Raw genomic sequence first — 121,896 nt, forward strand, 5'->3', positions numbered from 1 at the left:
ATGAAGATTAGCCTAGATAGCAAGGAGGAATGGTATGTCAAAGAAGGAGGGGGGAAGCGATATGGCTACGGGGAAGGGAAGGCAAGGGTGGAGCCAGTGATTCGGGCTGGTGCCCTGCCAAGGTACATATATGTTAATTGAGCAATCCTGTTCCTCCACTTGCCTGGCAGGTAACAAAAGGCATGCACGCCTCTATGGAAAGGGTGGATGAGGAATGCTCCACTGGCAACATGGAGCTGGTCCCCAGCAAAGCCCTTGCCAGACAGTACCCCCTCCAACCCTGGGATGGGCCAGGGTTCACTGCAGATGCTGCCAAACCATAGGGGAGCTGCCTGGAATAAAATAAAATAAAATAAAATAAAATAAAATAAAATAAAATAAAATAAAATAAAATAAAATAAAATAAAATAAAATAAAATAAAATAAAAACCAAAAAAAGGCTGGTAAGCCAACAGCAGGTGTATATGAGAAGGGCTCACAACCATTCATGGAAGGATGGAGGTGGAAGGGCCCACAGGGGTTTCTGGGTTGCTGAGGATGAGGGAGCTGGCCAAGAACTCATGCTGCAGCAAGGAGAGGCTCCTCAGCAAGGGCCATGGCTTCACCCAGACACCTGTACACCCACAAGATCAGAGCTGTGTTGCCACTGCCCCCATCACTGTTGCGCAGCAGGACCCTGCCATTCTCTTCCCCAGTGGCCTTCAGCCCCAGAGCTTCTGCCTCCACATATCAGCTTTGGCTCTCCAGTCCAATATCTGCACCAAGCACTGAGTATAACTGAGATTTCATCGCATAGAAGAGAAATTCAGGAACATGCCCTCTCTAAGTAGAAGCTGTGCTCTGCTGCACCGGCAGGCTCCACGCTGCGCTCTGGCGTAAGGAGTATTATCCCTCCATCGCAGCTTGGTTCACCAGTCTGCAATGCTCCTCTTCTGTCACATACCTTTCTCTGCAGGTTGGCTGCTGATATGTAGGAATAAAGCAAAGCTATCCCTAGTAAGACAAGGGAAAGGAAAGCCTAGGCAAGGCTAGAGATTCATGATCTAAAGTTAGGGTTTTATCAAAACCAGCAGAGGCCATTGCCATCACTGATGCTCATCCCCGACAAACCATCTGAACAGCCAAGCCAGACTCATAAGCCAGCACATAAAAGATAGCGAGGGAACCCTTTCTTGCCTTCATAACTTCTGTGTCTTCCCACATGCTCAAATCTTCTTTTTAAAATCTTTCTTCCTAATCATCACGGCTTGAGCAGGTCTTCGCATGGCCCCTAAAGGTGCCGAGTGCCTGGCAGGAGGGTTTCAGAGCAGCCCAATGCCTCTCTATCACAAAGCTGCAGTGCTGCAGCCCTTTGGGACCCAGGCTGTCCTCCCAGAAGGAGGACCAGAAGTGTCCCCAGGGGTGGGTGAGGTCTAGGGGTGTCCTTGAAGGGCTCTCACAGCCTGCAATGGCACATGAGCCACATTGTTGGTTTTCCCTTAGGCATGCACTGGGTTTTGTTGTTGTTGGCATTGCTAGGTTTGTTTTCTTAAAGCAAATCCTGATGGCATCATTAGGATGCTAGGAAACACTCACCCCTCTGAGGCAGTGAAGAGAAAGGTATTAATTTGATGTGTTACCCGCCCACAGCCCATACATCACAGCTGATCCTTTCTGATGGACACCCAGGACTGGGGGCCATGGAGCAACCTCGGGCAGGTCCTTCTGCTGGGCAGCAGCTCTGCCTGCACGAGGAGTGGGGCTGGGACTAGCCAGTGGGTTAGCAAGTGCAGGATGAATCCCCAGGGCCACTGCCACTCTGTCAGGGAAACATGCCACAAAGCACGAATTAATCCCAAGTAGCAGAGGGTCAGGTGGCAGCTCCCTTTCCATCCTCCCAGGGATTTCTGTGGGTGTCTGCAAGCTCTAATCAGCTCTGGAGAGCACTTACTTACCAAACAGGAAGCACTTGTATCTCTCCACACAGGTATATATTCTTGACGAGAGGTGTGCAGGGCTCTGGGAGCCTCGCTGCCTTTCAATGCTGCTGGGAAGCACTGGGATGGCTTTCAAGGAGAGAGGCTGCATCAGGCTCAGACTCCGCTTTGTTGCTCGCTCTTGCCTAAGGAGGGCTAAAATACAAATAGGGCACCCAGAAATAAGGCATCTGCAGGTTTGCACTGCTCTGTTCCTAGAAACAGTGTAAATCACTGCTGTGCTAGTGCCTGGCACGGGGAGGGTGAAACGTGTAACGCATTGCAGCAGGGCTGCCCTAGACCAAGGAATGTCCTAGGCTGGGAGCCCTCTGACGGCAGTGAGAGACCAGTGTGATCCCTAGTCCCATCTCTTGCCCTCTGTGAGTGTAGGCTACCAGCTTGCTTGCAAACACAGTCTGCCAAAAGTGTATCCCTTGGGGGAACAGAGAGATGGAGGTAGCAGTGTGAGTTGCACTCAGAATAAACATGACCAACCTGTACCTTACATTAGTGGGTATCAAGCACAGGCTGCACGGGGTCACTGGCATCTTCTCAGCTAGCCCAGGTCCACCCAGAGCAATGTCAGCCATGACTCACCTCCAGCACCGCACACAGGATTCCCACTGTTCTTTCATCAAAGCACTGTGTCTGTGACATCCAGGCAATGCAAAATGCACCTTTTCACATGCATTGCAATTCTTGGGGTTGCTGGTAGGTCATCCATAGGTTATAACGTACAGGTGGCATTGCACATTTCAACAAACAGCACCTTGTCCTTCTATGAAACAGCCACCATTAGACACAGCTGACACCCAGCATTTGCATGGATTTGATTACGTGGCAGAGTAAACTTGAGCCTTTCTGTTGAGAAGCCATAGAGAGAACATCTCATTTGCCTTTTCCTCCTGTTCACTTCCTGCCTTCGTGCAAACCATAGTTTTGACTGATGATGCAACAAAAGACACCCTTGGGAGAGTGTAGCCCAGGAGTGCAGACCAGGGGAAATCACAGGTTTGCCATTCACACCATTTCTTCACCATGATGCGTTGTGCTCACACTCCTTGCTGGGGTGTGCAATGCAGCTGGCAGCCTGGGTTCACGGAGTACCTACCCAGCCAACAGCATTTCTACATCCTCCTGACCCAAAAGCAAAATGGTAGTGATGACTTGCCAAGAAATAATTGCATGAATTTTCATGAGCCCCGTTTTCTTCCCATTCTTGCCTATGTCTATTATTTGACCCTTGGGGAAGAGACATAAATGAAGATCCTTCAGATAGTTCTGTCATGCTGATGGATCTATTTTGCCATTTGAATGCAGAAAATAACTGATGCTTTCACATTAATGGGGTGAAATATGCTCTGTTCCTTGAAGACTGATGCAGGACTAGAGCCTCTGAGCTTTCTGTTTTGAACAGCTATACAATGCCAAAACAAAGTCGAACTGACCCTCCTCATTGTCAATGCAAATTATGTGATACTGGTAAAACAGAAACACATCTACAAGAAATATGTTAGCTATAATCAGGAGAAAGGCTCGTTTGCCAGCTGAAAAGCATGAGCACCATGGCTCTTAGGCCATGCTTTGATTTGACACCAGCTCTGCTCTCACTGCCTGAACCTCTGATTTCCCACACACACACATCTTTACTCTCCATTCAGTTTTCAGCTGAGATGAACAACAGCAAATGGTCACAAACCAGCAAGATGGAAGGGGAGAAGGAAAGAGGGCATGCGCACTCAGGGGTGGTGAAACAGTATGAGCATGAAGGAAGGTACAAAAGGCACCACTGCAGAACTGGTAGAGGGAAATCACATGCTGGGACCTGTTTAGGGTTAAAGAGTTGTTTTTAGCATCGGTGCCATTATTAGCCCCACATATCCCATAAACAGAGAAATAGCATGGAGCAAGATGTTAGGAGGTCACCATGGGTGGGGGGAATGCAGTAGGACAAATGATGATCACTTTCATCCAGGGACTCAAACGCGCGCATCATCCATACAGCAAGTGCAACAGGCACAGAAGCAGTGAGAGAGCCACTGGATCTCTTACTAAAGTAACATTCAGCAAAACTGTACATTTCAGAAAGAAGCTGGACCCTGAAGGGGTAACTTTAAGTGGCGTCAGACTTTGGGCAGTCAAAACATGTACTGCTCGAGTAATGCAGGTAGTGTGTGCACAGGGCCCAGTGCTTACTGCACAGCTCTCTTTTGGGTTGTGCATATTTTGTGACAAAATTTGAGGCACCTATTTTTGAAAACATAGCCCCAGGGCTTTATTTTATAGCTGTCTTTGGTGATAAACACTACCTCCAACCAGCTGAAGAATGCAGCTACGAGCATGGCCAGCTGTGAGCAGAGCAATAGCTCATGAAGTCTCTTTATACAGCACGCTCTCCCAAAGATCTCCAGTTTCTTTGCAAACAGAGATCAACCCCTCCATCCCTGTCAGTATAGAAAAAAGCCAAGGCAGGGGAAGGTGGAATGAAGTCCCAAAGGTCGTGCAGTAGATCGGCGGTGTAGTGTGGCACCTTGCTTGGAGACTTTTGGTGCACCAGTGACCTGTGAGCAAAAGAGGTCTCTGGAGCCACCTGTAAGGCTGGATTTTTCACTGGGTGCCAGAGCAAGTACACGATCTTTCTGAAACTATCCCATTATGAGGCCTTGAGCGCATTTATAATACAGCAGACTCACCCCTTTGCAGACAAGGTTTCATCCACCAAATTGCACCAGCCTAACCGAGCCGCTGGTGCCTTTCCATAAGTGCCGCAAGGAGGGAGCGGGACTGGATCTGCACCCATGCGGGCAGTGCTGCCGCCCTCCAGCCTGCCTGCACCAGGATGCGCCTGCCTGTCCCTCAGCCTAGCAGGACACGCATGCAATGGGAAACTGCCCAGGTTTGGGGTTAATTGGAGGGAGAATGTTTTAAAGGACTTCTTAAAATTCTAAAACTGGGTCGTATAGGAAACTTTATATATATGCTCAAACACAAAACAAAGCTTTAGAAGCCTTTGGAGCATTCAATAGAGGTTTAAGGGCTGAAGTGTTGACTTGGGTGCATAAAGACACAGACAAGTCAGTACTTAAAAATGTAGATTATAATCTAGTAGGCTTCGAAAAGCTCAGTAGGTGCTCAGCTACCATATGGGCCTGAATCAGCCAGCAAACCCAGCCCTTGGCCAGCACCGCTAATACATACTTAGCCAGTATAACATGTCTAAAGAAACATTTTCATCCATGTTACACTCAGTAAAATGCTATAGCATCAGTATAGCTCCTTTGAAGAGATCCTTTAAGGACACAGGTAGCATGGGAAGCAGAAAACATATCTGTTATTGCAGAAAAGATTATTGCAGAAGAAAAAGATTACACTTTTGTTAGCAATCCTCTGCCATGACAATGAACTGCAGCTGGGAGTGACAAATTTCTCTTCTTTGAATCATTACTGGGTCAGACTTGCCGAGCTCTCAAATCAGAGAAGCAGAAACTCAGCCCACGGTGAGGTTCCTCCTGCTTCTTTGATTTGCTTCACTCACAAAATCTTTCATAATCAAAATTTCAGCTCCTGCTCAGCTATGCTGGCCTAGAAGAGCTGCATGCTCTGCTTTGCAGTGTTTCTTGTCCACTTGTCTTTATCCACTTTGGCAATGGGGATAAAAAGCATGCTTATTCTGGTCTCAGTGTAGTCTAAACTGAGTAATAATTTCACAGAGCGGTTATTTATTACAGTAAATTTGTAAATGCAAGGAAATAAGGTGTTTTGAATGAACAGCTTATGGTATTTGTGCTGTCAGCAGGGCTTTCCCCTTCTGCTTCCAAAGAAAGCTCTCAAGATAGGTCGAGGTCTGCGCATTTTTGGGGTTCAACCTTCATCCCTTCTTGCAGAGGTTGGCACCAGGCTTGTAACAAGCCACGTTGCACAGGTGAAGCAAATGCCAAACATCTTTGCTGACAATTGATAGGACCATGGTGGTCCAGCATCACTCCAGCAGGATGCAGCTGGGGTGAGGATGGAGAGGACCTCCCTGTATGAAGGAAGAAAGATCTGCATGAAGGATGGCAGGGTGGGGTTTAGCCTTCCCACTGCAAAGTGGAGTCCATCATGTGGCTCAAGGGGTGACAAGTGGCATGTGCCCAAGGGAGAACTCATGCTACCACGCACCAGCGTTGCAACCCATCCTCCTCTGGCCCAGGATGGAGGGGACCGATAAAGCCTGAAGAGCGGCGAGGGATGTCGGGACACCAAAGGCCACATCTCCTCACCTGGGCCAGCGAGGATGAGCAGTCGGGAGGGCCAGCCAAATAAGTTAAAAACACACATGCTCTCTCTGGTCTGACTCGTGTTTCCTGGAAGAAGTTTTATTGCCACTGAAATGTTTCAAGCTCTGTGAAGCCTTTGCCAGCTGGAATCGTCTCTTTGCACCTGTCTTTTTGTTTACACAAATCCCTTCTCTAATAGAGCTAATCACTCCGCTTTGATAAATCTGCCAGGCCCCCAATACAAGCTCCCTCAGCACTAAACAAACAGACCATTGTCTTGACAGGGCCAGCCAGCCTGTTAATGGTTAAACTGGGAGCAGGCGGGATGGGGGGAAGAAGGCTTTGGCCACAGGCGGCCTTTCTTTTTTTCCCCTCCCAAATCTGCAGGTTTCCCCATCCTTTGGGCGGCTCACAGCTCTGCATAGGTCCCTGCTGTCAGCTGGGAGCCCCAAGCATGGTCTACGACTGCTTGGGGACATGCATGTCCCTAAGGAGCATCTAGTGCCAGCACGTGGGGTAGGACAGCCATCCTTGAACAAGGGGTGATGGGGCAGGGAGAGGTGCTTTTAGAACGCATAGAGGAGGATGTTATGCAGGAGAGAAAAAAGTTAAGGCAGACTGAGGAGCAGGCCAAGAAAGTGAGGTCTAAGTGTCCCAAGTAAGGATGGGTAACTATCAAGAGGAGAAAGTTGGAGATAGAAAACTGAAAGCTTGGGTGTAAAATAACAAAGCAAGGGACAGGAGACACTTGACTTCAGCAGTGCTTTCTTCCAGCAGCTCTCTTCCAGCTTTGGAGACCTGATAATGCCAAAACCTGAGACTAATGAAACACCAACAGAGCACTGCATTCCTCCCTGCACTCTGCTGCATCCACATAACCCTCATTTAAGGTGGGCAATGCCACCATGAATATGATTATGCTGCAGATTTCCCTTCCCCTGAGGAAGCACTGCAACAACTGCTCCACACCCTGGGGCCTTGGCTGGTCATTTTCCAGCTTGCATTGCCAAACCAGTCATTTAGGACAGTTAGCCGTCTCCAGTGACACAAGCTACCCAGACTCTTCTGCACGCATAAGATGAGGAAATGCAGCGGCTTTGATGTGCTGTTTCATGGCAATTGAGCAATGCCTGCAAAATTTGGTCATGCAGTCCAGCTCCAAGCTACAGCAGCTAACAGGCATTAGCCGCCAGCCCCTTCACTGGTATTAGCTGCATCTGTAGGAAGATCTTTGAATGTAATAGCCAGGAAAGCTCTTTACCAAGTTGTAATCAGCCCCATGGTGTTCGGATGAAACCAATATACTGTTTACACCAGCTAACAAATCCATCAGCACCAGCAGATGATTTCTCGATTGCTTTGCTTGGGCCTGCTGTGTGCCTCAGGCAAGTGTTATTTGTGTAAGCAGGGAGACAGGAGGTGCCCCGGAGGCAGCTCTGGCAGCCTCAGTTACACTCCAAGCACTGGACAAGGATTCAGCCTCATGTCCCATCTGCATCTGCATTGTGTCCAGCCCACCCGCATCCCCGCCACTGTCACATAACCCTGCGTACCTTGATGTCCTTCATGGCTAAATGGGAGGAAGCAGCTCCCAGATTATTGTTGCTTGGAGACACTGCAAACTGGTGCCCTTAGGGTCTCAACCTAAAACTCAAGCACTGGTATGTCAATGCTTTAGGTTGAGAGCATTAGGTTTAGGTGGAGCCACGCTCATGAGAGGCGGAGAGCTCTTCAGCTGAGGTTGGCACAGGTTTTGGTCTGGAAAGGAGAGAGGGAAATGGCACCAGAGCTGCCACAGCATCACCCCCCCCCTTAGCCCCTGCAAGCAGTGGTGCTGCTCACCGGAGGTCCCACACACTTGAGACACAGAGAGTAACTCCCCACCGAGAGGGATGAGGTGGCTTGCAGGGAGATTGCCAAACCGGATGATTAGGGACTTGTTCATGCACAGTCTAATCCTTCTCCACTGCTTGTGTGGGTGCAGGAGCCTTCCAGCTCCTCTATACCCACCCCCAGAACAGGACAAAACTTGTGCCTGAGGAACTCGGTGAGACAGGACAGCCGCAAGGTCAGGAGCCTGGCAGCACCCAGCAAGGGATTCCACACGGTACACGGAGAGAAAACAATAGCGGGAACCAAGAGTGATACAAGACACTAAGAGGTTTAAACGGCCAAGAGCTTTAGAAGGCACGCAGATCCTCATGCATCACCCAGGAATGAAGCGGCAGGGGGAAGGCAAAGCGGATGTGGGGCTGGCGCCCGATGGGTTTGGGTGCAAAAGCTGGTTTTGCCGCAGCACCTACAGATGAGCTCGCACACCTTGTGCCAGCTCATCTCCCCGGCACTGTCATGCCGGCATCTGGACCCGGGTGTGCAACTGCCCGGGCACAGGCACACGGCCGCACACGCGGCAAGAGGATTTTTTTTTCTTCTCCTTCCCCAAACAATTAATGTCAATGCGGAGAGGCAGGTGCTCCTGGCGTGATGCCCTCTGTTTTGTTTACAGAACACTCCTTGAAGATTATTTGTGTTGAAATCTTTTGGCTTTTCTCTTTCTCCTTCTGTCTTTCCCCTCTTGTTTCCCTCCCCCCATCTTGTTAACATTCTTCCAGACAGTTTTCGTGCCCTGCGGGCCCTGGGCGACAAGCCCGGCTGCAGCCTGCAAACCAGCGGGGAGCCGCGGCAGGACTCGGCCCCTCGCTTTGCCCCTGGCCGGAGGAGAGTGGAGCGGGGCTCCTCCAGCAGCATCCCCCCACTTCTTTGTGGCTGACGGGGACTGGAGCAAAGAAGGCCATTGTCCAAGGGCTGCTGCTGACCCCACCATTTCCATCTCAAAAGCTGCTTTCATGTGAAAGAGGCTGCTTGCCACCCCCTCCACTTCGCCGCAGACCCCTGCCTTGCCTGTTGGACCCCTTCCACCCTTCTCCTCTTGCTGGCTGTGCACTCACACAGCAGCCCCCTCCTCATCCCTCCTGCCCTTCCTCCTCTCCTCTTCCCCCCGCCCCCCCCCCCCCACCCCGCCTCCACCGGCATCCTCCTCCTCTCCCCCTTGTCCTCCAGCTCTGGGAGCACCAGCACGGGTTGTCCCGGGTGAAAGAGAGGAGGAGGAGGTGGGAACAAGCAGGGCAGCTCCAACCAAAGCCCTCGGGGGGATGCGGGATGCTCATCTCTCCCTGGAGCATGAAAAATCCCAGCTGTGGCTCTGCAGAGCCTTTCACTTGCCTTTGTTACTCATCTCAGCCATAGAAAAATCTTTCAGCAATGTTTATAAAGAGATAGCACGGGGTCAATGGAGTAAGCATGGCCTCTTTTCTTCAAACTCTCTTAAAAGCATGCCTTTTTAATGGTAAAATGCATGAAAAATTAGATAGCTGGCTGTATCACCTTCCAGAGAGGTATGTATAGCAAAATGAGGGATTTACACACACACACACAAAAATCATCCAAGTTTCTGCATTAAAAGCTTTTATTGCCTTTCAAACCCACTCACTTGGGTGCACATTTCTATCCATTGCTCCCACCAGGCAGCGGGTGGATGGGGGTGAGGCTTCGGGAGCACCCTTCACTCCCATCTGCCCTTGCCTGGCCCTCGCTCTGAGTCCCCTTCGGGGACTGCGGAGCCACCGCTGCAGACCCATGGCATTTCAGAGTGAGTCACCCAGGCGAGACAGATAGATTATAGAGAACTTTATGGTTGTCTTCTTGCCGTTTCAAAACAGAAAGCAGCTGAAACAGGTTTGAGGCAGTGTTCGAAGGTTGCAAAAGATTGAAACAAAAGGCAACAGTGTACTCTTTTTTTTTTTTTTTTTTTTTTCGAAAAAAGGTAAGAAGAAGTTGGCAGGACTGAAATCTGTCTTAAAAATTCCTAGCGACTTCACCCCCACCAAAATTTTGCCCCGCTTGCTGGGGGTGGCTCTGCTCAGCAGCCGCCTGTGCCCTTCCTTGCAGTGCAGAGGGGGGCTTCCAGAAGCTGAAGGAGTATGTCACAAAATGCCGAGCGAGCAGCACTAACACCCAGGGAGAAGGCGACCTTGAATGGCATATGCATCTACTCAGCTCCTCCTTTGTGCTCCCAAGCAGCAGCCACTCGGCTGAACTCTTTTTCCACCCAGTCGCTAAGTTCTGGTAAATAACAAAGAGTTGCTCTGGATAAACTGTTGGAGCAGTATAGCTTGGCCAAATATTTCTCTGCCTGTAAAATAAGCAAGCAAACAACTGTTTAAGTTGATGGGTAGGAAAAATGGCACGTTGCAGAATAAACTCCCAAAGCATTAAGAAACCACGTGGAGAAACTGCCTAGCACAAAATGAAACATGCAAGCTTTTATGTTTTGTAATGTATTGCCACCACGTAAGCAGGACAGCTGGGTGTAGTGGAAGTGGAGAGGAGATTTACACAGACTGGTATAATATTTGCAGCCGGGTCTTTAGCAAAAGAGATGTTTAAATCTTCATCTCCAATTGACAGGCCCAATTACTTTCTGTCACTTCATTATGGTCATGTCGTCGTCTCTGCTGCTGCTGTTGGTCCTAGCCCAGCAGCCAGCGTTTCTGCCAGCAAAAATAGGTCTAGCTCTGTTGATTTTGGTAGCGCTTTGTCTCATTTACCCTGCTGAACTGGGTTTGACATCTCCGGCAGGTTTATCACGGCAGAAATATTCCAACCAGCCAGGCAGTGAGGGCGGACGCCCTGCAAGCCATTGGGCAGCCAGCAGCTAAGGCAGCCAGCAAAGAACTGCCCAGTGAGCTGCAAGTGGTTCTTCTGCTTGGCCAAGGCTCTTGGCTGGGCTTGCAGGCAGGGAAATGGCCACGGTTCCTTCCTGCCAACACAGGGCAGCACCCAAATGTGCAAATTCATGGGTCCGATTATTTTGTTTATTTTTAGCTCTAAGTTTCATTTCTTACTCGTCCCAGAGCACAGTGGGCTGTGCCTTCGTGGGGAATTGCTCAAAGTCACCCCCTTCAACCTGGTGCCCCCAAACACCTCCGCGGCAGAGCAAAGCCCCCGGCAGCAGCAGCGTGCTGCCTGTCAGGTCCCATTGCTCATGCAAAGCATGTGGTGCTTCCCCCTGACACCACCAGATTTCCCACAGTGAGAGCTGTGCCACTCCAACACACTGCGTATGGGCACAGCATCTCTCCTCATGCTGGAGCCAGCGGTGCCTGCCCACCGTATATGTAGCCTTACTCTTGCAATCCTCGCCCTCTTTTTGCAGACAGCTGGGGTTTGAAACGGGACAGTTGCAATGCAGAACTATTTCTTGCTGAACAGATAGGTTCATCTTCAGACCAAGATGTTGGTCCTCATTGAGGAAGGCAGCTATAACAAGGCAGACAGCTGCCATGTCACAGCTCCCAGCTCCTGGGCTGGTCACAGTGGGGAGAGGAGCAGCCATGCCAGCCCTGAAAGTGCTGCCCATGCAGAGGGAAATGAGGAGACTCAGCCTCCTCCATAGCCCTGTGTGACAGTGCAATGGGGACGGGGGTCTGCTTCTCAGCAATGCCAGGGGAGGTACATTATATACATATATATATAGTGTGTACATCCGTCTGTTTGCATATTTGCATGGGTCTCAGGTGTTTTCTGGGAGGAGAAGCTGTTGGTGTGAGGTTTTTCAGGGAGCTCCCTCCACCTTCGACAGGAGCATGGGGCTCCTCCAGGCTGCACCCCGCAGGCAGAGGCTTTAACACTGGGGTTGGACAGTTGGGCAAGTCAGATCTATGCTTTTGAGCAGCCATTCTGCATCTTCTTCAGGCATCTCCATGCCAGTGCCACGACGGGGTGAGAGAGTGCCTATTACAAGGTTTTCCACAACCAAGCAAGCAACTGGTGTTTCAATAGCGGCTTCCTTCTGAAACCAGAAAAAAAAACAAGCAAGCAAGCAGTTTAGCTAATCCTTCCCTCCGCCTGTATGTTGTTTGTGTACATGCACGGCTGGCTGGCTCTCCACGTGTGCACAGGGGAATGTTAACCCCCCCAAAAAAAGAAGAAAGCAGCAGCAGAAAACCAGTCCTCCAAGGAGCAATGGAAATCAGTGGATGGGCTTTAGTTACGTATTTTTTTACTCAAGAAAGGCGGCTTTGCAAAGACTTTCTAACTCATCATCTGGGCCCAAGACTTCCTTGTAAAAGGCTGCTGGGCTTGTTGCAACATATTCCAGGTGTGTAAGTGATGCCCTGCCTTATGCCTTTCACAGCACAGAGCCCGGGGCCTCAAAGCGAGCAGGGAGGAGGAGGGAGGGAGAGGTGCGTGTGTTCAAATTAAGTGAAGCAGAAAGAGAAAGCTGGAACCTGCAGTGCCTGGGGCACCGCTAATTGAACAGGTTGAACCTGATAGTAGCGCAAGGGAGGCAGCAGGAGGGATCTTCCAGCTCCCGGACCATGGTGCAGAGCTGGGCACGGGTCAAGAAGCCTAGCTTGAAAAGCTCAGGTGGTGGGAGAGGGGGAGCAGGGTGAGGAGGTGGCTTATTTGGGGCTGAAGGAGACACTTCAAAAGAAAATAACTAATTCTTCATTAGCATGACAAAGGGAGGCAAATGAGACAGAGGGCATGCATACTCTTACTCCGCTTGTACCTGAGGTCCCTAGCTATTGCCCAGGATTCAGTGGGTGCCCCCCTTGCTGGGATCAGCTCTGTCCCACCAGGGGACCTAGGGATGCAGACATGCACGATGAATCAGCGCAGAGCTGCTCAGCAGTGCCATGCCCAGGGGCCCTGGCGGCTCCTCCTTGGCCCCATCCTCCACAGATCCCAGCTAACACAGCATCTGCTCCCTTTCCTTCCCCAGCAGTGCCCCAATTGCAAGGATGTTATCCAAAAGCCAGGGCACAGGGACAGCTGTATTCTCCCTCCTAGTCTTAAATGAAATAAAACCCACCAAAAATCAGGAAAATTCCCATTTTCAGGCTTTTTTTTTTCCAAGATGGCCTCACTAGACAATTGCTCAAGGCTTGCCAGCTCTTTATTCTGGTGGGACTCAAGGTACAGGCTGATAACATTTTCCTCTCGGCTCTGATTTGAAGTCAGCCAAAGGGGGTGGCAGAACCCTGTGGGACAGAGAGAGGTCCTGGGGCAGGAGAACTTCCCCTGGTAGAGTAGGGGGAAGGTGGGGAGCACCCAGGCAGCCCCCCAAGGAGGGCAGCGATTGCAGGACTTGCAGGTGCCTGCATAGCCCCAGTGACAAGAGTGGCCAGTGCCCTCCGGGTCCCTCTGCTGTCCTGGGCACACCATGAAGGCTGTTGCCTGCTTTTTAAATAGCAGCAACTCAGCAACTCATTGAGAAGCTGAGAGACAGGGGAAGAGGTGGTCAGAAATGCAGGAGCTTTGCACTTCAACGGTAATTCTCCATCACAGCTCAAGGGTGCCAGGCAAGGGCTTGCCTTCTGTTGCCTTGGTCATGGATGGCGGCTGGAGGAAACACCCCCTATTTAATTAGTAATGCCCAGAAAATTAGAGAGTAGCAGGAGATCTGGCCTCTGCCATGTCCCAAACTCTGGGATTGCTATTTCAACCCCCAGAGGCTGCAGGAGCCGAGACACATTGCCATTGCCCATTGCCATGGCCTCTGCATCACAACCCAGTGAAAAATAGCCTTAGGAGAGAAAATATTGCATTGAGGAGACAAACCCTTTGCTACTAGTGACTCTGCAAAATAGGTGACATGGTAACTGAATGTCCTTTCTGGGCCTGGTTCCCACCCACTTTGTGAGCTCTGCAGGTCTCCCCCACCCTGGGTCCCCACTGGTGGTCCCATGGAAGATGTGGTCCAGCATGGTCCTCAGGATGAGACCCACAGACACACCTCTGTCCCCCGCTGCTTAAAACAGGGCAGTTCGGGTGCACCCCGAGGTACAAAGAACAGTTTTTTCAGGATCTGGATTGAAAAGCTGGGTTGAGCTCGCAGTGTTTCTGTGGGTAAGCTCTTCAGGGCAGGGACTCTGCCCGCCCGGGTGCTTGCTCACCGGACAGCACAGTGACTCCACGCTGTTAATTCAGACCTGTAGGCATTACTGCAATATAAACTGTAAATAGTCATAATAATAATTAATAAACATGCTGAAACAAAAACATTCTCCTCATTTAATTAACGTCAGTCTTCAGCAGCTTTATCTTGGGGTGAGTGGCTACTTTGTTGGTGCTCTGCCTTCGCACCATGCCTTGCCCTCCGTGGCTGGGGCAGGCAAGTCTTCGCTGCGCAAATGGGAAAGTCTCTTTTTTGTTCAAGCTCCTACCAAATTACTTTGAAGTCTTGCAGACTGCCTCTCACCCAAGAGAATGGCTACAGCAAGAGAAATAGCAGCCAGAGAAGCCCAGTACCTATCTTTACCTTGCTGGGAATAGAGGCTGAGTACATCCAGGGGCAAGCATTACAGCCAAAGGAAAACAAGAAGTGGAAAGCTTTTGGGTGAGCAAGCTTAGAAAGAGGATCATAAAGTAATGCATGGCTTGAAGTGAGAAGCTGGCAGCCCCTGGAGGAATGGACACACGTTTGTACACCATACATGGTTCTCCTAAGGAGCATGGTGCTGCAGGGGGGCATTGCAGGTTCGGGAGCAGGGGGGTTACCTGTGGGCTGCAGAGCCTCCCCAGCAGAAACGAAGCACTGGCTGGCGATGTCCAAAAACTTCAGGTATAGCGGGGGAGCCACAAGCATTAGCTGTCGAGTCCTCACCCAGAGGTCCCAGCCAGGTTTCTGAGGGGCACTGAGCAGCACATGGGTAAAGTCTCCGGAGTGGGAGATCTGCCACCCAGCCACTCCATGCAAATGCATTCCCGGCCACGGACATGGTTCCTTCTGCACCAAATGCCCAGCTGAGCGGCTAGAAGCACACAAGGAGCTCCAGCCTTGCTCGCAGCTCCCTCCCACCCCACTTATCGGGGGGGCTAAGGCTCAGACCTTGACCCCTCACAAGCAGATGGGGCGGAAAGGCATCCCCACGGGCTCGCACAGCCCCGCAGGAGCAGGGTGGGTGTTTGCCTGCCCCACGCTCCAATCTCTGCTGCTTTGAAGAAATGTATCTGTAATCTTTACGAGGCCTTGGAGATAGGAGCGCTGTGGGTACATGCTAAACTACACCGGCCATCTGCTCCCCTCTCCCTCTGCTTTTCCCCCAAATCCCTCCCCACTGACCCAATCTGAGCCACAGCCGTTGCCATCGCAGTGAAGATTTATAGAGCCATACCTGCCAACAGCGAGACAGGCAAATTCAAGGCCCCAGGCTCCTTCTTAAGGCAATTGGGAAGGAGGTAACGAAGGGGAGGACAGGCGAGAGATGGCTGTGCCAGGAGCTCAGGCAGCATCCGCAGCCGAAAAGGTGGCAGGACAAACGGACAAGTGAGGCCAGCACTCAGATGTCTGCTGCTTGGCCTCAATCTGCCATCGCCCTAACGCTTTGCAGCTCCAAGAAATGCCCTGCTCTGCTGCGGGGCTCATTGGGGAAGTATGGACCAGACGGGCCGTCAGGGCTGGCGCCGGGGTCTGCATGAGCATGGAATTCCTGGGGTCTTGCTGCTGTTCAAAAAGAGATGGAAAACATACACAGCATGCACTGTGGAGGGCAAAATGGGGAACTTAAGGGAAAATAGAGGGATCTTAATACCTGAGCTGCCTGGCTACGTTGGGCTCTCGGTGCAAGCTGGACACTGCAATGGCCTCAGAGGCATTTCCCAACAGAGCTCACCGTGGGCAGCATGAAGGGTTTGGGCTTGCCAAAAAGGGGCTGGGACTGAGGTGCTGGGGACCGGCGTGGTGCAGACAGGCCCCACCAGTCCACCGGCCGTGCCCTCACCCTCCATTGAGATGCAGGAGATAGGGCTGCGGCTCGCCTGGCCACCTGGGTACACCAGGGGTGCAGACATACATGCAGGCTCTTGCAGGCTCAGGCTTCCTGATGGGGATCTGCTGTCCTCCTGTTTTTTTAATGAGAACTTCTTGTAATCGTCCCTGTAAAACGTAGGGCGGGGAGCTGTTACTTATTAACATCCGTTGTCTCCAGGGAAAGTGGAACAGGGGATCTCCTGGCAAAATCAGCATCAGATGGGCTGCAGCACACCATCGTATGGCAGAAAGGTACATATACCCACATGTGCATGTACACACACATGCGCACACGCTTGTCCTCCGTCTGTCTGGTGTGAGATGCCATTGCCAACCCATTTCTGCCACCACGTCCTTGGGTCTCTGCTGGTCCTAGAAATTCTTTGCAGCAGTCTGCAAAACAGGAACGATAGCAGAGGTGCAAAAGTCCTTTCTGGTGATTAATACATCATGTGTACAAAGAAGGTCTGTGGTGAACGGAGGCTGGAGCCGGGATTAATTGCATACCTTGAAGTGGAGAGATTTATGTAAGGAAACAGACTTGGCGGGCTGCCCTGCTCCGGGCTGTGTTTACCTGCCTGTGCCTCCACACCTGTCGTGCTGCAGCAGCAAAATATTATTTAATAACATTTGAAGGGAGATCTTAATAGCTGTGCACCCTCCCCACCTTGCCCCACCTCCTCGGGTGCTGTGGCAAAGCTCGGCCTCATTTTTCCAGACTCTTTGGTGGGCTCCTTGGGCAGCGTGTCAGCCTGCTCCCCCCCAACACTTACCTGCAAGGAACAGCCCTGTGGCACCCATCAACCACCCATCATCCCAGGTGAGGAAGGTCAGAGTGGCCAGAGAAGAAGATGAAACAGGTTAATGCTGGAGGCCAGCCCCTGAACTGGTGCTAACCCAAGGGGCATCCCCGAAAATCCACGAGCAAAGCAAGCCTTCATCCTCCTGAGCTTGAAAACACTGACCGGGCACACAAACATTTGCATGCATGCAGGACTGCATGTATATATATACACACACATATGTGAACAACACAGTTCAAAATGTTCACAATGTCCATTCAAATAAGAGACAAATACTTGGTAAAACCCGGTTCAGAAATGCTCAAGCATGAGGCACTTTCTTGAAAGGGATTTGGCTATTAATTGCAGTTCGTTTATTAATTTGCATACTTATCAGCAAGGGACAGACCAAAAAAGGCCCCACAGGCCTCTAATGGGAGCACGTGCAGATTTATTTCTTACCAACAAAGCCTCTTGGTGATTATAAGCAAATGAGAGAGCGCTAAGGACTGTTGGAGGAGGGAAAGAAGAATTGCATCCCACCTGCCAGAGCATGATCTCTCCCACCAGAGCTTCCCTCCTGGTATTAAAGCCCTGGATTGGTCTCTACTGAAGATGCTGGCTGTTTCATATACTCCCCTGCTGATGCAAGAGGCGTGTGACCTATCAGATGCTCACCCCAAAGCGCCAGCCCTGCCTGCGGGAGAAATGCCAACCCCAGCAACAAGCTGCCACCACACAGGCAGACAGGGGAGCAAACCCTCTCACCCAGAGGTGTATACTTTGGCCTTGAACACTTTTGAGTAGAAAATACCCTGCGTTAACACAGAGTGTTAACACGCTGGGTGTTAAGTGCACATGTAGTTCAAACGGTCTCGTCGGCCTTTTCCTCCTCAGCCTGCCATGGTGTGCCAAGCTGCAGCGCCTGGGAGCCCCTCGCACGCTGCTGAGGCTGGGCTGAGCTCAGGGCAATGGCTCCATTTTAACCAGGAACCTGGAAAAAATCACAGACTTGTTTTCATATAGGTACAGTACCTCTGTCCCAGTGGCACACTGCACCATGTTGCATCAGGGCAAGCCACGCTGATGTTTGCAAGGATGTCGGTCTGGGTTCAGCTGAGCAACCCCAAATATAAGCACTTGGAACTGGCAGAAATGGGAGCACCTTTCCTTTCCACCCTCCTCCAGTGATGGGAATGAACAATTCTGGCTGAAGTCATTAAACGGCATTGTAATAAACTACAAAATCATTGCCATCACTTCTGGAAAGCAAGAACTGTATTTCACCTGTGTTGGTACAGCACTAGCAGAGCCAGGATCGCCTGATGCTACCCAGACAGGAGGGAAAACAGGGAGAGGTCAAGTGAAACTCTGTCCCCTGTGGTAATTGCCCCACAGTTTTACACTTTCTCTTCTCCAAGTAAATATCACATCCTGCACAAGGCAGGCGAGCCTACTCCTTTCAGCACCGCTATTGCCACTAACCCCAACTGTCCCAATCCTGGTTCCCTCCTGCATTATTGAAGGAAAATACTGGGGTCTGGGTTTTTTTTAACTCCTGCAGAATGAACTTCAAAGGAGCAATTGAGACCTCCCCATTTCAATATGAAAAGATCAGAAGACCTGTTCTCCAGGGCCCCTGTACATACGCATCCCGCCTCATTTCACCCGATAATCTCAGCGGGGGGGCTCTGGAGGGGGATGGATGGATGGATGGGGAGAGCAGGGGGACAAGGTTCCCCAAGGTTAATCGCAAACTGCCTGTCGCATTCATCGCAGCGGTGGCTGATTGATGGGGACCATTAATCACTGCCCAAAGATGCTGGAGGTAAGGCAGGAGCACGGGGCGGGGGGGGGGGGGGGGGGGTGGGGGGGGGTGGGATGTGCTGTGGGGACAGGCAAAGGGTGCCAGGACAGGAGCAGTGACACCCAGGCAGCGTGGGTTGGGAAACATACAGCTGCCACATCTGCTCACCTTCGGAAAATATATATGGTAGGGCTTCTTTAAAGGCAGAAAAGTGTATCTGTCCCTTCACTCCCTGTGTGGTGTATACGTGCCCTCCTGCAATGCAAAGGGCAGAAGCAGAGGCAGAGAGGAGAAGGTCTCTCCAGCCCTTTGAAATTGCCCATGGCTTTCAGTGGGGGGGATAAGGATTTGGGATTCTGGCAAGGAGGAGGGCTCAGGGCAAGGTAAAGGTGGGCTTGTCTTGCAGCCATAAGGTAATTAATAGCATTTCCATCTTCTTTGTGGACTGAAAAACCATCTGAGGTATTTATAGGAACAATGAAGGACGTAAAAGCCACCTAAGTGAGGTCAGATGAGGAGCTTCTGTGGGTGAGTGATTCCATTTACAGACAGGATACCAGCATGTGCATTTTCTATCATCCCTGGCAATTTCATACACTTTTTCTTTCATTCTGGTCCTAGCTGATGCTCACATTTCTAGACAGGCTGAGGCTCTGCCTGTAGTAATGAAATTTGTATCAGTGTCAGCTACTTGGCTGCAAATGATAGCAAGAGCTTGCGGCGGGGCTTGCCGCACTGCAATGGAACCTGCTGCATTATGGACGCAAGCCGTGCTTTCCACTGCAGAGGTATGAACCGTGCTCGAGCAGCTGTGCCAGGAGACTTGGGATGATTTTCTTGTCCCACTGCAATTGCTTCTGACATGGGCTGCAGAACAACTGGCCTCTTGTCCAAAGCAATGAGAAGGAAAGTGTGGTTTCTAATATAAATATACTGCAAGTTCACTTTTTTAATTGTTTCCCATTAGACAGCTGTGTGACGTTTTCAGGATTTGCTCTTGCAATGTCAAAGGCAGTAGCATTTGAATTCCGTATGACTGCTAAGACATGAAAAACATATTACCCAGCTTTTGCTGAATGCATTTAGTGTCATTTAAAGATGAAGGCTTGATGGACAGTGGATGAGGCTGTGGGCTTTTTCAGTCTGATCTGTGTTGTGGATCAGGTATGGTGACCACCAGCAATGAAGCGGGGTCCATTTCTGATACTGCCTCAGCTGCGATGCAAAGGCCACTGAAAGCTACAGCAACCTGGACTTCCGTGAACTTTGGTCTTGAGTAGGTGTATTTTCAGAGATGACTTCTTGGATGGGGAGAAGTGCTTCAGCCCCCACGACCACTCAGGTATATAGGGCAGGAGGCAACTCATCTACCCGTGACCACCTAAAGCTGGCTACGACTGATGCACCTACTCACCACAGACCCACCTACAGCCGTCAGGAGGGACAGGCATCACCCAGGGGCGGTGGATCCCATGTCAAATAGTCATCCTACAGCAAGCAGAATGAATTGCTCTCAGAAAATGCCTCTGTCCTCGTGGGCTATTAAAGTAGATGACTAGTCAAATGACTAACATAAAGTAGATACCACACTCCCAGATGGCTGAAGGGAGATATTTGGGCTGGATTTTTACCCTCTCCCATTGCACCCAAGAGCGCCTCTTTCACCAACGGCTGTTGACTTTCAAATGGAGTTTCTGCAACATCCACTGACAGAGAAGAAATGATCAGAAAATGCGGTTTTCTTTGATTTTAAAATATTCTTTCCATAACTAAGGCTGTCAGGTTGTGGACACAGTCATTTTTGAAGTATAGACATCTCTGAGCTCTGTAATTCAGGAATTATGCTGAATTAACTTACTCCACATCACTTATCTCCTCCCAGGAGCACTTTCCTTTGTCTTTGCTCCAGACCATGACTGCCTTTAGATCTTTCACAAAGAGCATCTTTTAGCACAAGAGTTTTCCCCCAGAGAGTTAATCATCAAGAGTTACCTTACTTTAAGGCCCTATTTTAATCTGAATTACATTCCCTGTGTAGACCAGCATTTAAAAAAAAAAAAAAAGATATAAGTTCCTGTTAAAGTGAGTGCCATCATTGCCCAGTTGCAGTAGGTCTCGGCTCTTCCAGCATGGTCCTTGGCTCACGGGGGTCTACAGAAAAATTCAGCTCCACCAGGAACCTGCACTTAAGCTTGCTCACCATCTCAGGCAGCCTGGGTGAATCAACATCTTTTACCGTCACCACCTCGCCTTTACTTCTGGATCTTACTCCTGCCTTACGAAATCTGCCTGTTGAACTGCATCAACAGGGATGAGGGTGGACTGGGCATCTTGGAGCGGGCGGCTTCTTTGTGTGAAGGGAGGCATGGTCTTTGGGCCATGTCAGGGTTGTTTTGCCATCCTGGATACATGTTTCAACGGCAACATTATTGTAAAACAGCTTTGTGTTTACTTTGTGTACAGAAAAGATAAAATCAGCATTTATATGCAAACATGAACCAACAAGGAATTTCAAAATCCTGCCATTTCACTCCTCTGAGGAGAGCCAGGGTTATTGTGTAACCAGAAACATCTGAAAGCAGGGGATTTTCTGGGTCTAAATTCAATTTAGATTATAAGAGGCTAATTTAGGATCTGACTGTATCACCTTGGGCAGCCAAAATAGGATCTGAAATACACAGAGACAAGGACTTTGGGGTGGAGAGTTCTCCTCTGTTTCAGACAACCTGAGGCACCGTATGGATCTGAGCTCTCCCTTTACAAATAAAGATGGTGAAGAAACACCAGCCAGCTGCTCAGTCGGGGTTAGCCACCCAAGCCCACTCTGATGTCCCCATCTGCTTCAGGGGATGGGGGGTGTTCATGCACCCAGCCCAGCCCTGCCTTTCCAGGGCAGCCAGCGCGCACAGCTGGAGCAGAGCTCAGCGGAGGCGCGACCACTTGAATGTCAAGGCCTGAAAGCATTGAATATGCAGAATAAGGGCTTTTACTGGGATTTAATAGCTGGAGTGCTGTATCGTGCCTCTGCGTATTTGTTACTGCTCAGGGTTGCAAGCTGGACTCGGAAGGGCTGGGAAATACAGGGTTCAAAGCGGAGAGCTGCTTATGGTTTTCTAAAAGAAAACACTTACTGTAAAAAGAGGTGTTATCCATCTCTTGGAGGTCTTGATGCCTGTTAAACACCCAGGAGAAAAAGGTTTACTTCATTTATGGAAAGCTTTAGCCCTAGGCACGCAGGCTTGGCAGCAATGAGCATGGTCCTGCCTCTCGACTGATCAGACCCCTGTGCCTCTCGCTCCTCCGGCAGAGCTACGCCAGGCCCAGGGCATCATCTCTAAATACCTTCACCAGCTTTAAAATTTATATGCAGGAGAGCCCAGCATGATGGATGCTTAAACCCTGTTCTAGGAGAAAAAAAAAAATGCCCAAAACATGGGAAACACTTGTGAATGAGACCACCTTCTTTGCGACATCTAATGCTATGCCATCGCTCTGGACGGCCGGTTCATCTCCCTGTGGGCAGACGCATCCCTGCCTGGTGCGTGGGAAATTGAGGTGCCCTGCACCACCTCACTGCCTGCCTGCCTGCCTGCCTGCAGGGACGCGAGGGGCTGGCCGCACAGGGGGCTGTTTCTCAGGTGACCTGAGGATGAAAAAGAGGAGTGGTGGGACTGTTTGTGGTGCTCGCTGAAGGGACTCCATTGCAGTGCCATCCCCTGCAGCCAGCAAAGGCGAAGTCCCTGTGCAGAGCCACAGCCCTGGCAGGTGACTGAGCTCTGCCAAAGCAAGTGGAGATTAATAAAGATTGATAAACCAGCAGGAACAAAAGGGAAACAAGTGCAGGGGGGAGGAAAGCCAGGAGGGAATCAAGCAGCCCACAGGCACAGCAGGATGAGATGTGGGTAGACTCTTGCTGCACCCAGACCAGCAAATGTGGGGGTTTTTTTCTCCAGCAAACATCCCTGGTGCAGCCTGCAGCTGGATATTTGCTCCTCAAAGGCCCACAAGCCCATGGACAAGTGCCCCCTGCCACCCCAACCCGAACCTGCCCCCTCCCGCAGAGCTGGCTGCTGTGGGCATTTATACAAGGTGGAAAAGGGGATGTGCTCTCTTTTGGGGCCAAATCTGGAAAATCTCTCTGCACCCCCTGGCTCACTGCAGGGTGCTGGGCAGATTGATACAGCCCCAGGCATGCGCCGCCCCTGCCTCGCTGGGGCAAGTGGGGGTGCAAAAGGGCACATCAGCCCCAGGGCTGCCCCTCTCCCCGCAAGCACTATCCCTCCCAGCTTCCACCCTCCCCTTGCCCCGGGGTTTATTTACCCAGGGGCACGGGATAAATGGGGATAAAAGGAAGTAGAGAAGGTCACCTGGGTGGCGGCCACAAAAGGGGACACTGCGCCTCCGGGGAGGGGGTGGAAAGGCCCGGGGAGACAGGGGCACTTTGATGCAGTCTGGATGAAAGCGGGGAGGGGGAAGGGGGGAGATGAGGGGGGAGCAAACAGGGGGAGGGGACCACACTTAAACCCGAAAGGCAAAAAAACCTCTCCCAGCTGGGACATAAGTCAGGACGGTCCCTTTATTTAGATGGATAGAGCCAGGCACAATGCCGGGCGGCTGGGGGCCACCCTGCCCCTATGCCCCCCCGCCCTTTCAAGCCCTTCCTCCCCCACTCCTCAGCCTCTCACTTTTTTCCATTTTTTCCATTTTCTTTCTTTCCTTTGCTCCCCCCGCTCCACCTCCCACTTCCAGCTCTTTCTCCCGTGGTGAAAGCATCAAGAAAGAAAGTGGGTTGATATATGATGCAAAGTTAATTTTCAGTAGTGGTGGGAAGGGGAAGACCGGAGGCAGCAGCGGAGAAAAATGGGCTGGGGAGCCCATAAGGAGACCCCCTCCATACACACAAGCCAAGTCATCTGTGTCTCAGCATATTTCTTTTGGTCCCCAGTGCAAGCTGAGGGCTGCAAATCCTACAACAGGGCCGAATCCTGGGCAGAGAGTGCTTGGGGCTGTTACGCCATACGGACCCCTGTCCTCTGAGATGCTTTAGGAGCATAAAGCTGGAGCATTGAGGCTACCCCCACAGCTGGAGGAGTTTGGGGACAAGCTGTCCCATGCACCCGCGCCTCTACAGATGCCCCCAGCTGCTCTAATGGGGTTTGCTGGGGGCAATCTCTTGCCGTGGGGGTGGCTGCAGCCTGGGGCCTTGCCCCTCACATGCCCGGGCTCATTCCTGGCTTGAATCTCCTTGACATTTCTAGCCCCTCAGTAAGGAAGGAGGTCCAAGTCTACCGTCTCAAGTCAATACATGAGGCAAGCAAACAAAACCAAAACCCCACCACGCATTATTTCTTCCAACCTGCCATTTTTCAGCTGGCCACCTGACTTTTTCCAACACAGACTTGCTAGCACTTTGTTAAGATAGAGACGGAGCCCAGGATTGTTTTGGTAGCTCAGATGTCATCACTGTACTTTGATGCTATAATTCAGAGGTGCTTCAAAATTTCCAGAAAATTTCCTGAAATTTTAAAATAAGTTGACCCAAAGTGGAGTCTTTGCTTCAACAATTGGTCTGTTGTACATTTTGACCATGCAGAACTTTTGACCTTTCAATAAAATGTTTAACATTTTCGAATCCAAAGACATTCCATCCAAACAACTGTCAAAACTGATCATTTTGTAAGCCAAATGCTGCACTTCTAAAATGCTTCTTACTCAGTGCAACTGCATTTTTACTGAAGAAAGAAAGCTATATGGAAAAATCTCAATTCAGACAATAAATTATCAGGGGAAAAAAAGCAGCAATAAATTCTCCACTTAGTTTATTTTCAATAAATAACTTAATCAGCTCTGGCAAACCAATAACTTCCATAATGCTCAGCTCAGAACTCAGTTGGAAGTTCAGTACTTGCTTTGTCGCGCGCTAACAAGCAATGCTTGAAGTGAATTATTTTAACTCTCCAATAGATGTCTCAACTCACTTCTCTTATTAAAATAGAAGAAAACAAATCTAAATGGGCATGAATAAACTAACACAAGAAATTTACTTTGCACTTACCTGAACTCTTCTGGCTTATAACAATTTGCTAGAAAAGAGCTACACGGATGTTTAGATTGCTTCTGTTCAAGCAGGCGTGCATCATGACCCGCTGCCTGGCTATGCAGGAGCTTGCTCCAGAGCCAGGGGTAATCCAGCCATGCAGCGTGGCTTTCTAGCGGGATGAAGGAGCCTACGCTGAGCTCCTTTGGCAATGCTTTAGCTGCTCCTTGCTATCTCTGTACCAGTGCCCTCAGCAGTGGCTGAAGAGAGCAGCCACAAGACCTGGTTATCATATCCTGTACAAGGATGCAGTGATGCAATGGTGTGCTGACACAGTGATGATGCTACTTCATCAGGTTCGAGGCCAATGGTGCTAAGAAGTTGGGATGGAAGATGGCAGCACAATGCAGGTGACTGTTTGGTTCACTTGCAAGGAACGGTCCCCAATTCTTTCCCCAAACGCAGCAGGCAGCCTGCCTCACCTCCTGCCCCAGTCTGTGTCCCTGGGCAGCCCAAGAAGCCCTCATCCTCTGCTCCCTGCCCATCTCTCTGCTCCTTCCCTGGGTGATTTCTGCCACACACACACCAAGCACGGCCCCCGTCCTATACCTCAGATCCCACCAAGGGTCCTGTCCATGTAGCTCAGGCCCAACCCACCATGAGATGCGTCAGACATGGACACTGCCTTTGCTTTCTCTAGCAGGTTTTACTGCACAGAGGGGGTTGGTTATGATTTCTGCTGGGCCTGAAATAGTGCTCAGAGGTCCCTTTAACAAGTTGTGTACTTCTTTTTAATGGCAAGACTTGCCTGCCGGCAACCATTAGCTCTCTTCACCATTTAAAAGAATCAAATTCAGCTTATACCACGTCTGAACTTGGCTTAGGCAGAAGTTTTTCTGCCAGTACCTCACTGTTTTCAACTCCAGTCAGCATTGGTTTGAAGTCATTACTGTCTGGTGGTTGGGGTTTTTTTGGTGGTGTATGCATCCTAAATGAGCTTTGTGGTCTCCCCACTTCAAAAGCCTCTCTGCTCTCACCCCTCTTTACTGGCTGTCCTCTAGCAAGACAAAAGACCAAAGGGTATAAACTATCTCAGCAGCATCCCAGGTCCATGCAGCACGTGGGGATGCAGCCTGAGGGACAGTCATCTGGGCTGCCGGAGAGGGGCTTTGGGGGAATCAGGCAAGACAGTGAGTACAGAGCCATGCCAGGGCGCACCGAGACCCGGCCCCCATCCTTGCCTCCATTCACATTGGACCCAAGCACAGTGCACGCTGCAAATTTCAAGCTGCTTAAAGCACGTTTCACGTTCTCCATTGCCCGGTCTGCTTTGGTGCCAGGTGTCTCCCAGGCAAGGAGAAGCAGTGATGGGGGCCGGCCGGCCAGTGCAGAGCCTCCTCGGCAGGGAATCGCGTGCAGGAGCTTCACCGAGGAGAGCAACCGCTTCCACTGACACCAGTTGGCTTCCCTTTGATATATAGGCAAGCCCATGCTGAAGGCAGGCTGGTGTCAGGGGCGTGTGAGCCAGCAGCCTGTGAGGAGGGCTTTGCAAGTCTTGTGCTGGTAACAGGGTGATGTATTTATTAATACTCTAAATTAGATTTTTATTTACCTAGTGGGTTTCACCTGTTTCTTTCTGTGTGTAGCTATGCTAAAGGGATTGTAGCTCCTTTGTGGAACCTTGAAGGAATTTTGTCTGTAAAAGCGGGAAATGGAGAGAAAGAGAAAATGTGTTATGGTATTGCAATACTTCCTCCTAGTATTTAATATTGTGACTTTTTTTTTTTTAAATCTTGAAGTGCTTCACTCAAAGGAAAGATACTAGCTGTGTTATAAAAGTGTCAACATTTCACTTACAAATTGGTCATTCTTTTGGCAGTGTCTTTAAGAGAGAACTCCCCTTGGGGCTATCATGCCTCTCTCTGGTTTTTCTTCCCCTTAAAAAAAAACCAAAACCAAACAAAAACAAACAACTTAAAAAGCAAGCACAATTTACTGGGTCTGGTGACTGGCTAACTATTGTACTGCAGGCTTTAAGTGGTGGGGGTGTGGCCAGGAGATGAAAGAAGATCAAGAGGGAAGAGAACTGAGGCTTCTCCAGCAGCAAGGTGGATGCCCATAGGTCAAAGCTTGAAGTGCTGCCCTGGTCCCTGCAGCTAAACAATTGTCTTATGAGAAGTTTCTCCTTTTCTGCTGTTCACACGTCTGATCTGACTAACATCTACTCACAAACAGAAGCATTTATAGAGTTCAGAGTGGGTTACAGCCTAATACTTTGTCATTTATCTGTGCTTTTTGCTCTGATTTAATGCATTATACCTTCTACAACTGACTGCTTTCCTGCACTTGTTTCTCTGTTTCATTTCCATGTTCCTCTACGTGACTGTTTTTCTTCTCTGTTGTAAAACAACACTGATAACTTGGGCAGATATAAAATGTCTGTCTTGTCTTGGGTTTTTCTTGCTCATTGTGTGTGAATGCTGGTGAATCCAGCTGGCTGGGATGTATATGAGAACATCTCTCCTGCTTCACCTGTAGCCCAGCCATGCTAGGACTTATGTGGGACACTTATTCTTCTGCCACCTTGTGCCCTGGGACAAAAGAGAGGTGACAACAGGAGTGAGGGGGCAGGCAACACTCTGCAGAAAATATTTATTTATGCTGATACCAACAATGATCTCTGCCTGATCATAGTCTCACTCAAAACCAGGGCAGAATCCCCATTTAAAATACAGCAGGAATGACACGCTGTTTTCCCCTAGCTAAGCTAAGGGTGCTGATGTTCCCCTTCAATTTTCGCCTCTTGATGATGGTGACAGCAGAGGTCAGGAAAGCAGACCCTCTTACTGGGAGTGCCTTAGCCATGCCATTCCTCCTGCTCCTGTACTAGCTTTAGCCTCTTCCTCAGCAGATCTTTATTATGGGGAAAATAATGGATGGAAGAAATTACTTAAATAAAATAGAAAAGACTGAGGACTGTAAGTGTAAAACCTCTCCATGTCCTCACTCAGCTACAGGAGCAGCAGCTCACTTCTCAAAAGCACAAGCCCCAGGGATCAGCTTGAGAAAACCTGTGGTGAGGTCCCAAGGGATGCTCTGAAAGCACCTGGCAGAGCTCCTCCATTCCTGGGAACCAAGGTGCACACAGAGCTCGAATGGAGCTAGGGGTTCGTGGTGTCCCCAGGATTTTTAAGTTATTTGTTATACTGACCAATAGTCTCTCAGGGGTGCAACATTAAGTTGTGATTACAGCTGGTGCTGCTTTAGTATTGTTAGTCCCATTACCCCCATGTATACCTTTGGCTAATGCTTTGTTGATAGTAGTTTCTCAGAAGAAAACCAAACCCTTGTTGGCCGATGCCCAAACTGGGCAAAGCCAGGCCAGCTCTGCCCGCCATTGACTGTGCAAGGGGCTGCCTTTCTCTTGGCTATGCATGCTTCCAGGCTCCTGGCCCACCTCCAGTCCAGATAAGAAATGACTGAAAATGTTACTGTTAGCTAGCTATTCTGTGACCTGCATGAAAAGTGTGAAATGACCTCAGGACTAAGCACACAGCCATCTGCCCACAAACCATGGCAGGCAAAAAGCCTTGCCACACAGACCGAAGGCTGGCAAGACAAGTATTTTCCTGGTGGCTGCTCCCCACAGATGGGAAGGGAGGCAGAAGCAAGCTGATATGCAGTAGCTAGCTTTGCTGCCTGCCGTGCCTGGTCTGTAACAAGATCTTTACGAGGTGTTAATGTAAAAGTGAGTTGTTATAAATTGAAACCAACCATTGGCTGTTCTCTGCAGTAGGATATGTGGTAAAGCTGGTATTTGCTGGTGATATCATGCGGTGGTAGGAACAGGAGAAAGCTCTCTCCATTGGATTCTTACTGCTTAATGTGCTCTGAGGCAGGGATCTCCTGGAGACCCCCGTGGTGCCGCAGCTCTGCTGCGGCTACCTGCCCTGCAAGAAGGATGAGTGATGCCATCCTGCTGTGGAGATGCTGTTGGGTACCCTCGTGCCCGCTTCCTAGTGCTTCTTGTGCACAAACCTTCAAGCAGGCTGCATAGCTCTTTCCTACAAAATTACTTTTTAAGTCACATGTGAAGAAATTTGGAAGGAGTGTAGCCATGGAGCTGAACCTGAGGTTGCCCATGAGGGGTGACAGCATCATTTAAACACTAGAGTACGATAATGCATGGTGCATTGCAAGGAACTATTTTTACCATGTACTGGGCTTCATGTGCTTTGGGTAACAAGTAAACCTGCAGCCTGAGCATCTCAAAATACCAAAGGAAGGGAACATGGTTGAAAACTGAAGGGCTCTTTCAGCCCAGGGAGAGCGGCAGCTAATTCTGACACCATCCTGCAACTTGTTTCTGCTTTATCAGACATGTCTGTGACCTGTGAAATGCTGAACAGGAAAATGGGAACCCGTTGGTGGATGTAGATATGAGAGGTGTACAGAAGAGTGTTTTAGCTGCATGCTGACAAGCCTATGCCTCCTGGCACCCTTAGCTTGCTGCAGCTTTTTTTCTTAATTCTCAGAATTCCTTAGCATATTTCTTCTGCCTGGATCTGACTCTCCTGTAGCCCTGTACTTAGGGTTGGGTTTGTGTCTTCCTGGGGAGTTTCCATTTTAGGCACTGAATTTCTAGTTTTACATCTAAAGAGAACTGATGTGCTCATCAGAGACTTTCCCCATCCCTGCCACAAGTGTTTTGGGTAGCAATCTGGCAGGTACCCACGCTTCCCGGAAGCCCCCGTGGCAGCCCTTGGCTGATGGCAGCTAACCTGGACACTGAAAGTCCCACTGTTATGTGGAGGTGGCTGGTCCAGACAGGGGAACCACCTGGCTGAGAAGGCAGATCTGGTGTTACTCCTGCTGTTTACAGGTGAGTCTCACGGTCAGAGGGCTTTCATCTCCAAGTCTTTGCTCTAGCACTAATTTGCATAAATGGAGCAGAGAGGTCTAGGTGTGAGTTTTCATAGTCAGGAATCTTCTCAACTTGGTCCAAGTAGTCTCCAGGTGGCTGCAGTTAAAGAGAATAGGAGTGAGCCGGCTAGGCTGAAGGTACCTGCTTGTCTCTGCAACTGCCAAAGAACCTACCTTCCATCCTCCCAAATGCTTTCTTAAAAGGGCAGAATGATTCAATACCCTTCTCTCTGGTACAGCCTCTTTAGCAGCTTGATCTGAGAATCTGCTAGTGACTTGTGGTCACCATGACTGGGGAAAGAAATCCCTCTGTCCATCTTGTATTTCTAAAACAGGCTTCTCCCTGCATCCTCTTTCCCTTCAAGTGTTTGGAAGAGTCATGATCACCTTGGGTTTTTTCAAAGTAAATGGTACATTCCTGATTTTCCCCTTATTTAGTTTCTACTGAAATACTGGCTGACAGAATTAAGGTAACTTAATGATGCTAAGTTCTTTTTTCTCCCCTAATATATTAATAATGCTTAAGTGAAAACTGTTTACAGCTAACTTCTTGCCAATACAGTTACAGCTGATGCTGCTTTAATGTTGCTGTAACAGTATCTTGGGTGAGCTGATGAACCTAGTAATGATGGTGTGAGAGTTACTTGACTGAGCTAAATATTGCTTTTGGAAATACAAAAATAATCAGTGCTCCTAAGGAAAACAAACACCCTGCCAAGCAGTAGTAAAACTCTAAACAAATGCACTCTGCCATAATGGGACACTTGTGCAGATAAACACAGCGGTCCTGATTTTCTAAATTGCTTGGAAAAGATGGCATGCTGGTTTAGACTGAGAATAAGCACGTGGGAATCTGCATGGGTTTATGCCTGACTGAACTTTGGAGGCTAACTGTGAGGATGAAGCCCCTAAACCCCCACTGGGGAAAGGTACCATGTTACCCCCCCCATCCCTCACAGCTTTCTCTCCTACTTGTGGGGCTATTGAAGAGCCACGCAGGGCAAAACCTTTACAGACAATATATTGAGCACTTCAATTTCCAAGGCCTTTCAGAAGGCCTGTTTATTAGAGCAACTTTGATAGGGAATGAACTTGAAGCACGATAACTATTGCTCTTGCTTGCAGCCTCCTAAATACTACTTGCTGTTAGAGCCTGCACTTGTCCCATGGGGTTTTTCTTTGCACTTCAAATGGAATCATATATGTGGAATATTCTTGTATTCTTACAGATCTGGATTACAGCACACTCACTGAATTTGGGACTGCTGAGTGATTATACTCCTGAAAACTTCTACCTTCCCACTTATTATGCAGCAGAGATTATACATACAGTCCCTGCAAAGTAGGTCAATTTTAATAACTCCTTCTGCTTTGTGTTCGCTCAGCATATTCTATAGGCCAGCCCATTTTGCTCCATTCAACTAGTAACATTCACTAGAGCTATTTTAAGGGAAGTAACAGCCTCTGCTGTAGTTTTTCATACCATCATTGCTATGTTTTGTTTCACAGCAATCTGTCTTGCCTCTGGCTCACCTCCACTGAAGCAGGTCTTCAGCCTTAGCCCAAAAGTAACGAACAGAGCTTAGCAGTCGGACAGTATTTTCTACGGAGAAATTAATGTTTGCTTATTGCCTTAGATGAAGTGTATGTACACGCAGCTGAAGTTAGAGTAGTCAGAGTGGGATACTGTTGGTTACATGTGGGTTTTAAATAACAACACTGACAGCAGATGCTGCTCCCCTGAATGAAGATACCTCAACCTAACTCCAGAGAGTAGCTGTCAGGACAAACAAACTTCAGATATCCACTCCCTCCTTACCTTCCTACGACTCTCCCAGCACTGCAGGCAAGGGCAGCACTGCCTGCAGCACCTTCTGCATGCTCAGGAAAGGAGTTCTCAGCACTGAACCTGCCCTGTCTCCTACACACATCTGCATCTCACCATACATCATCTCTGCAGTACTTGCATCAAGTCCTGAGTTCATAAAACTTGAAGGGGCAGGGGGGAAAGCAAGCCTGGAGGTTATGCTGTGCTGTTCCTTATTCCCCTCTGCATGTGAAACCTGGTCCAGGAGAACTGTGTCCCTGCTGTGCCACTCATTACTCCCTTCTTCCCATCCCCTCAGGTAGAAGTTACCTTGGGCGTTTCTGGCAAATGCATGCATCTTACAGCACTGAAGCCATTTATAAATAGATTTTTATTTATAAAGTCAATTTACATAAAATATGATACTCTTTTAAAAACTGCATATGTACAACTTAAGAAATCCTAGCAAGTGCATACAAAAATCCCTTCAATACATATTTTTTTTAAAAAAAACTTCAGTTTTCAGAGAAGTGGACCTTCACACCAAGCAAACTCAGACACGATGTCAAGACACAATGTAACTTTACAGTCTTATACTGAAGTGTTTGGAGAGAAAAAAAACCCCACCTTTTTATTTAAACCGTGTACGTTCCCAAAACATTCTAGCTGGCAGTGTTCAAGAACAAGGGAATAGGACTTGCTAAAAATAGAACCATATCCTCACCCCTTTTTTCTAAGGTTTCTTGTACAAAAATAAGTCTTCATACACCAATATTCCCATAGGCAGTTCAAGTTACATATAAAATAGAATCTGACATAATAAAAAATTCCCTCCCCCTCCAGAAACAAGGAAGCATCAAGTGGTTTTAATTTTTCTCCCCCCCCCCCCCCCCCCCCCCCTCCAAAGCAACACCAGAAAGCAGCCGTGAGGGGAAGCGGGGTCGCTCGGGTCTCCTCTCTGCCGGGGAGCTCCCGGCGGGCAGGTGGAGCCGCTGCCCCGGAGCAGGTAGCAGAGCCCCGCCAGTCATTTACACCATTGCACTTTCCACAGCCTGAAGACGACGGGTGAACCCGGCGAGGAAAGCAGCCAGAGGGGTCCCGCCGGGGTGTGTGTGTGGGGGGAGTATTTTGGTTTGGGGGAGGGGGGTGCTGGCTGCTGCGGAGAGCGAGGGCGCTGAGGTACTGCAGGCTGAGGGCGGCTGCGGAGAGATTTGCAAAAAGCCCCGATGGGTACGTGCCCCGCTCCCCCGAGCGCCGGGGGATGGGGGAGAAGCGGCACCCTCCTCCCCTCCGGCTCCCCCCTCACCTCCCCGCCGGGTCAATAGCTCCCGAGCCAGCTGGTGAAGTCCAGCAGCTCCCGCTCCTCGGGGCTGAGCGCCGCGTCGTAGCCGCTCTCCTCGGAGGAGCAAGGCGAGCCGGGCACAGAGGAGGCGAAGGAGGGCGAAGCGGAGGAGTAGCCGCCGCCTCCCTCCCCGACGGCCGCCCGCCCGCGGCTATCGGGGAAGGCGGCGGCGGCGTCGTGCTCGTCGAGGAGCCGCTGCAAGGCGCGGATGTACTCGACGGCGGAGCGGAGAGTCTCCACCTTGCTCATCTTCTTGCTGGCGGCGCCGTGGGGGACGTGCTGGCGGAGGGCGGCGAAGCCCAGGTTGACCAGCCGCACGCGGTTGCGCTCCCGCTCGTTACGACGGGCCACGGCGGCCGCCGTCGCCGCTCCGGTGCCCGGCAGGGCGGCGAAGGCCAGGCGGCGCTTGCAGCGCAGCAGCTCGGGGGAGGCGGGCCGCCGGCGGCCGCGGGGGCCGGCGGGGGGCAGCGACGGCAGGGCCCCGCCGTTCATCGCCGGGCGGCCGCGGCGGCTGGCGGAAAGCGCGCGAAAAAGAATGTTAAAATTTAAAAAAATATTTCTGAAAAACTATATTTAAAAATGGGGGCAAGGGGGTGGGCAGCGCGGGGGGGGGGGGGTGGTGGTGTTAATCCCCACCCCCGTCCTCTCCCGCCGCCGCTCCGCGCCTCTGCGGCGGCCGCCGCCGCCTGACGGCCCTTATCAACGCGCCGCCGCCGCTCGCGAGCCCCCGCTGGCCGCACGCGCCGCGCATGCCGCGCCACGCGCGCCCGCCGCCGCCGCGCCCCCCCGCCCGCCCTCCTCCGCGCGCGCCCCCGCCCCCGCGCGCGCCCGGCGCGTGGCGCCGCCAGCCCCGGCACCCCCCCCCCGCCCCTTCCCCTGCCCCTCCGCGGCCGCCCCGCCCGCGGGCAGGGGGGTGCGTTCCCCTCCCTCGTTCTGCAACTTCTTCCTTTAATCACCGCTTCTATTTTTGTATTTTTAATATTTTAATTTAATTTTTATTATTACTCGGGGGAGGGGCTCCCCTCTCATCCCGCCTCCCTCCGCACACCGGCGCGGGCAAGCAGTAGCAGCCGGGGCTCCCCCTGCGCCTTGGTGGGGTGCCAGTCCCGCGTCGTGTCCCTTCAAACGCGCCATTCCCTCCCCAAAACCGGGCACCTGGCGGGTGGCAGCGCCGGGGAAGGCGAGGAGCGGCGGCGGCCCCGGGAGCGCGGCTGCCCCCGCGGGGCTTTCCCCGCGGAGCGGTGAGTGGAAGCAGCCCTGCCATCGAACACCGGGGTCGGAGCGGCGCGGGCACCCCGCTGCCGGTTGGCGTTTGTTTGGCAAAGCGAAGGGACACGCCGGGACTCTGGTACGCGTACAAAAAAATCATAATAAAAATGTGTAGCAGTTGCGTGAGTCGTTTTACGCAGGCCGTTCTCTACAGGCTGGCTTTTCACGCTTAAATGAGACTTTCAAGGATAAAGGCATGGAGAGGAGAAGAAAAATGCAAAGCCTTTGTGGCTTGGGGGTTGTACGCAGGCTTCCTTTTGCCGTGGCAAGCAACCCCACTTAGCTTTCCATCAAGCAAGCCTTGCTTCCAGCTCCGGGGGGGGGGGGGGGGGGGGGGGGGGGGGGGGGGGCGGGGGGGCCAGCAGGGTAAGGTGCTTTCAGATAGCTGAATTTGACGGGAAGGATGAAGGAGCTGCTTCTTGGTACCCCGGGAGCTTGTGGTGGGAAGTAACTTGCACGCTGGTTTGCTAAATAAGCAGAGTGGGTGGAGAGGCACTACATGCACCCACTGCCCAAGGGCTGCAGCCCACTCTTGGCTTGCAAGCTGTGCTGTCCTTGGGGCCTTGCTCCTGCCCAGCCTTTAAAAAAGAAAACCCCAAAACCAGCATAATGCTAAAACATCTCCAACAGACCCTTTCAGTGGGGTCAGCTCAGGCCCCTTCTGCCTTCTCCCCTGCACCAGCCACCAAGCTGGCATTCACACAACCCCTCAACGTAACCATCTGCACAAGGTGAAGGGTGCTGATCCGTTTGAGGGTTTGCAGCAGCTGTTGCAAATAAATCAGGGTAAGAGAAGTGTTAATTGCCCTCTGCAGCATCTCCCTCCACCCAGAGGTGTGCACATGGGGAGGTTTGAGGCAGTTCAGTTATGGGGCTTCATTTTTTGGCGGGGAACATAAGCCCTTCCCAGGAAAATGCTCAAAGCTGGTGTCTCTGGCAGCAACCTGGTGGCAGGGATGTGTGCATGCCCGCAGCAGAGCCATCACCACACAGGTAGGTGCCGGTGAGGCTCTCCAGCACAATTTGAGTGTCAAAGTAAGGATCTGCGTCCCCTTGGCTATGCTGAACCACTCTGCTGCTGCTCCTATGGTGCATCTAAGCCAAAAATAGTAATACAAAGAGCCATCCATGATTTGTAGATGTGACATGGAGGCGGCTTTTTTCTGCCTCTGTGGGGTATTTAGGGAGCAGCAAGGCTCTACTGCATTGGAAGAGAAATATTTTTCTCGGGCATCAGTCGCAATGGCAGTGGGTCGAAGGAGCGAGACCAGCTGCAGCATCACAGGCAGCCAGGTTGAAATTCCTGGAAGTGACAGGAAGGAGCCTGTGAGTGCTTCGCATGTCTGGAAATCCCGCTCAAGCACGCATCAGGCTTTGCACCCATATTTGGTGGCTTTCAAGACATTCTTGGCTATGCCGTAGATCTGGGGGAAAAACCATGAGCAGCCGCGCGGCTTGTCTGAAGGGTTTGGCCCCAGAGGAGCAGCTCACGGTGTGTGGTGCAGGCGGGAGCATTTCGCCTGGTGGGTTCCCGGGAAGAGCAGGGGCGATGCTTGCGTGCATAAACATGCTTATGTGCACAAGCGGTCACGGGATCGCTTGCTCAGCTCAAGCCACATAATGCTGGCACTTGTCTTCAGCATCTGCAAAGCTGGCCTGCTCGGCGCAGGGGGCTTGCCTTGCGCTCACTAGCAGCAGTGGCTTAGGCAGAAGGGGCATTAGTGCAATGGAGTAATACTGATGTTCTTTTATTACCTCATCTTTAATTTCTGATGCAAGCCTTTCTCACAGGAAAGAGGAAGCTGCTGTCTTTGAAGCTGTTCAAGAGAAAACCTTCTGTATCGAAGAGCTACACTCAAGAGTAATAACTGGATTTTTATCATACAAAAATAGCTACAGGGAATTTTTTTTTCATTAATAACGCACCACTCAAACACCAGTAAATCCAATCTCAAGGGAGAGTATGAAGCCTCCAGCCCCAGTGATTCCACGCTTAGCTTGGGGACGGACTTGACTTGTGCAAATTTGCTTTAGGGCTGCTGATGGCAACACGTGTTTCCAGCCAGATGTGGCTGTCGGGTCTGGGCCTGAGCACAGCACAAAGCGACTGCTTTCTTAACAATACAGCTGGTTTTCTGATAGTCTGAAGGCAGGTACATCTCGTACTCTGAGAAATGTAATCTTATTTGAAATCTCTGTATAAAGTTAATGACTATGTAAGATCCAGTAGAACAAGACATCATTAAACACTGTCTATGTTCACAATCAACTTCCTGATCGTAATCTGGGGAGAGAGAGCATCCAGCAATGTGCTGCCCGTCCCAAGAGGGTGCGGAGGAGAAATTCTCCTCTCCTGGCACAGGTAAGGCAAAAGTGATAAGCGCATGGTTGGCATGGACACCTTGCAGCCCCGCATGGCTTTGGCCAGCGTGGTGCGTCAGCAGGAATGCGGCAGACAAGGTGCTGGGTCAGTCTCGCCGTGGCCCATGCGTTACAGGCAGCTGATGTGAGCTGCTGCTTTTTTTTTTTTTTTTTTTTTTTGCTAAAACTTTCTGGACCTCAGTGGGAAGCAATAGAGGTCGTGATAAGGCTCGAGAGAGCAAATGCCACAAATACATAGGGAGGGGCAGTCGAGCAGCCCCGTTCTTGGTGAGCAGGTGAATCCCCACTTGCCAGGCTGGCCTCCGCTGAAGCTGGTTTTGCTGGGAGCGGGGCTAAGGTTGTGTGTTTGGGTCGCTCACTTGCACAGCTGGTTCTTGGGCAGTTAAGGTTTCCAACTAGATACCACGTGGAAAAGAAAAAAAAAATTTAGTTTATGTAGCAGGGAGTGCTTTAGAGCTATGAGTACAGTTGTTTCACTTTTTTGGGGAAAGAAGTTTACTTGAGTTTATTCTTTGAAGGGAACTCCCTGTCTTCAGCATATGCTCTTTTCAAATGTAATCTTTCTTAGGCTTGATGAACTTTTTTAATAACTCTTCTGACTTTTTTTTTTTTGCTCACCTACAATTAATTTCAAAATGCCTGGGAATCACTGGAGGATTTCTGAGACGCGCTTTGGAAATAATAATAAATAAAGAAGTCCTTTGGAGATTTTATGATTTCTCTCCGGTTTTGTTTCTTCCAAGGCAGCCTCCAGCCAGCCCTGTTTCCATTCACAGTGCAGTTGTATGGTGCATCTGAAGCCTGGCAAAGCCCAGCACCTCCCCCTTTTCTCCTCTCCTTCACTTCTTGAAAAGAGACAGCCCCGGGTTTAAAAGTTGATTTTTTTGCTTTGATTGTGTGTATGTGCTATATGAATGCTAAGCAGCCTTTACAATGCATCCTTGTGATGTGCCTGGGAAGGCAGAGGGCTCTGAGGTCTCCCCGGCTTCCCGTCATTCATACGGCTCCGGTGCGGTTTGATGTCGGCATGTTTTATTTACGAGCGAGCTCTAGGGTGAATATAGCCGTGTTACGGGCAGTAGCTGAGGGACCGAATGGGCTGAGCCAGTGACACTTGTAAATGCACCAAAATTGGAGCTATTTTCTACCGTGGAGGAGAGGTATTTTCCCTAATGGTGGTGTGGGCTGGCAAAGGAGGAGGCTCCCGAGAGGCAGCAGGGACCTGGCACGGATCTATCCTGCCTGGATGATGGGTGTAGTTTTGCCTCCTGGAGCAACGTCCTCTCCCTGCCTCCAGCCCATACTTTCTTGGGAGCACAAATAGCAGCGCCCCAAAGCTGAGGGGAGGTTTCTCTTACCTGTTGCATGGCTGGAGTTCAAGCAGCTGGGGCTGGGGTGTTGCTGTTGCATCATCGCACTGACAGAGCGAAAGCCAGAAAAGTGGACATCAAGAAAGCATAAATTCAGCCTCCTCTCCTCCATTTATGTTTAGTCTCCCAAGTCCACCCCATGCAGCATTAACACATCAAATCCCCCAGCTCTTTTAGGACATCCACCCGACAGCATGGGCAGCATTTCTCTCCAGCTCGGAAGAGAGTTGGAAGTTTTTAGCTCTGGAAAAAATATGATCTCGCTTTGTTCCCTTAAGTCAATCCTTTCCTTCTGGATGAGGTGGCACGTCCTTCCGACACCCATACAGCTGTGGACGCTGGTATGTATTTTCACAGCCTAACAGAAGGCTGCAAGCTGCCACAAGGCTAGAAGAAGAGGGCACCTGGGCTCCCCAGGGTATTTTCAGCCTTGCTACCCTCTTTCTGTGCTCCAGCTGATAACCAGAGATAAGGGAGGAAGCCACAGGCGGGAGCTGTGGTCACCTGTGGTTTTTACACCACGTTTGGGAGTGATAAGTTGTGGTCTTGCAAAGGGGAACAACTGATAAAACCCGTCAGGGTGGGCAGGAGGCCGAGTCTTGCTGGAAAACCCACACTGCCATCCAGTCTGTGCGTCAGCTGTGAGGACGGTTCCTCGGCGTGCCTCCAGCCCTGCCTCTCTTCTCACAGGGATGGGGCGGGGGGACACCCTGCTTCTTGCCAGGGCTCCCTGGGCAGAGAGCTGCCGAGGCAGGTGTCTGCCAATGACAGGGCACTCAGAGGGAATTTAATCCGGTAGAAAGTGTTGTAAAGACCCCCTTTTGATGGCCACATGCAAGATGAGCACACGTGCTTCTCCCTGCGCTGACTTCAGAAGTGCTCTTGAATGTGCTGAATGTGCCTCCCTCAATCAGAGCCCAACATCTTAATGCCCCGGGTCTACTAATGCTCCTACTATTGACTTTCTTTTGGGGGGAGGGACTAAGTTCTTTTGCTCTTTATCATTTTTTGCTGTTAGAAATTCACATATGTTCTGCCCCAAAGAGAAATCTTTCAAGCCATACATATATGGGATAAAGAATAAGACAAAAGAAAGAGCAACAGCAGAAAATGCCTCCACCCCCAAATCCAGCGCAGTGCCGGAGCAGGTGATTGAGGGAGCAGACACAAAGGCAGAGCGCTAAGCACTGGAGGTGAGAGAAGCACCTGAAGCATCAGAGGACATGGGCAAACTACCAGGAATAGGCATTTGCAACCAAAACAGAGGAAACATCTGTTTAAACCCAGGTGTTTAAAGATACAGACCTGCTTTGAGAGCTTGGTGAGGCAGTGAAGGTGCCTGTTTTTATGGATGGAGACAAAAGGAGGTAGAGCATCTTTTGTGGAGAGACTAGGAGCACTTCCAAGGGGTGTAGATAATGATTTTGTGAAGTCTCAGGTGGTCCTGCAGTGAGGCGCGAGGCTCCTGCACGGACAGAGGAGACCTTTTTTGGAGCTGGGAAGGGAACTGCCTGTCTATTCCCTTCAGAGAGCTCACTTGAATCATCCAAGCATTTGGGAAGGGTTTCTGCTGGCCTGTGGGGACCTCTAGTGTGAGATCTGGCTTTGCGCAGGTCTCCGATAGCGTGCGTTTAAGGCTGGGGAAGGAAACTGGGGTCTAGGGGAAAATGAAGATGGGCTGCATGTTTTTTTTCATGTCCCTTGCTGTGTGCTCACGGTGTGCACCACGGCTGTGCCCTCGCTTCTAACTCACCATCGCTCTTGGTCGGGCTTCTGTAACTGGTTTTACACGCAGAGCTGTGCTTCATACCTTCTTGCAACCCTTCCAGATTTAACTTGTAACTCCACCTGTGGACCAACCCTGCTGCCTTTATACCAGTGTCCCTTTGGTGGTCGTTCCCCTTGAAAATGCAGGTGACAACACAGCCGTCTGCCCTGTAGTGCCAGAAGAAATGACGGGTGCTAACTGTTCTGCATTTGGATGCAGTCCTAACTCCACCACAGTGTTTTATAAAGCACTTCCCACCTGGCACATGGTGGGGACCATGTGGACATGGTCACCTTGCAGCTATACTCGTGTTCCTGGGGGGTCTGCGCTGCTGTGGCTGGTGTCTGGTTCCTGCTCCTGAACATGTGTGGCTGGGCATCAGCTACCTCCCCATCTTGTTGCCCTCTCTCTGTAGTCCTCTTCCCGCTGCTCTCCTTTCCTGCTGTCCAGCTGTTGGTCTTTCTCAGGTGGTTTCCAGCTGGTGGCAGGAGTAGGAAGCTCTGTGTGCACATGGGTACATCGGTGTCTCCCGCTGAGCATCAGAGAGCCCCACCAGGGCAAGGACTCATGAGCCGTGGGGGACACCTCTTTTCGGAAACGGCTGTGGCAGGTCTCAGTGGTGTCTCAGGAGGTTGCAACCAAGATGTTTTGCAAGAAAGTTTGCAAGAAAGCTCATGATGTAGTCAGAAAATCATGTCATGCTTTTTCCTGTGCACATGGCTTTGTGCAACTCACTTTCTCTTGCTTCTCTTTGCTCTACAAAATGCATCTTCCTTCCTTTTTTCACTCCCCTCCTTTGTCGTCTTTGTCATTTTCCTGTAGCTACAGCTACTGATGTGGGATGGTTTTACCTTTTTCTCCCCTTTCTTTGCTACCTGGGGGGAGTGCAGCTATTTTCCATTATTCTGTTTCACCTCTTTTCCACTGGTCTAGCTCTGAATCTAGGGATGATTAAGGCACTCAAAATGTCTATGGACAGGGAGAATCTCCTTAGTAGGGGGTTATATTTACATATAGCCATTTTCCTGAATAAAATACTACCAGAGGGATTTTTTTTCCCTCATCTACAAGTAAAAGTTTTAATAGAGTCTCAGTCAAAGCTTATTGACATGTGGTGGTTTTTAAATGAGGAGGGAAGACTCTTACGCAGATCTGTTTGGAGGTTTTGAGGTCTTCTTTAAACAACAGGTTATTTTTTCTAAATAACATTTTCCTAAACTTTTTGCCAAGATACAATTTATGCAAATTTTTAAAAAAACAAACAAACAGTTAGTGACAATGTTCATTAAGCAAAACTGGATCCCAGTGAAAGCAAAAACCAGGCTATTTTGATACTGACTCTTGATTAAACAGTTTCAAAAAAATTTTTAAGGAGCTGTGCTCCAAACTCTGTGGAAGGCTGCTTTTCTGTATGCCTTTCCTCCTTTCCCCAGCTGGCTGTGTGTCGGAGCTGACGGCAGCCCACTGAAAGCCCAGGCAGAAGGCGGCTGCTCTAAACAGGATTTAATAATTGGGCAGGAGGAGGTGCATCAGCACGTGGTGGGGACTGCACTTCCCGAGAGGCCCCGCTGTGGCCATGCCTCTCTTTGGTGGAAACCCAGGCTTTATCAAGAGCTGGAGGGACCAACTGCCAGATCTCGCTGGGGACAAGCAGCCATGGGACTGAGGACCACCAAGTGCCAGCTGCTGGTGACCAGCCTCTGTGTCATGGTGAGCAGGCAAGTTTGGGGGAATCTCTGCAGAACTGGGGGAAGGCAAACCATTGCCTTTCCCATCCCTGCTCAGAGAGGGTCGGGTTTTCCCACGTTCTGTTTTTCGCGGGCAGAAGACAAGCAAAGTCAACTGCCTGAGTTATCGTTGCGCCCTGGGTGGTTATCACCAGTCGCCCGCATCACCCCCCCCCTCTGCTGATAGACTTCTGCTTTCTCAGGGCTGTCACGCCGCTGCAGCTCTTTCACAACCCGGCAGCCACCTTGAAGGAGAAGGGAAAGGCTGGTGCTGACAGAATGAGTGGTTTTCAGGAAAAAGATATTTGCTTCTGTCTCCTTGGAGCAAAAGAGGGAGGATGGACCTGCTGCAGTCATGCTTGTCGCTGGGAGGTTGGTCAGCTGCAGGTGGGATCAGTGAGGATAGGAAACTGCAGGGCTTCGATGAAAGTGTATGTGAGAGACCTGTGGATCCACACCACAAAGCGAAAGCAGTTCTAGGGATACTTTTTATCAGCTTTTGAAGCAAATTCAAGGGGAGCTTCTTGACATCTGCTGTTAGAGCTGATGGGAAATGGTGGAAATTTGGGAACACTTCTCCTGGATGTTTTCGAGTTGTACGTGCTTGTTGCCTTTTCACTTCATCGAAACTTGCAAGCTTAAAAAAAAAATTAAAAAAAAAATAATCTGTATTTAGTTCAAAGAGGATTGGTGGCTTGGAAAGAGTATAATTAAAAGGTGATGCCTTATTTCGGACCACACGTGAAATTTATAGTTTGTCCAAATTTCAACATTTCAGGACCACTGGCTGTAGTGGCTGTACATTGTTCTCTCTTCCAAATGGCAGAATATGTCATTTGGAGAAAATCAAAGGAGGATTGGTACCAATGGTGTTTAGAGGAGATGCTAAGGCACAGCCACTGTGGATGGCAAGAATCACGTTCTTGCTGTTAGGAGGATTTTAGACTGGTGTTTCTCAGAAATCTGAGCTAACTGGCGTTGCACTTAGCATTTTGCTGGGCGTGGATCGAGATACGCAGTAGTACACAGCATGAAGGATCAGTTGGTGCCACAAATTAGGTTATTTATAAGCAGAAAATGCTATGGTTTGGATGTATTTAATCTCCAAAACTATAAGTCTCCAGCAAAAGCTATTAGTCTACTCTGGAAGAAAATGTCATACAGTGCGGATTATGTTGACACTGGACTGCCACTTTTGACGCAGGGGTAGCTGCCTTGTGTTTCTGTATTGTAAAGGCACAAAACGCTGAAACTTTGGGACCTAGGAGCGGCCTCACATCTTGTATTTTCCAGGTGCATTACACTAGAGCTGGAGCTGTTTTAACTGTCCCGCTGTTGGTGCCTCTGTCCCAGCTCTGCCACCAGTCATGAGTCAGGTGCCATCAGAAATGTTCCCTCTCCATCACCTGGACTTGCTCTGGGCAGCACGGAGGGTAACACGCTGGTAGTTACCCCATGCCTTAGGCATACCAGCGCTCTCGGGAATTGGACAGAGACATGGACAGCCCAGCGGCGTATTGCAGAGACAGAAACCAGCACAGATTAGAGCAGTACAAGACTCAGTTCTTTGCACTCTACAATAGGAAATACAGCCAACAGCAGGCAACAGGACTAGCATTGCAAAAAGCAAAGCAGAGAACATCATCCCAGCCCAAAAGCACACTTGAAGCTGGCAGCCCTCGTAACTGCACGTGCAGAGCAGGGTGGGACTGCATGAGTGTGCTGCAAGAGCATCGATCCTCTGGGCTTTCTTCACATTGTGGGGAATTTCATCCACAAATGCTGGACAAGAGACCGTGGGCTGCGCAGTGTCATGCATGCTTATTATGCAAGAGAGAAAAAGAGCTGTAGTATGCTTAAGTGTCCAGGATTTTCCTTTTATGTGCATTTTGGGGTCTTTGGAAGATCATGCTCTCTGCATCTGCATGGGACTCAGGAGTATCCAGATACACCTCAAAGCTTTGTGTGCGCTCAGCAGCAGCTGCTGCCTTGTCAATCCCTTCCTAAAAACCTTCTTTTCCAGCTGCTGGGGTTGTCCATTGCCATACTGAGCACAGTCACCCACTACGGGCTCCATTTCACCGTCATCAGCAACATCTCCCTGGAGAGCAACTCCTACAGGGTCATCCACTATGCAGGTATGTCACGGTCACATCCCACCGAGACCTTTGGTGAACCCAGGAGCTGCAAAATCCCCCAGAGCAGTCAAAGGAAATGCAGAGGCATCACGGGAGGAGGCAGGGGCTGCCTTTTGGAGGATGCACTAGGGCTGACGCAGTCCCACAGGCACCTTTTTCTGTGTCAGACCTGCCTGCCTGGCACTGAAGGGTGCTATGGGAGTGCAGAGTGCTTAGGTGCTGCTGCCTTCGCTCCTGTCCCTCTATTCACCATCTCCCCATCTTACGCCTGTGCTGCAGTGAAAGCACGGGGAAGGGGCTCAGCCAAAGATGGACCTAAAGGTGCAGCTGGGCTGGAAAGGCCCTGGGAGCATGGGGAGAGGGACTGTTACAGGACTTGAAGCAGAGCATAGAAAATTGAGGCTCGGAGGAGAAATGCATGGAAACACCTGTTTTTGGAGAAAATGTGAGGGTTTTTTCCCAACACAGGAGAGAAATATAAACAGTCTTGGGTACAAGGCTAGAGCAAAGAGATGAGAACAGCCCAGATACTAAAATACTCTGCTCGCCTCTGCTGCACTCACATCTGCTGCTTTTCCCAAGCTATACTCTGGGCTTAAACGTGCTCATACCCTCTCTAGATCCTGGTTCTCAATTTCAGTTTAACAAGGCATGTGTAAAAAAACTATGTTAGTCCAAAGCTAAGGTACAGCCCTCCCCCCTTCCTTACACACACCCGGGGCTATATAGACTGGCTCTTAATGCAGCCTTGCAGGCTCTCCCTTTCCAACCACCCCTCTCCAGTGATGTGTCCCTTGCTTTGCTTGCAAGCGTTAACTCTTTGCATGGTTAGCCCTGAAGTGAGGGTTGCAAAGCCCCTCACAGCGCTCTGGTCGCTGAGCCCTGTCCCAGGGTACCGGTTGTGACCCTCCCTTAGCCAGGAGGAAACCAGAGGGTGAGTGTTGCACCAGATTAGCAGCGCACAAAGTCCCGATAGGAGCCGTGGGACAGCTGCTGCACATCAGCTCCCCCCATTCGCAAGGATGCTTATCAGAGTGCTGAAATAATTGACAGCTTGTGGTCTGTTGGGTGGACCGACACCCTTTTAGGGTGCTTCGCTCTGCTGGAGCTGTGGGAACCGCTCAGAGGTTTACAGCCCTGCCAGGCATGCAAAGCATACGCAGATGGGGGTTATTGAATAAATTACAAAACTATTTCGCTTCTGCAACCTGGTCCTCTTGGACCAGCTCCCTAAAATGCACTTTTTGTCCCCTGTCTGGGCAAAAGCATCAGACCAGGCCTCCGTCAGCCCTAAAGTTTTGGTATCTGACCACAGCTCCCATGTCCGACTTCCTTCCAGCTTTCTACTTTGGGATCTGCCTCAGCATGACCCTGATCCTCGCAGCCCTGCTGAGCTCTGCTGCCACGGTGCGGGAATCGCAGTGCCTCACCGCCATGGTGCGTATCGGGAGGGACTGCCTGGGGGGGGCTTTTCGTAACCTTGGGCTGATACCATTAAAATGTGGTGCTTGGGGGCTGGTTTGCCTCGTGCCCGGAAGCATGCATGCCTGGGGAAGGACGTCCTGTTGCTCCACCCTGTGCTGCAAGGGAACATTTTTGTAAAAGGCATGACCTCGCAGAGCGCTTCCAGCTAAGAACTGCATCCTTTTGCGCCTTGTTTCTTTTGCCAAGGTGCTGTGTATGCAGCTTTCAGAGTGGGGTCAAAGGAAGGTGCTTATCTGCCAAAGCAGTTGCAGTGATGACAATTCCCAGAGTATTTTTTCCCACCAAGTCGCCACATGGTTTGTGTGGGGAAACCTTAGCAGTGTGATTTTGAGTCCCGTGTTGTTCCTCAGACTTGTGACAGCAAAGTTAGCCCCCCTCCTTTTCCCCTCACTGCAAACATCCACCACAGTGGTGGTATGGGGCATACAAAGCATGGCAGCAGGCACGGGGGCTTTGGGCTGGACCCTCAGTTTCAGCCTCCAAGGAGAAGGTGGAGGGGCACCACAAGACCTGAAATGCCACTTTCATCCTCTCCATCATCCACTGTGAAGTGTCTCTTTGGGCCTGGACCATGCCAGCATTAGTAAACTGGACTGTGAGCTCTGCTGTATTTAAAAACACAGCCTGCACACAGGGCTTAGTCTGAACAGAGCAGCTTCCAGCCTCAGGGCCGGAGGAATGAGAGGAAAAGTGCTGTTCACTGCCTGTTTGTCTGTGTTGATGAAGGGCAGGAGTTAACAGGTAGGTTGCTGTGCATGAAGCCATGCTTAATATAAAATAATTGCATTGGTGTCATACATAAACTAGCTTTCAAGAGATTTATCTAATCTATGTAATTGGGAAAAACGATACTCATGGTGGAAATGAGAAGCAGCCACCTTTAAAACTTAGTGCAAAGTACCTACTGAAATTAATGTTTTCATCTTCTCAATACAGTTTTCATCTCTCCCATGAATACTGCTAGCAGAGTACATATAAGTCCCCTCTCTTTTGCTGAAGGATACTTTACTGTGTGCCCGCAATTACCACATCTAAACCAACAGATGGGTATGTCCAGGCTAGGGGAGATTGTCAGGGCTGCCTGAAAATAGGCTGAAATTCTCAGTAATGTTTATTTGGCTGCCTTACTCCAGGTGCAGTATGGTTTGGGACATGCCACTAGGTAAAAGAGGTTGTTAAAATTATAGCTGTTTCCTGAAGGGATAGTTGAAGAAAAACATATCCAGCAAACTCCAGCGTTGCTGTCCTCCTCTGGGGCCCACCTGATGCTGCTCTCTTTTCCCTTTGCCATGGAGGTGAGGACAAGCAGGTCCTTTCCTCCAGCGCCCCATGGACTCCCCCAGCCTGGCCAGTTTGGTGTAATGCAGCCAAGCTCTGGCCACCAAAGAAACCCCTGCCTGGCAGAAACCCCAAACTACTTACTTTTCTCTGTGGCTCCTAGGGCATCCTGCTCACTTTGCTTTAGCATTCGCAGTTTGGGTCCTCTGGAGGAGGTGGCCATCTTCATTTTGGATCTCTGATACCATTGCAGTGGGGACATGGTATCATTTCCTTGTGGGAAGAAGAGGAAGGGTGAAGAGTGCTTTCCCCGCGGCAGTGGCAATGAGACATCCATCCCGCTCTGCTCTCAGCAGGGGATAACGGGATGCCCCTTGTCCGCCTTTAAGCCCCGTTTCCACCGTCTCCGGCAGCGTGAGGGGCCCGCAGGGCGTGAGAAGGTGCAGGGCAGGGTGCAAGCAGAGACGGGGCAGCTCGCACCCGAGCGAGAGGCCGCTCCACCGCGGCGCTTCCCCGGGAGCGGCGGGCCCGGCTGTGCCTCCGCCGCTGGAGGGGGCCGCGGGCCCGTGAGCTCCCCGCTCCCCGCCGGGCCGCGGCACTCGGCCCGGGACGTGCGGATGAAGCGCACTGGGTAAGGGAGCAGGCACCGCAGCCATTGCGGTGGGGGGGGGGGGGGGGGGGGAGTGGCACGCCCCCAACCCTTCAGAAATTAACGGGAGGCCTGGGAAATACCCAAGAGCTGGTCACCAGCAACCTTATTCTCTGCCTGCTCTTCTTCAAGCAGCTCATCAGCATCTCAAATCACATAGGGGAAGCTTTCCTTAGTCCTATAAATTGCCCCCCGCCCGTTCTAACTGTCAGTATCTTACAGCAAGGGTCAGCCCGCTGCTTGTTTTCCCACCAGTTCCTACCCCCTCCCAAGGCTCATATTTAATCTCTGATCTGCAAGCAAGAACTGCAGGCAGGGAGAGCCCGCCCCCAGTGGCTGCAGTGAGAAGTAATTGCAGGCAGGAGTGGGGTTCAGCCCTGTGGGGCGCTGAAACTTGTCGTCGGTGTCACACCCTGTCCTGCTGATCCCCACTGGGCTGCAGCTCGCAGAAGTGAGCAGCCTCCCAGCTTGTAGCATTTTTTTCTGCTTGTTAATAGGGAGGATTTTTCACCTTCCCCCACTATTGATTTTAAAGGACTTTTCCTCCCCTGCAAAGCATGTGTCTTGTTTAGAAGATCATTTAATTCACTCTTTAATCAAAGACGGAAGACACCAGAGTATTGGTGCCTGACATCTGTGGCTGTATAGGAAACCAAGCCATGCTCCAGGGATGTCTACATCGATGTGGCTAATCCACCACAATGCCACTTGGTAAACCAGCTACCCTGGGGAAATGCTAGCCAGGATGCAGATGGGCTTAGAGGAGCATTGCCCTGGCCACTGACCAGTTGGGTGGATCCTATCTCTTTCTTGTGCCTTGGTTTCCCTACTGACTTTTTTTTTTTGGTCTATTTAAATTATAAGTACTCACCCTGCCTGGCTATCTGGAGGTTTGTGTGTATACAGAGGAGGGGCCTTGGTCTTTGCAGGCCTTACTGGTGCTCTCCTAATAAGGATAATGGGTGCACAGTGGTTAGAAACCAGAACAGGTCAAATATTGTTTAAAGCATGTATATCTCAGGAGCTCATCGTTTAGCTGCATTAGCAGCATCACCAAACCAGACAGACACCACTGTGCATCCACTGAGGCTTGCGAGGAAGCTGCGTTTTAGACAGTAGCTGAGAACTTAAAGATTAAAAAAAAAAAAAGTTCTAAAATCCCAAACTATTATCCCCAAAGCTCCTCTTAAACAGGGAGAGTAGTGACAGGCTTATTGACTGTTCTCCAGTTCTTCAAGCCCTGCTTTTTGGTGATCCGCGGTCCATCATGCAGTCAGTCCTGAACATACACATCCTGCAGCTCTCATGGCCCCTGAATGCCATGTCACTATTGAAGGGGAGGAGAAGGAAGGAAAAGTGCAGTTGTGCTAGTACTGCTCGTACAAAGGACTCCAGGTCCAGTGGAGTTTAAGGCACCATGTGCTGATACCTGGTCAGCTGGAGAGGCAGGAGGGGGAAAAAAAGCAGGGAGCAATATGCCCATCAGACCATCCCAGCTGAAATTCTTACACCTGAACTTTCCAGTCTGAAAAACGTTCATCTGGAATAAAATTTGTGTTCAGGATGGAGCAGCTGTTCCAAGCACCGGTTTCAAACAATTTTTGTGGGAAAAAAGCCTCAGCGAATGCCTGATATAACCCAGTTTTGCACTGAGAGTGATGTGCCGGTAGGGCCAGCACACAGCACAGGCCATTTGCTTTACTGTTCTCAGGTGTATCATTGTAGGCAAGTGTGTAGGGTCCTCAATAACACCGCAGCACGCTTCAGCATCTTGCTTTCACAATGAATCTGTCTCCCATGCTGTCCCTTATGGTGCATCACTCCTGAGCGAGGCTTCCATGCACCAGTGCTCCCCGGGGAGCAGGCACGGGCAGAGCCGATGCGCTTAGCTGAAGCCGAGGATAGATTCTTCCTTTGGACTGAGATCACCGGCTCGTGTTTGCTATGTGGAAAGGGAAAAACGTCATGTGCTTTTAGATGAACTGGGTCAGGGAGGGAGGGATGCGACCTGATGGATGCAATCTGAAATTAGCTCCCACACACACACACACACCGAGCTGTGAAGTCCGGCAGGGAGCTGGCCCTTGCAATGGCCACAGCAGCACCTAAAAGCAGCTGGAGCTGAGCAGGGAATAGATTGGCTCCTTCTCTGGGTGTGCGGGGGTTTGGCAGCTCTGCCAAACCCAGTCTGAGCTAAATGATCCCTCCCCTGCCTGAGCGGACCCCCTTAACTGAAGGGGAAGCATCAGAAAGGTGAATTAAAAGATACAGCCGCCAACAGACAAGACGCTGTTTCTGTGGATTCTGCCAAGTCTCTCAGAGACAAATTGTTCCTTGCAGCAAGGCTGGAAACAAGGTCATTCATAAAAGAGTAATTGATGTCTGGCCGGTGACAGCCCTCCACGGGGCTGATGTGGCTGCCTCCTGCAAAGGGAGCAGGCAGCAGCCTGCGGCCAGCTCCAAGGGTCTGGGAGATGGTGAACCAGCCTCGACCCTTCCACATTTTGTATGCAAACTACACATTGCCTTTTTCTTTTTTCCTCCAAATGTCTTCTAATGTAATTAGAAAGTGGCTCTTCCAAAAGCCTTTTGGCTGGGAAGGGAAAAAGCAGCCTATAATTCATTTATAAGATGTTCTCGGAGCCATGTAATTTCTCCACGCTGGCTGGGTGGAGGGGGAGCTTCCCAAGGGGCTGCATCTTGGTATTCCCAGAAAAGCTAGACAGAAACAAAGGGAGAGCCGATGCTGGAGGTGAAGGACTGAGATGTGGGGTGGAGCTGAGGAAGGAAGATGAGAAGAAGGATTTTAATCTGCTGGGGTTTCTGGCCCCAGAGAGGTGTTGTAAGTGCTGGAGCTGGTGGGGGAAGGAAGGGAGAGCACAGGGGGAGAAATCTGGGTGGTGCCCTGGCACACTGCTGTTCCCATTCTCCAGGTTCACGGTGGGTCCTCTCAATCAAACCCTTACTGGAACGATGTGTGGAAGAGCTTTCACATTGCTATGAGTGCTGGTTTTTTTCATCTGCCATAATTTTCTCTTTTTGTTCTTGTCTTTGATTTTGATGAAAACATTGACTTTGTTATGCTATTTGTTTGGAGGGGAAGTTGTTGGAGGAGGTGCAAAAGGCAGGGTCCGGTCCTTGTGAGGAGCAGCCTGAAGTGCCCGTGTAACCTCACCTCTTCTCTGCTCCAATTCGTGCTGTACCTGCAGGGGTTGAACCGCCCACCCCGCCTGGGGTTGGGCTTGTCCTGCCGTGCTTTGGTCTGTGGCGTCTCACCCTGCGTGCTCTTCCCCATCTTCGCTACTTGTATCCCCCTTCTCACGACAGCATTTGATCAGACTTTCCTCTCCTTTAGGGTCCCATTTCTCCCGTTATCCCATTTCAGCTCCTGGCAAGGCAGCAAGTGATCTCACCACCTATATGGCCAGCCAGCTGCCAAAAAAATAAAAGAAAAGCAGAGATCAGACATACATAATTTAAGGTTTTTCGTAAGAGCCGTACCAGAGTTTTCCCAAGTGTCTTTTGCAGAGCCTGAAACAAGGCAACCGTGAATGAGGGGGGAAATGCCAACGGCAGTCTTGCTCCTGGAGCAAAGCCCCGGGGCAGGGCATCGTCCTGCCGTGAGCAGGGAAACACAGCAAGCAGCAGATGGACAAGAACCAGAAAAAGGCAGTTTTTTGGCTTATTCATGTTCGTTTCCAGGATTTAAAGTAACACTTTTTCCTTTCTCGCTGCATATGGGGAAGTTTGGGGCTTTTTTTTAAAAAAACAACCAACATACTTTTTAAGCAAAAGTTTTGTGACGAAGCAGAATTGGTGGCAGCAATGCCTTTCTTCCTCTTCTTAAGTTTGAATTTGGTAAACTTTCATGAAAGATTTAATTTTTTTAAAGTGATTTCAGCTATATCATACTATTAAAACAGTCATAGAAAAAAATTAGAATCTAAAATAAGCTGCAGTCAGTTGGGTAATTTTCCCCCACTACATAACTTTGTGTTGAAAGAGGGACAGCTTCACGGAAAAACTTGTAAGGGCAATAATTTTTAACTGGTGCTTATTCATCATCTTTTGCCATTCCAAGATTAAGCTGTGGATTCGTATTTGAAGGCCCATTTGGCCTTGAAATGCTTTACAGGCACTTTTTTCCTTCCTTTATAATTTTTTTTTTAAAATGTGAACAAGATCCTTTGGTCCAGCTGTCACAACAGGCAAGAGCTGTTTACATCAGGGGTTTTTTTTGGGATCAGATTTGTTCAAATAAAGAGACAACGCATCTAACTTCCAGCTCTGCAAGCCTAGGGAAGAAGACAAAAGTCAAGTTGCCTCCTGCGTCGTTGCCGTTATTGTTTAGACACTTCAGGGTCAGCTGCTGGCCTTGCTTATATTTCTGTTCTCCTTTTGTCTAACTAGGATGGCGCTGGTTTAAGGAAGGCAGCTTGGCCGTGCAGCTGCCACTTTGTTAACAGGGTAAAGTCCAGCTCCATTTCCAGAGCAGGTTGCTCTCCGTGTCGGTTACTTGCTTCTTTATGGACTATTCGTGTGGGTTTTCACCTCTTCGAAACCAATAACTGAGTTTTAAATCCAGGGGATTGAATCCTGTGAGTAAGGAGATGCTATTCTGGGGCACAGTCCTGCTGCAGAAGAGGAGCATACTGTAAATATAATGTTTTTCTCTCCCTTTTTTTTTTTCCCCAAAGGGAATTTGGGCAGAATAGGTTAACCGCTCCACAGGTTGCCAGGTGCTTTTTTGGTCAACCCCTTCAAATTGCCACAGTGTAATCAGAGGGCTCCTGACAGAGAATCAGATTATTGTCCATCTAATTTCTTTTAAGTAACCAGCATTATAAGGGATATTAAAAGAAAGGGATGTTTAGCTCTAACTAACTAAACTTGCTCAAACAAGCATATTAAAGACATCCCGATGGTATTTTCAAATGGATATTTTTCTCCCTATGCTGTAACTGATGGGATTTTTCCTCTTTATCCTCAGGGATTTTTCTGTTTTGCTCTGGCCTTCTACGGATTGATCCCAGCTGCCTGCTGGAGATACACGCACAGCACAGAGGTAAGCATCGGCTGCTAGGAAATACCACCAGCATCTCATCAGATAGAGATTTTATTTTTTTGTAGCAACTATTTCTCCCATAAAAGGGACATCTGGTGGTAATTAAGCTGTCCATGCCGAGGTCTATCAGATGCATGCTCTGTCCCATCCGTCCTTTGCAAAAGCGGGGCCGCCTTCATCAGCTGCCTCTCCAAAGGGGTCATCTGAAGGGAGAAGCCATGGAAACCCTCACGCAGGACAAACGCTTTGTCCTGAAGGCAAAACAAAATGCAAGTCTTGTTTTAAATAGCTTTGGGATTTTTTTTATTTTTTTTTGCAGGGGATGTTTTGTTTTGTTTGTTTTAAATGAGATGCTTGACTTTTCAAAACTCATTTCCAGCCAGCTCTAATTCCTGCTAACATCAGTTGGGAGCCTCTATTCAAAGGTGGTGGCAGGTTGGGACTGTTCAGGTTGTCTCTGGCAACAGCCAGGAGAAACGCCAAGGAGATGTGTTTATTAACAGGCAGCAGTGGTACAGTAAAAACGCTAGGGTGAAAAATGGTGGTTTGGGTCGCTGTCATGCTGGACCAGAAAGAGATTGCATGCGGTCAAATTTGCAAGAAAGCTGGGGCTTGAATTGTTAGCCCAGAGCTTGTTGGTGCTGTGGTAGATGGATGGTGTGGGAGATGCAAGGTGCTGGGGAGGTCGAGTCAAGGCATACAAAGTTGCTAAGGGACAGCCCTGCACATCGCAGTGGGTACCCTTACCCCACGTCTGGGATGCCCCTGGGGCCAGGTCGCTGGGGAAAGCAGCAATTGAACTTAATATTTAGTAGCCTAAAGAAGTTTAGACTTCTTTTTAACCCTTTCCTAATCTGACATAATTTGCTTTTTGTATATTTATTCCTCTTCACATTCAGAGGAATTTGTTGCTGTTCAGTCCTTCCTGCATCCCTGCACTCATGTAAGAGATTTAGGAGTGTAAAAAAAATCATTACTTCTTTTTTTTGAAAGCAGAGCACTTATATCTTAGGCAAGTATCCAAATTATCTGACAGTAATTCAGATAAGTGCTTGGGACTTTGATAGATGTTTCATGCAGAGGGCCAGTCCCCATCTCTGTTTTCCTCCTCCCCAGCCCCAGGCACGTGCCACAACCTGCAATGTTCTGGCCAGCAATGAGGGTATGAGTGATGTGAAACATCATCCCGATGGATTAGGGTGGCATTGATGCTGCCAGCTCATCTCTTTAGGGTTACAGATGGTGTGGGGGCTCAAAGACCAGTGTGTCAGAAGGCTGGCCATGAGATTTCATTCTGTGCAATTCCATCAAAACCCCAGAGACTCAACCCATGGTGGCTGATCATCTTAGAGGTCTTTTCCAGCCTTAAGATTCTATGATTCTATGCCAGGACAATTGCACTTCTTGTGGACAAGAAGCTCTGTCCTATAATGGTTCAGTGTCCTGTGCAAAAATTAAAATCCAGTCCTTCTGGAAGCAGAAGTCTAAAAGGCAAAGTCAAGGTTAAGGTGAGGGGTAAGGTTCTGCTTCTCTAGAAAGTTTGTCCAGAGCTGACCAGTGGCCACAGTAGTTGAAAATCCTTCAAAACGCACAGATGGCTACACTGGATCAGACCAAAGGTCCCTGCTCTCAGACAGGCACACCCACTGTTGGCCAAGGTAGGAGCATAAAAACCCAACAAGCACAAAGCAATGCTTTTTCAGATGCCAACAGCTTGTGGCTCAGGCCCCTGCTGGTGGGACCTGCTGGTGCCTTTGCCTTTAATACTCTCAGTGGTTTTTTCCACCTTGAATTTGTCCAGCTGCTTGGAAACATTAGGGTGAGTGCTGAGGGTACAGCACCTTTTATCTCTACACTTAGCTGGCTGAAGCAGATTCAATCATCAGAGCTGAGACATCCATGAAAAAGAGTCTTTCCGCAGCCTCTCTATGTATTTTCCCTGGTTTCAGGCAAAACATTCCAAATTTGTTATATTCACACTGGAAATATGGAAATAATTTTGGTTTCACGTCCAATACAGAAGGGAGGCCTTGAGCACGCTTTCCTCCTTCTGCAGACGTTTAGAATGAGAGATTGAAACAAAAGCTGTGATTGATAGAAAAGGAAAAATGGCAACAGAAAGTTTGTCTGGTTGGTCTTGTGAAATTGCATTATCCAAATATACTGTTTAGTTATACTTTTTAATCCACAAACATGGAGAAGGGTGTAAAAAGGCTGCAAGAAAAAGTTGTATATTGGGTAAATACAGGGATGTGCCTGTCAAAACTTATTCTGCTGAAAATATTTAAAGAATTACTTTCTCCTTGTATCTCTTAATCACTACATCGGGTTGTACTTCAAATTATTTTCCTGGTTTTTTGCTTTGAGTGCCCTGCCCATAAATGCACCCATGTGTTATGGTTAGCTTTAGTAGTTGGTTGGGTTTCTTTAAGCGAAACAGTTTCCACTAGGCAAAATGAGGGGGTTTTGTAAAATGTTTACTTTCTGGGTAAAGTCTTTCTGAAGACAGAAAAATTAAAACACCATTAGAGATCATCTTGGGTTTCTCTGCCTCCTAAAATGCGAAGAGACACAGAATATAAATGAGGAAAGATTTAATTAGGAGTGTCACTTACAAAACATATGGAAATTTTGTTTTGCTTGAAACGTAACCTGTCTCACCAGTGAGAAAAATGCAGATGTGAAAGAGAAATACAGATGTGAGAGAGAAATGCAGATGTGACTGCCCCTCCAGGACGGAAAGACAGGTAGTGCAGTGGCACAGAAAACCAAATGGAGCAGGGGGAAGACTCATGAAGTCTTATTATAGAGCCATTTGTTTGACTTTCTCAAAGTAAAGAGCAAAATTAAAAATGGTGTCCTCCCCAGGCTACTGCATGTTGGTACTCTCAGAAATAGTTAGTTGTGGTGATATGGGGGGAAAAATTCCTACCAAGAAAGGAAAAGAATTTGGGGATGTAAAACTGAATATGGATGAACATGCCCATTACACACGCCTGAATCAGTGACTCTGACAGCACCGAGGGGCTACTGCCCTTGTGTTCATGGCTAAAACAAAAATTTGCATTTTTCCCATGCAAAATACATTGACTTTCCAGTGAAAAGCCAGACAGAAAATCAGCCTGTTCAGCTTGGAAATGCCAGCCGGGAGCTGGTGTCAGTAGATCTGGTCCTCTCCCTCCCCGTGGGCGAGGTGCCAAATGCAGGCAGCACTGAAAGCGGAGCCCTCCCCTCCCTCTGCAAGCCTGGAGCTGGGAGGTCCCTCCTGCACCAAACCACGGCAGATGCTATTAGTGGTTTACTGTTCTTGATAAAAAAAAAAAAAATTAAAAAAAAAAATTTAAATTTCCTTCATAAAGCAGATCCTTCTTGCAGAAAATCATCTAAAATACAAAAGCCCAATTTTCAGTTGAAAAATTGTTTTGATGGTTATTTTGAAGAGGCAGTAGATAGAAATGTTGTTTGAACATGATGAAAGCAAGATGTCCTTTTTGCCTTTGTGATTCCTTTAGAGACCTGTTTATAGTACTTCTTACAGAGGAGCTATGCAGGACAGGAGAAAAAGAAGAGATATTTGTAAATATTCGATATTTTCAGACAGGGGCACTGTAAACAAAATATGACTCATTTCCCGTTCTTTTCTGCTTTTGTGACGTTCTGTAGCTCCCGAACAAATTCTTTCAAACAGATGCCATGTGTTTTAGTTTCAAGTTACCTGCATCACAGATAAACTCAATGTCACCTGTCTTTATTCTTAAAATAACATATACCAGACATGCAAAAATCATGGATCTGAGGTTTAGCGTGCTTTACCCTAAAAGGTTTATCCCTCTGTTCAGCAACGCAGTTATTCCTGCTCTGTTGACCCATCTGTGTGGCCAATGAATAGGCTTTGTGAGGTCCAGGCCTCGTCCATGCCATCTTGTCAGGCTGCTTTGCATCCATCTGTCTGTGTTAGAGTACTTTTAATGAGGAACTAATACACTACTCATTCTCAAAGTATGTTTGCTTGGTAGGTTCTGCAAAGAAAATGGTGAACAAAATGGGGAAGAACAAATAAGTCAGAGGAATATCCCAGATCCTCTCCCTGTCTTGCCAGCCTCCAGTTTACAAAGACACACTTTGCTTCTTAGTCAAAGGTGCCAAGAGAAAAGGTGCTGCTGTCACTTGTAGAAGCGTGAAGACTTCTTTGGGCAGGTCAGCTGCTCGGAGGAAAATCTGAAATTAAAATATTTGTAATCTGGAGGTTGTTGAAGGACCTTTTCTCCTGCTAGCAGTAGTGCTGAGCCATTCATGTTTCAGTATTTTCTAGCTCAGCTTGTTCCTGAGCCCCATCCTCACTTGCTGTGCCAAACATTCCTCCTTCACCTCTGTCCCATCACACCCTCAAGCCCACAGCTCCAGAAACACCCTAGCCTAGACTCCAAGCCCCTGTGAAACTCTAGTGTGCTTTTCTGCCTGGCTCAAATCACTTGAGAGCTGATCCCTTTCCATGTCAGACCTAGTGCAGACAAGGGTCTCCACAAGTGTGAGGAGCACGTTTGGTTGCCCTCCCTATGGGCTGTCTGGCCAAAATGTGGTCTTGGTGGGAAAGCATCACAAACCTGTTTGAGGATCGACACCAGTGGTGCAATCAAAACGAATAACGAAGTACAAGAGAGGTCAGGGAGGATGACCTCTACATGAGCACCTTTGATGCAACACCTGTGGTAACCACAGAAATTATGAGGTTTTCAAATGGTTTTCAGCCACATTAGGAAGTCCAGATTCCTGAAGCTGAAGAGCTGAGTCTTGTTTTCCAAAGTTATTTTTATGGCAGCTCCTTTACCACAAACTACTGCCTGTTTAGGTGAGGTCTCTTAGTCATTCCCAGTGCAGCCCAACGCAGCTGGGACCTGGGATGCAGAGAAGGACGTAAGAGAGACTTATGCCACATCTGGCACAGCTGGTGAGGAAGGCTTTTGGTTCCTCCTCCTCCTCCCCAGCTTTCCTTCTCTTCTCGCCCATTAACTGCTGCTTTAAAAACCTACTTGCAGAAGCTGGAGGAAAGGGCAGCCTTGGAGCTGCAGCATAAAAGACTTTTGATACCATTGCTAACCAACACAAAAAAAGGTTTGGGGTTTTGTTCTGGGCCTCATTGTGAAAGAGGCTGGTGGAGTTTCAATGTCACATCATCCTCTGCTGTTCCCCTTCTCTGCAGCAGCTTAGGAGATCCTTCCGGTAGCCCTGGTCAGGATGGCAGGGTGGATCGGCAAAAATACAGTTGCCACAACATGAAAGAAGTTTTGCAACAGAACGAGCTTTTTAATTAGAGATTCATTTGCAGGTAAATGTTAGCTTCAAATGTATTAAATTATGATTTCCCAACTCAGGGGAAAAATTGAAACTGGTGCGAATAGTTCCCCGTACTTCTGGCATGAAGGCCGGATTTCCCATGTCCTTTGGATGAAGAGGTCGCTTGGATTTGCACTGGCTGCAATGATACGGTGATTTCTTAATTTTCAAATGGTCTCTCAAGTTGCCGGGTGATTTCAAAAGGAGGTTTCAGCAGTGGCTTTTGGCTCCGCATGCGAATGGGATGAGGAACACAAACCACTCATGCACACTCTGATTCTCCTGCAGTCTTGTTCTGCTTTAAACTTTCTTTGAAGGAACCTGTTTGCTCTCCCCTCCTTGTACTGGGAAGGAGAAACAGAGTTTTTTTATGCTTTGTTAGTGAGCAAGGTGGTATCTTTTGAGGTGGTGATTTTCTAACAGGGCCTGGGGTGCAGAGCTGGAATTAACAGTTGCAGCTGTTAAACAACACACATTGCTACGTCTGGAGCCCATTCGTGAAAACAGCAGCTTCTCTGCTTCCTTCCCTGCATATGGGATCAGTGCTGGTCTTCTCCTGTCTGCAGCTCTTCCTCCTCACCAGCACCTTTGCAAAGCCAGACGCAGAGTTGCCTGGCTCCCCGAGAGGCAAATCCTGGTTTTGCATGCACAAAATCAGCCCTTGCACATGCATTGCTTGTTTCTGTGAGTGTGTGAGGGGTGACCCAGCACTTCCCAGGTAATTTCTTAAGCAGGATTGTAGAGGTCCTCCAGTGGCAAAACCAAGTCTGTGGTTTTTCCAGGGTGTGTTTGTTTCTGTTGGTCCCGCTAGTGGTGTGTGTTGGGACAAACTCCTACAGGGTCCAGTACGTCTCATCTGAAGGCGGCGCTTAAAGGCAGGCTTAAGTCCTAGAGATTTTAATGGGACTTAAACACAAGCTGAAGGTGTCTTCAGGTGTTTTCTGAAACCAGACCTGAAGCATACAGGTAGTTTCCTTTTGTTTTCTGATTCAGTAGGTCTGGATCAGGATTGTAGTGCTCATGAGGGTCTTTCAAGAGTGCTTTCAAAAAGCAGTGATTTGGCTGACAAAACACTGAATAATCTGATGTCTCCCCTGCTCTTGTTATTCTGCCAGGCACAATCACTTTTTAAAGTAAGCACTGAGCTTTTCACTGTCTCTGAAGTCTAAGGAAAAAACAAAAAAGGGGAAACCCCCTCCCCCTTCCTTAGTCCTTTTAAATATCATGACTCTTTCCTAGTGTTTATGTTCTCATCATACAATAACGGCCCGCTCCCCCCAGCGAGACTCTGCCGTCCTTTATCTGATGTGCCACACAGGCATTTGCACTCGTGAGTTTTATAATTTATCGCTGCCCTGACGCTGAACCCGCGCGGCCCCATTTCTGCTGCTTTCCGTGGCGGAGTGTTAGCTGGACCTCCCGTCTCCGGCAGCGTTAGCCATGGTACCTGAGGCTGCTCGGATGGTCACCGCCACCGTGGCACGTCCAACCTTCACGCGGCTGTAGCATGCTCACTGCAGCAGGGCAGCCACCACCGGCTCGGAGGTAACAGTGCTGCCCTGGGATTAGCTCTATTGCTGACACAACTTTTTTTAAGATAAAACTGTTTTCAATGTTTTTTGATATTTTCTGTTGGGAAGCAGTCTTGCCTGGCACTGGTTTCAAAGTACTGCGGTTGAGAGAGGGGGGATGACTGAGATAATTTGACCATGACGTTGGGAGGTTCATGAATTGCCAGGCCACATGTCTGAATGATGGGAGCACAAAGGATCGGTGTCGGCTCGTGGCAGCCTGTTGGTTTTGCAGTTCTGTTATAAAATGGACTGAAATACTGAGACTGGTGTCACTCACAAGGGGTGCAGCCCCAGATCTGGAGGATTTAGGGGGAAAACTTATTGGTGTTGATTAACTGCATGCCTGGGTTTTCTGCACTTCCCTATAAACCATCTGGTGCTCTGGCACAGTCCCAAAGGGATGCTCCTGGCTGCATCCGTGTAGGGCAGAGGTGGCCTTAGGGGTTGGTAGAGCATGAGGCTCTGGTGTCCTCCTGCCCGCTGGCTGAGCGGGATGTATAGCTCCCATACAGCTAGACTTTTGCTGTTGTTTTGGGGTGTGGAGATGGGAAATGAGGAGGAGGATGTGCGCAGTATAACAGCTCAGCGCTTTCTCCTGTTTTTAATGTTTTGTGCAAGGACCTGATGGAAGCACTGGGACTGGAGAGAAACAGCTTTGTAAGGCTTCACTTTTCCTGAACTTTTTTGTTCCAAGATGGTTTTTGCTTTCTCTCCTCTGTAGTTCCTCAGTGATGGACCAAAAGATGGTCAGGGTTCGCCTGGTCCTCTTGTGATACCAGAAAGTGGGGGGAAGTGCATATTATTTTTTTAAAATATATATCTATATGTAGATATTGGAAAGAAAAGGTAAAAAACATTTAGCTAAAAGCCTCATCTGGATCTTCTCACATCAGCTGTCTCCAGAAACCACCAGCAGTCAGAGGGGTAGCAGCACCTTCTTATCTTGTGCAGTTTTCCATGGGGGACTTTCAAAGGCCGCTCTGGTTTGCAGTGCTGGCTGGATTTCTGCAGCCTCGATGGACTGGTTTCAGGAAGGCTGGAGAGGAGGGCAGCTGACATACTATTAAGGAAGTATAAAGTTACAGAAAGTTGTAATGGCTGTGTTAGATATGGCAATGAAGGCCTGGTTGAACCCATCTTACCATGTGCTCGATCCACGTGGTGAGAGTTACTCTGCAACCTGGCTAAGGCACCCGGAGCAGTTTTTCCTCTTCTGTTTTATCTCTATTGCATCATTGCTGTGTCCAAACCCAAGCAGTTGCATCTCCCCTGCCTGTCCCCCTGCCGCCTTCCTGCCATGCTGTGAACGCGTGCATTCCTGCACACCAGGGAGGAAAGGGAAGGTGCAGATAGCAAAATGCAGAAGTGTTTTTCTTACTGGAACAAAGAAGGATTTTGAGTAAGTTAACCACTTTATTGCAATTTTACATCTTAACTAACTTGCAGTTTATAGCTAAACGAGGAAGTCTGCAGTAGCAGCTGCTGAAGGGATATTTCCGAGTGACACTAGTGAGTAGTCCCTCTTGGCAACACTGAAAGAACATCAAGTGCTGAGGCTGCAGTTTCTTCTGAGGCTGCAGCATGTGTGCTTGGTTTGGTATGTCAAAGGCATGAAGAGCCACAGGAGAGGAGAATCTTCCTTCTGCTTGCCATGCTTGCCTTCCTCTTCTGCCGTGTCAAGACCGTTCCTGTTAATCAGCAAAGAGAGAGGTGGGCTTGTCTTTGAGACAATCCTGACATCTTCTTTCGCTATATTCTCCTTGAGCTCCAGCTCTTCAGAGAGATTTTTGGCCAATGACTGTTGCAAAGATGGCTCACTGAGTAGGTCTCAGACTGTTCGTGGTACAAGTCAACATTAGTTTTCCAACATACATCAAAGTGTCTAGCACAGGTATTTGCTGGCAGCGGGAGAGGGATTCATTGACACCTCTGGCTTGCAAAGTGATCAGGAACTGAAGGCTGACCTCCTTGTCTGATCTTTCTGTTCCAAATCCAGTTACAGGTAAAAAATATCCTTGATAAATAACCCAAGTAAAAAATGTCAGTTTTTCTCTTGATGGAAGTGAGACTGAAATTTGCTTTAATTTCTAATAGCCAAGGGCAAGAACACTAATGGCTTAGAGTAAATGCCTTCTTGCAGCCATAAATTCTGCTTCTTGGGGGATAAAGGATTTAGAGGATGATAAACAATCTCGAAATTCCTTCTTTCTTTTACTTTAAGTGAAAAATGCTACTCTATTGAGTCAGCTGGAGTCAGCCGCATCAATCTTAGTGGTGATTTTCCATTTGTTCTATCCAACGACCCATCGATAACATCCCTGAATGAATGTTGCATTTAGGCATGCGGACAGAAATGGGAGGCAGCAATTATTTGACTAATTTAGAGCTGGAACATTTCACCCAGCATCTTCCAGGAAAAGAATGACTGCAAGGTGTGACCCCCATATCGCTTAACCTGGGGATTTTTCTTAAGCCAAAGCCAGCTGATGCTTCATCTTCAGCTCTTGGTGGTTTTTACTGACGAGCATTGCAGGTGCAGTCTCCTTGCAAGGGAGACCTTAGTCCAGAAATACTCCTCCAGCAGCAGGTCACAGCACAGCACTAGGAAAAGGAAAATCCACTTGACCATAATGATGTATTTGTGTGGGGTGAGTGTAAGACCTTTCAAAAATAAGCCCAGACAGACTTTCTCCTTTCTGTATCAGTCCATTAGTTGCTAACTACTGTCTGAGTTAAAGGATGGGGCACAGCTGTGGTTTTCTTGAAGCATGTCATTAACATGATCAGCATAACCACTCAAACGGCACCCTGTTGCTTAACTGTGTGAGAAAGCACCCTGATTATTTGTAATATTTTTTTCTCTCCAACACCCAGTGTAAGAAACAGAAAAAGAAAGTTATTTTGAGGCAATGGACTGAAAATTGCCTGTCAGTGGAATGTACGATGGGAACCTGTTGTGGGTGGCAGTTGAGTACAAAGCACTGCTGCAGTCTAGCTCTTCACTGTGTTATGTCCCAGATCAAAGGAAAATAGAAGGATGAACTTGCATCTGCTGGATAACATAATGTTGCAAGTAAGCATAGGTCATGAAACCACCTGGTGACTTTGTCTCATGCTTTCAGATTTTATTTTTTACATCATTAGGCATGCAAGAGTTAGCACACCATTTTGGGCTGGATAGACGCTGCCATGCATGACTGTTGCTTCAGAGCTCGGCTGCAGCTCCAAGTACAAACATAACCCCATCCCAGGCAGAAAAGTTGCAAAGATGATGGTTCATTAGTGCAATCTTTTGCTCTTGTATGTCTCCTCTTATTAAACTAGACCTCTTGTATGCTCTGTGGCACGGTCTTCTGCACAAAAGGAAACAGCCAGTGACAAATACTGAGATTTAGTACTTTATACTTATCTCTGAAATATTTAAATGAGAAAGCTCTCTGCAATAATATTTGAAAACAGACCGCTGCGTTGTTTGAAGACAGCAATTTTCCCCTCCAAAATCAAATGATCCTAGTTAAGATCAGAAAGATGATGTGGAGGAACTACAGTCAATTCACTCTTTTAAAAAATGGTTTTGTAGTTTCATATTCCCTTACTAGGATCTGCATAGCATGTTCAGATAATAAATGCTAGATATAATTGCTAGATAGAAATGCTGAGAACGACTAATCAGCAAATTATATTCTTAGGCTTGCCCAGACACACATTCTAAAAGGAAATTATTGCTATAAAACATTTTGCATTTAATCCCTTGTGCTTTCAGTTCTTGGAGGCTGGTTCACAAAATGATTAAAAAAAAAAAATCAGTAAATAACCGAGAAGTCAGCTCACAAACAAGCTCAGAAACAGGGTACACTTGAAGTCTTTAGTAGTCGTTATGCACCTGGAGATTACCCTCATCATCATCACCATCACTGTAGTCAAGATGGCTGTGAAACAGTGACTGCTCATGGTTTCTTCCCTTATTTTTTCTAACAGTTGGAATAATTTTCCGCCATAATTTTGTTATGGGCATCTTGTTCCTTCAATTCTTTCCTATCCACTCTTATCCTTCAAAGAGCCTTAGTGTCAATGTTTAATATCATCGCATGGTACCTAAAATAGTGAGGAAAGTGTAAACGTGCACCACTGCGTCAGGCAGGACCTCTCCTGATCAAATCAATCTTCTCATGGTTTCATGTGGCCAGCAGGAGTTCACCAGTCTGGCAGCTGCCGCAGGCTATGGGCAGCAGCCAGCAGCTGCCAACATCTGGGCAGCTCACGTGCCCTCCTCCTAGGTTGCTTAGTGCAGAACGACCACCTGAGAAGCTGCTGAGGAGGACATCAGCCTCAGTTGGACCCTGAGGTTTATTATCAGGACAAAACACTAATGAGCATTGACTTTTCTGCATGGTGAATTGGGTTTTGTGGCATGGTCAGAGCCTGCTCTGCTGCTAGGGAGCCTGTGATGGTCTTTGCAGATGAAACATCACTGGACAATCTCATCTTACCTTGGTTTAAGTTGGATACAGTTGTAAAGTAAACAGCCAGATCTGGCCCAAAAACCACTGCAGTCAAAGGACATTTCTGCCAGTTTTCATGAGATTTTTGGGGAATGTGCCCAGGCAAGGCAGAGGGCTTAAAACTACCTGTCCCAACATTTCATGTTCAGTAGACATTTAGAAGTAGTTAAACTTCTGGATTGCTCTCAACCCTTGAACCCTTGCTTAAACCTAGCAACTTGCTTGAACCATTTTTTAGTATTTTTTTAAGTCAGTCATCCAAATTTAGGCCTTTTGGAGGGAAGCTCAGCATCCTGAAAAGGCAAAAATTGCACATGCAGCACCATTATCTTACTAAGATACATATGTATGTTGTCACAACACAAAATAGTTTTTATTCCCACATCTTATACTGAGGTTGGGATATTCAAAAGGTAATAATCTCTTGGCTTAAGAAGGCAGCTGCTCTACTCTTGCTCCCTTCCTCAGCAGCACGAGGCCACAAGAGGAGGTCAAAAGATTATTCTTTTTTCATTATTCTTAATCTAATTCTTCAGTGGAAATGGATACTGTTTTTATTGAATCTATTTATTTAATTGGTGCTGCTGGAAAGTTATTTCGTGACCCACAAGAAGTTAGAATATCTTGGATGTTTTGCTTTTTGTTGGTGTTTAAGGTTTGCTCAGGGAAAGGATGATGCACAAGTGTGCTAGCGGTTTTGTCCTACTGCTGTGTCCATCCCGGTCAATGCACTCTGATACATGGGGGTGACAAAATGAGCATCCTCCCTCCTCATCTCTGTGGGACACCTCAACATCGCAGACTTTGCTATGGAGGACTTTTTCCTTGGCTTGGAATAGCTGTGCCCCATCCGCCATCAGACCTCTCTTGTTAAAGCTGGATTACTCCTGCCTCACCAACTGGTTGACCCGTGATGGGTGATGGAGCATCCTGGGGATATGGCAGCTTTCCTGCAAATAAACACAGAGAAACTCTCAAGCCCCTCCACTTCTATGCCATGTTGATAGTTATGGAATATCTTCTAATGTGAGCCTTTAAACTCTGTTCCTGGTGACAAGGAGCTGAGTCAGATACAAGTAATCTTCTCAACCTCCCTCTCTTCCTCACTGGTTATCAGCCTCCATTAGTTGTTTTCATTTTGGACAGCTGGGTGGGGTAGAGCAATATTGCAGTAATGGCTGTAATTGCCTTGATTAATTTCACCCCTGAGCACGTGACATTGGGTTTTTTCCTCCTGATTTCCAAGCTCAGCCCCTTAAGACTGAGCTGAAAAGCCTCGCTGAGAGATGGCTCCACTCCAGGAGTGCTTGACCATTCCCATGCGGCCACCCACTCCATCTGTATTGCCAATTGATTTTCCCTTCTGAAAGCCAAGTGCTGCCTGCAGACCTGCTCGGATCGATGCTGGTGGGGAAGTGAAGGAAGACAAAAGGAAGAAATAAAGTTTTGACTCCAGGCACTGAAGGCAATTGTCATATTTCTTTCCTTTGAAACCCGAGCGGGAGTTGGCTGGGACCTGTCAAGCTGTGAGTTCTCACATGTTTGGTAAATATCTAGGGTCTGATTCACCACTGAAACACTCCATTATTTTTTTGGCTCTATGCAAAGGAACTGTTCTGTCACTGGGACAACACCAGCTATCTGACGTCCTCTTGCTTTTGTATTTTAGCACCTCATGGTCATGTGTGCCTGTCCTCACAGACCTCCATCAGGACAGGGAGATGATGTCATCCCTGCCTGGCAGAGGAATGTAGAGGCACAATGGTCACAAGCATGAGTTCTTCTCTGACACTAAATCCAAACCTGGCCAAAAGCTCCAGCTGTCAGATGATGACACCCCAGCATGGTGCTGATGAGTCCATGCATAACAGAAGGTGGTACACATGCCATATCACAGCCTCTCTTGTGGGACTCACCATGTCATAGGTGCCCCTTGGTGCATGGTGGGTCATACACCAGCTCCTGCTGCTGTGTGGTGGTCATTTAATAGCTGCACTGCTTGTCTTGCTATACCTGGAGAGCTTCTGGGGGGATGCAAGAGGAGCATATTTCCCTCCAGAGATGTCTGCAGTCAATGGTTTGCACATACAGATCTCTGCTTTCATTGCAGGTGGAAGACAGCATGATGGATGTGTACGATTTTGTGTACGAGGAAGTGAGGAGGAATGCCTCCAACTTCAGGAGGCACGAGCTGACTGCCATCCACGAAGCAGTAAGTTGTCTTTCAGCCTTTGCAGAAAACGTTGCTCTGAGGTATCTTCCTGATGGTTTCAGCAGGCTGGGGCTGTCACTTGTGCTCTGCTTCATGACGTTTTCCCTTGGGAACCAGGTCCTCCAGCCTGCTGCAAAGTCTTCTCTTCCCTTCCTACTCTTCCTTTCCTAGGTTTGACCAACCAGATTATCAACAGGAGGAAAGGGCTATCTTCAAAGCTTCCATACCATAGTTGATATATGTTTTCTGTCTCAGCAGGCCCTTGGCCATACTCCCTCTCCGTGGTAGGAGAAAGTGGATATGCACCTCTCTGGTGTTCCCAGTCAGGTAGAGAGAGGGGGGAAAATTCCATATCGTCCAGCAGAAGTATTTGGACTTGGGTGGGAGTGTTGATCTGCTTGAGGGCAGGAAGGCTCTACAGAAGGGTCTGGACAGGCTGGATCCATGGGCCAATTGTATGAGGTTCAACAAGGCTCAGTGCTGGGTCCTGCACTTGGGTCACAACAACCCCAGGCAACGCTACAGGCTTGGGGAAGAGTGGCTGGAAAGCTGCCTGGCGGAAAAGGACCTGGGGGTCTTGGTTGACAGCCGGCTGAATATGAGCCAGCAGTGTGCCCAGGTGGCCAAGAAGGCCAACAGCATCCTGGCTTGTATCAGAAATAGTGTGGCCAGCAGGACTAGGGAAGTGACCATCCCCCTGTACTCAGCACTGGTGAGGCCACACCTTGAGTGCTGTGTTCAGTTTTGAGCCCCTCACTACAAGAAGGACACTGAGGTGCTGGACCGTGTCCAAAGAAGAAGCAACGAAGCTGGTAAAGGGTCTAGAGGAGCAGCTGAGGGAACTGGGGTTGTTAAGCCTGGAGAAAAGGAGGCTGAGGGGAGACCTTATTGTACTCTACAACTACCTGACGGGAGGTAGTAGTGAGGTGGGTGTTGGTCTGTCTTCCCAGGTAACGAGCGATAGGACAAGAGGAAATGGCCTCAACTTGTGCCAGGGGAGGTTTAGATTGGATATTAGGAAAAAATTCTTCACTGAAAGGGTTGTCAAGCACTGGAACAGGCTGCCGAGGGAAGTGGTTGAGTCACCATTCTTGGTATTCAAAAGCTGTGTAGATGTGGTGCTTAGGGACATGCTTTAGTGGTGGACTTGGTAGTACTAGGTTTATGGTTGGACTTGATCTTAAGGGTCTTTTCCAACCTAAATGATTCTATGATTCTATTTCTGTCTACCCCTAAGCCTATGGCTGATGAGGACTGGAGGCTACGTGGACTCTTGCAATGATGGTGGCTGCTGGTAAGTTCCCCAAAACCACCACCCAGGATGCTCTTGGTGCAGGGGACTTCTCCATAGTGCAGTAGGTAGGAAAGGGTGGCTACCTAGAGCACAGGGAAGATGCTTGTCCTCAAAGCCACAGGAAATGAGTGAGGATGTCCCCCCACGGTGAGAAACTCCAAAGTCCCTGCTGAGTAAAAGAGATGCAGTTTCCTCACTCAGCAGGGCTTGTTTGGGTAGTGAGTTCATGGTATGCAGCAGGGCTGGACGAGAAGGTCAGCTCTGCTCACATGTTTCCAGACACCTCCCACACAACTCCCTTCATCCTTCTGTGTTTTCTTAAGTCATTGTAACAAGTACTTTCCAAATGCCTTTCATCCATGCTTCTCAAAACACAGAAAAGAGCAAATGTTTCTCACTGCAACGATGGTGGTACTTGCTCTGTGGGGTTGTAGGACAGCACACCCAGAGTCCCCCTTGGCAAGGAGAACCAGGCACAATACCCTGCTTCATCAGTTGCTTATTTCAGCCACTTTAACTGATGGAGAAACAGTCCTTCTACTCGTTTTCTTTTCTTTTCTTTCTGCTAGAGCTCCAATCTGGCCAGTTCACCCTGGCTATAAGAAACCAGCTTCACGGTGGGTGTTTCTGGGGACCCCCCTAGCCTATAACAAACACTAGGAACATGAGTCTGTTTATCCCTGGGTTTTCCAGAGCAGCCACTGTGAGAGCTGGTGTGACTGTGGTGGTAGGGCTTGGCCCCAACCCCAGGCAGCAGTCCTGGAGGAGCGTGGGCAAGTCTGGGGCCAGATCCATCCACCTCCTCTGAATTTAACCTCCATTGCTGCAGTTGTTGATCGCACATCTACGTGCTTCGCTCCTTGCAGCCCTGGTTGTATAGCCCTGCCCGGGGTGGCAGGGAGGAAGGGTGGTCCATCGCCATGCAGCACCTCCTGCCGCAGCAGCTGGCGGCGAGGGAAGAGCCCCGGCGGGCGGCTGGCAGACCTCTCCCTCTCTTCCAGTTCCTGTGCTGTGGGAAGCACTCTCCATTTGGGGACACGACCAATGTCGAGCGCACGACGTGCCCACCTGGCGAGGTGCACGACACGGGACAGGTAAGGGAAAGGTTTCTTCCACCCCACAGCAGGGGTGTGCTGCTACTCGCTAACGGTTAAAACCTCACTAGTGTTTGTTAGTGAGAATTGTGGCTTTTTCATGGTTTGGGGTTACTATGGGTTGGGGTTTGTTTTGCTGGGGTTTTGTTGTTTCAGTAAGGAGACATCTGACTCACTGGAGGAGTCCCAGTGGATAAGCAGGTCTCAGACCTGCAGATGTGGTTTCCTTTGCAGCTCCACAAAGTATTCAAAATGCTTCTGTTTGCAGCCTGTCACTTGCCTCCAGCTTTCTCTTTGTCTCCTGTGTGTGCAGAGTGTGAGATGTCATAGGCATGTATCTGAGCTGAAAGGAACTGTTGGACTTTTCCACATGACACTAGTTTCTGAGGCTTAAAACGTCTCACTAACAGCATATGTGGAATTTGTTGTAATTCTTTTTTCCCGAGGCATTAAATAGGTATTAAAATGAGAAACCCGTGAAGCAGGATGATGATGCCCAGTAGTAGCTTCATCAAGTATGCTTCGTTCTTCCTCTTTGCAGTATCTCAATGAGGTTGATGGAGAAGCCACGAGGATTAGACTGCCTCTGCACTGAAGCTGCCACATAGACATCATATTCCCTGAGCAAATCTATTGTACGATTATTTTTCTTCCACTGGAGCAGCCAAATCAGCTGAAGTAGCTAATGTCGCCAGCATCAATATGTATGTTGTCCCTAGGAAAAACAAAACCATGTTGCTACAGCTATACAAAAACATTGTTAAGCAAAGATGTCAAGTGCTAACAGGCTGCCGTGATGTGCAGGCGCGTGTCAGCCCATGGGGCAGCGTTTCAAAGCACTGCCTCTGGGAACGTTACGTCTTGAAGCAGGGTTGAACTCTGCTCAAAGAGCAGAAAGGGAGAGCAGAACAAAACCTGGCACCATGTGGGCGACTGTTCCTTCCTGGTTAATGGTTTGCATTTCCTCTGGTTGTGAGCGGATGGTGGATGGGAGGAAGCATTTTGCAACTCAGGGAACCGCAGCGTTTGGTAGCTGCAGTACATTCACTCTTGGCTTTGAGAGCTCTTACCTCACTTGGCAAATCACTTCATCAAGGGCATGCTCTTGCATTCTTGAAATGGCTCTCTTAGCTAACACCTCCTGGATTTCCGTGGGGCCGCTGGCATGCTTAAGGCTAATGCATATTAATGCTTGCGACACCTTGCAAAATTGAGCTGTTCATTAGTATCTTTGGGGAACGTATTTAGCATTATGGTGTGCCCTGCTTTTCCATCTTTTCATTTCCCTCTTTCCATTTTCCAGTGGGCGGAAAGAAAAAAAGCTTGTGTGTCACCACCTTTACCTGTGTGCAAATACATCCCCCTCAGTCCAAAATGCACCATACCAAGAAAATTGTAGGGGTGTTGTAGTAATAGAAAATACACCGCAGCTGTTTGTTTTCCCAAGCTGCAGCAAGCAGCAGAAAAAAAGGAGATCTGCCCATGGAGTAGCCCAGCTGTGCAGTGCTGCATCCCCCTCTTCTTTCCCTTTCTATCTGGGGTTGTGGCAGGTGCTGTTGCGGGGGCGGGGGGGGGATGAAGCCCCCCACTGAGATGATGCTGTGCTGCAAGGTGTGTCTCTGTCCTCCTAGGACTGCCTGCGGAAGATCCAGGACTTCCTGAAGAAGCACACAGACTTTGTCTCCACACTCCTGGGCATCACCATCGGCTTCATGGTAGCTATGTCTGTTCCTTCACATTTTGGTCCCAAGAGGCAAGCCGCACTGGGGAAAGCATATCCTAAATTAGCCCTCAGAAGCTAGGATTTTGGGTGATTTTGGAGAGGCAGCAGAGAACCAAGTGGTGGTGGACTCCACTGTGGAAATTAGGAAAGGGCCAGGACCTGTCTTAGCCAGGCTGATGGATGGCAGGGTTTTCCTGCAGGAATAGGCTCGCTGCATGTTTTTTCTGCCCAAACTAGGCACGGCAGCTGGGAGCAGGGAACAGGGAGAAGGCTGCAGCAGCATTTGCATTTCATCCACCTAGGTTTGCCTGCACATCTCCTGCAAGCAAGAGGCCATATCGCCTGGTGCAGGGCTTGCGGATCAGGTGGGAAGACAGCAGCAATTGTGGAAATGGAGATGCAGTGAAAGCTCCATATTTTAGGAAACTTGCTGCCTCTCCTTGCCCAGTGCTCACTGGCTGCCACTCAGCTCAGCCTGGGAAGTTACTTTGTGCAGCTGGAGCTGGAAAGTCTTGAAAGCTCCTGAGCACCAGCAGTGGAGCTGGAGAGCTGTGTGGAAAGGGAAGGTCTCATCCTATTAATGACCACTAATGAACCTGGTAAGGTGCATCTCGGGTGGTGGGTGGGTGAAGCACGGCTTGTAAGGAGCAAGCTGTAAAGAAGAGGAGCAGAGCGTGTTGCCTGTGCTCCCAGGTACCATCTTTGAAGGAGGCTCTTATGGAGGAGGGGTAGGATCATCTTCAGAGGATGGCTTGTGGAGAAAGGCTCTGTTCTGAATTTGTGAGTCTTATTTGGGAGACAACAAAAGAAAAAATGAAATGCTGCAAGATGAGCGTGTCTTTCAGCTGTGAGGGGGTCAGTGGCTGCATGGGGACGGTCCTTTCAGAGCTGGAGAGCATTGCTAATTAAAACAAGCCTGCTTATATGCCCACCCACTGCTTGTCAGAGGTGTATCACTGTAATTACCTCTACACGAGGGCCCTGCACGTGTGGTAAAGCACACCAGAAAAGAGTACACACCAGGAGAGTAGTTTCTTCACCATGAAGGGAGGGTCTGCTGTGATATCGCCATGCTGCTTCCCAGGTGGGGCAACCTTTCCTGACTGAATGTGTATTTGGAGATTGTTTTACTACTTGTGTCTGCCTTGGCACAACTATGGGTTAGAAGACTCTTCTCCATCTAACTAAAACCCAAAGGAATATACACTTTTGTATTTTATACTGCTAGTAGTAAATTAGGATTGCTATGGAGCTGTAGATGTGAAGTCATGTGTGAATATTTTGTATCACTTTCTAATTTTTGTTGGGTATAGGAGGAATTTCACTACACCTATATTCAGATAAAAGCAGGAGTGTTTTTATTATATGTATCTTTTTTACACAGCTTGATGCTATACCCAGATAAGGCAGCTGTCTTTGAAGCGCGTGCTAGAGGAAATCTCACTGCACGGTTCGCTGTTGTGATGGCAGGATGCAAGGTGCAGCAACGAGGGCTATAGCTGCTCTGATGTCACTGTCCCTTGGCCAACAATACATATGTGTCCCCAGATCAAGCTGCAAGCAAAGACGCTTGCATGTTAAGGCAGACTTTTAGGAAAGAGCAAGTTGTTACAGCCCTTGTTATCCTTCCCACAGCAGCCTTACCTTTGATACATTGCCTGTGCAAATCCTGATGTGTGTTATGCCAGGCAGAATATCACAATACAGAGGAAGGATACTGTCCACAACTGTGCATGTGCATGGGGTGGGGTTTGGGTTTTGTTAGGGTTTTTTGTTTTGTTGGGTTTTTTGCTCCAAACGATACATGAGGTTTGTGGATTTTGGTGTTTGGGTTTTTTTTTTCTCCCTATGTTATCTTTACAAAAGGCTATTATCATGTGAAAGATAGGTTTGTTTGCATAGAGGAATGTTTTGTGGCAGGAATTTGAAATCTGAATTTCCTAGTTTCATCTCATTTCTTGGTATTTTTAGGATGGGGTTTGAGCCATATTGTGCTAATTCCAATCAGATGTTTTAGCCATGTGTTGAGTATTTTTTTCCTCCCATGTGGAATTTTACTGGAAAACAGCTCTCTTAAGAAAAATGTGACATTCCAATACATAAATTCAGAAGTACCAAGCGGACTAAGAGGCAACATTTATGATCACTTATTTGCACAGATGGAGCATCGTAACCAGTTCAGCATGTAATTGTGTGCCCATCTCATTTATTTCCTTTCAGGTTTATGGGATGATCCTGACTTCATTCCTTTGGTTCTCCATCCACTTCAGCAGCAACCTGGACCGGAAAGGCAAATACATCCTGCGAGAGAGGTAGAAACCCGCCGCCTGGGCATCCCTACCAGGTAGAGCCAGCTCTTGGCACAGGAAGATGTCTGAAGTCGCTCACCAAATCCCCCGGGAAGGCGTTGCATCGGGTCAGGCAGCGGGACGTGTGTCACACTTGTCCCCTTCCTGCACTACTAGCTGTTACGCATTTCCAAGCCGATCAGAGTGGACAATGCTCTGCAGAAGAGCAGTCCCACACCTTTGCCGAAAACAGACAAGGACTGAGATACACACCTGGACTTGGAGATGCAGATCGCCTCGCCTGGGGACCTACGGGCTCTAGCTCCGAAAGCAAGACACAAAGAGCCCCTTAGGACACAAATGGAGAGAAAAGCCCAGCAAAAATCACAGCGTTAAACCAGACTTCTCTTGCACTATCATCCGAGCAGTTCCCTGTGACCCGCAAAGATGCAATGTTTCTAGGAAGATTGCTTTGGATCACAGCCCAGGACCGATCTTGTGCTATCAGCAAATACATGGACACAAAGTGTATCATTGCTGATGGGAAATGTGCTCTCCTAGCCTGGATGCTTGTAATGATTGACTTTGGGCACGTTTCTGATCATGCTCAAGTATGTAGGCATCCAACAATCATTGACTAGTTGCCCCCTGTTTTCAGATATTACCAGATTTCAGAGCTTTTGGTAGAGATCAGGCAAAAAAATCACAAAGTAGTGCATGAGCTTTGAAACAAATGACCAGCATAAGGACATATGCCTCTGGTATTCCTCCTTGCTAATGCAATACGCCATTATTTTTTAATTCTTAGGATTTAGTCAACCTCTTAGAGCTTGATGCCACACTGATTTCACAGGGGCTTGTTCAACTTCCAGCCTTATCTCTGTGTTTATCTAGCTTCATGAACTCACCACGCTGCTGTGCATTACAGAAGGACTTTGACATTACACATACACACAGGACCGAAGCTTAAATCTATAAGAGAATGGGACTGATCTCCAGCCAAGTCAAACAATACAATGTCCAGCCCCACATCCTCTTTACTTCACCTTATCAATAATAAACAGAAATTTAAAAAGCCTCAATCACATGGAGAAATCGGCACTCGAACGATGGCTCCCTGATGTGCTTTGCCCTTGTTGCGAGGGGGCAGAGCCACTTCTGAGCTGAAACCTAGCATTGCACTAGATTTAGCATCTGCTGGAAAACCTGCTGTAAACTATATGGCTGTGTGAAATGTCTGTTGAACCAACAGCAGCCTTCACCCCTCTCCTTCGTTGTGGCTTTTAGCCAAGAAAAACAGTAAGTAGGAATTGCTTATTGAGATTAAACGTGGAAACCTCCATGCTGATGTTCAGGACAGGTCCTGGCCCTCAGGCAGAGGCTGCTACACGTACAAGAACAGCAGTACTGACTACAGCACCTGGTTAGCATTTTAACGTGGCTGCAAATGTCTTGCGCTGGAAAGAATTGTGTTGGGGAGGGGAAAGGGCTATCGCTCCTCATCCTGCTCCCTTGGAACCAACGGGGCTTCACCATTGACTTCACTGGAAGCAGGATCAAGTTCAAACTGCTCCAGAGTATTGCTCAAGCTACCTCTTGGCAGTCACCAACACGTCTCTCTCTTGCAGGGATTTAGTGGTGATACGCACTTGCCAACATATCCACTTTCTAGCAGTGGGGAAAGATTCACTTATGTGTGTGTGTGTGTGTGTATATGTACACACTACTGAGTATCTCGCTTTCTGGAGAGAGACAATCTCCCTTGTGAGCTCCAGCTGCTATTGTCCAGGCCACTGCTATTGTTATTCCTCAGGCCAGCTGGCAGCTCATGTGACTCATGGTTGCTTCAATAAAGACGAATTTCTTGCAAAAGGCTGTCATTCCTTCTCTTTTTCTGCCGTGCATGAGGCTGCCTGCATTGCTCAGGGGGTTGCATCGTGGAGAGCCTTCAGTAATTCTTTCAGCGCTGGGAAGAGATATTCCCCAGGCAGCTGGTGCTCGCCTGTCCCAGCAGCGTGCCTTAGCACCCAAGAGGGAGAGGATAGTGTTGGTTCTTTGGAGGAAACAGAGCTTCTCATCAGCCTCATCCTACTCTCAACCAGCTGCTGGGGCAGCACGCAGGTACCTCGCAAGGAGTAATGCAAGCAGGAGCAGGAAAAAGTCTTAAGGACTTGTTTAAGCAATAAAGACTAGAATATTTATATGAAAGAAATCTCTATGGTTTCACTTGCTAAACACTACATAGTCAGGTCTTGCCCACTGCTCTGTGTTGGCTGGACAGCTGATGATGTTCTGCCATATCAAAAAAACCATTGGAGATTGTGCAAATCAGTGGAGTCTGTGTTATTGGTGTGGGTTTCCTGCTTAATCCTCAGCAACTAGTAGAAAAGATCTCTTTTAAACCTTCACCACCAGAACTGCTAAAGCTTTAGTTGCTCCTTCTTCCCAGGTCAATTTTAAATGTAAAGGGATGATTATGAACAGGAGTAGCATATATATAATAAAGAAACTTGAAAGTCTATCATATCCCCCTCCTCCAGCTCTCATTTCCCTTGAATCACTTGTGATCACTGAAACTTCATCAGAAGGAGTGAGGCATCTGTCCAGCATTGGCCATATAGGTGCACGTATGTAGCTGCTGTTTTCACACCTCTGTAATGATTTCTGATGCTTGAGGCAGGGATGAGAACATGACTTTCACCAAACCATCTCACAAGGTGATAATGCACCTGGAGAGTCATCATTTCTTCTTCCCCATAAGTAGCAGACTGGAAGTGTGCAATTTCTTGTCCTAGGGAGCTGGAAGTTCTCTTTCTTCCTCTGATAGCCAGCCGTGGGGTTTAGGGGGGGTTTTTTTGGTACAAAATACTCCAACAAACTATAATTTAAAAAAAGCAAACCTTGCTCCGTATGTACACGCTGGCCATCTCATGATCTTTGTTCCCATTTCACCCACTGCTGGAGTTCCCCTGCAAGGAGCAGCACCTTTAATGAGCGGGTGGCAGAGCAGTGCCTGGCTGGACACGCTCTTCCACCAGAGCTCGTGCTGTGTGTAGCAGCAGGGCTCCTGCTGCCCTGCGATGGCATCTCCCTCTCATTTTCAGGAGCAGGAAAGCAGATATCTTCTACTCCTCAGTTTTTGGAAATCTGTGGCAGAAAAGCGCAGCATTACCATTTTGTTTGCAGTTGTAGAAACAGCAGCACCCAGGGATGGCTGGGTGGAAGCTGCGAGGCAGGCAGGTGTCAAGCTGTGCCAACAAAAAAATCCCTGTCCTGCAGTCAATATGCTTGCACTTACCAGTCCCTAACTTGCTGTTCTCTATGGGTAAATTACAGCTCTTATGCAACCAGAGCAAAACCCTAGGAACCTATTTGTAAGCGCTGCTGAGATTTACCCAGTGTTGAGAAGAGCAAGAGAGAGATTTTGTCAGGATAAGAGCATGGAGCTGAGCAGCAGGGATGCAAAGCCAGCAGCCAGGCTCAGAAACACCTGCAGAGCCTTCCTGGGGCTTGCACAAGTAGAAGCTGACTGTTACAAGCATGTCAACACTCAAACTCTGGTAGGAAAGAAATCCCTATTCACGTAGGCATAGGCAAGAGCAAAAATGAACTGTTAAAGAGAGACCAAAAGTGCAAAGTTAGATATTTAATTGTGAATTGGCTCCAATTAGTTATCAATTAAGCTCCAGCAATTATCAATTAGTTCTGCTAAGGTCACCTAGGCAATCACAGTTTGGCCTCTCTACGGGTATGCATTAGCTTGTGCACATGTATTACCCTTTTCCTTTTATTTTAGACAAACCCCCAGCTCTATCTGAGGACATGGGGAGGGGGAGTAACCTAAGGCCAGGTGATCACCTACGGGGCTGGGGAACATCAGCCCCTGGCAGCAGCAAGAAACCTTTGTGCTCCTCTCCATCCTTCATTGCCCACACACTGCTCAGGTCCTGCACTTCCAGCGTGAACATTAATTTTCCCTGAGGCTTTATGTGGGGCTCACTGCGTGCCTGTGGGTGGCCTGACCACAGCTTGCTTACAAGCCAGGGGAGCTTTCCCAGTGCCTGCTCTGAGAGTGCCAGATGCTGCTTTTTCAACGTACTTGCGCAGAACTGCAGGTGAACAGGGCATAGCTTTGCACAGCAGCTGAGGATGCTCAGGGCTTCTGCAAATTGGGTTTTTCAGTACCTGGAAAAAAACCTGAGGAGCTCAGAGCACTTGTGAAAAGCACAGGTTAAGCAGTTGACTGGCTCTCTAGAGGGATTCGGTGGTGCGCAGAGTGGGAATCTTTCAGCCTCGTGGTGTGCTGGCTTGGCTCCAAACTGTTTTGCTATTTCCTGCCCTATTGACTGAGTTCCCACTGCCATCAAAATATAACTTCCTCCTTCAATAGCCCCTTTGCTGTGCAGCTCTGATTCATGCCTGCAGCATGCTCCTAAAGGAGATACTGCTGAGCAAGTTCTTCTGAAGTCTTATAAGTTGGCAAATTTGGGTGGACCTTTGCGGTGCTGGGGTGGTAAGGAAGCCATTTTCTGCCAGGGTGAAGCTGTGTTTCTGAGCTGCAGACATAGGAAATACTTTTTAAAGAAATAGTTAATAGCCTTTTTTTTTTTTTAACCAGATGCTGAAGCAACGTGTTTGCAAAAGCAGCTGGCTATATAATTCTCTAGAAATGCAGCCAGATGTGGTAGATGCTCCATGCAGGAGATCTCTGCCAGCACAGCCGAAGGCAGGTAAGGTCAGAAGCTGCTTTGAATACACGGTCGGATCGCACACGGCCTGCAACTTTCACGTGAAGTGTCTTTGCAGTTCTCTCTTTTAGTAAAATGCTATATTGGGGTGAAAAGGGATTTTTTTTTTTCTTAAGTGTGTATCTCCTCTTCTGGAAGGCTGAGCAACCGGCAGCAAGCATCAACCCTGTCTGCTGGGAGACGTAGCACCAGGTGGGATGGTAGGGGTGGCTGTGAGAGCATGGAGGGAGAGCCCTAGAGCAGCCTCAGAGACTGTTTTGCAACAACGCAGGCAGTGCATGTTTTGACACTGTCCTGGTTTCAGCTGAGAGGGTTAATTTTCTTCATAGTAGCTAGTGTGGGGCTATGTTTGGATTTGTGCTGGAAGCAGTGTTGAAAAGATAGAGATGTTTTTGTTATATGGACCTATTGCTGAGCAGTGCTTCCACAGAGCCAAGGCCTTTGCTGCTTCTCACACTGCCCTGCCAGCGGGATGGCTGGGGGTGCACAAGGAGCTGGGAGGGGACACAAGCAGGACAGCTGACCCCAACTAACCAAGGGGATATTCCATACCGTATGATGTCATGCCCTGTTTATAAGGAGCTTGGGGAAGGGGGCAGCGGCATTTGGAGTGATGGCATTTGTCTTCCCAAGTCACCGTTATGTGTGACAGAGCCCTGCTTTCCTGGAGATGGCTGAACACCTGCCTGCCCATGGGAAGTGGTGAACGAATTCTTTGTTTTGCTTTGCTTGCGCGCACAGCTTTTGCTTTACCTATTAAACCGTCTTTATCTCAGCCCATGAGTTTTCTCACTCTTACTCTTCTGATTCTCCCCCCCATCCCGAGGGGGAGGAGTGAGCGAGCCGCTGCGTGGTGCTCAGCTGCTGGCTGGGGCTGAACCATGACAGTCCTTTTTGGTGCCCAACGTGGGGCTCAAAGGCTTTGAGATGATGACAGGTTTGATTGGAATGTGCTAGATAGATAGAATTTATAGCTGTTATTATCTATTTAGTATTAGCTGTTTAGCTATTAATTGACAGGCTCCTGTGCTTGCCATGGGGCTTGCTTGCCTTACTGTATAGTAGAATCTAGTGCTCGTTAGTGGCTGCTTTTGGCTTTTGCTGCTCACTGTAGTGCTGTACTGCTTATCATCTCACTCTGCTGTGCCCAGGAACATTCTGATAACAGCAACGGCGATGCGCCTGGGTTGGCAGATGGCCAGGGCGTCGCTGCTGTTTCTGTGCTGCTGTCCTGGACAGGCTGGAAGTCCTGTGTGTGCTCGAGTCGAAGGGACTGTGACCTGTGGGTGAGTCCATGAGATAAAGGGCAGTCCCTCGCTTGTGAGGAATCGGCACATCTTGGGAGAATACTTTCAGCTGAGCCTGGAGATGCCCACCCACACCTAATACCCTCCCGTCTACCAGATGCTATTCCCTAGGACTCCAGCAAGTGAAAAGGAAAGGTCAGTCCCAGCAGTTTTGCCAGGAAGATGCCTATCCCTGCGTCAGTCTCCCTGGAGTCGCTGGCAGCCGGCTGGCTGGGTTGTTTGCTCTCCCAAGGCAAAATGCTCCCTCTCCCCCCTCGGCATCACTAAGTGCTATTGTTTAAACCCCGTGCACACCAGCTTGCTCACGGACGTGCTTGCTTTCTTTTTAGCCCCGTTACATCAGCAATAAGCTATTCCAGTCTTTATTCACCTACTAATGAATTATACATTGATTATACAATAGAAGCTCTCTGCATCGATGGGCTGGGCTCTTGCTCTCCCCCACAGCATCTCGCAAAGCACGGCTAAGCCCAGCTGTGGCTTGGCCCTCTCTGATGCCCTGAGAAAAATGAACGTTCGCTTTCTGGGCTTGCAAGCAGCAGAGCCTGAGCTGAGAAGAGGGAGCAGCTGGGCTGGATGGGGAAACCCGCACAGGTTTGCTGATGCTGTCCTTCCCTGCCCCCCCCCCCCCTTTATATAACCTGACCCATCACCATAGATACGTTGACATAAATATTTAAAGATGGCAGAGAGACAGACCGCACAGACAGGAACCATTTGTTGAATTTATTAGAAACAGAAACTTCAGGCGCAGCTACAGGTCTCTGCTTGGTGCGTCGTCCCCCCCCGTCCCCGCCAAAAGGCTGTGCGGTAAACACGACCCCCAGGCTATCGTGGTGCTTCGGCTGAATTTGCAGAGCTGGGCACGGGGATTTTTGGAGGGGCAGGCACCAGGTGCTCCTGCTGGGGCACTGAAAAGATATTCTGGAGATATCCTCTTAGAAATGTGGATAAGATTCTTAATGTTTCTGCTCAAAATGAAGGCATTGGCTGGCTACCCAGGGGTGCAGGCGGGCCTCTCCTGAGGCAATGGAGCTCAATCTTCCCACTGCCGTAGGCCAGTCCGTGCCCCGCAGGTTGCCCTTGCTCAGGCCCCTGCCTTGAAAAACAGTATTGCGTGGTGTTGGCTGCCTAGCAAGTTATTCTTATGTGCTTTGGGACTATTAGCCTCCCATAGCATGAATTTCTGAGCTTCTTTTCATGCATCTCCAAAATGTCCTATTTAAAGATTTTTGGTGATGCTGCTGTTGTGTTTTTGTTTTGGTTGGGTTTGGTTGGGTTTTTTACCACTACAGGTAAATTGGAAATCCAGGCTATTTCTGTCATGTTTTCCACAGAAGATAAGATGCAGTGGTTAAAAGCTAGCTGGAACCTCACCCACAAAAAGGCATGCATTTTATTCCCGTGGTTTGTCCATGATTTTTGCACTGACTGTGAGGAGGGCAGGGGAATTGCCACATGAGCCCAAGCCACGCAGCCAGAATACCACATCAGCAGCCATCCTGCGGTCCCCAGCGGACAAGGGACTCCCATCTGCTCTCCCAAATCTCCTGGAGACCCGGGGTGTTTGGTGTTTAGAGCCTGCCTTGATGCTAATCGTTTCACACCCTGGTCACCGGCTCTCCAGGCCTACGTAGGAGGTGGGGAGGAAGTGGGTCTGTCCTCTCCCCTCATCCCCCTCCATCATTTTTTATAAAACACAAGGTTTTTTTAAGGTGGAGCTGCTGGAAGCCTGGCAGGCATCTCCTTGGGAGAAGCAGGCTTGAAGTCCTGGGGATTGGGCTTGTAGAGTCCTGCTGGTAAGGGACTGCCTGCTAAACCCAGGGCTGGGAGGCAGCTGGAGCCACATCTGCTCTAAGGAACCCTGGTGAGTCATACCCATAGATGTCAGCTATGCTAAAACCCACAAGCATGACACTGACTTCTATAAACAGGTTCACAAAAGATAACAAAAAACCCAACAACCAACCAACGACCCAAGCCCAGCAGACAGAGGAAAAACATTGAAAGTGCCTCCACTCTCTGCTGCTTTACTCTGCCTGCAAACCCAATTGTGAGAGCAAAATCAAATGGCAGCTTGAGGGCAGGGAGATTTTTTTTTTTTAATTTGGGGTTTTGAGGCTTTTTTTTTTAAAAAACTTTTTTGGAGTTTACTTTTTTCTTTCAGTGATGCAAGGCTTGGGAGGTAGGTAGCTTCTTCACAGACCTGCCTGCAGCTGGCTGCTCTGTAAATGACTCTGCATTAGCATGGCGTACCGCTGAGCACTCTAACCAAGCCCATCCTCCTAAAGAAGGAAATCATCAGCCCCATTCATAGCACTTACACTCGATGCCGGCATGTGACACTGATTTGTGCAAATTAGTTTTACTTATTTATACAGCAGCACTTTATAAAGAGCTGATAAAGCTGTTGAGAGTCTTTGAAACACAGTTCTGGTACTCTATGGACTGTACAACAAGTGATACAGCATGATAAATGAATATACAATATCTGAAATCACACGTAATCTTGGGAAATGGTATACGTTATCTTGACACTGTGCCATGGTCATGTTTTTTTTTCCTTCCTGTACATTAAGGTCAAAGTTTTCAAATGCACTCAGCTGAACTGCTTAAACAAAACAAAAAAAAATTGAACAAAGCTTGACATCCTTTTCAACTTCCAAGTTTTGGAGAGGACTTTGTTGGTACGGCCAGATGGGTGAACCCAGTTTAGACCCAGTAGGCTTTAGCCTGTAACTGGGAGCTTCTTGATGTAGATGGTGGGCCTGTGCCCCTGCCCCCCCTGCCAGAGCCACACCTGTACCTGAGCCCTGGGCAGCACCTGCTCCAACACAGCCTCAAAAATAGTCCCAGAAATGGGACTGTGTTAGCTTCAAACCCAATTGTTTGCTAATACAATTTTTGGAGGGTATGAAAAGGTTTATTTCTCAATTTCCGTTCTCCTTCACTTCCCAACATAAGAGGAAAAAAAGGCAGAAAGCAAGAAAAGCAAAGCAACAGTGACCAAAAAAAAAAAAAAAAAAGCCTTCCCAAGCTCCCTGGAAGCAGTTTCAATGCCAACTTTGTGGCAGTGATTGCAGCTGGGATTGCTGGCTCTCCAGTGCACAAAAGTTGATTTGAGAGTCATTTACTTTTGTAGCCGGTAAGGCTGCTGGAGGTCCTCTCAGTCTGCAGCTGGTTCCTTCCTCTCCCTCACACAGACTCTCCAAGTGGCGCCTCCAAGAGTTTTTCTGGAAACAGACACCTAAATGTGCAAGAGGCTCCGTGGGTCATGTAGCCTCCTATCTTCAACCTCTCCATTTCTTTGGGGAGGAGGGGTATTTTTGGTTTAATATTTATAGCTGAAAAGGAGGAAGGTTCAGAAAAAAAGATGTTGTGGGATGCTGTGATGTAGCAACTGAGCAGCTTTGGGATCCTGCCGTTATCCTTTGCATCAATGAGCAGGAGCCACACAGGATTATGGCTATTGCTGTAACCAGATGGGTCACACTGATAATTTGGGATAGCAATTACATGCATAAATAGCCTCATGAACCTCCGGCTTCGTTGGTAAGGCTGGATGAGTGAATGTGGCTTAGAGACAAAGGGTTTATGCATCCATGGCAAGCCCGCAATCAGGGATGTACTCAGCATAAGTAATTGGGGAATGGGGCCAACTTCTATTCATCCCGGGTCCCCACTGCTGCAGAGCACCGTGGTCTGTTACTGAGGGGCAAAGAAGGGTTTGATGAACACAACAGAGCCCAGGAGCAACTCATCCCTGAGAGCAATGGGATGATTTTGGAACAAGTTGATGCATTTTCAGTGTACATGTGTAGGAAATATGTGCTTAGCTAACAGCACATTCCTGCTTACAGGATACATGGCAGGGAAGATTCGAGTGTGAGAATATTTGGCTCAGAAGCTGCTCCCTGAAATGTTTTTGCTAGAGGAAAGTGCCCAGGCAGAAAGAGGGCAGGTTTCCACGTACCACACTGCAGGCAGGCGCCAAGTTCGTATTTAGCACGGGAAGGTCCTGACCTTTGCTGGAGCTGCTAGCTGCTGCCTTTACCAGAAGTCCTCTGATGTTCTGGCTATGTGACTTACTATCCTGCCCCTAGAAGAAGTGAATAAGTTTGCTGGAAGCATAACATAGGGTGAGAGCAATTTATATTTCCAGAGATGAGCAAGTGGGCCAAAGTGACTTTCAGCCAAAAGACTAGGAAATTTCATCATGCTTCTGTTGCACAGCTTTGGGTTTTTTTAAACTAAAATTTAACTAAAATTTCTAAGCCATAATGTGAGGCTTACTTGGACTGTTGACAAGTGTGACCCAAGTCTCTTTGGTGGGCAGCCCTGAAGCCCCCCAGATGCTCATGCGACCCAATATCCGAGGGAAAACCTCCTGAGTGGTTCTACTGAACTTGATGCAATTGCTTGCAGTAATAGAGCTACAAGCTTAGGCAAAAAGTCTATGGAAGATCAGAGCTTAGGATAAAATAGGAGGGGGAAACGAATAAGAAAATGCATCTCTGAATTTCAAACTGTGAGTTTTAATGTAAAAATCCTTTTCTCTTTTTTTGAGGGGGAGGGGGTCCCCTCATGGATGCACCCTAAAACTTCTGTATCTGGAAATACAAATCCTCCTGCACCCTGCACCCATCCACAGCGGTTTCTCCCCATACCCCCAGGCTTCCTGGTGAGGTTTAGGGGACGGGGGTGAGGTTTAAGGGATGGTGGTCAGTTTTAGGAGTTGGTGGTGCTCCAGCCCCCCAACACCTGCCCCTGTGGCTGCCACTTGTGTGTAGGAAAGTCTTTGTTGTGAGCAGCTCCTGGTGGGTGGGAAAAAGAAGAGGAAAAGGGGAAAACAAACAAACCAAAAATAAAGGGGGAAGGGGGAGGAAAAAAGAAAAGAGGAAAAAAAGAAAAAAAAATAGGGGCAAGATAATAGAAAAAGGGAAAAAGGGGAAAAACGGAAAAAAAGGGGGGAAAGGAAAAGGATAAAAGGAAAAGGGGGAAGGAAAAAGGAAAAAAGGGAGGAAGAAAACAAAAAAAAAGGGGGGGGGGAAGCAGACAGCCCCAGGATTGGGGGGGGGGCCGTGTGTGCGGACCCCCAGCCCCGGAGCGGGGCGTGCGGAGGGGCGGGGCGCGCGGAGGGGCGGGGCGCGCGGAGGGGGGAGCGGGGCGGGGTATCTCCGTCCCTGCCACCGCCCCAGGCCGGCCGCAGAGATTGAGGGGAGCCGCCGCCGCTGCCGCCCACCTCGCCCGCGCCGCCATGGGGGTGGAAGGCTGCACCAAGTGCATCAAATACCTCCTCTTCGTCTTCAACTTCATCTTCTGGGTGAGCTCCGGGGCACCGGGGAGGGAGGGGAGCTGAGCCACCCCAGCGCTTTCAGTTAACGGGGCTTCAATATGGCTCGTCTGCTTGCGCCTGGTTTTAACCTCTTTCCCGTCGTCGTCACCCCCCCCCCCCAGCATTAGACTGGCTGCCTGGGATACGACTTAGGGATTGCCTTTTTTTTTTTTTTTTTTTTTTGGAGCTGGGGGAGCTGATTATCCATTGTTGTTTCTTTTTTTTTAGTGCATGCATATATGTATATTTATTTGCACATGTATAGCTATTTGTATATTTTTAATGTAGATATATAGAGATATGCTTATATGCATCCTTTCTGCACGGAAGGGTAGGGGATGCCATGCTCCTGCGCGGGGGCCAAATCTGGAGTGGGGCGGGGGGCTGCCAGTGGGTCGGCGTCCTCTCCGGGGGCTGCTGCTCCCAAACCCCCTGTTGCTGTGGGTCTGCGCTGGGGAGAGCAACGTTTCGCAGCCAGCCGAGGAGGAAGGGAGGGACGCTGCCAGGCGGAGCGAGGAGAGGCGCTGGCCCAGCTGTCCACCGCAGAGGAGAGGATGTTCAAAAAACATGGGCGACCGGGGTTGGTTTGGCTCTCGCCGCCCCAAGAGCTCACCGGGAGTGAACGGGGCTCGATGGCCCTGGCGCTGTGTCGGGAACTCGCCTCGACGCCTGCGCTTGGGTTGTGCCTGAGCTGGGGACCGCTGCCTCTGCTGCCTGAGAAGTTATTTTAGAATGCAAATTTTACCTAGGCTGGAGAGGTTGCCTTTCCTGAGAAAGTTTTTCATGAAATAATCCATCCAGACATGTGGCTAATTTAGCAAAAAGCGGCGTATCCTGCTTGCCCTGTAAACTGGGTTTGTCCCGGTTAGAAACACCCTCCGGCAGCCAGGGGCTGGCGTGGCAAGAAACGCTCTTTTCCTGCTCCTGCACCCAGGAGCAAAGAAATGCGTCCAAGCAGGCTGCTTTTTTAAATTTTTTAAATAGGCTGTTTTCCATTCCTCAAAACGCTGTTTTTTCTCGCAAGCAAGCCCAGCCCCACCCCGCAGGGGCAAGGCAGCGCTTGCTGCGCACTGGCTGTGTGATCAGGATGCACCCCTTGTCTTGACACCCTGCTCTGTTGACGAGCAATGTGGGGTTTTTCTTAACGTTTGCTTGCAGCAGCGAACACAGCAAGGAGGGCTGGAGAGGTGGGGAAGGGGAGCAATGCCTTCCAGAGCAAACCCTGCCTCGGCACTGAGAGCTACTCTGCCCGGCTGGAGCTTCTGCCTTCTCCCCGGGGGTGCGTGGTGAAGCTCTTGCAGGGGGGTTCCCCACCTCTGGGAGGGGTAGGGCTTACTGCTGTGTGGGAGCGGGCTCTGTCAAGTCCAGCCTGATTTCAGGCCTTGTCGCCTTGTTTCTGGGTGTAACACTGACCAAGGGAGAGATGACGAGCTCTGACAACAGCAATGTTAATTGATACCTGATGTGTTGCCAGCTGCAAGATGAATGTGGCACAGTCCTGGGTTGGTGGTTTTTTGTTGGGTTGGTGGTTTTTTGTTTTTTTTTTAACCTCTTCCTCCACCCTTAAAATGGCAGGACGGAGGCGGGTCGGGTCTTCTTTGAAATGTTGTTCCTTCCGAGTTATCACGCTTATCCTGGTGCTTTTTATTCCCTTCTGGTCCTAATTTCCTGCCATTCTTGTCACTGAAGCTGCCGGTGTAGATGCAAGGGAGGAAGGGTCTCCTGGGCGGCAGGAAGGATGCAGGAGGCTCTGCACAGCTGCTGCTCCTGAGCAAGCTCGCTCACCCCAGTTTGTGTTTGCAAAACAGCTGATCTTTTATAAATGGGCATTTTGCTTCCAAGAGGAATTAGCCCGTCCATTTAACTTCCCTGTTAGGACTTCTGGTGCCTCGCTCTGCCCTGTGAAGGGAGCCTGACACCTGCTTCCCTGCGATGGTTGGTGGGAGATGCTCCAGCTCCTCCCAAGGAGGGGTACCTGTGAGCTGGGACCCACCGGCTCCCCAAAACACCTCCTAACAGTGGGCTCACCCGTGGCCAGTCCCCTCGGACCACCTTTGGTGCAAATGGGGAGCCTCGGCTTTGTAAGAATTAACAATGCTTTCTGCGAGGCTGGCCAACTGAAGGGTGGTTGAACACCAGGTCTTTCAGTTTTTAAGCCCTTTTGTGTTTTGTTTTTTTTTTTTTTTTAAAATAGTAGTCAAGGGGAATTTTAGATTTACCACCATGGGAACGCAGTTAGCAGCCAACCTTGTGTCCCCAGCTGGGGAGGGATGCCTTGGTTGCCACTGAAGCGTGAAGATCCTTTTTTGGGGTGGTGTTTAAAGGCTGGACTTGATGCTAAGCACCCTTGCTGCAGGGTGGCTGCATCAGGACCCCAGCTCTGACCCCAGGGAGGTGCGAGACGGGGCACTCACAGCCCTGTGGTCCTGCCAGCTGGTTAGCATGCAACGGCTGCTGGGCTCCTCGCGCTCATTTGCCTCTCATTTGCACAGCCGAGGTTGGGTGCTGTTGATGAAAACAAGCAGGAGGCAGAGCCCGAAGTTTGTCAGGTTCCTCATTGTGTTTCATGGGAGCTAGCTCCAGCACCCAAGAGGAAGAAAGGAAGCAATTCTCAGCCTTAACGGTGTTAACAAATAAGAAAAAACCTCCTATAAGGTTTTAAAGTAGTCCTGCTACCCTGCTGGAGTGTAAATAAACTGACACCACTCTGCCTCCCCCCCTTTCCTTCCCCTGGCAGCGCAAGGGGAGTTTCACAAAGCCGTTGTGTTGAAAAGGAAAAGGCGGCCCTGCTGCCAGCTCCCTGGGGTGCCTCGGCAGCCCTCTCTGCCTGAGATGTTTCGGTTTTATTTTATTTTTGGGGGTTGTTTTTCCTTTGTGCATGCATTTTTGAAAAGAAGATGGCAGGCTTGCTGGGCTTACCTGCTCAGTCCAGGATGAGCCTCGAGGAGGGAGCAGTGGCCGCAGCACGGACCACTCAAACAAACGGGTGCCCATCTCAGGAAGGAAAGGATCCCCGCGTGTTTCACAGCGGCACCCGCTGACCGAAGCGGTGGGGGCATCCACGGGCAGCGCCTAGGGATCTCACCTGGTTAGCAAAACACTGTGCTCCAAACTTGTCCTGAAACCTTGGGGTGGCTGGTGGCGAGGCGATGCTCTGCTTCCCTGCCCTGCGAGAGGGAGCGTTGTCAGTCCCAGTTCACCCTGCAGTCCGGAGCGGGGCTGGGCACATGGTGGGATCGAGCTGCTTCTCCATCTTGCTCTCGGTAGACGGCCGGACTTCAACTGCTCTCCTGAATTATCTGAATCTGATAGCAGAGGCCAGCGCATGGGGCTGAACTGACCACCACTGCAAAGAGTCCCTGGGGAGACCAAAGGAAGCTAGAGAGCTATTTTAAAATGTAATTAAACATAACCAAGGAGAAATTGGCTTGCTCGGAGAAGGATCGCCCAGCTTATTAGCTAATACAGCCCGTGGCAGCCTTCCAGGTCCTAGAGCACTGCTGACTGCCCTCCCGGAAAGGTGTCTAATTAAAAGGAAGAGCTTGTTCCTAATGCCATTTTCTAGGCACTGTGTAACTTTTTTTTTTTCTTCTCACTTGTGTTGAGGGAATGTGGTGCAGTTGGGGTGCAGAAGGAGGGTGGCTGGTTACTGCCGTTCACAGGTTTAAACAGAGAACGGAAGAGCTGGTGGTTCACGCAGCATGCGGCTCTGAAGCACGGGTTTGGAATAACTCCCTGGACTCATAAAGCAGCGTGCGTTTTGTTTTGGGTGCAGGCTTACACTGAGTGCTGTTTAAATGCTATTAGTGATAGCGGCTAGCAGGCTGCTCTGCTGCGGAGTGCGGGCTTTGGTTTGGTTATTGGTCTCCCTGGGAGTCGTAGAGAGCCTTGCAAGCAACGAGGACGTGATACTGGCCCAGCATCTTCTTCCGCTGACTTTGGGTTTGGTGTCATGGGATGATGTACAGGCAAATGTATTTGTATGTATTTTGACCCTGCAGCTGTTAAATGCCTGTCTTTGAAGGGCAAGGGAGAGGTTTTCTTAGTAGGCTCAGTACCTGGACCCAAGTTTAACTGTTCAATGGCTCTCTGGGATGTGTTTCTGGGCTCTCAAGTGAACACAGTCCTACCATCACCTACAAAACTTCTTCTGAAGCCTCTGCATGCAGAAGGTTGTTTAAGCGGGTCTTCTGAAGAGATGGGCACGCTGCCTAACGGGGGGTACCCGATTTCAGTTAATGGGCTGGGCTGCAGTTGCAAGGAGTGAGCGTCACTGGTGGCTGGAGGGGATATTGCTCTGTTTTCCTGAGGTTATTCTTCTATCAACCACCATAATGCTCATCTCCTGCAAGAGCATTAACCCATGTACAATGCCTTGAGAAACGCTTTGATCCTGTACTGTGCAAGTGCCTTTAACTGTATTATTAAAAAGGGAAAGCAGTTGTATTACCATTGTAGTTAAATGCTTATGTATGGGGCCAAATTAATTTTAAAGCGATATCTGAAATTGTTTTCCTCTCCACTGAGGACAATTAAACCCTGCTGGTAGATGTCAGTGTTCTATCTGTAGCAGAGATCAGGCTGTGGTGGTGGGGAGCAGCCTGAAGGACTTGGTGCTACCCATCAAAGGACCCCACTTCTCGATTTTGGTGCCGGATTCCCGCTCTTCTCCCATCCATCAAGCTTTATTTGGCCTCTGGTATGCTGTTCCTCTGGGAGTGTTCCTCTGGAGCTTGTTTTGAAAAGCCCTGCAGTGTTGTGGGGCTCGTAACTATAGGCACCAGTGGAGAATTTTGCCTGGTCTGGCAGCTCTATTAATAGCCGCTGCTGGAAGGTGGCAGCGGCTGCGCTGCTGGGAGCAGAGCACGGGCTGCCTTCCTCCGCCTGCCTGCGGAGCACGGGGCTCCTCGCGAATGTGCTTTCTGCAATTTCTGGGCAGGCCTTGCCTGCAAACTTTCAGCCTGACCTTTAGTGGCTGTCAAGCGCGATCGCCGCAGAAGGAAAGACCTCGCCTGCACCTTCCGAGAAGAGTCCTGTCCATCGCTGCAGTTTGCGAGTGCCTCTGCCGAGCTTGGCAAAGAAGCTTTTATGTTGTGTGGCTGTCAAACTGTAACCATGTTTGTCTGAATTAAGTCACTTTCCCTCTTACACCCCCTCAAAAAGTCTTACGGGGGTCCTGATGTGTTGGTGTTCCAGGGCATCCCACAGTCCACCCTGACAAGCAGCAAGGGGGTGATCTGTAGCGCTTCTCACCTTAAAATTTTAAGTGAATTTTTGGCGTAAAGTCCTGCCATGATAACATGAAGAGCATCAAACCAACATTCCCAGGTTCGTGGGCTGCTGTTTGCTCTCAGCCTCCCATTGCACGCCGAGCCCTTTCAGTACTTCTGCGGGTCACACCTATTTGCCTTAGAAATGAAATTCAACTGCTTTCCAGGAAATGAGGTACAGGGTGCGGGCAGGCTCGGTACTGCCTGTACCGGTGCGTCTGCCACCAACAGTCATGTGTTCCACTTCTGCCTGCCTCCATCCTCGAGATGGTAGTGCAAAACCTGTAAGGTCCTAGCACACTTCTTGCAAGGACTTGTATTGCCCTTCCAAAGGTAATTTCCATCAAGTTCTGAATATCTAGCTCCTCGCTTTTTTTTCCCCACTCATGCTAGGTGCACCAACAAAGTGATGCTCCATTATGCACAGTGTAAATAATGAAAAATACGATATTGCTGCTCCTCCTGGAGACCAACAAATGACCTGAGATCAAAGCATTCAACTCCAAATTAGCAATTCATTCCTGGCTGTACGAGGGGCTTCTTGTGCAGCAAGATGCCATGGCCTTGGCAAGCCATTTCATCCTTCTGCACACCTAAAAGGAGGGGGATCCAGTTTTACTCCATCTCAGCTGCTTTGAAGATTATGCTGGAGAGGAGCTGTGGGGAGCCCCAGTTGGGCTCCCCGAGAGAGGTCCAGGTGCTGTCCTCTCAAAGGGTTCAGCTTCCACGCGGTGTAAGGGAAGACACAAGCCTGTGCAGCGTGAAAACCTGTTAAAAATCTCAAATCATAGAATGGTTTGGGTTGGAAGGGACCTTAAAGATCATCTAGTTCCAATCCCCCTGCTGCAGGCAGGGACACCCTCCACTAGACCATGTTGCCCAAAGCTCATCCAACCTGATCTTAAACACCTCCAGGGATGGGGCCTTCACAACCTCTCTGGGCAGCCTGTTCCAGTGCCTCACCACCCTCACAGTAAAGAATTTCTTTCTAACATCTAATCTAAATTGACCCTCCTTCAGCTTGAACCCATTACCCCTTGTCCTGTCACTACACTTCCTGATAAACAGTCCCTCACCATCTTTCCTGTAGGCCCCCTTCAGGTACTGGTAAGCCTCAATTGGATCTCCCCGGAGCCGCCTGTTCTCCAGGCTGAACAATCCCAACTCTCTCAGCCTGTCCTCATAAGAGAGGTGCTCCAGCCCTCTGATCAGCTTCGTGGCCCTCCTCTGGACTCCCTCCAACAGCTCCATGTCTCTCCTGTACTGGGGCCCCCAGAGCTGGATGCAGTACTCCAGGTGGGGTCTCACAAGAGCTGAGTAAAGGGGCAGGATCACCTCCCTCGACCTGCTGGTCACCCCTCTTCTGATGCAGCCCAGGACACGGTTGGCTTTCTGGGCTGCAAGCGCACACTGCCGGCTCATGTTGAGCTTCTCATCAATCAATACCCCAAGTCCTTCTCCTTGGGGCTGCTTTCAATCCATCCCTCACCCAGCCTATAGTCATGCTTGGGATTGTGCCGACCCACATGCAGGACCTTGCACTTGGCCTGGCTGAACTTCATGTGGTTTGCACGGGCCCACTTCTCAATCATCTACCTGAATCGTAAACCAGCTAAAAACCATTAGGCTTTTTTGGCAGCGTCCTGCTTCTTGTTACCAACTGTGGTATTTCACAGTTATTGCGGTGTGGGCTCCGCCAGTGCTGGTTTTGCAGCGTCTCCTGGCCCTTGGGCTCCAGCAGGTTGGGAAGGAGCATCCCGGTGACAGGACTGGCCGTGGGAAGCTGCGCTGCTAAAAATATGGCATTGTGAAACTGCTGGCACCTCCGCTTCCCTCCTCTGACGGCTTGGGCTGCAGGATGTCTGCTTTGCTTTGACATGCCTGGCGAGCCACCCTATATCCAGGACTTCCTCCTCCTCCTCCTCCTCCCTGCCAGGAAACCTATTTTGGAGAGGGGCAGAGGGAAGGGAGCAGGAGGAAAAGGGCTGGGGGCAGCGGAAGGGAGCAGGGGCTGGTGCACGTCCTGGTGTACGTGAGTGTCTGGGGAGCAGCTCAGATATGGGGTGCCCCATGTTAAAGGGGAGAACGGGGCCATTCCCTGCACCCCTGGGAATTTCTCAGGGAGAGGAGGAGTGACTGAGCTATAAAAGATGGATTTGTTCCTTGCCCCACAGCTGGATCTGGGAAATTTTAGGGCAAATGGCACAATCCAGGAGAGAACCCCGTTATGTGCAGAGTGGACAGGGCAGCAAACCGGGGCTGCACAGCTGCCATCGTCATGATGCTCAGACAGTGATACCACATCACATGGGGTACCACTCCAGCACCTCTCGAGGGGCTGGGGGTCTGCATTTTCCCTCCCTTAGGCAGCATCCGATGGGGGCTTCCCCTGGCCATGCCAAGCTGGAACAGTGTCCCTGCGAAAAGCAAGCCTTGGGCAGGCAGGATCCAGCTGGAAAAATCTGGCTGTCTGGAAGAAGCAATAAATCTCTGGAAGCTGGAAAATAGCAGTAAAGAGGAAACACTGGAGTCTGCCGTGCCACCTTTGCTGTGCCGGCAAGCTGCTTGGGGCGCGATCTCTGGAACCGACCCCGTCCTGGGCATCACTAGCAATGCAGTGGGGATCCTGTGCCCTGGACTGGGTGCCCTTCTAGGCTCACAGTGGATTTTTGAAGGGGCAGGAAAGATGGAGGAGGTGTTATTTTCACAGAGGGGTGGTTTTCCTTTGGGATTTGGAGGGTATGTCTGTGGGATTTTACTTTTTTTTTTAAACAGAGGCATACGAAAGCACAGGTAGGGGAAGGCAGCAAAATGAGAGCTTAAAACACTCAAGAGCAGAGGAAAGTGCAAAGCTGTAAAAGCAGCCGAGAAAGTTAGAAGCGCTTAAAAGTCTGGAAAGTAATGTAGATGCCCTGAGTTGGAGTCCGAGCAGTTGCTTGTTTCAGTGGCGTCCACCTCTGCAGGAGCCTTCAGGGGAACGGCCAGCTGGGCAGGTCGTCTCGTGGAATGGAGATTGAAGAGTGATGGAGTGCTGGCGTGGCTGAAGCTGCAGCTCTTAAATTATTGCTTTCATTAAAGCAGTCCTCGAAAATTTAAATGTAGAGCTGTGCTGGGGCACTGGGGGTATATCTGCAACGAGTGATGGCCCCAGCTGCTGAGATGTTTCCAACTAGCTGGGCAAGCACAGAGCAATGAGATAACCTGCTCGTGGATACCTACGGGGGGGGGGGGGAAGGGATATTTAATATATGAGGATGTGCAGCCTGGAGACCAGTGTGACGCTGCCATCAGTGGTTGGAGCTCTTCTAGCTCGTGTCAGCAAACAACAGCGATTGTAGGATGGAGAGGGAAGAAAATACTGAGCTTATATCTGGAACAAATTGTGTTAAAAATGAGATTATCCCAGGCAAGGTGCAGTGGAAGGCAGGGTTACTGCTGTGCACCAATGAGCTTTTCTCCCTCTTGTCATCTTTCTTTTGGGAAGAAAGATGCCTTAATTATGTTCTGCGCTTCTTGGTGGTGGAAGGATGTATGGTTTTCATGGAAAAAGTTACTCATTGTAGCCTAAGCCCTGTTTTCATTAGTAAGAGAAAGCAACGTTTGCTTAAGAAATCCAGCTGCTGTTGGATTAAAACTTCTTTTCAAAGGTCCTCTGTGCTCTGTTAAAAAAGCAAATGGAGTGGGGCGGTGCAGAAGGGACAGACATGGGGTGTTCCCAGGGCGCGTTGGGGCTGAAACCGGGAACATCTGGAGATTGGTTCAGCTGGCTGCCGTAGGCAGACCTCACCGCTGCGGTGGCTTTGATGAGTTGTTAGAAGAGGCTTTATCCTGTCTGCTGATGCTCCCAAATGATTAACAAATATTTTGAGGGTAGCTTGCAGCCTGCTGTCAGCTCTGTGTTGGGCATTTTGGGGCAAATTTGATAGGAAAGCAGCTGCCTCTCCTCGCACTGGTGTTGTCCCAGCCTTGCTGCGGGTGGCAGGGGGTGCTGAGGTGGGTACTGCTGGGCACGGCGGGCAGCCTGCCGGGGCAGAGCATTGGCCCCTTCCAGAGGGAAAACCAAACCAGAAAGGGCTGCAGTTTTTTCTTCACCTCTTCCAGCCAGCACAGAAACCCCAATCTTCCTCAGGGTCTCTCCTCCCCTGGGAGCCACTGAGACCTTTACTTTAAGAGTAGCACTGATTAATTTGGGGGCATTCTCCTCCTCCTGAGAGGATAGACACGGGCTTCATTATGTCCTCAGACAATGAACGAGCCGTGCCAGCCTGGATTTGGGTAACTTTCTGTGAAGCCACAAGCTGCCTTATTTGGAGCTGGATTTGAGCACGGACTGACTTTCGTGACTTTGCTCCGTAGCGAGTGTTTGGAGAACCTTGGACTCTCCCAAGTGCAAGAGGGATGAGGGACCGTGCCGGTGGAGAAGTTGAATTGGTTGCTGTGGGAGAGTGTTAAAAGCTGATTATTTTGCTGTCAAATTGGGGAAAGGCTTGTAAAATCTTCCCTCCCTTTCCAGGGAGCTGGTGGGGATTTTCTCCCTCCAGTAACTGAAAAAGCCCCAAGGTCAGCTTGCCCTGCGTTTTGCACAAATTGTGTGGGTTTGCCCCAGGTTTGATGGCACCCCTGTAGAAATCTCATGGCTGGGATTTGCAGAAGCAAGCAGGGAGGAAGATCACCAGCTGACCTCCCAAGGGGCAAAGCCGGACTCCCACCAGCAGCCTGTCTTGCAAATCCCAGTCCTCGTGCATTCACTGAGGCTCTGCTGTGCTTGCACAACTGGAGACTTTCCACTTCTACTGAGCAAGCTCTCTCTCTTCTTCTTTTTTTTTTTTTTTTTTTTAATGTGACCTTCATGGTGCCTCTCATGCTTGTAGTGACCTGACTCAGACCCTTTTGAAAAAAATGGTGTTTTCATTTCTGTACTTCTTGGTAGTTATCTTCCCTTTTTTAAGATGGATGGCTTTGAAGATTTAGGACACTCAAAATTAAATCAGCATTGGAACAGGTGCTTCCAGCCTTTCATAAATATGATATTGAATTCTTAAAGTTTTTGGTTTGTTTGGGATTTTTTACACGTGTGTTTATTTTTTCCCCGCTCTCTCATGGTTTTAAAGGGGGGGGGGGTGGTGTGTCATGGAGAACACAGCGAGTCCTGCTGGAAATGCTCTGGCTTGAGTTCCTCTCAGTGACACCTCCCCGCTGCAATGCCTCCGATCCACTCCCGTCTTCTGCTGCCATTCCCCACCCCTCCCTGGAAGAGAAAACAGTGAGGAAGTCAGTCATAAAACTACCCGTTACTTGGACATAAATAGTCCAGCGGTAAGCTGGGGTGATACTCTATAGGCAGAACACCTCCTCCTGTGTTTGAAGCGTGTTTTTTTATCCTTGCCCTGGGAGCTCTGTCACATGTGTCTGCTTGCACACGTGTGTGCGGGTGCTCTGCCACACAACCACCATGGCCAAGGCGGTGGTTTCAGCCTCGTTGGCTTGCAGAGCTGCTCAGCTCCAGCAAGCATCTTCATGGTGGCCTCCAAAAGCGGCATGGTTGTGTCATGGCCTGAACCAAGGCTTTGCTCTGCTTCAATCCTGTATTAGGATGTTAAGGAAAGCCGTACATGCCGGAGGAGCGGAAGAGCGTGGTCCCAGCTCACGGCCCACCCACAGGGAGCTGGGTTCAGGTTTCTCTTTTTCTGTCACGTTATGAAATAAAACAGGCAGTGAACCGAGCAGTGGAAGCGATGGCCGCAGGGGTTGCTGTGCTCAAGGGACACCTTGGAAGAAGACTAGATATTAATCAAAGCAATGCTGTGAGGGCAGCCAGTGCGAATCTTTGTCTGTCCTCTCCTGATGTGGGACATCCCTGAGACCCGTGGAGGCGAGGGGGTGTGGAGTAATGGGATATAACACAAAGATGCTGCTGGAAATGTTACCAGGTCCCACTGAGTGTGGTTTCTTAGTTATCTGTATGCTCCTAAACACTGTGCTAAATGTCAAAGTGTGGACATCATGAGGAGTGTGCTTTAGAGAGGTTGGAGGCGTTGTGGATCCCTTGCAAGCAGGCACGACAGCAGTTTAAAGCCATGATGCCTCTGCTCTTTCTCTGCATGGCTAGCAGTTTTACTGCCTTTTGGTGTCACATTGGTTGGACGAGTCTCCCCTGAGGCAGAGCAGCTTTTGGGGGTGCAGAAAGCTCTGTCCCACTAGGTCTCCTTAGATTGGAAGCCTGACCCTGGATGCAAAGTAATGTGCACATGAGACTGGGGGCAGAGGGAAAAACTGATGCTCCCCCCTGCTTTCTGAGTCAAAGTCTCCCCATCCTTCCTACTCAGTTCTCATCAGATCAAACAAAACCCCAAAACCTGTTTGTACCTCACAGAGAAATGAAGTGGGGCAATAACACCCCCTTGGGAAAAGGGAGTAATTGGAGCTGACCCTAACTTCTGTTGAAAAGTTCTCCTAAAAACCTCAGTCGCACATCTCATGCTTCTTGGGTAAGGCTGAGCCTTCCATTTTAATGGAGTAATAAAATAGTTCTTAGGAAAGAAATCACCTGCAGGAACTGGAAAGGGCTTTGCACATCCCCAGAGCGAGGGGTGTTCTCGTAAAGCCAGGAGGATTATGTGGCTCACATGGTTTGGGGTGTAAAGCACATTGCAGGGCTGGGACGATGGTTAGGAAGGATGTTCTTGTACATGAAAGGAGTAAATAAGTGTGGTGGGTTGACCCTGGCTGGGGGCCAGGTGCCCAGCAGAGCCGCTCTATCACTCCCCTCTTTCACTAGACAGGGGAGAAAAAGTATAACGAAAAGCTTGTGGGTCGAGATAAGGACAGGGAGAGATCACTCACTAATCTTCATGGGCAAAACAGACTGAACTTAGAGAGGAAATTCATCTCATTTATTACTAAGCAAAACAGAGTACAGGAATGAGAAATAAAATCAAATCTTAAAACACCTCCCCCCACCCCTCCCATCTTCCTGGGCTCAACTTCACTCCCGGCTTCGACCTCCACCCCGCCTCAGCAGCACAGGGGGACGGGGAATGGGGGTTACGGTCAGTTCATCACACGTTGTTTCTGCTGCTGCTTCTTCATCCTTGGGGGAGGACTCCTCTCTTTGTTCCCCTGCTCCAGCATGGAGTCCCTCTCACGGGAGACAGTCCTTCACGAACTGCTCCAACATGAGTCTCCTCCACGGGGTGCAGACCTTCAGGAGCAAACTGCTCCAGCGTGGGTCCCCCACGGGGTCACAAGTCCTGTCAGCAAACCTGCTCTGGCGTGGGCTCCTCTCTCCACGGATCCACAGGTCGTGCCAGGAGCTTCCTCCAGCGTGGGCTTCCCACAGGGTCACAGCCTCCTTTGGGTGCCTCCACCTGCTCTGGCGTGGGGTCCTCCACGGGCTGCAGGTGGAATCTCTACACCCCCTCATCCTCCCTCCATGGGCTGCAGGGGAACAGCCTGCTTCACCATGGTCTTCACCACGGGCTGCAGGGGAATCTTGCTCTGGTGCCCGGAGCACCTCCTCCCCCTCCTTCTGCACTGACCTTGGTGTCTGCAGAGTTTCTTACATCTTCTCACTCCTCTCTCTGGCTGCAAAAGCTCTCTCTAACTGTTTTTCTCTTTCTTAAATATGTTATCACAGAGGCGCTGATTGGCTTGGCCTTGGCCAGCGGTGGGTCCATCTTGGAGCCGGCTGGCATTGGCTCTGTCAGACACAGGGGAAGCTTCTAGCAGCTTCTCACAGAAGCCACCCCTGTAGCCCCCCCCGCTACCAAAACCTTGCCACGCAAACCCAACACAATAAGAATTTGCAGAAAGATGAAAAGCAAGCACTGCTCCTGCCCGGAAACCACCACCCTGGGTCTGTTGTGGCTGGAGCGGTGGGTAATGCCTGCTTCCCTCTGCTTTCTCCCCAGCTGGCCGGAGGCATCATCCTAGGAGTGGCCCTGTGGCTGCGGCATGACTCGCAGACGACGAATATCCTCTACCTACAGCTGGGGGACAAGCAGGCCCCCAACACCTTCTACGTCGGTAAGTAGGTCTGGGGGGAATGCTGGTGTCGCCGCGTGGGTGTCAGGCCCCAGGGTGGACTGCAGCACGTCCAAAGGGTGAGCAGTAGGCAGGTCGGACTAAGAATACCTCCCACTCCCCCTGTACTCCCCAAAATATCCCCTGCCGTGCCAATCAAAGCGTTCATTAAATGTTGGCCGTGACCCAAGCGCAGAATCCAAAGTCACGGCAGCTAAAAGTGCAAAGAGACGTGTTGTGACATAGCAGGTTTTCTCCGGTGCCATTCTCTGCTGCGGTCTACCCTGGAATATGTTTGGGAAGAGGGGAGACTTCTTGGAAGCGTGTCTCGTTTCCTATCCAAAGGGATGTAAAAGTAGCCGACGGAGCGACTGGCAGTAGAAAGTGAAGCTTGGCGAGCTCGTGACTCATGTTCTCCAGGAGGGGCAGGTGGAGCCTCTGTGTGTTATGGTTAAGCTTAGCGTGATTTTTATTAATTTGACAGCATGCTGGCTTGCTGGAAGATTAAACCCCCTATTTTTGCCCTGTTCTCCAACAATCCCTCATGGATGAGGGGGAGCAGCTTGCAGGAGGGGCTGGCTGCCAGGTAGGGGCTGGCTTGGAGTGCAAGCTGCCGGGGCAAGGACCCATCTGATCTGATGTCCTGTCTTCACCTGTAGCTGAAATTGCCTTCTGGCGAGGGTTTTCCTTTGGTTTGCCCTGCTTGTCCATGACACGGCATGCCTGAGCCCTCTCCCTGGCTGTGCCTGGTTACAGTCGGTGCTCCTGCTGTAAATAGCAGTGGGTTTCCCTCTCTTGCTGTCTCCCCTCTCCTGCCTCGCACCCAGAGCTCTATTTACAGCATTTCTGCTTTGTAGGTTTTCCCTTTTCTCTTTTTAAAATTGAACTCTTAAGAAATTAAACTCTTTCCAGGAATCAGCCCAAACATCTCCTTCCTTCTGGGGGCCAACAGCTGATGTCTCCCTAGTTAACATATTTCTCCCAAAACTGGGGGGACCTGGAGTGTGGGGGCTGAGTCCTCCCCTCCCGCCTGTTGGGCATCTTCTGCTCTTTCACCCCTTTTTGTTTTGTCTTTGTCCTTGGCATTTGTTATTTAGAAGATGATGGGGAATGGACTGCAGGTCCCACCACCGCGCTGGCTTTCTGACACTCATGATTTGAGGCTGGCTGTCTTTTTAAAGTTATATTCAGCAACAGATCGGCCTGGATTCCTTCTGGCAGCTGTAATTTCCATGCAGTAATAATAGCAGAGCATTTCTTTCAGCTGCTGCCTCTCCCAGCCAGCCCTCTGGAGTCTGAAAGCTGGGATTTCTTTTTGCTTTTCCTTTTTTTTTTCCTGCCCCCCCCCCCCCCCCGATACTCCCTGCTTTTTCTCCTCTGGCATCCAACATACACATGCACACAATGTTCCTGCTTTAGGAGCAGGAACCTCTCTGGGGTTGGCCTTCAGAGCTGAGGTTTTTTTCCCTTGCAAATCACTTTTTGGTGTCTGGCGTGGGGCGCTGGTCCCGGGATCTGTCAGGAGGCTTTTAAAGGCCGGCCAGGCTTTGCCATGTCGCTGCAGGACAGAGGGAAGCAATAAAAACTGTCAGAGGAGGAAAACTTGCACCGTGAGGTTTGTACTTGGTGAGGAGGTGGAGTGGAAAAGTGGTGCTTTGGTGTGTCTGGTTTCTCTCTGTGTCCTTTCCCCTGCCCTGAAGTTAAAGCTGTTTTGTAAAGTCTGTTTTCCCAGGGTGTCCATGTGTCACAGGAGAGGAAAAATAATTAACACAGCTGGTCAGCGTGTGGGATTTGATGGCAGTGGGGAAGTGGGAGAAGGAGGATGTGGGGAGCAGGGCAGCAACCGGGGTACAAGGCGTGATGCTTATCTGCCTTCAGCCTGCTGCAGGGCTTAATCTGTCCTCAGAAATACAGCAGGTTTTCACCATGGTGAGCTGATGCTCAGGTCTCTTGGTTGCAGCTCTCATTCAGGGGCTGGGCTTCTTCTGGGCCACACTGCAGAGTTTGCTGCAGGCGAAGGGGAGAGCTGCTGGGGAAGGGAAGGGTCCGGCCATGCACGGGAGCAGGAGGAGAGGAGCAGTCCTTGCTCTCAGCTTCCCCTGCAGCCGGATGGCCACAGGCAGCCGCCCTTGCAGCCCCTGTGGGCACCGGCAGCTGTTCCTCCGCTCACCCGTCCAGCCCGCAAGGAGGGAGCTCCTGGGACTGGGGTTTCCTGCGAGCGGTACCACCACCACCCCCTGCCCCCAGCACCTTGGCACCGCATCCAGCAAGTTGTCTTGTGGGCTGGCTTGGGAGGGTATTAAACAAGCTCTTGTTTGTGGGCTTTTCCTTGGCACAGCTTGCAAACCATCTGATCCCCTAACCACTTGTTGCAGTCTTGGCTTTTGGCACTTCCATTTTGGCTGTGGACCCAATGCTCCAGCAAATGGCCAGTTAACTGCTTCAGCACTGTAAAAACCAAACGGTACCGGGGGAGCACCGTAGTTTCATGCTTTTGTGACTATAAAGGAAAATACTTAACTCTTCATCTGAGCTAGGCTTATGGTCTAATATGCATTTATTTGCTTTATTTGTAGTTAAAAACCTAAAATCCGCCTTGCCTCTTGCCCTTTCGTAACACTCTGTCTGAAGTGCTCTGCGTGTCTGGAGGCTGGCAAGGTGTTGATAGTGGGTCAGAAGACATCCGTCAAGATAGCTAGAGGCACAGATAAGGTGTATGCTAACAACCAGTTAACTACATCTTGGATAGTTATTGACCCTACACATAAAGTACCATTTTTAGAAAAAACGAAACGGTGATTCAGTAAGTTGTGGGAACCTGTGGGAAAAGGCTGACCTGGTCCATCTCTGCGGATACCAGTACAAACTTGAGCAGTCTGATCTCTCCATAATCAGTTGGTGCTGTGGTGTCACTGGTTTTAAGAGCCCCTGGGGATCCTGAAGAGGCAAGTGACACTGGATTTACTGCTTTTGCCCCGTCTCGGTGGGATGATACTGAAGATAATGTGACAGGGTAAAGCCAGGATCCCCATCCTTCAGGGATTTGGTTACGTGATGCTCAGAGATGGCCGCTGCAAGTGAAATGCTTTTAGCAGGGCAGGGATAAAAGCTTTGGCTCTTGTTTGCCTTAAATCCCCACCCCTGGATTTCACATTTCCCCCCTTGCTGGGCTGCCTGTGCGCTGGGAGCGTGGCCGGGTGCTCGTCCCTGCTGCCCGCCATTCCTGTGATTTCCTGAAGCCACCCGGCCAGGAGTGGAGTGCGGCAGCCGGATGGTCTCGGCTTTGCTCTCGCCCGCCAGATCCAAAATAGGAAATCTGCGTCCAGCCGCTCACAGCAAGTGACAGGGCGACGCGACCCACGGCTCTAATTAGCTCGGCCCTGGGAGCGGGGCCAGCCGGGAGGAGGAGTGCAAAGGCATCCAGAGCTGGGGTGCGGTTTCCCATGTAGCTTTGGGGGTGAGGAGGAGGTTGGTTTTGCTTCTGTTTAGTTTTTTCATGTTTTATTAGTAAATCCTCTGATGGGCAGTGTCCCCTCCCTGGAGCACGGCGGCACCAGTGCTCCTTGGGAAGCATGTAAGGTTTTGGATGGACACACGGAGGCGGGTTAAACCTGGCCGCCAAGGCTGCTCCCGCAGTTTCCCTTCCCCGCCGTCCTTGCCCCACCAGTAAGGCAACATGGGTTTTTTTATTTTTGGGGGGTTTTTTTGCCTAGCAACCAGAATGACTGTGGATCCAGCTCCAAGCAGGTCAGGCAGCAAAGCCTTGGGAGGCAAGGAGGGAGCACAGCTGGGGGCAGCAATGGCTTTGGGCTAATTTTAACGTGGCCAGCGTGCCAGCGAAGCAGTGTGCTGCGGTAGCACTGGAGGGGAGACTGGCTAATGGGAATGCAGGCTTTCTAATGAGGTGAATCACAGACTCTTCACCATCCTGCTCCGTACAAATACAATCCAGGATAATGATTTCTGCCCTGGAAATGAGCTCAAGCTGCTTTTCACGCAGACAGGGCTGGGAAGAAAATGGGGCCAGAAGCACAGGGATACTTTGAAGTCTTTCTCGCAAACGAGTACACGTTTGAGTTGAACTGCAATCACATCTGCGCGCTTGTCCTTGAAGTAAGTGCAGCATCCATCGCTGGCAAGCTTTCATGGGTGTCCTCAGGATTTGTGGAAGTTCTGTCGTGAGGCTTTGCTGGCCTCAGGGGTCTGACCCTTGCAGAGAGGAGGGACTGCTGAGCGGCAGGGTGTACATGCATAGGGATCAGGACGCCTGCCTGAGCTTCCCAGGGCTTGCCCACTCTCCCCATGGCATGTGAGGATGCTTTGGCCACTCTTGCCCTGGGTCCCAGATGTGGCCAGCAGTGCAGAGCATCCCAGCACATCATCCAAACAGACTTGTGTTGGCTAAGCAGTCATGGAGGCGCTCTCTTCTATCCGTAACAGCAGCTTTTTTCTTAATTAGCCTTTTCAGGACTGCCTTAGACAAAACAGTGATGTCCAGGGGTTCAGAGATGTGGGGTTTGTTGCAGAGGGGCTTGTGCTGAGCTCTGGTGTGGTGCAAAGGCTCTGGAAGCCAGGAGTGCTACAGTGGGTGCGGACCTGCCATGAGCAATGGGGAGTTCTTGGCTTCTCTTCATACTCCCATCCTTGACCCCATCCCTCCAGAAATATTAGGCACCTTTCAAAGGTGGTGCCAACTTCTGTATGTTGTGGGGTTAGACTCAACAGCAAATCTTTTGCTAAACTTGTTATGAAAGGGCTAGAGAAGACCCCAAGGATCCTGGTCTCTAGTTCCTGTAAAAACACCAGTGGGTTTTTACCACTTTCTGTCCTGGCGTGAGGTGCTGCAGCAATCCTTGCAGACGCACACAGCTAGTTCAGCACAGGGTTCTTATCTCACCCATTCGTGCTATACTTCTTCAAGGCTCTGTCTGTCAGTGGTTTCCCAGTAGAGATGCAAGCTGTGGCCAGACTTGGATGTTTGGGAGTGGAAACAAAAGTTTGAACTACAGTGAGCAAAATGGATTATTTAAAAAAAAAAAATACATTTGGGGTTTTCTTAAATAGAAGTACATGCATTTTTTTCTCTCTTGGAAATAAACTTATTTACAGTTAAAGGCAATTTAATTATTTAATCACTTAAAGAAAAAGAAAGGCTGAGATTTACTGGTTCTAGATTTTCCTCTAATCACTTTCAGATCAACTCCTTCAATAATGGTGGAAGTCTTTTAAAAATAGTAGTTTTGAGGAAAAACACTTTGTCAATACTTCCCACTAAGTATCTGGCTTACACCATATAGCTGACAATACAAACAATCCTTTTCTTGTATTCTTGTTGTAGAATTCAATTTCTATTAGAAAAGCAACTTGTATTTAACTGTAATTCAGTCTACCTTCATTGAGACCAGCTCCTGAGATTCATTTACTCTGCAGACTACAATTGGTTATGACTTAAGGCCATGAATTGGTGCCTTTGGGTTATTTTGGGGTTCAGAACTATGCAACTAAAAATAATGTAGTTGTCCTCCTCCTTTGTCCTGTCCTGTTGGCTCTGCCACCAGAGACATATGCCAAAGGTGGTTTCTTGCTCTTCAGAGCTGTTTAGATCTGTAGCTTTGACAGTTTTCCTTTGAAGGCCTGCCACGTGTTTAGGCGTGCAAAGTCCACAAGAAATCCACCAGTGGGATTTGGGCTCTGTCAGTGGGTGAGAGAGACCACAGGCCATGTAGAGATCTCCAGAAGCGTTGTAGTCTGGGGCAACAGAGGATAGGCTGACTTGTCCATTCTGGGTCTCGGGTGCTGTGTCACTGTTGTCCATCCCGGTCCTGGAGACGTGCAGTAGACCTCCTCCCAGCTCTGGCCGGCACGCTGATGTTATGAAACTAAAGGCTCCTTCCAGCGATTCCGAAAAGAAATCTGACTGTGGCGTGTCTGTCTGGAGTCTGTTTGGGTATGGGTGTGCAGACAAGGACGTTGTTTGGGGTTTTCTCCATTCTCTCCTTCACTTTGCTGACAGAGGTGTGTCCTTTGCTTCCTTCTTGCCTTGTTCTCGCAGACAAGGGCAGCATGTACAGCCTTTCATCTCCCTGTGTGAGCCACACAGCCCCAGGAGAGCTCTCCACGCTTTGCGACACTGTTGCTCCATCTGGAAGTCATTAGCAGCCAGGGAGAAGCGATGTTTTTCTTGGGAAAGGAGGTGGAGAGGAATGGAGGGGCTTCCCAGTTGTCGTCTTCCAGCAAACCCTCTCTTTTTCCACCCCCTCTCTCTCACTCCACTTCCAGGAAAGCACTGTTGGCTCTGCTGGGCCAGTTCCACTGGGCAGCTGGACAAAAATGTCCAAGAGACCCTCCCTCGCTGGCTGGCTGGGGCAGCCACCCCTTTCCCACTCCCACCCCATCCTGGAGGGATTTTCTGCTCCCTGCCTGTATCTTGTCCCCAAGCCACAAGGAAGCACGTCATGGTCAGGACTTCTTGGTACAGAGAGGGTGCTCTTCCAGGCTTCATGGTGTGGCATGGGAGTCCCCATCCCAGCATCGTCCCATGGTCCCACCCTTCCCTGCAGTAGGGCTGGTGACAAGCCCTGTGGTGTTCAGCATCTCCAGGCCAGGACCCATGGCAGGGTAGGCACTGCAGCCCGCCCTCCCTCAGCAACTTGAAAAACTCTTTGATGTGCAGAGTCTTCCCCTGGTCTGTTGGGAGGGTAAACACAAAAAATCTCTCTTCCCTCTACTCTCAGCCCCTTTTTAAAGCACATCCCATTGGGAGGGCAGGCATGGCTTGGAGAGCCACCCGAGCTTCCTGGGAAGCTTGATGTGGTGCTGGGGAGTTTAGGTTTTTGATGGGGTTTTTTTGTTGTTGTTTGATTTGGGGTTTGGTTTTTTTGGGTTTTTTTGTTTTTTGTCTTTTGGAAACATTGCCATGGTGACCTGAGGGAAGAAGCTGGCTGCCATTAGCTTAATGAGTTAAAGCTGCTGGAGAGGAGCGAAATGGGGGGAGAGGTAGGGCGCTGCCCGGGAATGCCCATGCCTGGAGCTGCACAGCATCTCTGATGGGGTTTGTGGGGCACAGAAAGAAGAGGGCTGGACTGTTCTCTGCTTGTTTTAGAGGGACTCTGCTGTGCTTGTTCCTCCTTTTATTTTGTTTTTTCGTTATTTCCTCTTTTTTTTTAAACTTTTTTTTTACTTGTTTTTTGACTTCTCAGCAGGGAAGAGGACATGGGTTTTACAACTCTACAGGCACCAGCTATAGCTGCTTTAATGCCAGAGCAAGTACTGACACTGAATCCTGCCTCTTTCTCCTCCATTCCCTGCTTCCCAGAACTGAGCATCCTGCTTCCTACCTGGCCCGGAGGCAAAGGGCCGTCCATGGGGGTATCAGCATGAGCTGGGAACTAAGCTGGCCTCTTGCTGCTTTTTTTCGTCCCCACCTAGCATCATCTAGAGAGAAGTGCTCAACAACTGTCCATCCCCTGGGTCTGATCTTCAGGGGCTTTCCATGTGGCTAAAGCTTTAGGAGGTCCCTGCAGCCCAAAGCTGCACGTGCCCTGGTTGTATTGGGGAAGGAGGGACAATGTTTGGTCCATTCCTGCTTCTTTTTCTGATGTATTACATCCTGATGCTCTTGAGTGAAGAGATCCTATCGTGGTTGCTGTGCTCCTGCTTTGAATTCAGACAGGACCCTCAATCTCTCTGTAATGAGGAGGTGAAACTAACACTGGTTGGCCCTCTTTCCTAAAGCTCTCTGTTTTAAGGCTCCATCTCAAAAGGAAAATAGAGGACTCCAGGCAATATTGACAGCACCTGTCCCTGCGAGTCCTCCTGTGACTTCCCCAGCTCCAAGATACAGGTCCTGTGGCTCATGGAGTGCTTTCGCGGTCCAGTAGGTACACGTGGCAGCTTTAGCAATCGTGCTTGCTGCTGCCTTATCTGAGAACTGTGCCGTAGGGTTAGAAATCACACTGTGACGTTGCTCAAGGACACGGAGGCACGTTGGTACCATGAACACCTAGAAATTATTTGCTCACGCTACCTGTTGCTGCAGCTCTGGCTGTTCCCAGGGTTATCTCCTGCCGCTGTTGGATGGAGCGGCATGACTGTAGGCACTGCGGTTTGCATTTTATACCTCTCTGATTTTATTTTTTTATGGCAAACAGCATTTCTTGTTTTAAAACCCCTGAGAAAGCTGCAGTACAAATGAGCTGGGAAGTGGCATGTGAAAGGCAGATGGAGCCTTGCTCATGCAGAATTGTGCCAGTTTGGGTGGAGCCCTGAAGGAGTGGATGCTGCTTCAGTGAAGAGTTTCCCACCCAGGACAGGCTAGCAGGAGTTAATCCCATCTCTTATGCTGAAGTGGTGAGGAGGCTTGGGCTGGGGGAAGTCTCCTCTGGCTTTAAGACGGATAACGCGCCATTCAGGATGGGGATGACAGGTGCCTCGCTCACAGGCGTGGAGCCCCAAACCGTGCTGGCCGTCATCCTTGCCATCTGCCAGGAGTGAAAGCTAAGATGTGTCAGGCTGTTTTCTGGGAAAAGGGCTTGGTCGTTCCCATCTGGGTTGTGATTGCCGTGAAAGAGCCTCCCAGCTGCCTGGCACCTAGTCTGGAGGCAGAGACCTCCCACGGGCCCCATCCCTTCAGGGGAAGGATGGGTGTGGGAAAATAAACACCACCCAAAGCATGTGGTTGGGCACTTTGGTTGCCTTTGCAGCCTTCAGCATGGCATCTCCATGGAGAAACACCGCTAGCATTCTTTGTACAAGACACTATTGTTGCATTAAATATCTTGTGCTCATTTTTAAATAAACTCCAGAGCAGAATGCCGCTCCGTTGCCTCCCAGGAGGCCGTAGTGCTCTGGCCCTCGGTAACAAAAGGCGACTCCATAACGGCCACTTGTTTGTGCCTGGGAATGAAGCTGGCCTTTATCCCAAGGGCCTTCCAGGGTTTTTGTGATTTTTTTTTTTTTTTTTTGTAGTTCAAGCCAGTCATTGCCACCCTCTCCCCTGCCTGGCTGTGCTTTCCTGCTGCTCCCACCCCACCGGTCACATCCACTGAGCTCTGGTCAGGAAACCGCATGCGGTGCACATGTTTTTTCCCTCCTTTACTTCTTGCTGTTTGCTTGCTTGCCAGCGGCACTGGCTTTGGTTAGCTGCCGAAGCATGAGCAGGTAGAGAAGTGGGAAGCCGGGACCTCGCTTGTCTGTCCAAGGTCTGCACAGCCTGTCTGGGGTGGGAGTTCAGCAGGTCAGGTTTGGTTTTGTTTTTTTGAAGCTGCACAAATCCCAGCAAGAAGCAAATACAGAGGCCTCCAGAAGACTTCTATAAAACAGCAAGTGTCTCTGTTCCCTCTTAGTTTCCTCCATCAGTTGAGGTTCTCGCTGGGCTTTTATCTCCTTGTTTTCAGAGCAAAACTTTCTTTCCTAGCCGCCAGTGGCTCTTACATTTTCCTGATGATCTCAATATAAGGAAGGCTTTTTTTTACAGTGAGAACAGTGATTCACTGGAACAAGCTCCACAGGGCTGTGGTAGAGTCCCCATCCCTGGAGATTTTCAAGATATAATTGGACAGGGTGCTAGATATTCTCTTCTAGGCCCTGTTTCTCACAAAAGGTTAGACCAGATCTTTTGAGGTCCCTTCCAGCTGCAATATGATTCTGTGAGCTGCTGGCTATATTTGTTCAGCCTGGAAATTGTCTTCAGTGTTTAATCTGAGAATTAAATCTTCTGACGATCTGTGGGAGTGACCTGGTCGTTGGAGTCCCTGCAGCATCATGCTGCTTGGTCTCCAGATGTGCTGCATCTGCTTGTTATCCATTTACCGAGGTGATTAGCATGAATGGTGACTTCTCAGACATTGAAATGACTTGCCCTCAACCCAGCTTTGTCTCCTCTCTGCTGACCTAACGTGAGAAAAAGCCAGAAGCTGCTGCAGACAGGGATGAGCAAAGTTGATTTTCCCAGCGGGACTTGCAATGAAGAAGCAAGATGTAAAGCTGTAAGATGTAAAAAACTGATGCAGTTTGGGTTGGAAACCTAAACCAGCAACATCACTGGTACCAGCTGGAGCGGTGAGGGCTGGTTCTTGGACATTAGCAGACTCTGGTGACTGTTTTTTGAGAGACCACTGCTGATGTGTTGTTCTTCTTAAAACAGCAGTTATGTAGGGTCCGAACATCTCCATCAGCCTCTCTGGAGCTTGGCAGGCATCCAGCAGCCAGCCTTCATTTTACAGGATGTGTTCCTGCCTTTCCGTCACCTCTAGCATCTTTGGGGCCCCTCTCCCCTGCACACACCCCAGCCTGCAGCTCACCAAACTGGCTGGCTGTCCGGCTGCCACTGCTGATCCCTCAGCCCTATGTCATCTCCAACTGTTGGGGCAAAATTACCTAATTCTACCTCAGGCAGGGCCACGAACTTTAACTGCTGGCCTGTCCTTTCCAAGAAACTCTACTGAGCGGTTTCTCCTGCTTGTTTTTCCCCTCCCTGTGCACCTTCAAGCAAGGAGGTGTCCCATCCCCTCGTAGGGGGCTTCAGCAACCCAACTGCCCTTTGGGTTTTTGCGGCCACGGGGTGCTGCTGAAGCCCTCTCAATATACATCAGGAAGTGCAACTCATGCTTTTTTTTTTTTTCTTCCCTCCTCCTGCTGGCAACCCTGCTGTGAGGATGTCGGTGTCACCAGCCATGGAGCCCGTCGAGTTTTGTGACGAGGGGCTTCCTGTGGGGTCAGCACGCTCCATTGTGCCGGCGCTTCCCCTGCAGCTGGCTTCCTCCCTCCCACGCCACCTAAATATAGCGGGAGGCATTGTGCGAGCACGGTGCCGGTGAGAAACGCCGTCCGGAGGGTCCCCGCGCCGGGGCTGCTGGGGCCGCGTTTCCGTCGCTGCCTCTCGCTGAGTTGGCCCTTGCGTTGTTTGGGTGCTGGTGGCTTCTGTTTTAAAGAGGGAAGAAGCTGGAGCTGAAGTTGACCCTTTCCCAAATTTGATGTATTTGTAAGGGGATTTTAAACAAGTTGAGACCGTTATTGCGTATCTGGTTTTTTTAGAGAACGGTTTACCTTGACTTGGCTCTGCTCTCAGCGCATACCCTTTAGACTTTGCACTTTAATTATCAGAAGATTGTTTAAAAGCTGCAAAGATAAGAAAAACCTTAAACATGACAAGCATGCACAAGCAGATTTAATCTTGAGCTCTCTTTACACTTTAGTGCTGTTCATAAAGGAGAGTTGACAGACTGATTAATAACTATAAAAACATTTTGACTCTGAGCAAAGGAAAACATTTAATTGAAGGGATGTGTCTCCTGAGCACTAGCAAGATTCACTGTATTGCTGTTACCACTGGGATGCCCCGTGTATGTGTGTTCTCATCCTGATTTCTTTTTCCTCTTTCTCAGTTAAAAATGGTGACTGCAGCTTGCCTCATTTGTAATTATTTCTTTGATTATTTTCTGCATGTGTCAAATTTCTTTTGAATGGAAGGTAGGATTCACTTACAAAGTAGTAGAACCACAATACTTGAGCGTATTAGTTAACCAAAAATGCACTAAATATACGGGATACACCAGGAGAAAGCTGTGGTTTTTCGGAAAGGGAAACTGAGCTCTAGCATTGGACTGAGTCATCACCATGGTCTCACCAATCTTACAGTTGGTGAGACGATGGTGATTACTAGCAGGAGCAGACCTAAGCCTTGAGTTAAGCTCTGTTTCCTGGATGAATAACTTTTCATTCCTGTGTTTCTGAGCCCCCCTAATGCCTAGTTTCCAAGCTTTGACACTAGTTATGGAGTAAGTTGACTGTGCAAATTTTAATAAGTTGGAGGTAAAAAATGTCGTCCTCTCTGTAGAAAAACCCTATAACAAACAAAAGCCAGAATATATTAAATGAGATGCTTAAGCAGTGCTTTTCCGTTAGTTTTGTGGCTCATCTGTCTTTGAAATGTTAGCCAGATAAATATTTTTATGATGTTTAATATAACTAAACCATATGCCGTATTGTTTATTTTAAAAGATATGCTAACTAATCATTTTCATCTCCTTTGCTTAAATATTTAAAACAGTATGTATGCCATGGGAACTCCCGTCCTGCGGCTTTGAGGACACCGTAAAGCCTTTGCCCTGCCTGCTACATTCTCTGCCTTTTACCGCTTGAGCTCTCTGATCTCATTTTGGGGGTGATGCGGGGTTTTTAAAGTTTTGGTGTTAGCAGCTTCAAACACTTTGAGATCTGACTTGCGTACGTCGTGTCATTCTACTGTGTCTGCAGCCACCTCTACTTGTATCTCCTAGGCCTTAATTATGCACATCGTAATTAGCTGCCATGGGGAGCCCGCATGTGCGGCCAGGTGCCACGATGCTGCCGTACAAAGCTCTGCAGTAACGTGCTTACCTCTCTCTCTCTTTCCCTTGCAGGAATCTACATCCTGATCGCGGTCGGAGCTGTCATGATGTTTGTGGGGTTCCTGGGATGCTACGGCGCTATTCAGGAGTCTCAGTGCCTTCTGGGAACGGTGAGAGGCACGAAGCTTTGGATGCTGCTTGGCACCGTGATGTCCCTGCCGGGCGGCACGCAGCCATGCCTCCCTCACTGGAGGCTTTTGCGGTGAATGGGGCCAGGAGGATGCATGAGCACGGAGGTGGGAACTAGCTGACCTGAGCAAGGCAGCACGGTTTGGCTGCGGGCATCTCTGCCCAGCCTGCTGGAGCGCCGGCTGAGCTGGCAGGCGTGCTGCAAGCTCCTGCTCCTGCCTGGATGCAGGACAGAGGCTGAAGCCAGCAGCGTAGCAGAAGAGGTGCGAACAGCAGGATTCTTGGAGATTCATTTTCTCTGTTAAATGTGAAATCCCCCCATGCTTTTACCCACCCTGTGATCTGGTTGTCTTACCAAGCACCCACTAAACCCTCTTTCTTTCTTGATGTCCCCTACAGCTTCCCCTTCCACTCTGTTTCAAGGCTGCCTGTGGCAATTCCAGTTCTTTTAAGGGATCATCTACTATTTTTATCTGTTTGGACAAGGAAACAGCAAAGATTTCCCACAATATCTTAGTGAGGACGTCTAGGTACATCCTGGAAAATCCATTACTGAAGTGCTACAGGCGTCCTTGATGTGAGGCAGCAGTTCAGGATTCTTGGCACGGGATGAGCTTAATTGTATAAACTGTAGCCACACCAAAAGCCTTTGCCTTGGGGGTAAGGGAAACCCATTTATTTAAAGCAAGTTCTCACATGTGGTTCAGCTTTAAACCTGATGCAAAAAAAAAAAGGGGGGGGGGGTAAAACTTAAAAAAAATTTAAAAAATTGGAGGGGCCTTGCAGCATTTGGCTTCATTGGGCTGGAAGATTCTTGGTGGTGGTGTAGTGACCCATGGGTGTGGATTCAGCTGGGATGGAGGGAAATGGAGCTGCTTTCCCTTGCTCCCGCAGATGCTGCTTGTTTCCCAAGAAGAAGGGGGTGCTTCTCACCAGCTTTTATAAAGCAGTTCTGCACATCAGTGCACGAGAGCTGCTGTAGGAGTTTGCAGGCATTATCACTGCTGCTGAGAATAGGAGGAGCCAGTGCACAAATCCAACAGGGGTTGTTGTAGCGAGGTCTGGCAGCTTTGGATTATTTTTTTTTTTTGTTAACGGAAGCGATTACAGAACGTGAATTACCCCTCACTCCCTCTTGAAGTTGGAAAGAGGATTAGAAGGGCAGATGGTACAAGGTACCTGAGGCCTGACAGGGAAACCAGCTGCTTTGGCTGAAATTAGCAGCTCTAACTGCTGTGCACTGCCCTTGTTTGCTCACACCTTGCCTTGCCAAGAGAAAGTTGGAGACACTTTGTGATGACACTTTCCGCAGGCCAAGGTTCCCGCCCGTGCTCCAAGGACATTTCCAGGCAGTGTCCTCAGGGTATTGCAGGGAAGCAGCCTCTCTCCCCTCGCCTGCAGCCAGCTGATGGTGTGACTATAGGCTTATTGCAAAAGGGGAAAGTACCAGGAAGCTGCACGCTATCAAAATCCTGTGCCAAAGGTGACACAGAAGCTGAGCAGGAAGACGCGAGGAAGGCAGGAGGGAGCCGCTCAGCATGGAGTGGGCTCTGCTCCCCGGGAAGGGGCTGGGGCGCATCTGACCACTCGACTGGGAACACCACTGTGTTCCCAGAACATCAAGCTGCATCTCTGGTGTTTTGCAGCCATCTTGCAGAACTGAGTCTGCAGGAAGTTGTACCTTCATGTCTGGGATAAACGAGCCATCCTTCGCTGGAGGGTAACCACTGCAAGTGTGAGCCCTAGTGCTTAACCAGAGAATTACAGTGGCATTGCGCCCGTGATTTAGGGTGATGTGATTCCTTGGGGGGATGTGGGACCCAGTCCCCCAAAGATGTTCCTGGAGAATCAGGTGATAGATAGGTGTTTAAATAGGAGTTGGTTGTTCAGGGACTGGACAAGGGTGTTGGAAGTCCTTTCCTCCTGTCAGGTCAATAGTCCTGTTTCCATTTTGCTGATAACCCTTTGCTCTTGCACGAGAGCCTGGTCATCATATCATTCTGGAAACTCCCGTTTCCTCTGTTGTTGAAGAAAATGTCCTGAATCTGTCTGGAACAGAGACTGCCTGGGAGCCAGGGGCTATTGTCCCACTCCATACCATGACTTTTGTCTTCCCCTGACTGCATTCACCTCTTTTACTTCTTTATGCCCATGGCAACTCTCCCAGTTTGGGGCTTTTCCCAGGAAGAAGTCACTGAGGGTGGTGGTGTCGGCAGAGGTAACGTTGGCCACGTATGGAGCGTCCCTGTCCGTGCCTTCTCACTTGACTCTGATGTATGAGCTTTATGGCTTCCCGTTCCCAGTCTAACAGTCTGACCATCATAACGCGTTCCTGGGATCTGAACAAAAAGATGGAGGGAGGCTTTGTGGGGGTAGCAGGGGGAATGCTGGAATTGCATGAACAGGGTGGGACTGTGGGAAAACATCAGTGTTGGTATTTATGCAAAAAACTGCAGTAGTCTTGCAGGGCTGTGGATGCCAAGAGAGCTGGCCATAAATCACACCCTGACACCCCGCAGCTCCTCAGCAGCTGAAATGTGCTTTTAACCCTGCCCTGGCAATTCCCATCCTCGGAGCATCTGTGGCAGAGCAAGAAGCTTGTCTGGATGGTCCTGCAGGTGCCTGAAGAGGAACAATGTGTCTCGTGGTGCACAGGGCATCCTCCTCCCTGCCAGTCCCTGTGTGGGAAAGGCTCTGCTGATCCCCGCTTAGCAGTCCCAGTGGGAAGTCTGGACATGAGGTGGCATCCGATGAGTTATAGGAGAATGTGTTTGGGCTAAGCATGCGTAAAAGAGATAAAATGGTTTGAAGTCAACACCTTGCTCTGCTCTCCTCAGTCAGCAGCAGTGCTGCTCCACACCTCTACCCACCTAATTGCTGCTTTTGCTTGTAGCCAGATACGTTAAGCATCCCTCTCTTGATTTGTCTTTGCAGTTTTTCACTTGCCTGGTGATCCTGTTTGCCTGTGAAGTCGCAGCTGGAATTTGGGGATTTGTCAACAAAGACCAAGTAAGATGACTCCGAAACTTGTGTTTGTGGTACCGGGTGGCTGGGGCAGAACCGCAGCAGATCCCAGCATGAGCTGTTTTGCTCGTAAGCCGCTCCCAGACTGAGTCACGGGGGCTTGGATTAGCGGTGTGATCCGGGCAGGTCGCCTAACTCCTCATGGGCCTGGCTGATGAACTTTAAATGGGAGCATTTGATGGTAGTAGCTGCCCCTTACGGTATATAGTGCAATGTCTGGAATAAAAATAGCCCTGTCTCGCTTGGGTCTCCTCCTTGCTGCCACTCTGTCAGTTGCAGTGTGAGTTGATTCATGGATGAAGTCATGAAGGGAAGCCATCTGCACATCCTGGGTGCTAAAGAGCAAAGAACAAACCCAGCTGCATGGCCCCGAAGGGAGGCAATGCTGTCCAGGGAGAGCCTGCGTTAATGGGGTCGCTTGACGCTTCCTGCTCTTTGCCGGTATCATATAACCCGCTTGGGGCTGTTCATCTGCCCGGGCTGAGCTTGCTGCTGATCAATACGCGGTGCACGCATGAGAGGTAGAAGTCATGTGTCTGTCCCAGGCACCTGCTAGGGACTCCTCGGATGAGGTCCTCTGGCTGGAGGAGGTTAGATAAAGGGTAGGACTGAAAATTGCAGCTTTTTCACCCTTCCCTTTCTGCTCACCTTCACTATGGTCACGTGTGCTCTCACACATGCAGAGTTTGGTCTGAAAGAGCAAAACTATGAATGCATGGCAAACATGGCCATGTTGCAGCAAGTAGCAGGCTGGGCATTGAGGGTTTGGAGGAGAAGGGGACAGCTTGTGCTCGAAGCCAAGGTTAGACTCTCTGGCTGAGTAGGAAATGTGTTTACTAAGAGACATAAGCCAGCTGTGTAAGTAAGTGGTGGCCTGCTCAGCTTTCACATGCATGTAGGCCACAGATGACCAGCTCGGCTGTGAATGGGAGCACGCTTGTAGTCATTCATCGGACAGAGCATGACTTCACCGGAATAAACTCTTCCGTGGCTAAACATATTATTATGCAGGCAGGGTGCTGTTCCCTAGAAACTTTGGCAAGCTAATTAACCTTTGCAGAGGGGCTGTGCCTCCTGCAGATGTTAGTTCGTGAATCCCGAAAAGTCCAACATGTGCGACTGAACCAACACCAAAAAAAGTGAAGCCTAAGTAAGGAGGGACCCCATGGCTGTCGCTTTCCATGGACTTGGCCATCAGAGCATAAAGCATAAAGTTTCGGATTTGCAGCTCTTGCAATACAAGAGCAATGACCTCAGCCACTTGAAATTAATTTTGCAGTTTAAAATGAACGGTGGCAGCCTGTTGGCCTCGGCTGCTTTTGCAGCCTTGGTGATGAATGGGTTGTTTGGAAGTCCCCGCTCCTGAGGCAGGTGGCTTGCTTCTCCTCGCCTCAGTCAGGGGTATCTTGGGAGGGAAGCGCTGAGTGATCCCAGCTGCCGAGAGCTGCTCCCAGTGGGGATTCTGTTCCTCCTGGGTTTGCAGCCCCTTGAGGGGACACTCATCTCCTGTCATGTAGGCACAGGATGCTCTTCCATGAAGCTGGAGGCAGTCTCTCCCTCAGCCTGCTGCCTTGGAGATGCTTTAGATGCAGGATGGGGACGCAAGAAGTAGGATTATTATTTTATCTTTTTTTCCATGTACCAGATTCAAATGGTTTGATCGGAGAACCTCGCCCTCCAAAGCAAACTTTTTTCAGCAGTGACAGAGAAATGCTGGGATAACTGATGGAAATAATGCTGCTTCTTGCTGCAGTTTCTTTTTTCATGTGCTAATCCAGCCTGCACTGCCAAGAGCAGATGCTCTAGAAAGCATTTTCGCTGTCATACTTGCTTGTATTTTTTTTCTTTTGCTTCTCTTGCACGTGCTCCTTTCATCTGTCTCTCCCAAATTATTGGAGAGTGTTAGAGGAGAAACCACAAGGCCAGTTTCCCTGAAAACGAGGGGGTGTTTTTGTGTTCTGGAGCAGACCCCCATGGGTGGCTGCACTTTAGCAGCCCAGGTGGTAGGGCTAGAGTAGGGATGAGACTTCTCGTATAACCATTTACAGGACTGGGGTGCCCAGCTCCACATAGGGACCCAGCGAGAGTTTGACATCCATCTAAAATCACTTAAGCTTCTTGGCCAAATGAGACACCGTGTAATCTCTCCCAAATTCCCGCTATCCCCTCCGAGCCAGACAGTAAGCTGCAGTGCCTGTACCTACAGATGGCCTTGCTTGCCAGCCCCACCTCCTCCTGACTTGGGCAGCGTGTCCTGCCTCTGCAGCTTTGGCGGGAAGCGTGTTGCCTGCTGGCTTTGTCTCTACATGGCAGGTGGTTCAGAACAAGCAGTTTCTGCATCCCTGAGTGCAACAGCAAATCTCAGATCTTGTGGTTCACCTTCCAGGCCTTGGCTGTCTTTGCCTGCTAGAGAGAGCTTGTGGGGCGGTTGGATAGTATTGGCTGGAATGGACTGGCTGGTGGATGAGGTTCTTAGTATTTGCTGCTCTTAACACACTACAGCTGGAGGGACTTGAGCCCAATGAAAGACAGGCCTTTTTTCATGCACCTGTGCAAATAATTGGGATCCAAATCTATTTAAATACTGCTTATCTACCTGTGAGTGTCATTAGAGGGAACCTGTCCCCTTCAGGCACATCTGCTGGGTGGGTTTCCTCCTTCTCCTCTGGCTGAAAGGGAGTTTTTCCTCTGTCTTTCCTAGATAGCCAAAGATGTGAAGCAGTTCTACGATCAAGCGTTTCAACAAGCGCTCATGGCAGAACCGGAGATGAACAATGGGAAAGCTGTAGTGAAGACCTTTCATGAAACGGTAAGACATCGGCAGTCTTGCTGCACTCTCTGTGTAGGCTACATGCAGTTGGCCAAAGCCACCGGTGATGGGTAGGATCCTGCGTGCTGCGAATTGCACCCGCTTAACTTCTGCATGCGGTTTGTCAGTGGGTAAGTGGTGAGGAGCGACTGTTGCCGTGCATAAACTGCTCCTCCCTGCCAAGGCAGAGGAAATAATTTGAACTACAAGTCCTCGGGCAGGGAATGAAGGCAACATTGGAATTTTTTTTTTTTGATGCGTAGGAGTGAACTGGATCAAATGTATTCTCAGCACTGGGACTTTGCTGCCTGCTTTCCAAGGTCTATGTAGAAATCTCCTCTCCATAGGACTTTCTTGCAGCCAGAGGAAACGAGAATGTGGGAGAAAGGAGAATTAAAAACGGGGGTCAGGAAAATGAATGGGAAAAGCAGCGTCTAAAGCAGATGATGCTACATGCAGGTCTTAGCCTGTCAAGTTTGCTGTTCTTATATGTCAAGAAACAGAGTTGTGCCCTCTTCAATATTCTGTCCTTCATGCTGTGCTGGGAAGTCTGGCCCAAGCTCTAATTAAGTTGCTTTTCATTTACCTCAGCACCCCTGATTAAGTAAAATTCAATGGAAGAAAAATGTTGCTCTGAGGAACCAATCCCAATACTTCCTCTGCTCAACAGGAAACAAAATCTCTGGATACCAATGCCAGACCTGTCTGGGATTATTGTAGGGAAGAAGCTGCATTGCATGGAAAGAAAAAAAATGTAATTTGGAGTGTTATTCCCTCTCCCTTGTTTCCCCCTCCAAGATACCTTCTCAGTATTGGGTGGCTTCAGGGATGTTTAATGGTGGGGAGAGCATTGCATTAGTGTTTGCTGTCTGCTAATGCTGGTGTTTTGGTTTGGGTTTTTTCCACTTTCCATGTAGCTGGACTGCTGTGGTCCTGATCATGCAATAGGAGTTATCACTCCCCTGTGGAGAGACGACCTCTGCCCAAAGAAGGACTCCATCCTGAAAACCATTGTTGAGGTAGGCACGGCTGCTCTTCACTCACTGTGGCTCCTGCAAGGAAACGCTGGCTGCCAGGGAAATTTGGGGATTAGCTGGGAATCAGATAAAGGGTAGAGATTTCATTTATTTGGGGATGGTGCAGAGGGATACCAGAGGTTCCTGTCAGTTCTTCCATTGCTGTTCCTGCTTGAGGGGGCTGGCAGGCACGGAGGGGTGAAGTCTGGTGGGAAGTCCTAGAGCCAGGAACACGAGTGGGACCAGGATGAAGCAGACCTGCTTTTCTGGGTGCCGGGGACAGGTGAGGGGAAAGCAGGCTCTCTGACCGGCATGCTTCTCTGCTTCAGACCACGAACTGCCACAAAAAAATTGACGAGTTGTTCTCCGGGAAACTGTACCTGATCGGCATTGCTGCCATCGTGGTCGCCGTGATCATGGTAAGTGTGACTGCGCAGTGTCCTGCTTTTGTGGGATGAGAAAAGCCACCTTGGGGTGCCCCTGTCCTGTTCCATCTGGGCTGGATCCATCCCTTTCCTCCAGACACCCCTGCGGCTCAGCGTGCGGCACCAGCCCTCTGCACCCCAGCTGCTCTGGGATGTTGCAAGACCGATGGCTTCATTGTCCCTCTGGGGGGTCAGGACGTTAGGGCAGGTGCCTGGCAAGTGTGGTAGAACAGGAGCACCTGCAACCCCATCCAGGACAGAGGACTGTCGAGCCTCCTCACTGCCTCCAAAACTGCTTGTTTCTCAGGCCGCTGTGTTTTGTCACTGGGGTCTGCAGTGGGAAAGGATTTGCTTTCTCTGCCCAGTGGGTTTGCTCCCCGGTGAGCGGTGGGTGGCGTGGGCTGGTAACCCAGCGCCTGCGCAAAGGCTAGGCTGTAATGCAAGAGGGATCTCAAAGCATTTGCTGCGTAGCTGGCAGCCTTGCAACATAGCACCACCGCTGCCAGCTAGAGAGGGGAGAACATCATCTTATCTCGAATTGGCCGACTCCTAACAAAACCAGCAGTGGAGACAGAGCATCTCAGCCCTTATCTCTGGCACGAGAGCGTGTACACAGTGGGGGACCTCGGGACGGGGAGCTCCCAGGTCGTATGGGTTGGCGCCTCACTGGTGCCCCGTGTCTCCCGACAGATCTTCGAAATGATCCTGAGCATGGTGCTGTGCTGTGGCATAAGGAACAGCTCCGTCTACTGAGCCGTGAGAGCCGGGGAGGGGAAGGGGGGAGCAGGGCGGACGGCGCTAGAGAGGACCCCAAGTGCCACCAAGCGACCGGGAGACATTTCAACAAAAGACAAAGAAAACTATGTATATAAATACTTCCAATATTACCATACAGTACTTACCATTTTTATTTTGAAGTACTTTTTTTTTTTTTTAATAAATAAAACTTTCCCATATCCTTGTGGCTGAGTTAGTTACACATCAGTTTTGTGTGATGGGGAAAGCTGCTGTCGCAGGAGATCAAGTCCTTCCTCCCCCTTCCCCACCCCCCATAACTCAGAAGTAACGTTGGTGGAAGATGTACAGAGGAGAAGGCTGAAGCCTGTTAGCAGAAAACTTTGCCTTGGTTTTTACTCTCTTTTTCAACACCGACTTTTTTTATATACGTAATTGGATGCTGAAGCAGGGTTTAGCGTTTTCGTTCATTTGTCCTCATCTTTTCCTACCATCACCCCAACTCCCTGGCATTTCCAAGCTGTCTGTAGGGAACCCTGGCTGATTGCCCGAAGCCTGGGAGAGAGGAGAGGAAACAGCCCCCGTCACCTGGGTGCGATGTGTCCCGGGGGAGACGCCGGCGTGTTGTTCCTCTCTGACCTGTTTGCAGCGCTAGATCAATCCTTAATAGAAGTCATGCTTAAATTTTTTTATTCTCTGAAGAGTGGGGATTTTTTTGTCTCTTTGTGGTTGGGGTTTTTTTTTTTCCTTGGGGCTATGACTTTATAAATTGACTCATTTCCATTGATTCGTTACATTAAAGGATCAGTGTCTGGGGGTGAATTTAGTCCCAGTTTTTCAAATATAACAAACTGAAAGTTAAGCAAATTTTTTAACCTCCTTCAATGTTTCTTTATAGACGTATGTTTTTGGGAGAGTCTTGTTCTGTACTAAGTTTCCACTGTTAAGCTAATGTTTGCATACAAATGACATTGGAAAAAAGAAGAAAAATTTTTTTAAAAAGTTCTTAATCTTAGAAATCCTGCATTTATGTATTGCAGGATGCCGCTTGGGGGTTCCCAGCCATATGCATACGTGTTTAAAAATTTCATCTTTGCATTGCTCTCAATGAAATCTTTCTTATAGCATATTGTCGCACACTGTAACATTGCTGGGAAATTGTCATAACCTGATTTTGTAAAAAAAAGAAAAAAAAAAAGAAAAAAAGAAAAAGTTTATTTTCAAGACCTTACATTTCCAGTTACGTCAACGGCAGGAGATCAGCTTATCAAAGCAAGGGAATTCAAGATTTTAGATTGCACCAGTTGAAACACTTTCTTGTGACCTGGTAAGATTTGATTGCCAATTCGATGTATGTGGCTTCCATTGCATGCCACTTTGTTACCGTGTAGATAGAGGGAGAGAGTGACCCAGGAGCTATGTAATAAAATCAGAATGTCTCTAAAAAGATGATCTATATGTATAGTTCTATAGATATATATTTTTAAGCAAAGCCTTTTCCTTAGCCGTACGGGCACTTGAGCTGGAAACGGTAGTATCTCTCAGCTCTTTGCCACCTTGAAGTAGGTAAGGGGAGGAGTTGAAACTAGTGATCACCTTCCCCATTTCAGGAATTATTTCCGTTTCTGAAAGTATTTTGCTCTCCCCCTTCATTGGAACAAAGAGCTCCAGATTGGATAGAGAGGGAGACCTGCAATCATTTTAAACTGTACCTTGTCCACTGCATGGGATAGGAAATTCCTGCACTGGGGCAAACTGATCCATTCAGAGGCTTTTCTCCCCTTCCACTCCCCCCTTTCCTCTTCCTGCCTTTTAGTATATAGGGCCTTTAAAAAGTATATAGGTAAATATATATATATATATATCAAGTTGTGCTGGGTAAGAGGACGAAGTGCTTCAACAGAACTTCAGTTTGAGGGGTTGGACAAGAAAAGATTCAGCCTTAGAAATAGCCTTAAAGCAACACTGCCCTGAATGTCCACGTTGTGCACATCAAGAATGAGATGGAGTTTTGCAGTAGGTAAACCCTTCCCCTGCTCCCCAGCGTAGCTCCTTCAGGTCATCTACTCTGTTATGTGGCTATATGTATATGCATCAACCAAGCATGTGTGTTTACATATACGTGCATCGGGATTGTTAGCATACAGAATGGATGTGTAACTTGCCGCCTTTTTTGTTGACTGTTGATAAATGTGTATAAATATGCCATTAAGCATTTCAGTTCTGTTTTCTTTCCTTATACTGTATTTTTGATATTGTTCAGTATTCAGTTGATGCTGTGTATGTAGCTGGAGCTCTGTTTGAAGACGGACTGGGTCTCAGTGCAGGTCAGATGTGTCTTTGGACATTGTAGCTTTAGGGGTCTGGGTTGTCCCAGGCAGGAGCAATTGGGAGACAGTGGTACTCGGAGAGGGAGTCCGACAGCGGTGGGAGGAAGAAGAGCAGGATCTTTGCTCAGACCATGTGCCGCACAGGCTGCGATTTGCTCTCTGGCTCATTTCAGAGGTGGCTTGTCACTGTGGCGAGCTCCGGCTGACTACCTCCTGTCCCTGTGGCTGCTGTGGGAAAGGTGCTGCGGGAGAGGAGCAGCCAGGGGCTGGAAGGTCGTGGGAGGGGGCAGAAGAAGTTTTGCAGGGAGAGGGTAATGTTTACTTTAGTTACTAACCGAGAGTCCCCATGTTCAATGGCCACAGCAGGAGGGGTCAGCCCTGGGAGAAGAGCGACAGAGAGGAACCATCATGCTTAAGAATGATGAAGCAGCTGAGAAACCCTCATGGAAAAAAACCACTCACTTAGGTCTCCTCTAGTCCAGCCTCCTGTGAAGCTGGACCTGAGTTAAAACAAACTAGAGGGGGAGCTGTGAAAGGCTGAGGGGACTCACCCTGTTGCAAGACCGGGCTCTTCTGCCCGTTGGTTGATCCCAAAGCTGGCTGAGGTGAAGGGGAAAAACGCACTAGGTAGGACCCCTGCCCTGTCTCAGACCCTCTCCTGCATACCTGCATGTTTGTGCAACATGGGCCTGTCCTGCTCCCTCCACACTCCCAAAAAACAAGCTAAGGATGAAATTGTGGGCTGTAGATACAAATCCCTCCCTCTCCAGGGAAGCATCCTCCTGGAGCTCCTGACAACTGAGAAAATGGCTGTGAGCTGAGGTGGGAACGCGGAGAGGGGGAGGCTGGTGGGGAAGAGGAGAGTCATCTGTACAGGTCTAAATTCAAAGACTGCATCAAAAGGTCAAACAGAGCTGCTGACAGCTTAACTGAATGCTTGGGATTGTTTCATACTGTGGAGCATGCCACAAAGCAGTGTGTTTAACTTCTTTCTGCCTTTTTTTTTTTTTTAAAGAAATGAAACAAAAAATGAATTTAATAAACATTTCTCATAGTGTGCATAGTGTGATGAACCGCTGCCATTTTACAACCAGTTAACCTTAACACCAGGATGCTTTGTGAACCAGGCTTCAACAGCATGGGGGTTTCCAGCTTCTGGGAGGGGGGACTGCAGGCAGGCTGGGGATGCATCCGGAATGGTGCTGAGGGAAGGCAAAAAGGTTGCTCACCAGCAGCAGTGGCTGCTGCATTTGTGTTCCCCCCTCTCCCACCAAGGGAAGGGAGGGCATAGCTGCGGGGGATTGCAAAATAAGGGGGTTGCGGTGGCAGTACCGCGCACACTCAAGGGGCTTCTCCTGAAGTGACTGAAAATGGCCCAAAATGCCCTCTGCTGCCATCCAGCTGGGGACTGGTCTGATTTTTGTGGATGGTCTGGTAATGCCACTGCTGCTGCTACTGCCTGCCCCTCCGCACCATCGGGGAGAGCCCGGCTGAGCACGAGGGGGGAGGCCAGCGCTGTGATCCCCGACTGCCTACCCTTCTCTACCCTTTCTTGGACATCTCACTGTGTTTGAAGCACGGATGTCCTGCGGTGGCCACCAGCCATCGCCTGTGCCGGTACGGAGAGGGAGGGAATGCCGGGCAAGGGAGAGTGATGTTCAGCTCCTGCAAAGAAAGACCAGCCCTGCTCTCAGCAGCTGTGCCCGTGCTACGAGATCGTGCCCATCTGTTGTTCTGTCACTTGTTTACCTGAATGTTAACGGAGTCAGACATAATGACTTCTGGAAAGAAAAAAGTTATATTCAAAAACAATAAAAAAGAAACAAAGCAAAACCCCTTGTTAGTGGATTTTTAATGATGTGTTGGCAGATCTTGTTTCTTTCCATCGCGTACAGATTTCTGCCACGTCTTCTGAGGGAACAGGGTTGTCTCATTCTTGTATTCAAGCAAAATTTGGGCTGCAGGGAATGCAGTCCTTAGCTGACCCTCTAGGTGGTTTCCCATGAATGTCATGCTCTTTGCTTCATGCCTTAAAACATTTGTGTTGTGGTGCTGTGTTGTTGCTCCAGATGGGGATAACATTATTTCTCCTCTGGAGCTAGGATTAAGCTGATGTGAGTCACTGTCGGGCTCAGGCTAGTGTTCAACCGGGGGAGAAACGATAGTGGAAAACAACTGGCGAAGCACAGCACATATTTGGCATCCAGGGTGTGTGTCTGGGGAGCTCAGCCTGGAAGCATAGCTGGGATCTTAAACCTTTCTTGGCAAAATGCAGTCAGTCCCCTCTGGACCTCAGGTCTGAGTATTAACACTTGACGTGCTCGAAACAGAAGAGTTGTATGTGGTGCTTGACCTGAGATGCTGAGAGAGGACAAGGCAAAGCAGGCCCCTTTAAGGTGCTGTTAAGTGAAGACACAGGTTATTCTTGGAAAACAGCAGTCCTGCTGTGTAGGAGCATGTGAGGCCGCACGGATAA

The 121,896-nt window shown here is 49.4% G+C and overlaps 3 protein-coding genes across 6 annotated transcripts; 2 read left to right on the forward strand and 1 right to left on the reverse strand.

The window, feature by feature from the left end:
• Positions 1-32,705: 32,705 nt before the first annotated feature.
• ASCL2 (achaete-scute family bHLH transcription factor 2) lies at positions 32,706-33,221 on the reverse strand. The gene has a single exon (XM_075753075.1). The coding sequence runs from the start codon at positions 33,219-33,221 to the stop codon at positions 32,706-32,708; it is 516 nt and encodes a 171-aa protein (XP_075609190.1).
• A 7,799-nt stretch (positions 33,222-41,020) lies between these two features.
• On the forward strand, positions 41,021-73,753 carry TSPAN32 (tetraspanin 32). 4 transcript variants are annotated; one of them, XM_075754921.1, is made up of 8 exons: positions 41,021-41,228; positions 43,269-43,383; positions 44,723-44,820; positions 51,786-51,860; positions 65,381-65,482; positions 67,778-67,870; positions 69,502-69,585; positions 71,814-73,753. In XM_075754921.1, the coding sequence occupies exons 1-8, from the start codon at positions 41,175-41,177 to the stop codon at positions 71,907-71,909; spliced, it is 717 nt and encodes a 238-aa protein (XP_075611036.1). In that variant the 5' UTR covers positions 41,021-41,174; the 3' UTR covers positions 71,910-73,753. The 4 variants fall into 4 exon arrangements, with proteins under 4 accessions (XP_075611036.1, XP_075611039.1, XP_075611038.1 ...); XM_075754924.1 differs by lacking the exon at positions 69,502-69,585; XM_075754923.1 differs by lacking the exon at positions 44,723-44,820.
• A 9,330-nt stretch (positions 73,754-83,083) lies between these two features.
• On the forward strand, positions 83,084-120,429 carry CD81 (CD81 molecule). Its single transcript, XM_075754935.1, has 8 exons — positions 83,084-83,259; positions 96,452-96,566; positions 108,965-109,062; positions 112,016-112,090; positions 114,807-114,914; positions 115,832-115,933; positions 116,260-116,349; positions 117,046-120,429. Exons 1-8 carry the CDS (start codon positions 83,194-83,196, stop codon positions 117,106-117,108), a joined length of 717 nt encoding a protein of 238 aa, XP_075611050.1. The 5' UTR covers positions 83,084-83,193; the 3' UTR covers positions 117,109-120,429.
• The last annotated feature ends 1,467 nt before the right edge of the window (positions 120,430-121,896 follow it).

The sequence above is a fragment of the Balearica regulorum genome, chromosome 5, assembly GCF_011004875.1.
Source record: "Balearica regulorum gibbericeps isolate bBalReg1 chromosome 5, bBalReg1.pri, whole genome shotgun sequence".
Taxonomy (NCBI): Eukaryota; Metazoa; Chordata; class Aves; order Gruiformes; family Gruidae; genus Balearica; species Balearica regulorum.

What these genes read in the sequence shown, in the direction of transcription:
- ASCL2 (XM_075753075.1), bottom strand. Translation starts at nt 33,221, where the DNA reads ATGAACGGCGGGGCCCTGCCGTCGCTGCCCCCCGCCGGCCCCCGCGGC.
- TSPAN32 (XM_075754921.1), top strand. Translation starts at nt 41,175, where the DNA reads ATGGGACTGAGGACCACCAAGTGCCAGCTGCTGGTGACCAGCCTCTGT. An exon ending in CGCAGTGCCTCACCGCCATG is followed by an intron (nt 44,821 to 51,785) that starts GTGCGTATCGGG and finishes CTTTATCCTCAG; the next exon opens with GGATTTTTCTGTTTTGCTCT. An exon ending in GATACACGCACAGCACAGAG is followed by an intron (nt 51,861 to 65,380) that starts GTAAGCATCGGC and finishes CTTTCATTGCAG; the next exon opens with GTGGAAGACAGCATGATGGA.
- CD81 (XM_075754935.1), top strand. Translation starts at nt 83,194, where the DNA reads ATGGGGGTGGAAGGCTGCACCAAGTGCATCAAATACCTCCTCTTCGTC. An exon ending in TCTTCAACTTCATCTTCTGG is followed by an intron (nt 83,260 to 96,451) that starts GTGAGCTCCGGG and finishes CTTTCTCCCCAG; the next exon opens with CTGGCCGGAGGCATCATCCT. An exon ending in CCCCAACACCTTCTACGTCG is followed by an intron (nt 96,567 to 108,964) that starts GTAAGTAGGTCT and finishes TTTCCCTTGCAG; the next exon opens with GAATCTACATCCTGATCGCG.